The sequence below is a fragment of the Vipera ursinii genome (genome assembly GCF_947247035.1).
Source record: "Vipera ursinii genome assembly, chromosome: 2".
Lineage (NCBI taxonomy): Eukaryota > Metazoa > Chordata > Lepidosauria > Squamata > Viperidae > Vipera > Vipera ursinii.
Window position 1 is genome coordinate 157,151,561 of NC_139513.1, and position 144,179 is coordinate 157,295,739.

Here is a 144,179-nt window from a genome sequence, read left to right on the forward strand (position 1 = left end):
GAGGATGTCTTCTGGCCAGTTCAGCTTGCTGGCAATGGCTCGGAATTCTTGGGTATAATCAGCCACTGCTCGCCTTCCCTGCCTCACCGTTTTGATTCTCTCCCGGGCCTTACGGTCAGCCAAAGGATCCTCAAACCACTGCCTCAAAGATGACATGAATCAGTTGAAGTCGTTGAGTTCTGCGGCGTTGGAGTCATGCAAGTTCACCACCCAGTCTGCAGCCGTCCCGTCCAGGGCAGATTGCACAATTCGGATGCGTGCTTTGTCACTGGGGATGTCCCGTCCGTACTCTTCCATGTAGCTGAGGACTTGGGTTAGGAAAAATCCCAGTCGTGATGGCTCCCCCTTGAATTTGACTTCCAGGGGCAGGAGTCTTTGGCTGGAGCATTGTCTGCGCCGGGGCCGGTATCGCTCCTCATCCTGGTCCCCGTCTCTGGTTCTGGGGTGGGTGGGTACTGCTGAGGCAGCAATTCCTGTTCCATTGGACGGCCCCGGGGTTTCAGGTGTTGGATCCCCTCCGTTACCTTTCCAGTTGCGTCCCCAGGCGCTGCCTCAGTTGCGATTTTCAGCTCTCTCCTCCCTCAGTGAGCTCAGGGTTGCTTTCATCAGATCAATGGCCTTTTCCAGGATCCGCTCCTCCTCACTGGCGTGCAGGGAACTCTCCATCTCTTGCCTCCATTCCGGTTGGTGGTTACTCTGCCTCAGGGTCGCTTCTCCCGAAGCCTTTTCCCACTCACTTTTCCTTCCAACGCCCATCGACCATCGGGGTTTTCGGTCGTACTGCTCCACCGCTTCTTCCCTGGGGGAATATGCTGCTTCAGCTTCCCATTGTCTCTGGGATTCCATTTGGGGGGAAGACTCCCCCTCCATGGGGCTTCCCTCCTCTCTTGCTTCGTCGCCAGACATTGTATTTGTTGCAAAGTCCCCCGGTAAGGTTTTCCCTTCCAGGTTGACTCTTAAAGCAGATTCCGTCTACTGTCAGGACCCACCTCAATCCACATCTTAGGAAATAAGAACTCTTGGATGCAAGTTTAGTCCAAAAGGAAAATGTTTACTAGGATGGAATCGATTGTGGCAATACAAGACGGCATCTAACAAAGTTACATTTCAATCCTATATAAAGCATTCCCATTTCAGCCCCTCCCCTCATCCATTTGGTCAGATGTCAGGCCCTTCCATGGGAAAGGGAACTCTCCTTGGTTTTATGGTTATTGCTTCCTTTTGTTCCCTGTTGTTTGAAGATGCCTAAAGTCTATCCTCTCCCCCCCCTTCGGAGAGATGGCAGAATCCCCAGAATAAGCACATTGTTCTACCTATACATTTATGAAATGTGATATAAATGGATTCTGACACTCCCTCATTTTATGTCATGTTCCCAAGTACAGGGTTTTATATGACTTAGACAGTCACTTTCTTGAGACAGGTGGTTGATTTTCTATTTTTACACAATGTATATACTCTGTGGTATTTTCAGTTACATTGCTCTTCAGGAGGTACCACATGACCAGTATCATTCTATTGGGTAACAACAACCACATCATCAACAACATATTACACTTATATTTTTGCCTGACCCTAACCAACTCTGGGCAGCTCACAAAAATCAAACAAGGAAATCAATAGAAGATATAAGATAAAACATGACAAGCTCCACAAAGCGAGGGGTCTCACTCCCCCTCATCAATGATTTGGATGAAGAGCCAGGTTTTCACAGCTGTTTCTAAACAATAGCAAAATGGGAGCAGTCTGGATCGCAGGGGGAATCTCAGGGGGCAGGCACTGCTAAAGAAGAGGCATGCTACTAGGGCCCCCAATACATGAAATTGTTTAATCAAAGGAACCCAGAATGCACCAACCCTGCAGGTTTGAACAGGAAGATGCTATGGGAAATAGGTTTTTCCCTCAAGTAACCAGAACCTATGCCATGAAGACTTACAGATAACAACCTACAGCTTTTGGAAAGACTGTTTTAATTGTTGGTTTTCTTGTATGCCAGCCAGAACCACTCTGGGAAAGATTTGCAGCCATTTAAATTCTGATAAATAAATATCATGTATTAAATGAACAAAGTTTCACCAAGATGTTGAACAAACCATAATAGCTAGATTCACATAACATGCTAAGCCAAACCCATAATGTGCCATAGCACAATATTTAAACTTCATCTTTGCCTCTTTTAATGTTAGATAAAGAGAACAACGTCTGCATCAGGGGTCAAAATTTGCAAGATGGCAGGTATAACACATGGTCCAGGTCTAACCATTGCCATTGAACACATATGCAAAGGGACAAGGATGGGAACATGATGCTGTGCCCCTCATTCTCCCCACCTCACTGCCATGGACACTCCTGAATAGCAAACACATATTGCATTATGTATCTGATATTACTTCCATCAAGGTCAATTCTACAAAATTATGCAATTAAAATGTTTCATCACAGTAGCAGTCAGATTATAGGCCTCCGGTGGGCTTGCAACCTAGATACCTATATTCTTGCTTATGAGCCTATCTATTAAAATAATAATTCAATGTTATTTTAGGTTTCTCATACATAAAGTAAATTGATTAGAAAGAGAAATATTTGTTTGTTTGCTTATTTAAGTTTATCTGCTGCTGTTGTGATTCAGGGTCAGCCTGTGGATTTGGCAGTTGGGTCGGACGACTCAGAGGAGGAGGAGGGGGGTGTTGAAGACCTTGCTGAGGGGGTTGAAGATCTTGCTAATGAGAGCCCTCAGCCAGGCCCCTCCCACCTGGTCACGACAGAGACCCAGCTGTGTGAGCCTGACAGCGTGGATGAAGATGACCCACAGCTGGCCCTGTTCAAGGACGCCCGACGCAGGAGGCAGTCAATCAGGAGTAAACAGAGGAAGGCAATGGGGCACCTCAGAAGGAGGCAGAGAGAAGCCACGCCCTGAACTGTATAAAAGGGGAATGCGTGGGAGGGCTGGTTTGCTGAAGGCAACCGCTTGAAAAGTTCCTCTTTCTTGGTTCGTGTCTTGTTTGTATCAATAAGTTTGGCAGGCTTAATTCCAGCCTCTTGCCTTCTTGTAAAAGGGGTTGTCCCTGCCTTTTCTGCAGGGCCGGTAGCAGGCTGGTACAGAACAGCTGCTTCGATCACAATTACAACTCTCTAGGCAACTTACATAATACATATAATTAATATTAAACCACCGCACCCCAGATTCTTCTCTCAGTTATTCTACCTAGTGGGACAGGAGCATTTCCTTTTCTTTTTCATGTTCTTTTGGATTTGTCAAAACATCATTTTTTATTATTATTATTATTATCAGGGACCACAAATAAAAGTTGTGTATGTGAATCTGACAGACCTTTTTTTTATTTTGCAGTTTTATATGCTATTTCATCTCTTAGCTTATTTTAGATTGCTGACATTTTAAAAACAGCCCTTAATGAGTGCTAGTTGCTTTTTATAAAGAGGACAGAATTTAATGTTTTAAAATTGATTCAATTGTGCAATAGGTTACCAGTGTTAAGAATAAAAGTACTAATAAAGGGTCTAATGATATGATTCATTGGCCCATAATCTGTTAGCATGATAAAGTGACAAGCAGATTCATTGGTTCATATTCTTTCCAAATAGCTACTGTAAGAAGATTAAAGTATTGGCTGTTTCTTCTATTAATAGGTAGGGAAGTAGATTCAGGAAGATAGGTTATTAGCATCAGCTGTGAATTAACGTATGGGAACAAACTAGTGCCTTTTAGACTGTGAAGGACCTTCCCAGTGGCCTGAAGACCTGAAAATAACGGCTTACTACCTTCTCAGTAATGAGGTGGCTTTGAGGTGAGACAAAATCAAACTGAATTAAAGCAGGAATGCCTTGTCAATTTTTGAAGAGACAGCAAAGTCCCCATCTTTGCCTAGGAATTTCATTACACCTGGCATGTTTAATAAATATAATCTATTTAAAGATGTAGATATTTGTTTCTCCTATTGGCAAGACCTAATATTTTCAATAGCCTGCCTGTATATGTAGTACCAGCCAAACCATTCTCTCTAGTAGTTACTATCATACAGTAGCTTTTAATAGGGACATTTATAATGATTTACTTTTCCTGGCCCAACTGTTCTGGTTATTGTTAATGCTAGGCTAGGACAACAAGAGAGACCTGCATAGAGCTGTGCTGAGATTTGAATCTGAGTTTTAATGCCCTTTTCATTGTATTTTCTTTTGGGATTAAACTTTGGAGAAATGGACCCCCTCTATCTCTTTAGCTGAATGAAACAGCAAATTGCCCAGGTGACAGAACAAACTATCATGCTTCTTTTTAACCATTGAACAAGTAGAAAATTAGCTATTTTTTTTTCTTCTAGGATGCCTTGTTTCTTTCTGATGACCCGACAATTTTTTTGACATAAAGCAGCGTTTTTAAAAAAGGCTTTCTTCCTGTGCAGTAGTGCGGCTGGCTGCTGTTTTGTGTCCCCATCCCACCCGACACAGACAATTAAACCTGTTGACAGTGATAGGACATGTCACTGATTAGTGTACAGTATTGGTTTTCGGGTTTGTCCTTGTGCTTTCTGAGCCTTCAGTGCAGGAGACAGGATATACAGTAAGTCGCTAAATAAATAATGAGGAAAACAATTGACAAATGTCGCCTTCCTTTTTTTTTTCCTTTTCAGTGCTAATCTGGGGCAGAGGCTAAAAATGGTTCTAGTTTAAATGTAGTCGCTCCCTTGTGGTCATGGCTGCCCTTTTTTCCCACAAGAGCCTTGTTGTGAACAACAAGGACAATGATGAGCTGGAGTTGGAACGGGAACTCATCCGAAAATTAGAGAACAAAGTAATGCTCCTCTATTTTGGCTCTGGTGAATGTCCTCGATGCCAAAAGTTTGCACCCACCCTGAAAGAATTTTTTGTGAAACTCACAGACGAGTTTTATGTGGAGCGAGCGTCTCAAATAGTTCTTGTCTATGTATCGCTGGACAAAACAGAGGAAAAGCAAGACAAGTTTCTGAAGAAAATGCCGAAGCGATGGCTGTTTTTACCTTTCCAGGATGAGTTCAGAAAGTAAGGATCTGAGAATTTAGTTAGGAAAACCCTAGAACTGAGGCTGGGCTCATAGACATACTGTATTAAGCCACAATGTGGGTTTGTTTGGCCTTGATTCAGCCTTTATAGTCTATAATATACATGTTATAATTATCAATCATTTGTCAGTCCACAAACTGTGGTGTGAATCTGCTTTAGATGAATTAAGCATATTTATTGTGCATAGTTCATTGATAATTATTCAATATGCTAGCAACAATTATTAGCACGTAATAATTATCTTTTTAAAACTAAATTTTACTAAAAGTTTTTGGGAGAACATAGAAACTAACACAAACCAAGGCAGAATGAAAAAACAAAACAAAACAAAAAACAGAAAAGCTTTCTGTTATGTACTGGGCTTTTGGAATATCACCACATGCATTGCTGGAGAACTAACGGTTCTCCAGCAACTCAGACAGGACGTCTCCGGTCCTGCCATTGGTCAACTTTGGGCGGCAAGTATAGCTTCAATCCGATTGGTTAATACCATAGGGCCTGGCTATATATATTGAAGCAGGGTGACTCCAATCTCTCAGTACAGTTTCTGCTTAAATAAAGTATGAGTTTGTCTGTACTCATCTGCGTGTTCTCGTTCCTGCTCATCAGAGCCCACGACATAATACTTTCAATTTTCTTTGCAGCAAATACAAATAGGAATGCTTGTGTTTTACTTTATGATATAAAGCTTTCTTTTTTCTTTTTTTCTCTTCTACAATTCTACAATTTAACTACAAGCTATAAATGCATTTTTCCTGTTTTACGCAAAAAGTCTATAGAAGGTTTCCAGTCAGTCATAAATATAGATATTATCTTTTCTCTGATCAAGAAAATTAAAGTAGCCATCTGCAAATTTCATCATTTTCACCAACCATTCGTCCATTGTGGGTAGTCTAAAACTTTGTGCGTATAATAGTCTTGCTGCATTTGTCATATATAAAAACAACATTTCTACTTGCCTGTCCATTAGTCCCAAAAGAATACCTTCTGATTTTAATGCTTTAAAATCTCCTTACTTAATATATGTATTTATATCCATATTTTCTGGCTTTTTTTTTACATGTCCACCAAATGTGATAAAATTCCATGTTGTACACATTTCCAGCAAAGATTCAAAATACCGTTAATACGTTCTAGAAAATTTCTCTGGTGACAAATACCAATGTGACATCATTTTATAAAAAAAATCTTTTTAAGGCTAGAACATGATGTAAATTTAAATCCTCTGAACCACTTATTTTCCATTGAACATTTATATATTATAGCCAATGTTTAAATCCATTTTATCACACATTCTTTCATTTATTCTTCTGTCTCATCTTCAGCAAAAAAATATACATTTTACCAATAGTATGTTCATCCTTAGTACATGATTCTATTTCAAACTCAATCTTACTGATAATTGTACCTTAAGAAAACCATTGGCAACTTTATCCTTCTGTTACCAAATCTTCTCTTGATTTTGTTTTGCAATTTCCTTGGCATCGTGGTACATCATGATGAATTAACCATTTATGTATATTTATCATTTCTCATCTATGTTTCTTGTGCTGAAAGCCACAAAGGTGTTGCCGAGCACAATATAGACGTATATTTCATACTCTAAGAATAGCCCGTCTAAGATAATGATTTTTAAAATTTACATTAATCTTATTTTTGTCGTACCAGAGATATCTATGCCACCCAAATTTCAAACTGTGTCCTAACTCTAATAGCCATCTATTTTTTAAAAAACAACATCCACTCTTCCATCCAAGCTAAGCAGGCGGCAAAGTATATAGTAATTTCAAATCTGGTAGACCCAAACTACTACTTTCCTTTGCATATTGTAGTACTTTATATTTAACCCAAGGTTTTTTCCCCATCGTACAAATTTAAATATATCCTTAAGTCATTGTTAAAATGTTACATTAGTTGTCAAGATATGTATTGTCTGAAACAAGAATAACATTCTAGGGAAAACATTCAGTTTAATCATAGAAATTCTGCCCAACATTGACAATTGTATTTTATCCCATCTTGATGTTCCTTTTCTAACTTCATTCCACGTCTTAATATAATTATTTTGAAATAACACTCAATTTATATTTTTTGTAGTTATTCCCAAGTATTTTAGTTCTCAATTTTAAAGCCTGTTTTATTCATTCTGTTTGATCTTATCTCTTCATGCTTTTTGTTAACATCTTTATCTTTTGTTTATTATTCTTGAAACCTGCTCATGCCCCAAAATTATTTTAATTTAATCAGAAGTTAAATTTGCCTTAAAGGGGTCTGCCAAGTTATAATACGTATCTCCATGCTTTCATATTTTTGCTTTGTTTTTTAAGAAAAAGCTACGGTTCAAGGTCCAAGAGTTGGAATCAGGTCATCAGGATTTTTTTTTAATTGTGGTTTGTCATATGTCATAATGCCTGGGTTCAGACATTTATCTTAGCCAAAGTGACATTTCAGTTTAGCAATACTATATATGCATCTAGGCATGAAAATGTGTTGGAGATTATCTAGCCCAACTTCTTGCTTAGTATGCAACTGCAGTGTTTCAGACAAATAACTACAGTATTCAGTCCCTGCTGAAGTTCCTCTAGCAAAAAGAAATCACAGGAGCAGGCCAAGTCTTTACCTTATCCACTAATTTAGGTACATACTGTAATATATTTTATATCCCACTTTTATTATTTTTACAAATAACTCAAGGCAATGAAATTCCAAATATTCTTTCTTCCTCCTATTTTCTCCACAACAACAACCCTGTGAGGTGGGTTGTGCTGAGACAGAATGACTGGCCCCAAATCACCCAACCTGCTTTCATGCCTAAAGCAGGACTCTTGTTCTCTAGGCCAGCACTTTAACCACTAGACCCACTGGCTCTCAATTTCTGGAAAGTAGTTACTAAAGTTGTTTTAAAAGATGGATTGTACATTAAACCATGAAAGCAATATTTAGCATCATCAAACAAATACAAGCTACAAGTATGTAAAATTAAATAGCTTTCTAAAAATATTAAAGAAAGCTACGTGGATACTGGTACACTCCAATTCTTATGGACTACAATTTAGTTAGTTAGTTAAGTGCAGCTAATCCTCTATTTACAACCATTCATTTAGTGACCATTCGAGACTACAACAGCTGTGAAAAAAGTGACATGACTAGTTTTCACACTTACGACCATTGCAGCACCCTCATGATCCCATGATTAAAATTTGGACACTTAGCAACTGGCAGGTATTTATAACAGTTGCGCTGCCCCAGGCTCATGTGATCAAACCTTCTCAGCCAGCTTCCAACAAGCAAATCAATGGGGGAAGCTAGATTTGCTTAATGACCACGTGATTCACTTAGCAACTACAGTGATTCACTTAACAACTGTAGCAAAAGAAAGTCATAAAATGGGGCAAAACTCACTTAACATCTGCCTTTCTTAGCAATGGAAATTTTAGCCTCAATTGTGGTTGTACGTCAAGGACTATCTGTATACAGTATTTATATTATAGGCAGTCCTTGAGTTATGAATGTAATGGAACCTACCCATTCCATTCATAAGTCTTGGTGGAGCAGTGGGCTAATGCCTCCTTAAGTAACACCAGCTGCCTGCAATTAGTGCAGGTTCGCATCCCACCAGGCTCAAGGTTGACTCAGCCTTCCATCCTTCCGAGGTAGGTAAAATGAGGACCCAGATTGTTGGGGGCAATAAGCTGACTTTGTAATAATGCCACTTGGGGCCCCCCGAAAGCCCTAATAAGCAGGCATATACATAGAATGAAGGCTATTGCTAAGCACATTGATTTGTGCTTCTTAGATTGTAAGCCGCCCTGAGTCTTCGGAGAAGGGCGGGATATAAATGGGATAAAAAAAAATAAGTCAAGGACTTGTAAGAGTGAATCTCGTACCTTGGACGTGATCACTCCCTGCTTTTCCCTACGCATTCGCTAGCCGAATGTGCTGCTCGTTAAGTGCACATGAGGCATCTCAGGGTGGGAAAGGCCATAGGGGTGGGGGCTAGTGATGGAACAGGCCCTGAAGTCTTCCCCAACCCACTAAGACAGGGCTTTTCAACCTTTTCACGCTGAGTACAGCCGGTCAGCCAGCTACGAATCCATCTGGTGGTGATGCTGTCTAACCCACATTTTTTTAATCTTATCAAGCAGTAGTTTGTGATCTACTTTATCAAATGCCTTACTGAAGTCCAAGTAAATTATATCCACAGCATTCCTCTGATCCACTAATTTGTCATGTGGTCAAAGAATGCAATAAGATTTATGTGGCATGATCTGTTTTTGACAAATCCATGTTGGCTTTTGGTAATGACTTTATTTGCCTCTAGGTGTTTGCTGATTTGTTGTTTGATTATCTTTTCCAGAATCTTCCCAGATATTGAGGTCAGGCTGATAGGTCTGTAGTTTCCTGGATCCATTTTTTTTCCTTTTTTGAAGATGAGAACTACATCAGCTCTTTTCCAGTCCTCTGGTAGTTCCCCTGTGCTCCAGGATCTTTGAAAAATATAGTTCAGTGGTTCTGAGATTACATCTGCCAGTTCCTCGAGAACCTTGGGGTGTAATCCATCTGCTCCTGTGATTTGAACTCGTCTAGGTTGTAATCTGGCCCCATTCCAAGCAGAGTTGAAAGGTGACAACCAGCACTTTGCATTGTACCCAGAAGCCCAATGGAAGCCAGGGCAGCTCATGTAGCAGCAATGTTATGTCATGGTGTGTCCAATACTGCAAGTAATACTGCATTCTGGATCAACTGAAGCTTGAAAATGCTCTTTAGTGATAGCCCCATGTAAAGCATATTATAATAATTCAGTTGGAAGGTAACCGAGATATGAGTTACCATGAGCAGTGGCTCCCAATCTAGAAATGGGTACAATTGGCTCACAAGATGTAATTGTGAAAGGTGGCCTAGATAACGCCATCACTGCACCTCAGGCAGGAGTTATGACTTCAAGACAATTCACAGATTATATACCAATTCTGCCTGGGGTAGTGTTACCCCACTCAGAGTTAATGATCAAACTTGCTAAATAGGACACTAAATCCCACAGCCATTAATCTTGTCAGGGTTCAGCTGAGGCTGGTTCTTCCCAATCCAGGCCTATTACAGTCCCCAAGTACTGAGAAAGCACCTTGCAACATCATTTGGATGGCCCAGAGCAGAGATAAATCTCAATTTTTTTAACCCTGGGTTGAAAGATGACCTAATGTTAGTTTTCATGTTAAATAAGAGGAGGAAATACCTCACACCAAGATACAAAAACCTAAGAATGGAATCTCCCACACCCAACAACTGGAACCATCTTCAGAGGAAGGAGAACCACCAAAGGCAGGTGGACTCTCCCTCTCCCACAAGTAAGCATTCAAAACTATTTCGGCCCAACTCTATGTGACTTCTTGGGAAGTCTTCACCAACCAGGAAATGCATGCGTCTAATAGTCCCAGGGCCATGACCATTCTCTTGGATGTCACTGAATTGAACTCAGCTCAGATAAATGTTCAGAAAGAAGCAACGACCATTTTCATAGAACCAGCAGAATGGGATGTCAGTTTCAAGTGAATCTCATCATACTGTCTTTTTATTACTAGAGCCTCAAGATCTGAAATTTGTTAGGGCATTTCACTGACTGTGGCTTCTTCTTCACCTCTGAACACCCTTTGATGATGTATACTGAAGAGTATATACATCTTCTCGTTCTGGAATTTTACCATTTTTGGTACTGGATATGATAGCACTATCACAGACAGGCCCGCCAGTTTGGTTATCCTAGACACATCACTCCTGTTTAAGGAGTAGGTGGTAGCCATGGCTAAGACGGCCTTTGCACAGCTTTCTGATGTATGCCAGTTGCACCCCTTTGTAGATTTTTAGACTCTACTCACTAGTCACCTCCAGAATGGATTACTGTAATGCTCTTTACATGGGGCTGGCCTTGAAGAACATCTAGAAACTTCAGCTAGCACAGAATGTTGTGGCCCCTGCCCTTAGGAATGTTATCCCCTCCAAAGGAATAATATTGTTGTGTAGTGGGTTCTGGAGAGCAGGAAGGACGCCGAGACGATGAGTACAGCATAGCCACTCTTTATTAGATGAAGGGACTGTACTGGGGAATAGGGGTTACCTGCGCCCTTTATATACCTGGCCAGGTACACATCCAACCAATCAGGGTGAACCTCTGTTTCCTGCCGAAAATTGATCCCGGCCACAACAGTTTCAGTTCAGTGCCACCTGGTGGTATCTGTTATGCCAGAGCTCACGGTGTTCCCTTAAGCCCAATACATAACACCCCTTCCCCCTTTGGATGCCTGATATTACTATGCATAGTGCCTCAAACCAATCTAGCCCGACTAGACTAGTTCTCCAGCCCTCAACTACAATAATATCCAAGTGCCCTTGGAACCTCTTAAACCGCACTGAAAGGGTGGCCTCCCCCTTGATTTTTACTGGGGCGTTTTGGAAATCGGTGAGGATAATGTTGGAGGGCCTCAATTTGACCCACTGCTTGGTCCGGCCGCAAATAAGTTTAAAAGTCTCATACGAGATGCCTGAGACTGCAGAGCCAGAGTCAAGCTCCATTTTACAGGGAATGCCCTGTAAATGGACGTCCAATTTAGATTTGGGTTTAAGTGGCCGGCGGGCCTCGGTTCGGCAGATGGCCCTCCGGCTTTTGAAAAACCCTATGCTGGTCAGTTTCTGGGCCCCAGTACCCTTCCGTGATACGTCCTCCGGCTGAAGCTTGTGGAGGCCCTCTCAGAAATGACTACGGCAGACCGCTGCGATGTGGCCTGATTTTCTGCAGGCCCGACACATGGCTGACCGGAACTTGCAGTTTCTCCATGCATGGTCTCCGCTGTAGCCTGCACATTTCGGGAAGGGAACTGCCTTCTGCTGGTTCTCCCGGCTTCCTCGTTGTCGCTCCCATTGTTCCAGCCTCCTCCGAACCTGGTCGATGCTGGTCTCCTCTGCTTCTCCGCTCCCGCCATATGCAGCATCTTCAAGGTGGATGGATCCTCCTGGGCTGCTGGGTCGGGGGGTCTGGACCGCTTGCCCTGCGCCGCCAGCCGCCTCGTTGGCCAAGATCTTGTCCTGAGCATCTTGGAGGGTTAAGTTGGGCCTTGCGAACAGCCTCTGTTGCAGGCGCTTGTCGCGTAGGCCGAACATGAGCCGGTTGCGCAGCCTCTCATCCAGATTGGAGAACTTGCAGAGGCAGGCGGCCTGCCACAAGGCCGTGATGAACTCCGACGCTGATTCGCCCGGCAGTTGGACCCTCTGGACGAACTGGAACTGCCAGGCCAGCTCGGACATTCGTGGCTTGAAATGCCCGTTCAGCTTCTCGGTGAGGTCTCGGAATGAGACGGTCTCGATCGGCATCAGCAAGCACAGGCTTACGGCCAAGTTGTAAATGGTGGGCCCGCTTATGCAAAGCAGGGTCGCCGCTTTCAGGCCATCTTCAGCAATCTGGTTCGCCCGGAGGAAATTTTCGACCTGTCCCAGGTGAGAGCCCCACTGTTCGGGGTGACAGATGTCGAATTCTCGGGGCTGGCCAATCCATGCCATCTCTACGTCCGGCTTCCGTGAATCCTGCTCCACCGATGTGGCCGCTAGCGTGGTGACTAGCCGGTCATCGGGGGGGGGAAAGATACCTCTTTCCTCCAGCAAGTGATGCCGTCCCCTAGTGACTTTCAGCTCTTAAGGTGAAGCAGGATCCCACCCTCGTCACCACTGTTGCGTAGTGGGTTCTGGAGAGCAGGAAGGACGCCGAGACGATGAGTACAACATAGCCGCTCTTTATTAGGTGAAGGGACTCTACTGGGGAATAGGGGTTACCTGTGCCCTTTATATACCTGGCCAGGTACACATCCAACCAATCAGGGTGAACCTCTGTTTCCTGCCAAAAACTGATCCCGGCCACAACAGTTTCAGTACAGCGTCACCTGGTGGTATCTGTTATGCCAGCACTCACGGTGTTCCCTTAAGCCCAATACATAACAAATATAACCAGAGGTGAGGTTAGTCCCACCTCTGTTAACCTCCCAGAAGGCCCCTGACACATTTTTTTAGATCCCATGAAGAGCTTGCAAGGTGGTTGTATGAGGTCACCTGATTGTTGCTCTCCTGTAATAGCTGGATTTTTAAAAATTTTATTTGTTTGAGTTTTTGATTGTTTTTATTATGTAACTGTTATATAAAACTACTGTGTACTTTTGAACTGTTAGTATGTTTGTATATCACCCAGAGCCAAGTCTATGTGACATGGACAGTACTATTATGGCATATTTTGCATTTTCCTTCTCTTCTCTATAGTGTTGCTGGAAGCAGGAAGATTAATTATATGATGATGTCACAGGGCTAAGAGATCCAACCTGTTATTGGGAAAAGGGAAAGAAGTTTACAGATAAATGCTTTAAGGAAAAATCCAAGGGTGACCCATGCAAAATTTGGGGAAATGATCAGAGTGCATTGTTAAAAATACAGTCTGGTAAATGTAACTTTGAGACCTTGGAAGACGGCAAGGAAAATGTGAAGAGGAGACCTAAAGAAGATTCTACTCACAGCACCCTGAGGGCATTAATCATTTTTATCTTTCTAAATTCATTTATTTTTCAGAACAGCAAAAAAAAAAAGATGAAAGCACCAGTATATCTTTGTTAGACTACTAATAAAGACTTTCCTTGCCCTCCCCCCCCCGCCCCCACTGCAGGTGCAAAACCTCTTCTTAATAAATTGACAACACATGCTTGGGACTTGTATATGTTGATGGTAATGTCCAATTGTTGTATCTGAGTATAACTATACAAATAAATGAATCGTTGTAAAACATTAATATAGTTTTAGATCTGTGATACATCTTTTCAGCCCTCCTCCTATGAAAAATCCCATTATGTTCTCACCGTGTTCCAGCTCAGAACTTTTGAAACCTCTTCTTTCTTTCTGCAACATTCCTAGGGAGCTGGCATTAAGGTTTTCAGTGACTCATCCCCCTGTGGTGGTAGTTTTGAAACCAAATGGTGAAGTCATTGCCCACAATGCTGTAGAAGAAATCAAACAGCAAGGCACAGCTTGCTTCAAGAACTGGCAAGAAGCAGCTGATCTGGTGGACAGGAACTTCCTTTTAACTGAAGACTTTGAGGATATGACCCTGAGAAGTATCACTGATCCCATTCGGCGGTTCAAGTACAAACTGGCCAAGAAAAAAAGGAAAATGAGAAGTAGAGATTGTGATAAGGATGAAGTCTCCTGATGAGATGTTTCTTCTTCTTGGAACTTCAGGTTGGTGAACTTGAGTATTCCCAAACCACTGCCTATGAACAGGCCCATCTGTGTCCATTAGATATCCACAACCGCATCAACCAGACACAGACATTTTTATTTGCAGATGTATTTCTAGTTTTGAAAATCTAAAATATTTTTTTCCTAAAATCTAGAACTTGCAGCTATGAAATTATTAAGAATATACATAGTGTTTATTTGTAATTGGAGCCTGGAATGAATGTATGTCACAATGCACTCAAAATACTCAATAGGTCTGGGAACACTTTGAAAATAATTTGGAAGAGCTTTAGACCTCACGTGCACACAACATTTCTCTTTCTTCAGACTTTCTGATGAGCCTGGAAAAAAACCTTGTCTATTGGAAAAGGGTGAAATTATTAAAATCACAGTGACCCTTACAGAAGCTACAATTTTTTATATATTTTAGGCAGAATTCTGAAGATGAGTAGATGTTTTAATGAATAACTGACTTGCCACAGATCTAAAGCACTTCTTCCAAATACACTAATTTTACAAGCATGCATAGCTCTAGGACAGGGGTGTCAAAGTGCCGGCCCTTGGGCTGGATGCGTTGTGGCGAAACCGCACCCACCCCATTGCCAGGAATGGGGGGGAAAATGGCGATATGTTGCGACACATCACATGATGTTGCAAGTTTGACACCCCTGCTCTAGGAGACCATCAGGGTTGCACTGAGATTTTTTTCCTGGAATAACAACAGAAACCACACAAGTTAAAAGTGAAAACAACTTTATTTGCATACTTTACCATAGCACTTTTCATGCAGATCTGCCTTCTGAAAGAATCCACCAGCATTTTGTTGTTTGCAACATCTCATTTAATTACAGTTGGGGAAAACACTTTGTTGCCAACTCTCAGCATTTCTTTTGCTTTTCTGGCACCCAACTTTATCTCCTTGCCAGAGTCAGATAAGGTGATAATCTTCCTAGTAAGCAGTTCTTTTTGGGCAGGCTGCCTGCCACTAACTCTTTTAGCAAGAGAGGAGGTGTTTTTTCCCTAGATGAACCAAATTTAATTATTTTAATTGTTCTTAACTTTTGTAATTTGTATTGTTATTTTAAATTCCTTGTGAACCGCCCTGAGACCTATGGGAGAAGGGCGGTATATAAATCCAATAAACATAAACATAAACCAGGAAGTCTCTTGTATGTTATAACTCTCAGGTTTGCAGTGACTTTAAACTCTACATGCTTGTCTTGCCAGTAGGTGCCACTTAAGGGACTAGCCTTGCAATAGGCAGTATAGTCAAGCATATAAAGGTGTTTTGAAAGAATAAATCCAAATATATGAAACCTTATTGATGACCTAATACAGTATTCTTGTTGGAATACATGTTAAAATGTATTTTGTATTGCAACAGCTACAGAATTATTCAGCCAGTAGATGGCAATGTTTAGTTTGCATCTATGGTTATAATCTATGATTTCTATAAGTTCTGAGGAGAGTTTCCAGTGACAGTTAAAAAAAACTATTAAGCAGCAAAGCTCATGGTGACTGTACATTGTACACTTTATTTTGATCTGTCTGATTATGTAACCATCCTCTGCTACCATTTCTATAGAATAAACCAGAATTTCTATACTATAAAACAGAATTTCTAATACTTCTCTATTACCTTTTTTTCCACAGGAACTCTTGATTAAAGGAGGACCTTCCCACTTTCTTTCAATCACCCATTGGCTATCTTCAGCTTGGTAGATGGTAGATGGTAGAGGAGAAGAAGGCCTGGAGGAATGTTGTCCATGGGGTCACGATGGGTCGGACACGACTTCGCAACTAACAACAAAAATATTGGCTATGCTCAACTTCCAAATAACTCTTTCTCCTAAGTGCCAACATCCTTTCTTAAGGACCCAATGAAGCCAGAATTTTAATTCTGTAGTACCATCAGCAATGCTATATTTTTATCAATGAAAATCTAACTGTTGCTTTTAGAGACTGATTGCACATTTTATTTTATCTGAAAATAGAAACTGTCCAGAGCAGGGTTAGGCAGAATTTGGATTGGAGGAGTAACAACAGAATAGTATTGTTTATTAACAAGCAGAAGTAAAAAAAATGTAAATAATGTTAGTTTTGTGACCTTTGGAATAATGAGTGAGAATTGTTATTTCAAGGAAATTTAATAAATTTAATAACAAGCAATAGAACATAATATCAAAGTCTTAGATTTTAAAAGAGCTGATTTTAACAAATTCTAAGAGAACTTGGGAAAGATTCCTTGGATGAAAATCCTAAAGGGGAAAATAACTCAAGAAGCTTATGAAACTGAAAAATATGATCATAAAAGCCCAATCCAGCACAATACCATTGAAAAAGAAAATCAAGAAATCTAACAGCATGGCTGCACAAAGATCTGAAAAGACAATAAGGACAAGTACAAAAAATGGAAAGAGGGACACATAACTAAGGCAGAATATCAGCAGACAGCCAGAATCTACAAAGAATAAGTCAGGAAAGCAAAGGCTCAGAATGAACAAAGACTTGCAACAAAAATCAAAGATAATAAAAAAAGTTTCTTTCACCATATAACTAACAAGGAAAAAATCAAGGAAACAATCAGTCCACTAAAGAGTGAAGATGGCAAGGAAGTAACAGGCAGCAGAGAGAAAGCAGAGCTAATAACTCATTCTTTGCATCAGTCTTCACGCAAAAAAGAAATTATAGCCAAACCCACAAAAAGCATAACTGAAAAAGACAGTCTAGAAATAAATGTTAAAATGAACAAAAAAAATGGTAAGAGAACACCTGTCCAAACTTGATGAACATAAATCACAGGGACCCAACGGACTACACCCGATCTTGAAGGAGTTGGCAGATATCATCTCAGAACCACTGTACTATATCTTTCAAAAATCTTGGACCATGAGGGAACTACCAGAGAATTGGAAAAGAGCTGATGTGGTTCCCATTTCAAAAAAGGAAAAAAAAAACAGTCCAAGGAAACTACAGACCAATCAGGCTAACATCAATACCTGGGAAGATACTGGAAAAGATAGTCAAAAAACAGATCTGCAAACATCTAGAATAAACCAGGCTTAATAGCAGCAACTGTGAGAAGGATCTTGGAGTCTTAGTGGACAGTCAATTAAATATGAGCCAACAATGTGCGGTGGCAGCCAAAAAAGCCAATGAAATCCTAAATTGCATTAACAGAGGGATTCAATCAAGATCACGTGAGGTACTAATACCAAGCTACCACACCTAGAATACTGCAACCAATTTTGGTCTCCACACTATAAAAAAGATTTGAGACTGTAGAAAAAGTGCAGAGAAGAGCAACAAAGATAATTAGGGGACTGGAGGCTACAACATATGAAGAACGGTTACAGGAACTCAGCATGCCTAGTCTAGTGAAGAGAAGGAACAAGGGTGACATGATAGCAGTGTTCCAATATTTGAGAGGCTGTCAACCTATTTTCCAAAGCATCTGAAGGCCAGACAAGGAATAACGGATGGAAACTGATCAAGGAGAGATTCAACCTGGAAATAAGGAGAAATTTCCTGACAGTGAGAACAATCAACCAATGGAACAGACTGCCTTCAGAAGTTGTGGGAGCTTCATCACTGGAGGCTTTCAAGAAGACACTGGACTGCCACCTGACAGAAATGGTGTAGGGACTCGTGCTTGGGCAGGGCGTTGGACTTGATGACCTACAAGATCCCATCCATCTCTGTTATTCTAAAAAAAAAGTGGCAATTAACACATGCCACACATTTTTTAATCAGATGACTTAGAGAACATATAAGCAGTTTTCGAGAGCATACAACCAGAATTAGTTACAATTTCCCTGTTCTACGATATGAAATTCAGGAGTTGAAGCATTTGTGTAATTTGGGTTTGTACTGTTATTGCTATATTTTGATCTAAGAATCATAGTACTGCTTATTTATTTATTTATTTATTTATTTATTTATTTATTTATTTATTTAGAAAATTTTCTAAAATAAGTAATTTTTTTCTAGCTATATTTGAGATCTATTGAGATATCAAGAATTATGGATAATACATCATCATCACAATCATGAAAACCTACAAGCATTATTTTGTCTAGCTTGCTACAGTAATTATTTATTTTTAATTAGTATGGGTCCTGCTGTTTTCTGCAAGATGAATGCATAGTAATCCTGCTGTTTGATTAAATAGAATTTTAAAAAAAGAATGTTGACTAGTTTCTTGTAGTTCCTTCCATCGTGAGATATTTTCATGCAATTGTTAAAATGTTTTCTTTTTTTTAGATCTAATACAGTGTTACTTCTTGCGTTCTTACAGTAAATATTATCTTCCTAATTTAAATCACGTAGTACTGAAACAATCTAAAATCTGTTCAAACTGATGCTAGGCTCTTCTTTTCTTTTAAATTTAAGACTGTAAAGAAACGAAGAAAGGGGGGGGGGAAAAAACCTTTACCTGCTGGTTTTTCCATACTGGACCTCTGCTCCAAGAACAAGAACAAGCAAGGCTTTTCAATTTTGTTTTTATCTTTTCCCAGGCTAGTTAAGAACATTTTTGTTTTCTTTTTTGATAGAAATGTTTTTTGTTCCTGGTTGGATTATTTACAAATGAAAGGCTTTTGTTCCTGAATTTGAATAGTACCCATTCCTGAATTGAGCACATAGGGCACAGTGTTTAGGTTTAGAAAGCTGTTGATCTGGATTTAACTTCAAACAATGAACTCACCATGTGGTCTTATCCCATCTTCCATTCTCTGAGAAGTCTCAACCCCAATCTGCGAATGGTATCTGGGATCTACTTTATGGGGATGATACTGCATCGTAATTAAATATGCAGAATTTTAATATTGGGAAACAGTTGGCTCTACCTCAATATATATTGTCTTAGTCTTACAACAGCCCTGCAAGGAAGGACAGGCAATCTTGTTAGTTCTGAGGGCTATGTCAGGTATCAGACCACAAAATGCGGGCACGTTCAGATAAAACACATGCACAAATATTCATTGCAGGTAGAAGCACACACCTGACTTTATCTTGCAATAAATTAATATTATCTCCATTCTGAAGGGGGGGGGAGTCATAAGATAAGGTAAAGGTAAAGGTTCCCCTGTACATGTGTGCTAGTTGTTTCCAACTCTAGGGGCCGATGCTTATCTCCGTTTCAAAGCCGAAGAGCCAGCGCTTTTCCAAGGACGTCTCCATGGTCATGTGGCCGGCATGACTAGATGCCAAAGGCGCACGGAATGCTGTTACCTTCCCACCGTAGTGGTCCCTATTTTTCTACTTGCATTTTTACATGCTTTTGAACTGCTAGGTTGGCAGAAGCTGGGACAAGTAACAGGCGCTCACTCTGTTACACGGCACTCGGGATTCGACCCGCCAAACTGCCAACCTTCTGATTGACAAGCTCAGCGTCCTAACCCACTGAGCCACCATGTCCCTAGTCATAAGATACTTAGTGCCATTTTCCAGATCATGGTGCCTTCCAGATATTTAGGACTTCATTTCTCACCATTCTTGAGGGTATTGTGATAGAAAAAGCTTTCATTATTCATGGTACTGGAAAGATGTAAATAACAAGGCAGACTTCCCTTGTCCATAATTTAGTTTTTTCACTATTTCCTTTCCCCCCCCCCCTCTCCCACACTAAATTTCTGCAATTTAGCTTGCAAGCACAAGTTCAAAAATGCAGACAGGCCTTTACCCAATCAATTGTGACTCCCATTTAGGAAGATTCCCCTTCCACCTGTGACCTTTGAACCACACCTTGAAAGCTTTTCCTTGGTATTCAGGTAGGAAGTGGTTAATAAGAGAGAGTAAAGCAGGAGCATTGTCTTCCTTTCAAGTAGTACAGAGATACTGTGGGAAGAAGCCTCTGATTTCATCACTCCTGCAAAAGGAATGTGGAAAAGCCGCACTGTCTGTCGTTCTTGTGTGTATAACCCAAATGGCTCATCCATTCCTCACAGATAGGGGACGTGTCCTGGCATTTCCACATCTAGTTCTCAGGTGAAATTGAGAGCAAGAATGGCAGGTCGCAGCTGGACACGTTCTGATCTCTAAAGGGACAACATTTCAAAGAGACAGCGAGTAGGAGATTCGCTTTTTGGAAAAGGTGAGGCATTCTTCTCCAGAATTAATGTCACATTCTAGGAAACACTATTCTTCAATAATCTTTTGGGGAACAATTTCTTCCCTTTTCGAGGAACCATACTTGTTTCTCTCTACAGAAAATGCGGACTTGCTTTGGATTGTGTTTCACAAAACTGTCAAGCTGGACATTTTAATGGAAAACATTGTGTTCGTCTTAATGCTGAGAAATTGAGGACATCTGTTCCTCAACCTATCTAGATCGCTGCCCTCCTAACATTCACTCGAATTATGAAGATTTTTCAGCTGCCCTTAATGGACTGTGACTTGCCAGAGGAATTGTTAGATTTTTATAAAACTATAGGAATATCTTTCTGGAAACTGAGGATAAGGCACCAAGGAAAAGCATAAAGACCTGGGGACTTGAGAATTAATTGGGTTGATGTGCTACACTACGTTCTGAAGCTAGCCCAAATACAGAATTTGCTAGCATTGAGGAACAACAGTGGTGAATATAAACTCTAACTGGAGTCCGAGGATGGATCCCAGTGATTTCAGATACCCTTGCAATGGCAAGCAGTCAGTACTGGATGTTCAATCCTTAGCCAATAATCCAGAACTCCTGAGTGCTACTTGGTCCACCGCAGAAGGCCTGGGTGGTAGTAAATTCTGCTCTAACAGGTTCCTTCAAGTCACCAAGAATCTACGAGACATAGATAAAAAATTCCAGTGTTTTCGGGACCTTTTACAGCAAGATGGTAAGTACTAGAAGTTTTTTATTTACTGGTGTGTGTTTTGTCAATTTCATCTTATGCATTTATTTATTAAACAAATTTATTTAGCCACCCAAATCACACACAGTGGCTCTGGGCCCTGCACAACATTAAAAATCTGCAATTAAAAATTCAGAATTTATCACCGTCCCCCACATACCCTCCACCTCGTGGTGGTGACAGCAGAATCAGACAAGCCACTTAATTGGCTCCAAATGGGATCTCCAAGCCTGCTGACCAAACCATGGCTTCAAGGCCTCTTAGGGAAATAATCTTATCTAATCTAATCTAATCTAATCTTATATCTGAGGGAATGTATTTTATTATTTATTAAACAAATTTAATTAAACTTCCTTTAGGAGATCAGAGGAGACTTCTACTCCATAAGAACCCTATGGTGTAGAATGCCAGTTCAATCTCTTTTTTCAAATTCTGTATTTTGTTTGAACCACAGTTCTTTTTAATATCTCTCCCCCCTCAAAAGATGTATTTAAATATTGTTTTTTCTCTCTCTCAAATATATATCTGAATGCAAATTGTAAATTTTTTTCCTTCTCCCTACAGTAGTGCTTTGTTGGGTGTTTGTTACAGTACTGATTTTTCTATGGCATTTTGGAGATTCTTCTTTAACAGGTGGGATTAAGGTGGATTGATGCAAACTTCTGTATTGATTTTCAACTCAGTCAACATGCCCACAAGATGGTAGACTTTAGATATGTTATTCTTGAGGTTATGATGGGCAATATAGAACAATAACAGCTACGGGGTGCCATGTTATCAATAATTCTATTAACCCATGAGGGAACAGAGGAGCCACAATATGGTGGCATTTCCTCATGGAAACAGTCTTTTCATATAAAAGAGAACATTTTTATTTTTTTTCTTTGAGAGAATAATTTGAATTCCTTCCTAGCAGTGGGTTTAGATATCATTATAAAAAAAAGAATAAGAGGTAGTAGATCTAATTGGTGAGGCACATGCAGACATGGTTTCAGGTTTACATGGGATGAGTAGTTGACCTCTCCCTAGACATTAGATTATTGGAGCTAGGCCTGGCATTCTTAGACTTATTGAGTTTCCCTTTACACACACACAAACAAGCTTGAACATAAAAAGGTTTGAGCAGCTGCCTATTTCTTTTTCCCTTCATTATACATTCTCATTCATAACCTTGCCCGTCTATTGGGCTAGTGCTTATCTTACTTTATCCCGCCTTAAATATTTTTCTCAATGGTTATAAAATAATTATTTCATAACTCATGGCAGTGATCATACCTGATACTCCTTCCACCTCCCCACAACAATAATTATAAACCTCTAATAGCAGATAAAGCCACAACTATGCAAAGGGAGATGGAGGCGGGAGTAAGTGTATAGTAGCAACATACATTAAGGAAGCAGATTCTGTATTGTTTGTGGCGGGTTCCCAGTCAAAAAGGACAGCAGGCTTGAGTGAGATCAGCTGTTTATTCGTCTCCTCAGGAACAACCTTAGCGCGTTTTAAACCCCCTTATATAGTCCCGCTGGCAGACTCCTGGCCAATCCCTGTTTGGGGATTCTCCCACTGCTTCCGCTCGACCAATCCCTGCCATCCACGTGTGGAGCTGTCAGGTCACAGCTGTTATCGGTAGCTGTCAGCGGTAGCCGCATGTGGAGCTGTCAGCTGTCAAAGAAATGTCAAACCTGCGAATTTATGTTATAACTATTAAATGCCTTTAACAACATATATTACACCCCTTCCCCCCCAATAATTAAACAGTTAACAATTTTTAAAACACCTTGTTGCCTGCTTATTGGCCGCCTGGCCACACATAATCCTTTAAATAAGCAGGTGGTCTCTTAGCTCTGGTGGAGCGTCGGGGGGGGGGATTGCCAACCAGGCTTTCTTGGGTAGACAAGGATGTAGGAGCTGGGGGGTTCCAGGCCATGGGGACCTGACTGCTCTGGGGATTTAGGGTGGCGCAGGGATTTTCCCCTAGGCCAGAGGTTTCTACTGGGTCTGGAAGATTTTCAAATTCTGCCCGAGGGTTGGAGCTAAGGCTGCCTGGCTCCCAAGTTGCTGGATGTTCTGCTGGTGCTGGGGTTTGGATGCTGGGTCCCCTTTTCCTCAGCTGGTCAATATGACGTCTCAATTGCCGACCCCCTTCCTCTTCAATGAGATATAATATTGGCCCTGTGCGAAGGATGACTACCCCAGGCAGCCATTTGTTTCCAAGTCCAAAGTTCCTGGCCCACACATGGTCCCCTGTCAAATTGTCTGGAAGGGGCTGGCAATTCTGTCTCAGCTGCCATTCTGTCCGGATGTAGCCTGTCTACTCTAGTGACTAGGCGGTGGCCCCAACGTAATTCAGCTGGGCTTTTGCCGGTGGTTGTGCAAGGGGTCGAGTTGTGGGCCAGAAGGAACTGAGCCAATCGTTGGTGCCAATTGCCAGCGATGATGCGTCGTAAGGCGTCCTTGGTTGTCCGGACCATGACTTCAGCCAGGCCGTTAGTGGATGGCCGGAAGGGAGCCGAGGTGATATGTTTAATCAAGTTGGCCCTGGTGAAATTCTGGAAATCAGCAGAAGTGAATTGAGGGCCATTGTCTGAAACTATAATATTGGGGAGACCGTGCGTGGTGAAGAGCCCCCTAAGCACTTGTACTGTGCTGGCTGTAGTCAGGCTTCTAACTGGGATGACTTCTAGCCACCTGGAATAGCTGTCAACTATGATGAGGAACAGTTGGCCCTGGAAGGGTCCTGCAAAATCTATGTGGATCCTTGACCAGGGTTTGTGGGCTGACTCCCACTTGTGTACGGGTGCGTGTGGTGGCCCTGGTCTGGATTGTTGGCATGGCTGGCATCCGGCAACATGCTCCTCTATGTGTTTATCCAACCCCGGCCACCAAAGGTAGCTGCGAGCTAAGGCCTTCATTTTTACCACCCCTGGGTGTCCCTCATGCAGGGCTAAGTGGGCTCTTTGCCTGTGTTTTTCAGGGATGACTACTCGGCTTCCCCATAAGATGCACCCTTGGTGGGTGAATAATTCATTTCTCCTATTAAAGTAGGCCTGGAATTCAGGTCCTGGGCTATGGCTCTGCCAGCCAGAGGTTACCCAACCCAGTACTCTGCTGAGGAGCCTGTCTGTGGTTGTTGCAGAAGCTATGTCCTTCACTTGCAGGGGGCAATCTGGCAATTCTTCGATGGCCAAGATCTGTCCCCTGGGGGTTGGGGCTGGATCAATATCTGCTAAAGGCAGTCTGCTAAGCCCATCAGCATGACACATGTCTTTGCCGGGCTTGTGAAGTAATTTGAACGAATATGCTGATAAAAATGTGGACCAGCACAGAACCCTAGGGGACAGAATTTGGGGGGTTTGTTTGTCCACGGTGAAAAGTCCCAGCAAGGGCTTGTGATCTGTAAAGATCGTAAATTCTCTGCCATATAGGTAATCGTGGAATTTTTTAACCCCTGCAACAATGGCTAACGCTTCTTTATCTATTTGGGCATAATTTCTCTCCGCCCTTGTTAATGTCCGTGAGTAATATGCTATTGGGTTGAGGGTGGCCTTATAGTCAGTGCATATGCGCACATCACCGTTAAGTTTCACGGGGGTGTCTATAGGGGTTTCCCAGGTCCCTCCTTCCACGGGTTCTAGCACCCCTAGTTTTACTAAGCGTTCCAGTTCGTCCTCAATTTTTTGTTTGAGGGCGAAGGGAACTCTTCTGGCCTTAATTCTAACAGGAAGGACATCAGGTTTAAATTTTAGGGAGATTGGGGGCCTGGTGTACCTTCCTAGGGAACCATCGAATACGTCTGCAAATTGTTTGCAGACGGATTCGAGGCTTTTGGCCTGGGTAAGGTGGACTCCCCCTAACCAAATACCCAAGGCCTCGAACCAGTTGAGTCCCACTAAGCTGGCCCCCTTTCCCTGGGTGACTAAAACTTCAAGTGGGCCCTGGAATCCCCTGAATCTAACATTTAAGGTAGCTATTCCCTTAAGCTTAATTGGGGCCTGTTGGAAGTCAGCCAATCTCATTTTAGTGGATTCTAGGGGAATTTGCTGTTTGCTAAGGCCACAGATTGTGTTGTAGGTCTCCATAGAAATTATGGAGACCGAGGAGCCTGAATCCACCTCCATTTCGCAGGGAATTCCCTGTAAATGGACTTTGATTCTAATTTTGGGCGTTAGCAACTGATGGACATTTAAATGGTTATCAGGGGTTCCTCTCCAGTTAGTAGTCTGAACTGAGGGCCAGGGGGGCTCTGTGCATGGGGTGTAGGGGTTTGTCGTACCTGGTAGGGCTGAATCCAGGTCATTGACGTTCCCTCGGTTCCGGCTGCGACAGATGGTGCAGATGTGCCCGGTTTTGCCGCACTCGTGGCATTTGGCATTTCTGAATTTGCAGGATGCCTGTGGGTGGGCTGCTCTGCAGCTGGCGCATCTCTGACCATTGTTCGGTGTGCGGGGGTTTTGGTAGGCCGATGCCGGCGGTTTGTTTGGTGGCCTTGTGGCACCTCGCTGTGACAGAGGTTTCTTGTAGCTTTGTTGAATTACATCGATTCCGATGTCGGGGTCCGTTATTTCTTCTTTGTTGTCAGCTGAGTTGCAAAGATGTATTGACTCGTGGGGTCCATTGGTGGGCTGGTCTAGGGTTTTCTCACGAGTCATTTCGTACGCCCGGATCTCACTGACGACCTCGGCGAGACTCATGGTTGGTTTGGCAACTATTTTCCTTTGGAGCCGCTTGTCGAGGAGTCCTAGGACGATCTGGTCCCAGATCCTATCTTCTAAGTCCGGGAAATGGCACCAGCGAGCGGCGTGTCTTACAGCAGCAACGAAGTCTGTTGCGGCTTCTCCTGGCCACTGAGTCCGCTGGGCGAACCACAGTCGCCAGTATAGCTCTGAACGAGCTGGTATGAAATGCTTTTTCAATAGGTCAGTCAGGACCGCATAAGGGACGGTGTTGATTGGGTCTGGGTTGCAGAGGCCGGCGGTGACATCGTAGACGGCAGGTCCGCTGAGGCATAGTAACGCTGCAGCCTTCAGGGGTCTTCAGTTATTTTGTTGAATAGAAGGTACCCTTCTACCTGCCCGAAGTGCGATTCCCATCACTCGGGGTATTTGATGTCAAATTCTCTTATTTGTCCCAATGATGTCATGCTGTCCTGGTGCCTACTGCTTCACGGGTCTTGTGGGGCTATTTTCCCCAGTGACTTCAGCTGAGTGATGGTCAGCTCGTGACTTTGCTCTGTATCTTAGCTCCGTGAAGCAGTACCACCTTTGTCGCCAGATTTATTGTTTGTGGCGGGTTCCCGGTCAAAAAGGACAGCAGCCTTGAGTGAGATCAGCTGTTTATTCGTCTCCTCAAGAACAACCTTAGCGCATTTTAAACCCCCTTATATAGTCTCGCTGGCAGACTCCTGGCCAATCCATGTTCGGGGATTCTCCCGCTGCTTCCGCTCGACCAATCCCTGCCAACCGCGTGTGGAGCTGTTAGGTCGCAGCTGTTATTGGTAGCTGTCAGCGGTAGCCGCATGTGGAGCTGTCAGCGGTAGCCGCGTGTGGAGCTGTCAGCTGTCAAAGAACTGTCAAACCTGCGAACTTATGTTATAACTATTAAATGCCTTTAACAACATATATTACAGATTCTACCTGGCCTTAGGGTTTTTCCACACTGAAAACACATGGAAAAGGATCACCAGATGGCGCCAGCAACCAAAAAGTGCTACTGACCTGATTTGCACCTCCCCCCCCCCAGCATCTCCATGTTTACAACCTGTCTGTTCCTGCCCTCTGATCGAAAATCTAATCCATTTCTTTTTGGTTAATAATGTAAATTTCACTAATAGTATTTTAAATAACAGCAAAAATGAGCTTTCCTAATACATTATTTCACTGACAGTTTTGTTTTAATGCTGGCAAACATCAAGTAGAAGCCAAGTTAAAGAACCAGGGGGAAAATAAGTATTTCTTTGATGGTACTGTCAAAAACATTCAGTAATAATGCAACAATGGATCTAGTGAAAATTATGTGAAATGGCATATTACCAAGTATCATTTATATGTGCGATACAGTATGTGTAAAACAGAAAAAACAGACCAGGATATCATTCATCCTTTGTTACAAAATAAGATACTAGTTTAAATCAGGGAGAGTTAAATTTGTGTTCTCCAGAAGCTTTTGATTAAAACCATCAATCCTTTGACAAGCAGAAACTAATGGGTACTGAAGTCCAAGAATTCAGAAGTCACAAAATTATCAATCCCTGCCTTATATTATATGAAGTTCAGATTCAAGTATCTTGATATCATTTCATTGTGGGTAAAGCAATTTATTTTTTAAAAGTGGGGTGTACAAGTGCACATTTTTAAGCTGTACTTGGGCACTTAATTGTAATACAAAATTGGCAGATGGCAAAGGAATGCTAAACACTTTACTAGCTCTATTATTCTCTGTCAGGAATAACCACAGACCATTTTTATTCAGTGTATGTCCCAACAAGGCTTCAAACATCAGTACTGAGCCTGACCTGGCAGGAGATAAATTGGCCCTTAACCAGACATTGCACAAGTAAATATCCGTAGGTTTTGAATCAGTGGAGGCTCCACTTTTCTAACTTGATGTTTCCCTTCTGCAAATGCGTCCTTCAGTGCTTCCTTATGTTATTTATTTATTTATTTATTTATTTGGTTACATTTATATACCGCCCTATTCCCTGAGGACTTTAGTTATCTTGGCAAACTCATAATTAGAAACGGGCATTTGCTAAGATAATGTGTCATTTTAGATACAATCAAAGGATCTGAGGCACAGAACACAATATTCTATCTCACCCCCAAAAATAGTGGCTTGAGAATTGCAAGAAATAATGCATATATACTCTGCCAAATTATTAATATTCTGTATTGTTATTATTGATAGCCATTTAGACATAGTGTTTAAACTAAAGCACGAGGCTAGCAACCCAGAGACTATGAGTTCTAGTTCTTTGTTAGGCACAAATCCAACTGACTGATCTTTGGCCAGTCCTCTCTTAGCCCTAGGAAGAAGCTACTGTAAGGGCCAACCACTTCTGAAAATGTAGCCAGGGAAACTGCTGGGACCAGTCTAGGCAGTTACAGCAATCAACAGGGACTCAAAGGCACAAAATAAAAGTGATGATGATTTAATCATTATTACGGTTATTATTACAGGAGGCATGCTTTCAGGCCCTGCTGAAATTAAATTGTTTGAATTGCTCCAGTCTGTCTCCTGCTTTCTCAGCAAGTATCCAGTTTTGAACGCTTGTACCAGCCAGGCAGCCGTAGCCTCCCTTATCACATGTGTGAATGGTAAGTTTCTAAGTTCAGACTCTCTCAGAACTTCATTAAGAATAATAGCAACAAACATTAAGATCATCTTTACTTGAATCAAGTTCTCTACAAATTTATTAGACTGTCACCCAGGATGGCTAACATCCTGGGGGTCTATACTGTATACATGGCATCATGCTTTTCCCTTTGGAGATTGGAATGTGATAACTTGGCACAGCTAACTCACCACAGCCAACTCATCATGGCCAATTTGCCACAGCAAACTCATCATGGCCAGCTTGCCAGGGGACAGCTTGCCACAGGATAATTCAACAATTCAATTTAATTATTTAAAATAATTTTTAAATTATTTTAATTTTTGTCAATCCACATTTCATTCTGTCCCTCCTTTTGCATCCTTTCTTCAATGATTCTATTCCACCATTTCTTTGATATTAGTGTAAGTCTTGTCCCTTGGAGAATTATTCCATGGCGAGTTGGCCATGGTGAGTTATCCTGTGGCGAGTTGGCTGTAATGAGATGGTCGTGGCAAGTTGGAGATAAGTAAAGATATGCAAATTGCAGAAAAGGAGTTGGGAAAAGTAGGTAAAAGGCACTCGATAAGAAAAAAAAAAGAAAAGGAAATACCAGTGTGTGTGTATCCTTCAATTCTGCTGCCCATTGTGGCTTTAATCTGTCAGTGCATTCATGTAATGCCATTTTTTTTTAGTAATATTGAGAAGGTATAGCTTGCCGGCTTTAGTTACACTGTGTGATATGCAATATTTCCTGCTGACTGCAAAGGCATATTATTGGTCACATTGAATACATTTTGACCAACCGCAGGCCAGTTTTATCTCAAACATACTTACACTACTCTATGCAAGCTAGGATAACTAACCAACAAACCACCTTGTAAGCCAATTTTAGTGTGCATCCTATTATGATAGGTGACACTTGTCATACTCAAATACTTCATTTTATATATTTATATCCATCCTTTTCTGTAAGGAGCATGAAGTAACGGGAATAGTTTCACAGACTTATTTCCCTCTCAGTGATAGGCTGAGAAGAGCATGATTTTTTTTCAAAATCACTTCACTTGGGCTTGGTGACTAGGGGCCTTTCCCCATATGCAAATAAGCAGCCTCTTTTTTCTGCCATGCCTTCATGACACTGCATTACTTCACATCCAGACCATTCTTAAGGTCCATCAGCGTTCAGGGGTTAAAATCACCACGCAACAAGTTCAGTAGTTTTGCTGTGGATACAGTCTGATATATTTCACAAACAACTCTACCAGTGGTTCTGTTAAAATGACCCCATATGGCACCTATTGACATCTGTAGATTGAAATGGACTTCCTCATTCCCTTGACACTGCCCTCAAGGACCCTTCTGTTGTGGGAATGGGACAGACAGGGCTTTTCAAATTGGGCTCTCTCCAAGCTAATTCTGGTTTGGAGATCTGGGTCAGCCCAAATAGTAGCTGATCATCCACAGCTGCAGAATGTCTGTGCAATGAAGGAGGAAGAGAGAGCTGCTATTTGCTTTGGCAATTCATGGCACTTAGACCTTTAATCTCATATCGTGCAATTGCTATCCTGACTGCATTTGAATATTAGCTCAGCACTCTTCCTGGGTTCAAAAGCAACCCAAAGAATTGAGAGGCCAGGGTGGGGATGGTATGAGCCAGGAGGAATCTTCCCCTGTACTTTGCAGCCACCATGGACCCTTTAGCAAGTGAGAGAAGCACAAGGATTGTACAGGACAGCAGGATTCTTGCTACATTGTACAACAGGGGTGTCAAACTGCCGGCCCGCGGGCTGGACGCATCACGAAGAAACCGCGCCTACCCCATTGCCGGCAATGGGGGAAAGGTTCCGATACGTCGCGCGACGTCACGTGACGTTGCGAGTTTGACATGTCTGTTGTACAACCTTCCTGCATGCTTGTCAGATTATTTTTAAGCACAAGTAAAATTAGCCACGCTAACAGGTGATGCGATATTACACGGTATAACAGGCGAGCTCTTTCATCCCACTCTTTCCCCTTCCCCCTCGCAAGCCTTTTCCCTGTTAGTTGGACAAAATCTAGATATCAAAATTCATCTTCTTCTGGGTCCCAGCTCTATCCTTACATTGAGAGTGACTGCTGTATGTTTTCCCATGCTGATGGGGTTTGATGGGAGAAAAGCAAAACACCACCCATCTCTTTCCTTAACAAGCTCTATATTTAATGGCAGTATTTATTTATTTATTTATTTATTTATTTATTTATTTATTTATTTATTTATTTATTTATTTATTTTATTAGATTTATATACTGCCCCTCTCCAAGGACTCGGGGCGGTGTACAGGGCAAAAAACACTACAACACACAAGATATAAAAATTAAAATAAGATTAAATAAATAGCCCTAAGTAATAAATATATTCTAAAATTTAAAATTTTTAAAATATAACTCTAAAATCCAATCCCTCAGTCCAGGCCGGCCTGTTCAAACAACCAAGTCTTCAGGTTGCGGCGAAATGAGCGAAGGTCGTTTCTATCGTTTCTTGCCTGTGGCAAGATAGAAATTGGCAATGGGGACAAAGCGTCTTATGCCAGTATAGTTTTTTTGGTTGGTTCAAGGGTGAGTTGGTAGCCATTTAAATGAGTTTTAAGGAACAACCCTGTATAGGGCTTCACAACCCATATGATTTTTTTCATATGATCTCAGCCTCAGTGAAACATTAATGATGTAAGCCAACAGGGTTTTTCATATTTGCCAACCAAAGCTCATGAAAGGAGGAAACATAAACATACAGCTTTATTATTTAATAAACACAGTTGCAAGCATTATTGCACATATATAGTAAACAGGAGGGGATTCATTTCACCTACCTTTGTTTCTTTGGAAAATGAATCGCCAAGACTTTATGGGGAAAAAACCACTGAGCAAACAGAGTCCCAGAGATATATCAGAGGCAGCCCAGAGGCAATCAATGCATTATCAGTCTGTAACCAAAGCAACTAAGAGATACCCCAAAAGACTAGAACTTTTAAACCAATCTAGAATCCTGGAAGAAAAGATTGTTACTGTGATGTCACTCTAGACTTTACTTTCCACAATGAGCACCATTTTTTTAAAATCCCATTTATATCCCGCCCTTCTCCGAAGACTCAGGGTGGCTTACAATTTAAAGCACAAGTCAATGTGCTTAGCAATAGCCTTCATTCTATGTATATGCCTGCTTATTAGGGCTTTCACACACACACACCAAGCGGCATTATTACAAAGTCAGCTTATTGCCCCCAACAATCTGGGTCCTCATTTTACCTACCTCGGGAGGATGGAAGGCTGAGTCAACCTTGAGCCTGGTGGGATGCGAACCTGCACTAATTGCAGGCAGCTGGTGTTACTTAAGGAGGCATTAGCCCACTGCTCCACCAAGGCAGTACAAAGCTCTGGAAACTATGGACCAAGCATTGGTGTATTCATAGAATTGGATGCTAAGACATCCCTTTGCTTTAGCCAATAAATTGGTCATTATGTCACTCATCTTCAAGGCCTTTCTGTCTGCCAAAACAGATGTTGGCTTAGCTAAGTATGTGCAAAAGAAAGGCCTTCACAGATTCACATAGAAGTGGGACCTGTTGCTGTTAAATCTCTCTATTAAAGATGAGATCCAAGTCACTATTTAAAGGAAATATACATTTAAAAAAACAATTAGGGGTCAGAAAAGTTTCTTATCTATCTTTTGAACTTTAAGCCACATCTTAATAAATCTTTTCTCACTTTGTTCTCTGAGGATTGCCTCCAAAGAAATAATGTGGTGAGTCCTTAAATGTTTTCAGACATTTTTATTTATTATGTATTTGTTTGTTTGTTTGTTTGTTTGTTTGTTTGTTTGTTTGTTTGTTTTTGGGACTTATATGCCGCCCTATCTCCCAAAGGACTCAGGGCAGCTAACAACAATAAAAAAAATACAATAATACAAAAGTTAAAAAAGAATTAAACTAGCAGCCCCAATAATAAAATTAAAAACATTTTAAAAATCCCTGTCGTCAGTCCAGGTCAGCCTGATGGAAAAGGAATGTTTTAAGGCCGCAGCAAAAGGACGGGGAGATCCGGGGAAGTTGGTTCCACAGGGCTGGCGCTCCCACAGAGAAGGCCCTCCCCCTGGGGGTCGCCAGCCGACATTGTTTAGCCGACAGCACCCTGAGGAGGCCCTCCCTGTGTGAGCGCACTGGGCGATGGGAAGTCATTCCCAGCAGCAGATGGTCCTGCAAATATCCCGGGCCTAGGCCATGTAGGGCTTTAAAGGTAAGTACCAGCACCTTAAATCTCACCTGGAGGGCAACCAGTAACCAATGCAGCTCACACAGGAGGGGTGTAATATGGGAGTATCGGGATGCTCCCATCACTACCCGCGCGGCCGCATTCTGCACCAGCTGGAGCATCTGGGTGGTCTTCAAGGGCAGCCCCATGTAGAGAGCATTGCAGTAATCTATACACGAGGTAACGAGTGCGTGAGTGACCATACGTAGGGCATCTCGGTCCAGATAGGGGCGCAACTGGCGCACCAGGCAAACTTGGGCAAATGCCCCCCTGGCCACAACTCCTATATGATCTTCAAAACTGAGTCGTGTATCCAGGAGGACGCCTAAGTTGCGCGCCCTATCAACGGGAGGTAACACCTCTCCTCCCATAACCAAAGATGGAACCTTTTGGACTAAACGAGATGCCAGTATGTAAAGCCACTCAGTCTTGGCCGGGTTGAGCTGGAGCCTGTTCTTCCCCATCCAGATCCATACCGCTTCCAGGCAACGGGACATCACGTCGAGGGCATCGCTGGGTTGGTTTGGGGTGTAGATGAAAAGCTGGGTATCATCAGCATATTGATGATACCTCACCCTGAAACCATGGATAATCTCACCCAGTGGCTTCATGTAGATGTTGATCAGGAGGGGTGAGAGGACCGACCCCTGAGGCACCCCACAACTAAGGGGCCTCAGGGTTGACCTCTGCCCTCCTGCCAACACCGTCTGTGAATGGCCCGAGAGGTAGGAAGAGAACCACCGTAAAACGGTGCCTCCCACTCCCAACCCCTCAAGACGTCGCAGCAAGATACCATGGTCGATGGTATCAAAAGCTGCTGAGAGATCTAATAGAACCAGGACAGAGGAATAACCCCTATCTCGGGCCTGCCAGAGATCATCCACCAGCGCAACCAATGCCATCTCCGTGCTGTACCCGGGCCTGAAACCCGATTGGTACGGGTCCAGATACTCAGTTTCCTCCAGGACCAAAGGGAACTGCCGTGCCACCACGCTCTCAACAACCTTTGCAAGGAAGCGAAGGTTGGAGACAGGATGAAAGTTATTTAAAATAGCTGGATCCAAGGCAGGTTTCTTGAGGATGAAGCAATTGATGAAGCAATTGCTTTGATGAAGCAATTGTCTCTTTTCTGACTGCCTAGGGCAGGGATTACCAAGCGGGGGTGTGAGACAATATTCCGGGGGGGGGGCAAAAGCTTGGGTTTTCAAAATTATAGTGTATATGCATAATTCGTTGCCTTTATTTCAAACTTTTATAAGGGGTGCGAGAATATATCAGAAGCATTCTGGGGGTGGGGGTATAGAAAAGGTTGGGAGCTGCTGGCCTAGGGGCTTTCTGAGATAGGATAGGCAACATTATCTTCTCTGAGGAATAGATGTAGCTGTTGTTCCTTTTTTAATTCTCAGAGACCCCAGAACTAATTTTCAGCATTGCTTTCATAGTGTATTAAATAATAAATACATATAAAAGTATTCTTGTTTGTCTGTTCAGCCGATTCAACCGATTTCAACTATCTGCTTTTCTATTCATAGGGTAGTCAAGGCAACTAGCAATAACACAAAATAGATCTCCGTATGCCATATAGATTATAACTCAACTAACTTCTTGAACTTAATCCATATAGCCACTTAACATGTATGAGAAAAATCTATGAGTAGAGATCATCGTTTCCCATCTTAGCATTCAAAAACAGAATTTTTCATAGAACTTTCTTTTTCTTTTTTTTATAATGTAAGCTGGCCAGAATCATCTGAACTCAGGAAGACTCTAAATGTAATAAAATAAATAAATAGTGAGCACATGAGGAGGTGAAAGAGACAGGCTTTCATCACCATCCCGATGAACATAGTTATTTATGTAAGTAGGTCAGGAATGGTTTTTTGATTAGGCTTCAGTCCTATCCTGCTTGTGTCAGTTTGTGCACTTTTAGAAACATAGGTAAGTGTTTTGTTATCCCAGATGAGGTTATCTGGTGACTTGAGTAATCATCATTGTTGTAAACAACTAATCAAGCTTTTCTCCAATGTGGTTGTGTTTAATAGTTTAGGAGTGACGCCTCCCCCTTTTTTTTGTGGGGCAGGATTCTTCGTGGATTTATATGCTGTCAGTGCGTGGGACCAAAGCATAGGATTTGTTAGATATTTTAGAATTTAGCTTCATCTCTTTCTCTATATCTGCTGCCGGCGTCAACTTCCCTCCGCCCTGTGCGTTCCCACAGAGAGGGCCTCCTCAGGGTGCCTCCAGTCAGAGAATGTCGGCTGGTGGCCCCCAGGGGGAGGGCCTTCTCTGTGGGCGCCCCGGAGCTATGGAATCGGTTACCGGTTGAGCTCCGGACGGCGCCTGACCTTCGCTCCTTCCGACACGGTCTGAAGACCCATCTATTTGAACAAGCCGGCCTGGCCTGATGGGGGATGTGTTGGGGTTTTTATTGCGGATTTTTTATACTATTATCTATTGTTTTAGCTCGGGCTCCTATTTAATTCTCTTTTAATTTTTGTACTCTGTATTTTTATATGTGCCCTGTTCACCGCCCTGAGTCCTTCGGGAGAAGGGCGGTATACAAATATAATAAACTTAAACTTAAACTTATATCATTTCCTCCTTTCTGTACTGCTGGCCCTTCAATCTTTTTTAACTTTTGTATTTACATTTTGATATTTATTGCCCTGTACACCGCCCTGAGTCCTCCTTCGGGAGAAGGGCGGTATAAAAATTTAATAAATAATAATAATTATTTCTTGCCAACTGGTGGCCAAAAGAGTTAAATAGTTCCTGTCCAAAAAAAAAGAAAAAGAAAAAGAAAAACCACACCACTTTTAACCAGTTGGTTGTAGAGAGTTTTTGAAATTAGGCAGAGGTTTGAGCATTATACTAATTGGGTTAAGATTAAGAGAGTTTGAAATATCATTGGCAAATAAGACTTGGAAAGATGGTAGATGAGATATTTTTTGTGGCTTCAAGAATGCAGAAGTTAGACACTCAAGACCTTATTTCCTCCTCTTGACTCACTTATCATTAACAGTTAACAGTTCTTCAAATCCAGCTGTGTGACCTTGGGCTAGTCATTTTCTCTCATCACTAGGAAGGAGGCAATGGCAAGCTCTTCTGGGGGAAAAACCCCCAACCCTGCTTGTCCACGTGGTCTCTGAGAATTGGACATGACTGAACGGAAGATGGATGGATGGACGGACGGACAGACGGACAGACAGACAGACGGATAGATAGATAGATGGCAGGCAGGCAGACATCCGCCCTCTCAGCTATGTGACTCAGGGTGGCTAACAAAAATTAAAAACAGGAAATAGACCAAAAAATTAAAACACATTGCACTGAAGACAGTGCATAAGTTGGATCTTCAGAGTGTAATACATACTAGCTTGTTGTGGGAGATTTTAAACCGAAACCCTCCGTATTATCCTAGAAGGCAGATTTGTTATTACCCAGAATACTTTGGGGGATTTTTAAAGTCTGTAAAATAACATTACAGCAGCTGTTGTGACTTCAACAAATGTTGAAAGTTCTGAGCCAATTCTGCAGTTGCACCACAAAGGCACAAGTTGTTGTTTTTCAGTCCCTAAGTTATGTCCAGCTCCCACTTAGAGGTGGGAGCTCTATGGGGCATGCCTACCCAGAGTATATCTTTGACCATCCCCAGGTACAGAGTTGCAACTTGCCGTGAGAGGGCGGGGGTGACCTGTTTACTGGGGCACCCAGCTAAGTGGCAGTGCAGCTGGGTGTGGATCCAGATATTTTCTTTTCCGGCCTTCGACCCTCCTATGGACTTGATCATCTCCAGGACTACCTATTCTGGACTTGCTGGACTAACATGCGACAATATACTAGCACGGACTTGCTCGCCCTCAGGGGTGCCCCCCTCGCCTGGGTGCGACCCGCCTCTTTAAATTCTAACCTCGATGAAGGGCCCGAGTTCTGGGTCTCTGAGAGATGGCTGGGCAGGGGTAGGGGCCGTCAACATAAATGTAACAAGAGGCCCCTGATTTTGTTTTTATCAAAAAATTTTACGGGGTTGGGGAGGGGGGTGGGTGATAGGGGTTGTTTGGCTTTGGGGGGCGGCCAATCAACCATAGTTCAGGCCAGACTTGGGTCTGACCGCGCGGGGGGAGAACGAGGGGTCGTTGTCTCCGGGGCTCATGAGCGGGTCGTGGGATTACCAATTCCCACGACGGGGAATGGCAGCAGGCGGATAGACAGGGGGCCATATCGTTACCGGGAGCGCCGTCTCCGCTATTTGCAAGCGGTGGGGCGCTCCGACCCTCTGCTTCTTTCCCGAGGTTCCGGGAGCGAGGATGTGCAACCTCCTGAGCTCCGGCTGGTGTACCTGAATGCCAGGTCCGTGGTCAACAAAGCTCCCCTTATTAGGGATTTAGTTGAGGGTGAGCATGCGGACCTGGCTTGCATCACGGAGACTTGGTTGGGCCCAGAGGGTGGGGTCCCTTTGGTTGATCTTTGCCCACCAGGCTTCCGGGTGCTACACCAGCCTCGAGCTCAGGGTAGGGGTGGGGGAGTGGCGGTGATCGTTAGGGAGACCTTATGTCCGCGGGAGACCACCATTCCTCAGATAGTCGGGTGTGAGTCTCTCTTTATGAGATTTGGCTCTGGGGCGCAGTTGGGCTTGCTGCTCGTGTACATTTCGCCTAGTCGCGTAGCGGCAGCCCTGCCCGAGCTGCTCGATGTCCTCTCAGGGTTGGTGGTTGAGTTCCCCAAACTTATAGTTTTGGGAGACGTCAACCTACCATCCCTGGGAGGTTCATCTGAGCTTGCTCGGGAGTTCATGGCTTCCATGACGGCCATGGACCTGACGCAGGTAATTTCTGAGCCAACTCATGAGGGAGGCCACACCCTTGACCTGATTTTCTTATCTGGACGGTGGTTGGATGATCTTGGTGGGGGCTTTCCACTTACTATGCCCCTGTCATGGACCGATCATCACCTCCTGCGGCTGGTCTTCCATTTTGCCACCCCTCGCCGTGGAGGTACGGAGCCAACTAGATGGTACCGCCCCAGACGCCTAATGGATCCTGAGAGATTCCAAGCGGCGCTGGGGTCTCCACCTGCCTCCATTGCTCACAGCTCGGCGGATGCCTTAGTGGAAGCCTGGGAAAGGGCAGCCACTGAGGCACTCGACCGGGTTGTACCCTTGCGGCCCCTGACCCGGCGCAGATCCCAGCGAGCTCCATGGTTCTCCGTGGAGCTCCGGGAGATGAAGCGGCGGAAACGGGGCCTAGAGAGCTGCTGGAGGTCCAGCCGATCTGAACCCGACCGATTGCGGTTAAGAACCTACATTAGGTCTTATCTCGCTGCGATGAGGGAGGCGAGGTGTCATTACTTCTCTACCCTCATCGCGTCCGCAGACAATCGCCCGGCCGCCTTGTTTAGGGTGACTCGCTCCCTTCTTAATCAGGAGGTGAGGGAGGATCCCTTGCAGGGTCGTGCCGAGGAGTTTGGTCAACATCTGTCGGATAAAATCGCTCGGATTCGGACCGGTTTGGACACCAGCTGGGCAGAGTCTGACGATCAGGACACGGGCGGTCTTGTCAATGTTATCTGGGAGGAGTTCGATTCTGTGACCCCTGATGAAGTGGACAGGATTATGGGGAAGCTGAGTTCCACCACATGCTTATTGGACCCGTGCCCTTCTTGGCTGGTTTACGCAGCTAGGGAGAGGACACGAGGCTGGCTCCAGGCGGTTATATCTGCTTCTTTGAGTGAGGGTTATTTCCCCACCGTCTTGAAGGAGGCGGTGGTGAGACCTCTCCTCAAGAAGCCTGCCTTGGACCCAGCTGTATTGAACAACTTCCGTCCAGTCTCCAACCTTCGCTTTCTTGCGAAGGTTGTTGAGAGTGTGGTGGCGCATCAGCTCCCTCTGGTCCTGGATGAAGCGGATTATCTGGACCCTTACCAATCGGGTTTCAGGCCCGGGCACAGCACGGAGACGGCATTGGTCGCTCTGGTGAATGATCTCTGGAGGGCTCGGGATAGGGGGTATTCCTCTGTCCTAGTCCTATTAGACCTCTCGGCGGCTTTTGATACCATCGACCATGGTATCCTGCTGCAGCGTCTCAGGGGATTGGGAGTGGGAGGCACGGTTTTTCAGTGGTTCTCCTCCTATCTCCTGGGACGCTCGCAGTCGGTGTTGGCAGGGGGGCAGAGGTCGACCCCTAGGACTCTCGCTTGTGGAGTTCCTCAGGGGTCGGTCCTCTCGCCTCTCCTGTTCAACATCTATATGAAGCCGCTGGGTGAGATCATTCGTGGTTTTGGAGTTGGGTATCATCAATATGCTGATGATACCCAACTTTTTATTTCGACCCCAAACCACCCCAGTGATGCCCTCGCTGTGATGTCCCGTTGCCTGGAGGCGGTTCGGGTCTGGATGGGGAGGAACAGACTTCAACTCAACCCTGACAAGACTGAGTGGCTGTACATTCCGGCTTCCCGAGACACCTGGGATGTTCCACCTCTTTCTATGGGGGGTGAGCTTTTACCCCCTGTGGATAGGGCTCGCAACTTGGGAGTCCTCCTAGATTCACGACTCACTTTGGAGGATCACATAGTGGCCGTGACTAGGGGGGCTTTTGCCCAGGTTCGCCTGGTGCGCCAGTTGCGGCCCTATCTGGATCGGGAGGCCTTGTGTACGGTTACTCATGCGCTCGTGACCTCTCGCCTAGACTACTGTAACGCTCTCTACATGGGACTTCCCTTGAAGACTACTCGGAGGCTCCAACTGGTACAGAATGCGGCCGCGAGAGTTGTCTTGGGAGTTTCCCGGTACTCCCATGTTACACCTTTGCTCCGTGAGCTGCATTGGTTGCCAGTTGTCTTCCGGGTAAGGTTCAAGGTTTTGGTTATGATCTTTAAGTCCCTACATGGCATGGGTCCGCGATACCTCGAGGACCACCTGCTGCCGGCGTCGACTCCCCTCCGCCCTGTGCGCGCCCACAGAGAGGGCCTCCTCAGGGTGCCTCCTGTCAAGGAATGTCGACTGGTGGCCCCCAGGGGGAGGGCCTTCTCTGTGGGTGCTCCGGCGTTATGGAATCAACTGCCGGTCGAGCTCCGGATGGCATCAGACCTCCGATCCTTCCGTCGCGGGTTGAAGACCCATTTATTTGAACTAGCGGGTCTGGCCTGATGGGGGTACTTGGGTTTTTTATTGGTTTGTTTTAGTACTCTGGTTTTAACTTGGGCATTAATTTAATTATTTTTTAATGTTTGTATTGGTGTTTATATTTATGCCCTGTGAACCGCCCTGAGTCCCTTTGGGAGAAGGGCGGTATAAAAATCTCAATAAATTAAATTAAATTAGCGACCCCATGGACCATATTACGCCAGGCCCCTGTATCCTCCACTGTCTCCCAGAGTTTGCCCAAATTCATGATCATTGCATTGATGACACTATCAGAAGCACAAGATTTGGTATTAAATTAGATTCAACTTTTTAAAAAAACTATATTTAAAATTTAAAATATTTAAAATATTTAAAATATTTCTTGCATCTGGGTAAATGCTCATATTTTCCAACTATTCTTACCAGGGACAGTCCCTAATTTGAAGAAATCATTACTAGTAAATCACTGTTCTTATTTTGGCTTTCCCAGAGACTGGGGGCTGCCTTCTTAAAATAAGCCCAGGATGTAACCCCCAATGGGCATAATAAAAATAACTTGCCTGAGCGGAAGTTATTACAGCACAAAAAGTGTACAGCAATGGTACATAAAAGGTAGACTGCACTCCATCTCATTATGCTTGCTAGTCTTTATGATTGTTGTAAGGAGTGCCAGATGAAATAAGCTATTGTTTCATCCTTTTAAATTCTTAAGGTCAGTATTTAGATAGATTATACCTTTAGTGGTAAAAGATTCAATGTTGCTATTGTTGCTTTGTAAACTGAAGTATCTAAATTCACCTTGCAGATTCAACGACTGGATTCACACATTGTGCCAAGCCATTTTTAAACCATGGTTTGCTGAGTAAACAATAATTGGTTGGATTCACATAACAGACTAAGCTATAGTTTTAAATCTAGGGGATAAGTCCACATAGTGCACCAAGTTGAAATAAAACAAACAGCATCCTGGTTGGTCTCTAATGCCTTCTAATAAGATCACCTTGAACGGAAATAATCATTTCTAGGATCATTATCATCTCCATGTTTGCAAATTTGCCTTAAACTTATATTCTTATCCTGTATTTATTACCCAACTATATCCTTTGTGTTGGAAGAGATGGACAATCTTTGGCAATTAAGAACTACACATCACCTTTTTTGGATAGCATAACTCCATTTGATTGGACCATGTTATCTGCAAGGGCAGAGCCAATAGATGTAAATTTTCTGGCTTGTGGGGGTGGATATCTTTTTATTTCTTTGCTTTGCTTTTCAGTGTGATTAATGTGGCCTCTCTCTTTGAACCATCTTTAGCCAAGACGTTTGCAGGTTTAGTGAAGACGTGGTGCAGCACAGTAACTAAGAAAATGGACAGCCATAGTCTAATCTAGAAAAAAAAAGGAATGAGTGCCTGCCTGATTAAAATGGTCTTCCAAAATTATTTTGCAGCAGATGAAGAAAGTACGATTAGAACCTCTGTGTAAAACAGATCCACAGTTTTGATATCCGACCTTGAAGAATGCCTTGTCTGTCCCAGCACTAACGCCATCAAAGGAATAAAATGCTGAGCACTATAACACTTTTATAGTATAGTTTTCAGATGGTTGTTTCCTTAATAGAAACTAAGGTCAGTAATCTGGCATAGGCTAAAGGCAGACATTATGCATCAGATTTACCACCAGAGGTTGGAGGCTCTTATTTGTAAACTGAAAAATATGCAAATGAAGAAACAAGTAAGTTTCTTGATACGGAAATGTAGTCAGCAGGAAGCAGTGAAGTTTCGGTGGCTGTGGGCTCAGAAACTCTGCAAAGTATGCAGTGTCCATGGGGCTGCCTACCAGTGTTAGTGGCTCCTGAAGTATCCAGGGATTTGTCCTGGGGTCCAACCCTGGGGGTCCAGCTGAGGATTTCATCATGGCAGAGCCTAAATCTTCTGGTAGGTAAAGCATCCTTCTTATATTTTTATGCAGGGACTTTGAAGCCTTTTTTCAGCATGCAGCAAGTCATTGCAGATGGTTAAACCTTGAAGTTTTTAGGTTGGGGCAAGAAATGATTGCTTTGAAGTGTCTGATCCCTGAAAATAAAACTTGGTGCAGTGCAACTACCTCAATAAACAAGGCCTAGAGAGGGAGATATATATATATATATATATATATATATATATATATATATATATATATATTTCAGACAAGAGAACTTTCTATTGTATATGGTATATGGATATTCTCAGGATGAATAGACTTTTTCCTATTTTGAGTATTGAAATATGTAAAATGTGTTTTGAATAAAGGTAGATGTGGGCCAAAATTTATCACTTTGTGACAACAACTAAATCATATCGAGGAGAACCTAATTCAAATCAGTATATGTTCCTTAATTAAATGATGAAATCTATCTTGGTATCTATCTCTGAGTTCTTTTCAGTTGAACTTAGAAGTGCATATGAATCACTTCAGGAATCGTTGTTGTATTTTAATTATGTTTTCTAAATTAAGATGATGGTTAAAATGTACTTAAGATTAAAAAGGGAGCATATTTTCTTTAGCATCAATAACTATTTTTAAAAAGTACTCTCTCACACATTTGATTGTCTGATAGATATGTACACTAGTTGGAATCTATTTTAACCTTTGCAGTTATATTTTATATATTTTCTGTTACAAATCCAGCAGTGTGACATGGAGATTTTTAAACACTTGTTTAAAAATCTCTATAAATTTGATTCAGCTATGGCCCTACAATAGATGTTTTAGGAGAAAGCATTTAACAACCTGTGAAGTGTTATAGGGTGATCATTCTCTGTCAGCCATGTTCAGAATTGTAATTTGTGGAAGTAGTCATTTCCTGGCCTTTTTAAAAAATTTTATTTACCTAACTGCATGATACAGCGCAGGGGTTCCCAACCCATGGGCTGCAGCCCACTACCAGGATGTGGCCTACTGGCCACCAGGCCTCAGAACAGGCTGGCTAGTGTGTGCACATGCACGCACTTATCCCCACTCGTGCTAGCACCGCTACGCAAACAGGGCACTGCATGGTGAAAATGGGGCACCACATGGGGGAAAAGGGGTGAAAATGGGGCATGGTGTGAGGAAAATGGGGTGTTGGATGGAAAAAAGGGCCAGTATTAGCGAGTGTCATGTGGGCACTAGCACCACCCATTTGCGTGCTCGTGGCCCCATTTGTTTGCACAGGTGCACGTAAAATGCTTCCCCCTCCCTTTCCCTCTGGTCCTCCAATGAAGAAAGTTTGGAGACCTCTGATATAGTGCACATGTCTCCATACTGGATGGGATGCTTGCTTTACAAATGTTGTTCCATATGCTAATCCTTCCACTGTATTTTGTGCCACCAACAAATGTGTCTTCTGAAGAGGAGGTTGTAAGAAGCAAGAAATAATTTAGGAGGGGGTTGGGAAAGTCACACTCAGTTCTTGGCCAAGGATTGCTACCCTCCATCTGATTTGGGGAAAATTTAAATTCTTCTTTTGAAATCCTGAGAGGTTGCCCTTTGCCATGTGCACGTGAAAATAAGGTATCTACGAAAAGACTAGAAGCAAAAGAAAATGATATCATTGCAACTGGTCTATTTGTTGTAAGTATTTGTAGTATTTAAACTCTTAATTAACAAATGACAAATAGATCACTGTGATGACAACGTTTTCTGTGAAGGCCCTTTCACAGCAATTCTCAAAGACTAATGAAAAAGAATGACTGTTGGATGGAGCACAACTTTTTCACAAATAAAATGGATTGTGAGAATGGAGATGCTGTATGTACACAAGAAGAAATCAAGAGATACTTCCACATAGTCACCATTACCACTCTTTAAACTTATTAACTATTTTTCCAACAGGCTATGATTGTCTTCATCACAGCCACTGAGAAAATAAGCCAATCAGCACTTCCCAACTAATCAGTGGGAGAATGAAAAAACAGATATCACCTAGCAGCATATCTTTTTCTTTGGGAGAAGTGGAAAACATGCTCTTTTGCTTTATTTAGGAAGCTCAATCTGAGAATATTATGTCAATATAGCAACTTACCAGTTATGGCTGGGTGGGGTGGATAATTGAGGATTAGGAAGTGGGCTGAAGCAAGAGTTTCCCCAGTGAGAAACCACATATTGCTAAGCTTCAGAAGCAGTGTTTCTCAAACTTGGCAACTTTAAGATGTGTGGACTTCAACTCCCAGAATACCCCAGCCAACCATGAGCTATACCTGAGTCAGAAAGAAATATATTGTGCGATCATGGCAGAAAATGACACAGTGTGGTTCTAAGCTATGACAGACCAAAGACTCAAAGGATTTTCTTTTAAAATGGGTGGTTATCTCACATTCACTATGAATATGATATTGGTACACTATTTTTCTATATATTTTTTTGTTTGGTAGAGATTGTTTCAATTTCAAAATCTTTCAGATAAATACAGTAATCTTTCAAATAGGTATCACTGTAGATTAGATTAAATATATGATTAGATTAGATATGATATATGACCAAGTGCAGAAAAGTAGCTTGTGGATGTAAGCCAGTATATTTTGCTTCTGTTTGGGTATTTTTGTTTTATACTTTGTTAAATTCAAGATAGATAGATAGATAGATAGATAGATAGATAGATAGATAGATAGATAGATAGATAGATAGATAGATAGATAGATAGATAACCTTTATTGTCATTTTTTGCTGTGGGCACAGTGGCACACATTAAAAATGAAATTTAGTTGTTTGCTCTCAAACATACATAACACACATTTAAACATACTATATATAACATGTCTATAGACCTACACCCTTACATATAACTAACATATAAATATAAATATATAACATATAAACATTAATCACTGTCCACCTTGAATACATAATGGAAGGAGAAAGCTTTAGAGTTCACAAGGTTAATACTGTATGGAACAAAACTGTGTCTGAATCTGGATGTTCTGCTTTGGATACCACAAAGCCTCCTCCCAGAAGGTAACAAGGAAAACAGGTCATGAAGAAGATGTGTAGTGTTCCAGACAATCTTGTGGACCCTGCTCGTTGTTGTTGTTAGCTGCGAAGTCGTGTCCGACCCATCGCAACCCTATGGACAACGTTCCTCCAGGCCTTCCTGTCCTCTACCATCTTCTGGAGTCCATTTAAGCTCACGCCTACTGCTTCAGTAACTCCATCCAGCCACCTCATTCTCTGTCGTCCCCTTTTTCTATTGCCCTCAATCTTTCCCAGCATTAGGCTCTTCTCCTGTGAGTCCTTCCTTCTCATTAGGTGGCCAGAGTATTTGAGTTTCAACTTCAGGATCTGGCCTTCTAAAGAGCAGTCAGGGTTGATCTCCTCTAGGACTGACCGGTTTGATCGCCTTGCAGTCCAAGGGACTCGCAGGAGTCTTCTCCAGCACCATAGGACCCTGCTCAAGCAACACTTATATGCTATGTCCTGGATTGAAGGGAGGGAACTGCCAATAATCTTTTCTGCCAACCTCACCACTCTCTGCACTGCCTTCCTGTCTGAAGCAGTGATGCTTACAAACCAGACAATATGACAGGATGCTCTCGATTGTCCCTCTGTAGAAAGTGGTAAGGACAGGGGAAAGAATGTAATGCAGAAAATGCAGGCACTGCTATATCCACTTCACCAGTGTCTTGCTGTTGAGCGACCAAGCCAGCCTACTTGTTAACTGCACACCCAGGAATTTGATGCTGATAACCATCTCCAGAGGTGAATCATTGATGCACAGAGGACTGTGGCTATGCCTGCCTTTCCTGAAATCGACAATGACCTCTTTGGTTTTTCCAATGTTTAATACTAGGCTGTTTTCCTTACACCAGTCCACCAAGCCCTCAACCTCTTTGCAATAAGCACCCTCATTGTCATCTTGAATAAGGCCCACTACTGTTGTATCATCTGCAAACTTGACAATATGGTTGTGGCAAACATAGCACAACAGTCAGATCATCAAGGTGAACAGCAGTGGACTTAGGATGCAGCCCTGAGAAGAACCTGTGGTCAAGAAAATGGTATTACAAATATTTGTTCCAGCTTGCACATACTGGGGCCTGTTAGAAAATCAAGAATCCAGTTGCATAAAGAAGTGTTTAAGCCTAAAGGGCCCAGTTTGTCTACTAGATGCTGTGGAATGATTGTGTTAAATCCTGAACTGAAGTCAACAAACAACAAACACACATGAGTATTTCTGCTCCAAGCTCAGATGGAGAAAAGAGGAAATAGCATTCTCTGAAAGCAAACTGAAGCGGGTCAAATGCTGGCAGAAGGCTAGATACAATAATGTCCTTTATCACCTTCTCAAAACATTTTGTAATGATGGATGTCAGTGCAATCAGATGGTAATCATTGAGGCCTGTAAAAGACATTTCATATTTAGCATATCAAGTATTTGATGGATCAACGTGCCCAAATACTATATGAGGAACAATTGGTGTTTGTTTTCTAATTAGTAGTACAAATCAAGACTCATCTGAAGCATCTGGCCCATCTTTACAATATTTATTTATTTATTTATTTATTTATTTATTTATTTATTTATTTATTTATTTATTTATTTATTTAAAACATATAGTTTTGATGACCTATCCTCCCCCTATTCGAGGGGTCTCCAAACTTGGCAACTTTAAAACTTGTGGACTTCAATTCCCAGAATTGGGAGTTGAAGTCCACAAGTTTTAAAATTTTAATTTAATTTAATTTTTAATTTTATTAAATTTATATACTGCCCTTTCCCGAAGGACTCAGGGCGGTTTACAGGGTATTTAAAATCAAACAGTGTGAAATACAAAAGTTAAAAAACAGTTTAAAAAGATTAAATTATCCCTTAACTAAAAACCTCAGTTAAAAATTCTCAGCCTGGGCCGGAGAGCTCAAAGAGCCAGGTCTTCAGGTCCTGGCGGAATGAACGAAGGTCAGGGGCGGTCCTAAGCTCCACGGGCAGCTGGTTCCAGAGGGCAGGCGCACCCACAGACAAGGCCCTCCCCCTGGGTGTTATCTGCCGGCAATCTTTTACCAGTGGCACCCTGAGAAGACCCTCCCTGTGCGAGCGCACTGGACAAAGGGAGTTTGATGCTGGCAGGAGGTGTTCCCTCAAATATCCCGGACCCAGGCCATTTAGGGCTTTATAGGTCATCACCAGCACCTTGAATCTCACCCGAAGGGCAACCGGAAGTCAATGCAGCTCGCGGAGTAGAGGTGTTACATGGGAGTATCGGGAGGCCCCCATCACAACTCGCGCGGCCGCATTCTGCACCAGTTGAAGCCTCTGGGTGGTCCTCAAGGGCAGCCCCATGTAGAGAGCGTTGCAGTAGTCTAAACGGGAGGTGAGCGCATGAGTGACTGTGCGTAGGGCATCTCGGTCCAGGTAGGGTCACAACTGGCGCACCAGGCAAACCTGGGCAAAAGCCCCCCTGGTCACGGCACCTATATGGTCTTCAAAATTGAGCTGTGAATCCAGGAGGACGCCCAAGTTGCGAGCCCTATCAACGGGGGTAACACCTCACCCCCCATCGTTAAAGGTGGAATGAAGTGGTTAGTCCGAGATGCCGATATGCACAGCCAATCAGTCTTGGCAGGATTGAGATGAAGCCTGTTTCTCCCCATCCAGACCTGGACCGCCTCCAGGCAATGGGACATCCCAGCGAGGGCATCACTAGGTTGGTTCGGGGTGGAGAAAAAAAGTTGGGTATCATCAGCATACTGATGATACCCCACCCCGAAACCACAAATGACCTCACCCGGTGGCTTCATATAGATGTTGAACAGGAGGGGAGAGAGAACCGACCCCTGAGGAACTCCACAAACGAGAGGCCTCGGGGCGGATCTCTGCCCTCCTGTCAACACTGACTGCGAACAACCCAGGAGATAGGAGGAGAACCACCGTAAAAATGGTGCCTCCCACTCCCAGCCCCCTGAGGTGTCGCAGTAGGATACCATGGTCGATGGTATCGAAAGCCGCTGAGAGATCGAATAGGACTAGGACAGAGGAGCAACCCCTGTCCTGAGCCCGCCAGAGATCATTCACCAGCATGACCAATGCCGTCTCCGTGCTGTGCCCGTGCCTGAAACCCAATTGGTACGGGTCCAGATAATCAGTTTCCTCCAGGAACAGAGGGAGTTGATGCGCCACCACGCTCTTGACAACCTTCGCCAGAAAGCGAAGGTTGGAGACTGGACGATAGTTATTTAAAACAGCCGGGTCCAGGACAGGCTTTTTGAGGAGGGGTCTCACCACCGCCTCCTTCAAGGCGGTGGGGAAGACACCCTCCTTCAAAGAAGCAGTTATTACTGCCTGGAACCAGCCTCGTGTCCCCTGCCAGGCTGCATAAACTAGCCAGGAGGGGCACGGATCCAACAAACAAGTGGTGGAGCTCAGCCTCCCCATGATCCTGTCCACATTTATTTATTTATTTAGTTAGTTACATTTATATACCGCCCTATTCCCTGAGGACTCAGGGCGGTTTACAGGGAATTAAAAATCCAACATACAAAAGTTAAAAACCAAATTAAAAAAATATTAAATTGACCCTGTACTCAATTAAAAAGAACCCCAATTAAAAATTTCTCCTCAGCCTGGGCCCGAGAGCTCGAAGAGCCAGGTCTTCAGGCCCCGGCGGAATGATCGGAGGTCGGGGGCAGTTCTCAGCTCCACCGGCAGCTGGTTCCAGAGGGCAGGCGCTCCCACTGAGAAGGCCCTATCCCTGGGTGTCACCCGCCGGCAATCTCTTACCGGCGGGACCCTGAGCAGACCCTCCCTGTGGGAGCGCACTGGGCGAAGGGCGTTTGATGCCGGCAGCAGGTGTTCCCTCAGATATCCCGGACCCAGGCCATGTAGGGCTTTATAGGTGATAACCAGCACCTTGAATTTCATCCGGAGGGCAACCGGAAGCCAATGCAGCTCGCGGAGTAGAGGTGTTACATGGGAGTATCGGGAAACCCCCATTACAACTCGCGCGGCTGCATTCTGCACCAGTTGAAGCCTCCGAGTGGTCTTCAAGGGCAGCCCCATGTAGAGAGCGTTACAGTAGTCCAAACGGGAGGTCACAAGCACGTGAGTAACTGTGCGTAGGGCGTCTCGGTCCAGATAGGGACGCAACTGGCGCACCAGGCGAACCTGAGCAAAAGCCCCCCTGGTCACGGCTCCTATATGGTCTTCAAAATTGAGCCGTGAGTCCAGGAGGACGCCCAAGTTGCGAGCCCTATCGACGGGGGGTAACACCTCACCCCCCATCATTAAGGATGGAATAACTTGGTTAACCCGAGATGCCGATATGCACAGCCACTCAGTCTTGGCGGGATTGAGACGAAGCCTGTTTCTCCCCATCCAGACCTGAACCACCTCCAGGCACCGGGACATCACGGAGAGGGCATCACTGGGTTGGTTCGGGGTGGAAAGAAAAAGTTGGGTATCATCAGCGTACTGGTGATACCCCACCCCAAAACCACGAATGATCTCGCCCAGCGGCTTCATATAGATGTTGAACAGGAGAGGCGAGAGAACCGACCCCTGAGGAACTCCACAAATGAGAGACCTCGGGGCGGATCTCTGCCCTCCTGTCAACACCGACTGCAAGCGGCCCTGGAGGTAGGAGGAGAACCACCGTAGGATGGTGCCTCCCACTCCCAGCCCCCTGAGACGCCGCAGCAGGATACCATGGTCAATGGTATCGAACGCCGCTGAGAGATCTAATAGGACTAGGACAGAGGAACAACCCCTGTCCCTAGCCCTCCAGAGATCATTCACCAGCGCGACCAATGCCGTCTCCGTGCTGTGTCCGGGCCTGAAGCCCGATTGGTACGGGTCCAGATAATCAGTTTCCTCCAGGATCAGAGGGAGCTGATGCGCCACCACACTCTCAACAACCTTCGCCAGAAAGCGAAGGTTGGAGACTGGACGGTAGTTGTTTAAAACAGCCGGGTCCAAAGCAGGCTTCTTGAGAAGGGGTCTCACCACCGCCTCCTTCAAGGCGGCAGGAAAGACACCCTCCTTCAAGGAAGCAGTTATTACTGTATGGAACCAGCCTCGTGTTCCTTCCCGAGCCGCATAAGCTAGCCAGGAGGGGCACGGATCCAACAAACAGGTGGTGGTGCTCAGTCTCCCCATGATCCTGTCCACATCATCAGGGGAAACAGGGTCGAACTCAGTCCAGATAACGTGCTCAAGACCGCCTGATTCCTCCACATCAGACTCTGCCCAGTCAGAGTCCAAGCCGGTCCGGATCCGAGCGATTTTGTCCGCCAGATGATGACTAAACTCCTCGGCTCGTCCCTGCAAGGGATCCTCTCTCACCTCCTGATTAAGGAGGGAGCGAGTCACCCTAAACAGGGCGGCCAGGCGATTATCTGCGGACGCGATAAGGGCGGCAAAGTAGTTAGACTTTGCCGTCCTTATCGCCGCAAGATAAGACCTTATAAAGGTTCTTAACTGCAATCGGTTGGATTCGGATCGGCTGGATCTCCAACCGCTCTCTAGACCTCATCTCCGACGCTTCATCTCCCGGAGCTCCACAGAGAACCATGGGGCCCAGCGGGATCTGCGACGGGTCAGAGGTCGCAAGGGTACAACGCAGTCGAGTGCCCTGGTGGCTGCCGTTTCCCAGGCCTCCACCAGGGCATCGACTGGGCTGTGGGTAAGGGTGATAGGTATAGGCCCAAGTGCCCTCTGGAACCGATCTGGGTCCATTAGGCGCCTGGGGCGGAACCACCTGGTCGGCTCCGCCGCCCAGCGGCGGGGGATGGCATGACAGAAAACCAGCCTCAGGAGGTGATGATCTGACCATGACAGAGGGGTGATGGATGGAGAACCCCCTCCCAGATCATCCAACCACTGTCCAGACAGGAACACCAGGTCGAGAGTGTGATCCCCCTCATGAGTCGGGCCCTCAATAACCTGGGTCAGGCCCATGGCTGTCATGGAAGCCATGAACTCCCGAGCTAACTCCGACGACCCTCCCAGTGATGGCAGGTTGAAGTCACCCAGGACTATAAGCCTGGGGAACTCCACCGCCAACCCTGAGAGGGTGTCGAGCAGCTCGGGCAGGGCTGTTGCCACACAGCTGGGTGCCAGGTATGTAAGCAACAAGCCCAACTGAACCCGAGGACCACACCTCAAGAGGAGGGATTCACTCCCGGCCATCTGGACAATGGTGGCCTCCTGGGGACACAAAGTCTCCCGAATAACCACTGCCACCCCACCACCCCTGCCCTGAGCCCGTGGCTGGTGCAGCACCCGGAAACCCGGCGGGCATAACTCGGTGAGAGGCACCCCTCCCTCCGAGCCCAGCCAAGTTTCCGTGATGCACGCTAGATCCGCACATTCCTCCTCGATCAGATCACGGATGAGGGGAGCTTTATTAACTACGGATCTAGCGTTAAAATAGACCAGCCTGAGCTCAGGGGCCTGATCACCCTCATCCCCGGGTAAGAGGGTGCTAACCGGAGGGTCGGAGCGCGCCACCGCTCGGAGATAGCGGGGGCGCGATCCCAGATGTTGATATGACCCTCCGCGCAAACACCTGCTGCCATACCCCATCACCGTGGGAATTCGATGCCCCACCCCCACATTCCCAGCACCAGCAGCCACCTCCCCTGACCCCGTCCCGTCAGGACCTCTAACAGGTCCAGACTGAGTGCCGGTTACAGGTTCCCTCCCCACCCTCCCCTCCCTCCCCCTCCCTAACCTCTTAAAATAACCGGCTAAGAATCTGATCAGGGGCCTCTTAGCGCGTCTTAACTCGAGGCCCCTATCCAAGCCCAACCACATGATCAGGGAAACAGGATCGAACTCAGTCCAGATAACATGCTCAAGACCGTCCGATTCCTCCACGTCAGACTCCGCCCAGAGTCCAAACCGGCCCGGATCTGAGCGATTTTGTCCGTCAGATGATGACTAAACTCCTCAGCCCGTCCCTGCAAGGGATCCTCCCTCACCTCCTGGTTAAGAAGGTAGCGAGTCACCCTAAACAGGTCGGCTGGGCGATTATCTGTGGACGCGATGAGGGCAGCGAAGTAATTAGCCCTCGCCATCCTCATCGCAGCAAGATAAGACCTTATAAAGGTTCTTAACTGCAATCGGTCAGATTCAGAATGGCTGGACCTCCAACCGCTCTCTAGACCCCGTCTCTGACGCTTCATCTTCCGGAGCTCCGCAGAAAACCATGGAGCCCAACGGGATCTGCGCCAGGTCAGAGGTCGCAAGGGTACAACACAGTTGAGTGCCTCAGTGGCCGCCCTTTCCCAGGCATCCACCAAGGCATCAGCTGGGCTGTGAGTTTGGAGACCCCTGCCCTATTCCAACAAACAGATGGGGGAACTGAGCTTCAGATTCAATCTCAGTTATATATTTGTTAAGTATAGAAGGTATGTTGAAACAAACATGGTGTGGAAATGAATGGAAAAATAAGAAAAAGGTCATACATTGCTTTCTATGTTAGATGGGTTGGATCTTCAGATCATTCTAACATAAGCATATTTATAACTCCCACTGGCTTGATTTCATGAATACTGTTATTCAAGACCAAAGATGCCATATTATGGCGTTAGCAGTGGATCAGTGTAATTGGTAAATTACATATTATAGTTTGATTGTATAATTCAAGTCAACTAATTTAACCATTTATATCTTGGTTATGCAAGCCATATTTTAGCACATTATGTGAACCAGATTGTAAATTCGCTCATACAGTGTTCAACTAATGTGTTATAGAATTCTTGATCTTAGTTCAGACCAGCATTGGACTAAATAAAGATAAATGCCTAAGTAAAACAGACCACAGCCTTTTCTGAATGTATGTTTTTGCATTTAATTTGTGCTTGGCAAGAAGGCAGAAGTTCTACTTCCTCTTCTTCTCCCTCTTACCTCATTTCACAGGAAATATCAGAGAGTTCTAAAAAAAATCAGCATCTTTCCTTCATTAGAACATTACTTCCAGTTCACTTCTGACACATTCAGAATCATGTTGACACTGGCAAACAAATGAATGCTCAGAGAATAGTACAGGTTCCATCCCTATTTATATAATTCTTATAGTGAAAATGATTGTAGATTTCTTGTATAGATCATGTTATACAAAACAGAATAACCATCAGACTAAGATGTTTAGGTATTAATTTCTATGCAGCAGTTAGAAATATTCTTTAAAAATAAGACAATTTTTGATGATTCACTAATAGAAATTTGTCTAAGCATGGGATGGAAAGCAATAACAAATAACAGCTGAATTACTCTATTTCATAAATTACTCTATTTTACTCTATCAAGATTCTTTGTGATCCTAACTTCAAAAATGATGCTTAATATGGGGGTTTGGAAAATTTGAATCTTGGAATTCAGAGGATACACAATCATGTTTAAAGAAGAATAACATAACGCTGAGCTAGGTTAAATATTTACTAGTAGTATTGGCAGAGTGAAAGGAATAAGAGACTGTGGATATACTATGGTTTGAGTTGCTTGAAAATGCATATAGGTAATCCTTGATTTATGACCAGTTGCTTCATGACTGTTCAAAGTTACCCTAAAGGTTTTTACAACTCAGTTCCAAAGTTTCAATGGACAGTCTCATGACCACATTTCAGGAATTCAGAAACTGGCCTGCATTTAGAGCTGTTTGACCATCCTGCGGTCATAATGAACACAATTTATGATCTTTTTGATCAAAAACTTTGTTTTTGACAAAGATGCCCCATAACAAACAAAGGGTTTGCTTAATGACCAGTGCAAATGGTCATTAATGACTTGCAACCATAACGGACAGGTTCTGTTATGATTATAAGTCAAGGATTACCTGTATAGCAGGGACAGATGAGAGTAAATCCTGTGTGTATGTGTTAACAGAAATTTACAAGAGATAAGGATGAGATTACAAGAGATTAAGAATAAGGAATAATTTCAGAATGCAGGCCCTTCCTCTCAAAGTATATACAAGGGGTATATAGAATTACATAAAGGAAACACTGAATTAAACATTAAGGACTCAACTTTTCTTGGTAAGAGAACCTGTCTTTCTTTGGAAATAAAATACTGCCTGTGCTGTAAACTAACCTGACTGCTCATGTAATTTATATTTCTGCAACAATACTGTTCAAGTACAAAACTTGATAGAAAAAAACCACAGTATTTTGTATCATAGCATTTCAGCTTCCTTATTTTCCATTTAATATATCCTCATACTTTACAAGTAACAAGCCTGAGGATGTAATTCAGGAAAATCTTAAATAAATAAATGTCTATGCTGCCCAACTGTCAATGAGTCTGGGTGGCTCACCGCAATCGAATAACAAATAGGATTTGTAGTAATTTCATTATTTGCAAAGCTATTCATTTCCAGAAAAAAAGAAAAGGAAGCTGGTTGGAATCAATTTGGTCAAGCATTCCTGGTCACAAGAAAAGGCAAGCAAGCTTTCAGAGCTGTCCAAGATTTGGCAAGAAGAAACAGGTGGAAGATCATTAAAGAGAGAAGCAACCTAGAACTAAGGAGAAATTTCCTAATAGTGAGAACAATTCATCAGTGGAATGACAATGGGGAAAAAGTTGTGATACGTCGTGTGACATCACGTGACGTCACGAGTTGAACATGCCTGGTTTAAAGTCCCTGCTCAAGCAGGGGGTTGGACTAGAAGACCTCCAAGTTCTCTTCCAGCCCTGTGATTCTATGTTCTATTTTAAGAACCAATTATGTGGTGATATTAAATAGAAGCCTCTTTTTCTTCCAATTAACATTTATTCTGACAGTCCACACAGCTCTGTAAGAAGGCAAGGAAAGATAACATTTAGTTGGGTCAGAAGGTCTCAGAGAAGTGCTGCCTTTTCTTCTGTCCAATGAATAAGCTTCCCATTGCTGCTTGATGAAGCAACCCTTTTAAGACAACCACATCCTGTTTCTGGGGCAGAGGAAAGGAAAACATGAAGATTTTGCTCTGTTAATATCACAAGCGCATGACTGGTAACATTTTCTAAATTCTACAACTTTAAGCTTCCACTTTTGTTTGCTGCATAAATATAAATCAGAGCTCAGCCAGAGTCACACATCAAGATAGTTTGTTTGATATGGGGTTTATGGTTTCGTGTGAACTGTGTGATGATAGGTTGATCCACAAGCTACAGTTAAAACATGGCTATATATACTTTAGAAGGGACACGGTGGCTCAGTGGGTTAGGATGATGAGCTTGTCGATCAGAAGGTCGGCAGTTTAGCGGGTCAAATCCTGAGTGCTGCGTAACAGAGTGAGCGCCTGTTACTCGTCCCAGCTTCTGCCAACCTAGCAGTTCAAAAGCACGTAAAAATCCAAGTAGAAAAATAGGGACCACTCCGGTGGGAAGGTAACAGCGTTCCATGTGCCTTTGGCGTCTAGTCATGCCGGCCACATGACCACGGAGATGTCCTCAGACAAGCGCTGGCTCTTCGGCTTTGAAACGGAGATGAGCACCAGCCCCTAGAGTTGGAAACGACTAGCACACATGTGCGGGGGGAACCTTTACCTTTAGCTTTTATATATACTTTAGAATAAGAATCTAAGGTATAAAAGCAAATAACAAATTATGAAGGATTATAGCCATACAACTTAATAACACTAACCATAGGAATTTTACCTATTGTTGATTTAAAACTATGAAGACTAAGATAAGGAGAATAAAACAGAGCAGCATAAATAAATGGAGTAAAATAAAGATAGACCAAGACATTTGACAGATCAAACAATCTAGGTAGGGTATGTTGTCATCTTCACGTTGATTGCATGATATTGATATCATAAGTGAGCCCATGAAATATTATGTCTGAACCATTGAGTGGCAGCTCAAGCTGCATTCTAAAAAGCAAATAAATTTGCTATGCTCCGTTGACAAACAATCCCAAGATATTTTAAAGGTGCCAGATTGAGAAAGACATTAGCCTTATGCTCCCCTTGGCCTTGCTTTTTAGTCCCTCCCGTCCTCCATTCAGCACACCCTTTAATCTTTCTCTCACTGATTTATTTTCTCATTCCTAATTGTCCTTCTCAGTAATTTCAGTCTCCACTGGGAATAATATATACAATTTTTCCACCCTTTCCACGCCCATCTCTTCAGTGTCCCCCTAATCCTCCTCTCTGCTGATTAGCTTTTTATCCCTTGTTGGTACTCCAGCTCCAGTATCTGCATCTGTTTTGCTTGGAACTGTAGTTTTTCCATTCCTTTGGATGTAAGATAGGATGCGTTCTAGAGAAGCAGGCCAGGGCTGTCTTCTATGCTTTATTCCTTTGGGCCTACTGATCGAAAGAGGAAAATGTGGGGTTTTGGCAGAGTGAAATAAGAGTCAAGAACATTTTTTATCGTCAAGGAAGGCCAACATAGGGTTTGCATAGGTAGACTTATTTTGGTCCTATATTTTCTGAATTAACACTACAGCTTGTTTGGGACATGTGCAACTGAATGTCACTACAGTACAATGGCAGAATCAATACATTACTGTATGTTCTAGAACTTATTAAGGGAGGAAGAATTATTTCCTTCGAAAATAACTATCCTGGAGGAGGAGGGGTATAAGACATTTTCTGACATTACTATAAGTGTATTTATTGTTTGATCTTCTCTCGGTCCTCCTTCAGCTTTTACTTTCATTCAGTTAGTATTTATTACTCCCTTTCTGTGTTGCTTATCCCAAAAGGGAGTAGCATGATAGTTATCTATAGGGCTTTTTTTCTCATAGAATGCTCAGAACGGAGTTCCGGCACCTTTTTTGGATGGAACCTTGTAGGGTAGGCAAGGCGGGTTGTATGACATGTGTGAGTTCCGGCACCTTTTTCTTTTACAAAAAAAGCACTGCTATAATTGTACACAAATTCTTTGTGAGTGTAGAGTCAACTTCAAGCTTTGGATGAATTGGAAGCTGGAAATGGTGCCGTGTAGAAAAATTCTGATATGAAAGAGATCATTCATCATCGTCATCATAAAAAGAAATGAATCGAAACAAAAGAAGCATGGCCCAAGCATCATTAAGGAGGCTTGGTAACATGGATTTTTTTCTCATTTATCCAATCTATTAAATCATAAAACATAGTTCTGAAACCATGCTTTCTGTGTTTTTCACTCAGCCTGCGCCTCTTTTTATTTAATGGAATAGCCAGCTAGAAAAGCATTAGTCTTGCAAAATTGCAGTTTTAGAAAATTTTACTAGGTCCCAGTAGTGGTATTACTACGTTAAAGTTTCTTTCTTTTTTTACTGTAATCATAGAGTAAGACAATAAGACCGAAAAGCTGCTAAAAATATAACAGTCTGTTTTAATTGTTGGCTACTTAGCTTGCTTGTGCTGCCATTTCATTGCAAAATATTTCATAGTCAAAATAGCCAGGTGGCTCAATCATTCTTGCCACACAGAATGTTTGCGATATAACGAGTGCTGGCTTGTGGAAACTTATTTCACTTTCTGCCATTTTCATTAGTGGTACACAAAATTAGCTCTATGGAGTCATAGCTGAAAATGAATAAACACATGAGATATTTACTCCTTAACAAATACAATAAATTACATCAGCAGCCCTAGTTCCCTGATTATGGTGCTTTGTTCCTCTCCAGCTAGCTTTTATGGAAGTCCTAGGGTCTTACCTCATTTGAATCTAACCTTAAACTACTGCTGTACAAACACACCCTGACTATTTATTTACTTTGTGTGTCCCAACAACAACAACACAGCCGAATCTTGTTTTTGGCTTTGATGGGAGCCTGGCTTAAGTTGTCCTCAGCCATTTACTGTGGGTTATTATTATTTATTATTATTATTTATTACATTTTTATACCGCCCTTCTCCCGAAGGACTCCCACCCACCCCGCCCCGAAGCTTGCAGTAAAGCTGTAGCAGTATCAAGGTGGGTAAAACCTGACACATTTTACCAACTATTCTGGCAGGGTTAAAGTCAGGTGATCTATAGGAAGCAGTGACAACTAAATGCCTATTGGCAATTTAAGCTAAGGTAGCTACACCATCTCCCCTGGGTCCTTGGAAGTCTCTTCTGCACCATTCTTTCATTTTTTTTTCTCCAGGGAAAAGAGCAGGACACACTAATTCCCTGAAGTCTGCTGAAACAGACTGTTGGCAGCTGGTAAGGGAAAAAACTCAGGGGATTTGAACTCTCCTACTACCATACTGAAAAACCTCTAGCCAGCTGATCAGGTATTTGGCAGACTTGCTTTGACTAGAGATTTAGGGTTTTGCAGTTGTGAAAGAGCACTAAATCTGCTGTCAAAATAAGGACCTTCTCTTCAGCTTCTCCCGCTTTATCAGGCAGTTTATTCACCCTGTGATCAAAGGCGACAGAGGTAGGCTAGAGATAAGGTCTAGGGATGATAAATGCACAGGCACAAGTGTATCTTACTTCCATTGAGCTCTTAATCTGGTCGTTCTGGAAAATGTCTGGTCCTGCAACCTCATCACTACTTCCACTTCCACTTCAACCCCTGAAGCAGTTCAAAGCCCACCTGCTACCAACAGGGAAGAAATAGGGAGAGACTCAACAGATTCGGAATGGATATGAGAGCTACTTAAAAGTACTTCTGTAGAGACAAACATTAGATCTGGTTGAATATCAATATCTGTACGGTACTGCTCGATTCTGCCTACTCACATCCTGGCATTTGAGCCCTATTCTCCAAAGCACCTGAAGGCAGGACAAGAAGCAACGGCTGGAAATTAATCAAAGAGAGAAGCAACCTAGAACTATGGAGAAATTTCCTGACAGTTAGAACAATTAATTCAGTGGAAAAACCTGCCTCCAGAAGTTGTGAATGCCCCAACACTAGAAGTTTTTAAGAAGAGACTGGACAGCCATGCGTCTGAGATGGTATAGGATTTCCTGCCTGAGCAGGGGGTTGGACTAGAAGACCTCGAAGGTCCCTTCCAACTCTATTATTGTTGTTGTTATGTAAACTTGAATTAAAGCCCTAATACAATCTGTAAGGTTCTGACACATGGTATTTTTATACAGGGATTCTATGACAGTTTTAAAACAGTTCCAGGTCTTTGTGATGTCACAATATTATTTATGTTACAAAGCCAGGATGATTTAGATTTGTTTCAACTCTAGTAGAAACTCTAGTAGAAGTGTGTCTGCGCATACTCTCTCTCCACCCTCCTCTTGGCTTTGTGGAGTCTGTTTTCCCATTTGCAGAAACTCTTAACTCACCAGTCCTCCTGAGCTTCAAAGAAATAGACAACTTGACACATTTTCAACTCCACCTCATAGAAATCACAAATATCCTTTGGTGGGCAACCACACAAATGCATGCAATGTGAAGTAAGGATGTGAATGATGTGTGTATGGAGAGGGGGTCCTCGGTGCTCTCTGTCAGGTTGCTTACCACTCAGGGAAGAATAAGCCTATCCCTTATTCATCTATAGCAGGGGTGTCAAACTCAATTTCACTGAGGGCCACATCAGCATTGCAGTTGCCCTCAAGGGGGCAGGTGGGTATGGCCAGGGTGGGCGTGGCCTACTGGGTGGGCGTGGCTAGAGTGTGTATGGCCTACTGGGTGGGCGTGGCCAGCTCTACATCGTTCGCATCAAGGGTGCCTATGGGGTCCTGGGCAGGAGTGGGACAGATCTCAGGGTCTCTGGCAGAAGGAGGGTCTCTGGGCCAGGGCCATGGCAGTGGGGGCCGTTCCCTCACTGTTTCCAGGATGGCTTCACGGGCCGCATGAAACCACTTCGCGGGCCGGATCCGGCCCCCGGGCCTTGTGTTTGACATGTCTGATCTATAGAATAGATAGTGGAGGATGATATGTTTCTGAGTTTATACTTCTTCCACAGCAGAAGGGCAAAGCCTTGTGCTATTACTGGGCAAGGTTGCCCTCCAGTACAGAAGATGATAGTATGTGCCACCTTGTCAGTGTAAAAGCTTTTCTCTAGTTCAATGTTTCTGATTGGGAGAGGTATCCCATAAGGAGCCACTAAGTAATTGAGCCACTTTAGCCAAAGTTAAAACAACCGATACCTTCCCAGTAACTTTGTTTAATGGTTAGCTTAGCTCTGTCATGATCCACCTCAAGGACTTCCAGAGGGGAGAAGTCCAGGAGTCTTAATTTCAGTCTGACTGCTTCGATGCATAAAAAATTGATGGGGCTCCTGGAGGATAGAGGTGGGGGCAATCATCGAGAGTTATGTGCTAATTTCAGCCACAAGCATACAGCTGATCTTCATTTTAGTCATGCCCACCTTCAGCCAAAAGATGGCATTTGGGATGCATTCAGAGTTCATTGGAGTCAGGCGGCCAATAAATTTAAATACATAAATAAAATAGCAAGAAACGTAGACTGCAGCTTGTTCTAGAGGGGCAAAATAAACTAGGCCTTTATATTTATATTTATATTTTATATTTATATTTTCTACTTAACTAGTTAGATTAGAAGGTCCTTTTGCTATGCATAATATGGTATCTCCTTCCCTCTAAAATCTGCTCCATGTGGGAAAATATGTTATTAGTGACAATATTTGTCTTCTGCTGTACCAACGTTTAAGAAAAATATCTATTTATAGTCTCCAGGGGAAGTTCCACTGTAATGATCGACATTATTTAAAGAGAAGCAACTATGGGCTTTTGACCTCTCGGTTTCTTTTTAACACCCAGGATATTTTCAGAGCAGTTGTTGAACCCCACCAGGCTATCCTGTCTGCCTTTGCCTTCTCACAAGTTATAAATGTATGGTTACTCTCTTAAATTTTATATTTCTAAAGTTCAGCATTCATGTTTACTCATTTGTAGTCCCTTCTTCATCTTGGCGTTGGACTTCAGCTTCCAGAATTCCTAGACATACAAGTATGTCCACTTCTTGCAAGTGAATTAGGTAGTTTATTAATAGTATTAAGTGATGAAGTCTATTTCATAGGTCCATATTCAGGTTACTTTTTCTTTTACGAAAACTTATTTTAGAGTTGCATAAGCATTCAGTTCAGAGAACTAAATTTGGTGACATTACAGGTTGTTCCTTGTGATTGAATTAAAAATTGGACAACCAGTCCTTCAGCAAACAGAATGCTATACAGCACTAATACAAAATATCCTGTCCTCAGTGGTGAGGTAGACACAATTACAGCAAATATTTCTGTTCTTATTTTATAAGGCTCATTAACGACAGAGACTGATGGATTTCTCCCAATTTTGTGCCTCTTTCCTTCCACCAAATGTCATTAAGATGTGGAAAACATCAACTGATCATTCTCCTTAAAGTGGGAGAGGCTGGGAGGCAAGCTTAGTTTTGATAGCTAGTTAAATTGGCAGGTTTAGTCATCTATCAAAGCTTACTCTGGTCTGGTACAAATGTTGTGCACAAATGAATTCAAAAGCAGAGCTGATATTTTTGGATGATTATGATTGGTAATAATAATAATAATAATAATAATAATAATAATAATAATAATAATAATAATGATGATGATGATGATGATGATGATGATGATGATGATGATGATGATGACAGCCAGATGTTTAGCCTAGATTTGGCTTTTTTGTCACCTACTGAGTCCTTTACAATGCCTTGGGATAGGCAGATGTTGTAACAATAACATTAAAGGTAACACTGCAGGATATAAGCTGTTCCAAGCAATGCTGCCTTTTGAGGGTGAAGGTTCGTTCTCCAAGCTTGAGGGTTGGTTTTTGAATGTTCTGTTACCAGTCTAGGTAACATCTTCAGCAGTGTTTAGTGGATGTGTGTATCCAGTGGTGGGATTCGGCCAGTTTGCATCAGTTCGGGAGAACTGGTAGCTAATTTTTTGTTGCCCAGACCCAGAATGGACTTCTGGAAGCGGCATTCACACAGAGAACCAGTTGTTCACATATTTGAATCTCACCACTGTCTGTATCAGTATTCTACTTATACAAGAGCTTCAGGTGTGGGAGTGTGAAGTGAGGGTCTTGTGATGGTCCAGGTGTGAGTAATCAGAGAGAGGCTTGTGATTGGTAGGTACTTCAGATAAGAGTCATTGGAGGATGTGATTTAGTGGGTCAGGAGTGAGTTATCAGTGGGAGGCTGATAATGGGTCTTGAAATACCTCCCCATCACAAGCCTTTCACTGATGACTCACACCTGGCCCATCACAAGACTCTAAGGCAGAAGCTTGTCTACCCTAAGGATAAAACACCCAGGCACAAACTGAAATCTTTCCATTCCCCACCATCCAGTCAGAGCTGAAGAAGTTTCTTGGATGAGAAGCAAAACATCTTCAAAGAAAAACAAGGAAGTCCAGCTGCCTTGTAAAAAAAAAAACACAACATCTTTGGGATAACAGTTCCATGATGTTTTATGTATGGTTAAGCCATCTTCTTGCATCCATCCACCTTAAAAATCTTTTTGCTTCCATCCCCTAGCCTAGTGGAATAATGTTTGCCAGTAAATTGAATTTCCTCTCCTTCTTAACTGCATGCATCATGCTCCACAGATCTGTTCTGGAGCTCCTGGGTGACATTTTGAAATTGGTTTAGGGTGTATGAAGGAATGCAGCAGGAAGGAGAGCTGAGCAACAGGAAGCTCCATTGCATCAGTGGAAATCCATATAACATGCTAAGTAACCTATTGCTTGAACTTGCTGAAATTTCTTTTTAATTTCTTATTTCTTTTTCAGATCTCAACAGCCAAGTGAAAGGAACTGAAAGCAAAAAACGCTACAGTGAGATTTTCCGAAGCTTAGATGCCCTTGAAATTTCAATTGGAAATGCGTGCGTATTTTGTGTTATTGTTGTCCTCAGCAGGCACTAAAGACATTTCTTAATGCTGTTGTGAATGTGTTATGTGATTGTGGAGAGATAGGTTCTTGTAACCTGAAAGGTCCAGACCATGAGTCAATACTCACCTCTGTGGGTAATGGTTACTAGAAAACCAAGCAGTACAGATTGGGATTATGCTGTAGAATTGACACCACCATAATTTTACTGAGGTTATATACACAGAATACTATATTTTTTTCAAGGATACAGGGCCAGAAGATGTTGGAATTGGAGGTGATGATAGAGGTAGTTGGTGTTATAGTGCATGTACAATGTTTAAGGAACAAAACATTTTATACTATTTAACTATTCTGCTGCCATTCTTCTGAAGTAAATCAACTAAAATGTATATAAAGAGCAAACTGTTAAGCATAATTTAAATGTCCTGCAATTCATGATTTAGTAGAGATAGGCTGAAGCAGTTTACTATAGTGATTTACTATCCGGACTGGCTTCTGCAAGGAAATGATACTTCTTTCCTTGACCTCAAGAAGTGTTTCAGTCTGAAGGCTGCATCAAGACTCACACACACTCTGAGTGTTAGCACATAACTCTTGGCAGAGGATAAGTCTGTAGCCTTCAGTTGAAAAAAGTCTGCTATTGGATCCTGAACATGACTCCCACTATACTTATAAATTAAAGTCATTTGAGTTGGTGGCATACTTTTTCTTGTTGTTACTATTATTATATTCTTCTTTGGGGCATGCATACACTTGCCTAGCATTTTCAATTCAATTGTTCAATTGTTTCAATTGTTTTGGACAGAGGAACTAAAACTACTATTGTGGCACTTTAAGTACTACTGTAGTTTTCATAGGAATGAAAAGATGTACAATATGCTAATCATAGTCCTTTTCAGCCTGATCTGCTCTCCGCTGGGACAGAGTTTGTGGTGGCTCACAAATATAAGAGTTACTTATAGTCTTTGTTTATTGGGGCACGTTGCCTACTATTCTACAGATGTCGCCCAAATCTGATGCATCCTTCCTTAAGCTATGATGTATAGATATTAGATTACAATTGCCATTATCATTATGCAGCCTGGATTAAGAGCCAGTTGGAAAAGACAGGTTTTATTTTGTAGACACCAATGAGTGGCAATTTCTTATTGAAAGGCCATGTATTTGTATGTAAGTTTATAGTTAGAACAAATGTTGTAAACCACTGTCATACAATTTCATTTGGAAAACTGGATGGTGATATAAGACATTTTCAATTTTATTAGTTTTAAAGTAAATGAATGCATATTTGCCCATTCTGCAGGTTTGAAATAAATTGTATGTTTATTTAAAGCTGTGCAGGTGCACATTAGGCGCACACTAAAAATAAAAATGCATACATTAGGTGCACAGTAAAAAAAAATCCACTCCCCTCCAGAAATGTTGATCCACTACTTTTGTCATTAAAGGAATGATATATGATATAATCATGTAATTTCCCAACTTCAGATGCCTTTGCTTGCTCCAATCAAAGGGAGGGCAGTGAGAAAGTGCTGTAAACCTGTGTGTTCAGCTTTGAGCATATTGCATTCTTAAGATTTGTTATATTTTTTTTCTACCGCTGAATTGTGTCCGATTCTTGGAGATTGCCTGGATAAGTCTCTGTAGTTTTCTTGGCAAAGTTTTTTCAGAAGTGATTCGCTATTGCCTCCTTCCTTGGCTTGAGACAAAGTGGCTGGCCCAAAGTCATCCAACTGGCTTTGTGCCTAAAGTGGGATTAGAACGCATAATCTTCCAGCTTCTAGCCTGATGTCTTAACCACTATACCAAACTGTAGTGCCCAAAAGGTTGGGGACCTCTGTTGTGATTCAGGGTCAGCCTGTGGGTTCGGCAGTTGGGTCGGACGACTCAGAGGAGGAGGAGGGGGGTGTTGAAGAGCTTGCTGAGGGGATTAGACAGCTTGATGAGAGCCCCCAGCAAGGCCCCTCTCATCTGGTCACGATGCAGACCCAGCTGTGTGAGCCTGACAGCGTGGATGAAGATGACCCACAGCTGGCCCTGTTCAAGGACGCCCGACACAGGAGGCAGTCAGTCAGGAGTAAACAGAGGAAGGCAATGGGGCACCTCAGAAGGAGGCACAGAGAGGCCACGCCCTGAACTGTATTTAAGGGGAATGTGTGGGAGGGCTGGTTTGCTGAAGGCAACCGCTTGGATTGTTCCTGCTTCTTAGCTCGTGTTTTATGGTTGGTGTCTTGTCTTGCTCTGTTTTATGTGAATAAATTTGGCAGGCGTAATTCCAGCCTCTTGCCGTTTGTAAAGGAGTTGTCCCTGCCTTTTCTGCAGGGCCGGTAGCAGGCTGGTACAGAACAACCTCTGTATTAGATGATTATAGTTTTCCAATTGAAACTATGATTAAGTCTGTCCATATGTTGTGAAATTAAGAAGTTTTCATTGGGTCTTCTGGCTGCTAGTTGGTGTTCATGGGTGCACTCTGCTAGTCTTCAGCCTGTCTGTCCTATGTGGTGACTGTTACAGCCCTTATACTGCATGTCGTAGATGCCTCCTGTTTTTCTTCTTCAGCTACTGGTCTTTTGTTTACTTAAGATGTTTTGGAGGGTTTTAGTTGCTTTGTATGCTATGGTGATGCCATGTGGTTGTAATATTCTATTAATTGTTTCTGAGATCTTTTTGATGTATGGGTAGTGTTGTCTTTTTCATAGCTTGTGTTGATTATACTGTAGGGCAGACGTGTCAAACACAAGGCCCGGGGGCCAGATCCGGCCCGCAAAGTGGTTTCATGCGGCCCGCAAAGCCATCCTGGAAACAGTGAGGGAATGGCCCCCACTGCCTTGGCCCTGGCCCAGAGACCCTCCTCCTGCCAGAGACCCTCAGATCTGTCCCACTCCTGCCCAGGCCCCCATAGGCACCCTTGATGCGAACAATGTAGAGCTGGCCATGCCCACCCAGTAGACCATATGCACTTTAGCCACGCCCACCCATTAAGCCACGCCCACCCAGGCCACACCCACCTGGCCCCCTGAGGGCAACCGCAATGCTGATGCGGCCCTCAATGAAATTGAGTTTGACACCCCTGTGTAGGGGGTTGAGTAATCAAGCACTTTTGATAAAGTTGTGTGGGTATCCATTTTGTTGGAAGATGTTGTATAAACAGTCGGTTTCCTTTTTCTAGTGTTTTGGGTTGCTGCAATGTGTTTGTGCTCATCTGAATAATGTTCTTACACAGATCCTCATGTGGGAGGTTGGGTTGTTATTTTTGTAATGTAGCACTTGGTTGGCGTGGGTAATTGTACAATAGACTTTTTTGCCGCCCTTTCCTCTGCTGATGAGAATACTTGGGAAGGGTACTATGTTGTTTCCTTCTTCCATTATGAATTTTATTCCTTTGAAGATGTTGATTTTTTTAATGTGTCTTCCCTAGTCGTTCATGTATTTTTATTATAGCAAAGGTGTCATCCATATATCAGATTCATACTTTTGGTTGTATAATGTGTGAGAATTCTATAGTTTCTGGACACTTCATTACAGTTACTGTTGTATATCCTAAGACTGGTAATCACATTGATATTCACTTGTTGGTATATTTGTCCATGAAACTGAAAATAGACAGTGAGTCAGAGGTGAACCAGGTCCATCATTTTGAGTAGTTGGATCTTAGTGTATTTGGTTAGGTTGTGTGTGTATAGGTGTGTAGTGCTGCTGCCATGATTTTTTCACTGGTTCTAGGTTTATGGATGTAACAAGTGCTCTGACGTTGAATGAAACCATGATCTCCTCTCTCTCCTGCTCTATTATTAGGTCTTTGATTTTCTGTTGGCAGAGTTGTGGAGACTTGATAGAATATTCACTCCCCTCTGTGAGATGTGCAAGCTTTTTTGTCAATTCTTTAGTGATGTTGTATCTTGGGGTCCCTGATAACGATACAATTGCATGAAGAGATATGTCAGGCTTGTTTTTGGCATCCATGAAAGCAGGGTGGAGGAGTCCACTGCTTTTCACCTGCCACTGTTCTTTTTTTTGGGATTTGACCTTTCATGATTAGGTCATTAAGGGTTATCTTGGTCAAGTTGTCTAGTTTCTGTATTGGGTTGGTCCTTACTGGAATGTAAGTTTCTTTGTCCTCCAGTAATTCTTTGAGGGGTTTTTTTGTATACATTGTGTTTTGTCCAGGATAACCGTAGTAAGGACTTTGTTTGTTGGGAATGATGGCTTGGTCTTTCTTTAGGTTATGTCCTCTGCTCTGAGTTGGTTCTGATTTTATGTTCTTGTGGTCTGTGGTATAATTGTATGCCTTATATTTTCTCGAGTCTCTATGGAAAGCTCTTAAAAATGCTGCTTCTAAGGCTGCAAAGAATTATAACTTATTAGCATCATCTATGTTACAACTGAGGCTTTTGAGGAGGAGGAGGAGGAGGAGGATAATGATCATGGATGCTCACCTCAGATTAAATAAATACCAGCACTGCCTAGATAACCTTAAGGAACAACTGGAACAAACTGTGTTCTGAAAACACACAAAAATTCTGACAACCACCATGAACACCACATCCCTAAGACAAGCTGGAAAAAGAAAACGAAGGTCCAAGTCAAACTGCTCAAGCTAAATTCCACAAAGAGGTACCTGAACTAAAATAAGTTGTCAATATGTCCAGTGGTTCACTATCCATTGCAAAACACAATACCCTACAGAAAAGCCTCAACTATAAAATGATGCTGTGGTTGAGGTGGATTGAGATGAAAAGAATCCTAGATGATAATAAATATACAGTAATAATAATTAGAGAAGGATTCACTTTCCTACATTAGGGCTCAATTCTGTCTCCCAGCTTTGCACAATGGTATGGGTACTGTTCAGTACTGTTTTGTACTAATGAAGAATAGTGCATTTTGCCTTTTAAGTAATTTCTCCTATTGATTTTTTTCCAATTTCAGGGCAATTGAAATGTTTAATGATGATGCCGATGACAACAGGAATGAATCTTCAGACCCGCAGTCTGAAAAAGTACAGGTAGAAATAAGTTATCTTAATTCTGACTAAGAATAATAACAATGTGTGCTGTTTAAGTTTGTGCCATCTGAGAAAGAATAAATATATATTTTTCCTTTGCAAGATAAATTACAAGATCTGACCCAGTTATGGATCTGGCATGGATATATACAATTTTTTTTAGGAAAATATGCTTGCCACATCTAGTTGATGACATAACGTTTTGAAAAAGATATTTTTTCAGTTATACCTACTATTGCACAAGTATCTACTAATAGGACTGTGTCACATGTATTTATGTACTGAGGTGATGAAATCTCTGGAAGTATTCAGCTGCTCTTGGGAGTCCTTAGTTGATAGAAGATTGAAAAGTTGGGCACTGGATAGTATTTTATCATCTTCCTTCCTTCCTTCCTTCCTTCCTTCCTTCCTTCCTTCCTTCCTTCCTTCCTTCCTTCCTTCCTTCCTTCCTTTTCTGCCAGTACCTAACAGGATGGAACAAATATGCAATCTTAGCTTTCTTATTTACAAAATTAGAAATGGTCGGATACATCTATACCTTAAATATCCCCCACTAATCTGATATCACAGTACAAACTAGTGATTAATGCAGTGATTCTCAGCCATATTTAAAAGCTGTAGCCTGCACTGGATAATGTTTTCTGCCAGGTATCCAAGAGAATACATCTGGAAATGCACACTATGCCTGCCTAAAAAAAATTATAATAAGTTTGCCAATAAGGAGTAAAACTAAGATGATAATAGTGATGAGGATATAGTGTCAAATAAGAGTGGAAATCTGAGTGAAAAAGAAAAAAAAATACAAAATGTAAAACAAAGTTGACTACAAAAACTGAGAAATATTGTTCCTTTTTAGATAGTAATGAGACTTACTTGTGTAATGATGAATTTAATCCTACTCCAGAATATGTCTTTTGCGCTGAAAAGACATTTCTTGATCAAACATAGTCCTCTTACTGGCACACCTCAATTTTACTTAGAGAGACTTTTACATTCTAGAAAACATCAGTTTGAAAATTGCTAAAAATCAGTGTCAAATAAACCAGCTTTTTAGTAGCTGACTTGATAGCTAGGATTTTGAAACCTCATCCAAGCCCAGAGATGCTCATATTCCCAGTTCACCATGCTGAATTAAAGACAGGATATGATGTTAAAACAGTAGAATGCAGATAGTCCTTATTTAGAGACTGTCTCATACAGCAACCAGAAAAATAGCTTTACAACCAGTCCTCAGATTTATGACCTTTGTAGGTAAAGGAAAGCTGGAATAAGATCATAAGCATGGGTGGTTTCATTTAATGACTGCTTTGTTTAACAATCAAGTTGTGGTTCCAATTGTGGGTACTAAATGAGCACTACTTATTTCTGGGGTAGCGCTTATATTAGGCCCATCCCAAAAATCAAACTAGGGCCTATTTTCAGGTAGGCCTTACTTTCGGGGAAACACGGGTATGCTGAACTTTCCTTGGTTGGGACAATAAAATGATTTATGTGGTTGGGGAAAATGCATTATAATTACATGTTGGTTTCGGCTTTGTAAAGTAAGTTGAGGACTACCTATATCAGTTTTTCTATTAGAATCACTACCTGCTCTGTCCCAGATTCTAGATAGCATTTTAGTTTTTGAGGCTTATGCCCCCCAAAACTATGCATATACATATGAACAAATACATAGATGATGGACATGTATCTTACTCCAATATTTCTTTGCTTTGTCACATGTCCACCATAAGTGATAAAAAGTCCCTACTTTACATTTAGATTTCCAACATTCATTTGAGATACCTTTATACATTCTAGATAACTTATCTGCTGTTAAATACCAATGATATATCATCTTATAAAAATTTTCTTTTAAATTATAATTTAGTGTGAATTTTAAGTCTTTCATACACATATTTTCCCATTGTTCAAGTAACACGTTATATCCAAAATTCCTTGCCCACTGAATCATACAGTGTTTTAAATGTTCACTTTCCAAATTCAATTTCAATAACGTTTTATAAATCTTAGCAATAGTATGTTCATCACTACTACATAGTAAAATTTCCAATTCATTTTTAACAAAATCAAACACATAAGTCTTTTTATCTAGTTTAAATCTTTCTTTCAGTTGTAAGTATGTAAACCGTGGCAGACATGACCTTCTGATTCTAACTCTTCTTTAGACTTGAGAGTGTGGTCACCAAATTTAAAATTATTTTACCATAGGTCTACCAGTCTGGCTTCACCACCATTTCTTTTCTAAAAAAAAAGGTTCTTGGGGGGGAACACCCAAAGAGGCAACTTTGTAACGAACCTTGTTTTGTATTTATTACAAACTCTTATTATGGCACATCTAACAAAATGATTGTTGAAATCAACATTTACTTTAACTTTATCATACCCTAAATAACCGTGCCATCCAAACCGTGCCATCAAGTAACCTCTTTTTTTGGAGATTCACCCACTCTTTTTAGCCAGACCAAACAACAAGCATCAAAATACAATTTCAAATCTGGTAAACCCAACCCCCCTCTTTCCTTAACATCTTGCAATAACATATCTAATTCTTGGTTTCTTCCCTTGCCATGTAAACTTGGAAATATTCCTCTGCCATTGTTTCATGGAATATCAATTCCACTGTTTCATGGAATATCAATTGCAAGTATTGGTAATATCTGAAACAGAAAGAACATTTCTGGTAAAACATTCATCTTAATTACAGAAATTCTATCCAGTAGTGATAAATGTAATGTGTCCCATCTTTGCAAATCTTTTTAAATACCATTCCAGAGGGGCACATAACTATTTTGAAAGAGTTTTGTATTTTTGTTTGTCAGCATGAACCCCAAATATTTCACTTTTTTCTTGACCTTAAAACCAGACTTTTTAGCCAATATATCACAATCCTGAGAAGACATATTCTTAATCAGCACTATTGTTTTCTGTTAGTTTATTTTAAAACCTGCTAAAGCCCCCAAATTTATTTAATTTCCTCATCAAATATTCTACATAATATTTTGGGCCTTGCAGGAATATAACCAAATCATCAGCAAATGCCCTCAATTTATAAACTTCTCCCATTTTACAACCTTTCTTGGCACAGTTAAGTGAATCTCTGCAGTTGTGACTTGTTAATTAACTGAATCTGGCTTCCCCATTAACTTTGCTTGTCAGAAGATTGCAAAAGGTGATCATATGGCCCTGGAACACTGCAACTGTCTTAAATATGAGTCAGTTGCCAAGCATCTGAATTTTGATCATGTGACCATGGGGATGTTGCAATGGTCGTGTGAAAAACGGTCATAAGTCACTTTTTTCAATGCTGTTGTAACTTTGAACTGTCACTAAATGAACTTTTGTAACTCAAGGACTACCTGCATTAAATCACTAAAGTCAAGTATGTCTCATCCTCCACCTAAAATATAACCATCTTCTCCCTGGAATTCTATCAGTGACTGATCAATTGGGTCAGATATTTTAAAAAATATCACCCAAGTTGCAGGGATGGGGTAGCGGAATAGTTTATAAATTGCAGATTTGGAATTTTTGTTATTTCATTTTAGTGCATTTTATTTTAATGTTTTCATATTGATTGATATACTGAGTAGGCATTCGACGTGTAATAACGTGATTCATTCATATGTCAAACTTTGGGAGTATGATTAATTAAGCAGGAAAATCTAGTTATTATCCAAATTCCATAAAATGCCTAAAATATAAAATGGGAAATTAATGTGACCAAACTGATTTGGTGTTGGATGAGAAGTATATCATTTCATTTATTTATGTAATTCTCATTCTCAGTCATTTCAGCTTGGATGTCTACTTTGTAATCCAGTACCAGTTTGGGGAAATCTGTTTCATTTGGGATCTTTCTCACTAAAATAATATTTTTTTTAAAAAAATAATCCACATATTTTTATTTTGCAGCCATGTGAACTTTTCTGTAAACATGAAAGAAATTTGGAAGCAGCAGATCCAGCAAATATGTCAGGTATCTACAGAAGAATTTAATTGAAATATTTGGCATGAATTTTGATTTCCATGATTATTTCATTTCAAAAATCATGTATTGGTTTTTGCTATTATTTTGCAATGAAGATGGTGGGATAGAAGAGTGACAGACCGTTGCCCCCAAATCCTACAGTATGTTTGGATTCCAGGTCACATATTGACTATTTGGAAAGCTGGAGAATGGAGTAGTTGAAGCTTTAGCCTGATAAACAACGTTATGTTCTTAGTTTGATGACTGAAGATGTTGCCAAAGAAATTATAAAGTATCTTGATTACCATTTTAAAAAATCTGTATCATATTTTTACCAATAGACTACTACTACCTGAACAAAATGGCAACCTGCTTGTACAGGGTACCCAATGTCCAGAGTTGTTATGAGACGGGCAGCTTTTGTGAATGTGATTTGTAAATAAACAATTTAAAAAGGTAAAGGTAAAGGTTCCCCCGCACATGCGTGCTAGTCGTTTCCAACTCTAGGGGCTGGTGCTCATCTCCGTTTCAAAGCCGAAGAGCCAGCGCTTGTCCAAGGACGTCTCCATGGTCATGTGGCCGGCATGACTAGATGCCAAAGGCGCACGGAACGCTGTTACCTTCCCACTGTAGTGGTCCCTATTTTTCTACTTGCATTTTTACGTGCTTTTGAACTGCTAGGTTGGCAGAAGCTGGGACGAGTAACAGGCGCTCACTCTGCTACGCGGCACTCGGGATTCGACCCGCCAAACTGCCGACCTTCCAATCGACAAGCTCAGCGTCCTAACCCACTGAGCCACCGCATCCCTAAAAAAATAAACAATTTACATGATGATAATTCTGTTTACTAAAAGTGTAGTCTAATTAATTTATCTCTGGAAAGCACCAAATTGGGGACCAAATTAGAACTTCTGATCAGGGCCAAGAAGAGTTAGAGTGCTTGCAAAGGAGGCTTTTATTACAAACTATCTCTTTTTCAGTCACATATTAAGTTCAGACAAGATTTTTCAGCTAGAAAGCCAGACTGAAAGGCAGGAAGAAATTGTATTTCGGAGCTGTGAATTGGGGGCGGTTTCAAATAATTTATACAGATCAGGAGGCCTGTGCAGAAGGTAGTAGGACTTCTAGAAATAAAAGGATTGATGGGGAGGAAAGCAAGATCAAGCAGTGGAAAAGCATGGAGGTGTATTGTCAAACTGACTGTTTAAAATAGAAGAAAGTAGAAAGACTGAAAGGGGAAGTAATGAGTCTCCAAGGAAAACGAGGACAGAGAAAGGTTGCTATCGAAAGCTTACAGTTAGCCCCAGAAGGCTTACAGTTTTCCATAAAAGCGTTGCCTGGGTTTACACAGGGTATTAAGACATAAACCAGTTTACAAACCATAATGAATGCGTTGTTCACAGATGCTAAATCATGTAAACCATATGAAAGCTTGCTTCAGTGTGTGAATCTAGCCGTTCTGTGTTCAGGTCTAGGCTTTAAAGACTGTATGTTTGTCCTGAATATCCCTGACACAAGAAACTTACTCAGATTGTGGGATCTTTGGCCTTCTAGGTATTGCTGAACTGCAGTAAGTAGCTTCAGTCAATACAGGCATATGGTGAGAGATTTACATGTTATATTCAGTAACAGCTAGAGGGGCACAGGTTTCCTGTTTGGCCAATAAGGAAATTCCTGTACTGTTAACAGATGAGTCCTTTGTTAATGAAAATACTGATTTTGTTGGCTGTGTTCTAAAATCAACCTGTTAATTTTCTCAGTTGAAGAAGCTGATGAGATGCTGGTCAAATGTGAAGGTGGTGTAGAAGCAGCCTTAAGATATGCCAAAATGTGGTGCAAATACATCAAGGAGCTGTTGAATTGGATTGACAAACGTATTACTTATGGTAAGTATATATATATTTATTTTATTTATTTATTTTAATCCCATTTATATCCCGCCCTTCTCCGAAGACTCAGGGCGGCTTACAAGCTTAGCAGTAGCCTTCATTCTATGTATATGCCTGCTTATTAGGGCTTTCACAACACACCCCAAGCGGCATTATTACAAAGTCAGCTTAATTGCCCCCAACAACCTGGGTCCTCATTTTACCTACCACGGAAGGACGGAAGGCTGAGTCAACCTTGAGCCTGGTGGGATGCGAACCTGCACTAATTGCAGGCAGCTGGTGTTACTTAAGGAGGCATTAGCCCACTGCTCCACCAATATATATATATTGTCAACATCTATGCTTTATGGAAACTTGGTAGATGACTCAGACCCAGTCATTCTTTCCCTCATAGATTACCTATTCAGATAATATACTTCTAGATTTTCTCAGTAGTGGGACTATTCCTCCAGGCCATCTTGAGTTTAAGGAAACAGAATTTTGCATTAGAGTGGGTACACAACACTTCTTACAAACTTTGCCACAAAGACAGATTTCCAAAATGTTGAGGTTTTAATCCTGCTTAGCAGAAATAAACTTCCTGCTCTTATCATGGATTTCTGATGGGGATTCAATCCCTTCATGTGTTGGTTATTTGCAGAAATTGAATTTGCAAAGAACATTCTGAAGATAGCCGAAGCTGGAAGAAATATCATTTTTTCTCAGGTAATGGTTCCAGGTTTTGTCTTTTTTGTGTTCATTTTGCAATCCATATCAAATTGCTTTGGTGCAAGTGTTATAGAGAGTTTGTACACAAATGTAAGCATTTTCTTTTTAAATCATCCTTTATATCTGTGGGTAGGAATGCTGACATCTCATTTTTCAGGCCCCATTTTAATAACAATAAAAAACATTTTAATAACAATCCTAATAATGAATTCATCCCTAACCACAGAAGCACGAGCAACAATTATTTATATAGAAATAGCACATGTTAAAAATGTCCCATTGTAGTTGTTGAGGTAAAATGGACTTTACCCTCATAAAAAGACAACATATGACCAAAACATTGGATGAAACATTTTAAATAAATGTTTGTGCTCCTGATAAATCAAATGGTAATGGTATTCAAAGCCCTACATGGCAGGGGTCCGGAGTACCTGAGGGAACACCTGCTGCCGGCATCGACTTTCCTCCGCCCTGTGCATTCCCACAGAGAGGGCCTCCTCAGGGTGCCACCGGTCAGAGAATGTCGACTGGTGGCCCCCAGGGGGAGATCCTTCTCTGTGGGCGCCCCGGAGCTATGGAATCAGCTACCGGTTGAGCTCCGGACGGCGCCCGACCTTCGCTCCTTTCGCCGCGAGCTAAAAACATACTTTTTTGAACAAGCTGGCCTGGCCGGATGAAGGGATTGGGGGGGGGTTGTTATGGTTATTTTATTGGGTTTTAAAGATGTATTTTAGTATGTGGGCATTTATTTAATCTTGTTTTAACTTTTGTAATCTGTATTTTTATTCTTGCCCTGTTCACCGCCCTGAGTCCTTCGGGAGAAGGGCGGTATAGAAATAGTATTAAATAAATAAATAAATAAAAGCCTGACACCAAGGATGTTTTAAGTATTATTTACATTTAACAGTAAGAGCTGAACTTATGTAACTAAGAAAGCTAAGTAACATTCAGCTGAGTTCTATGGCAGAGTTTCCCAAAGAGATCAATAATGATCAGGAAATTTTAATGTGTTTGAGCAACATGGTGGAACTAAGGTAACATACGACATACGACCGACAATCTTTGCTGGCATGGTGAGTTTCTAGTTGTTTTGGAACTGTTGGTGAGACTGTTAAAAGTCGTTGGCACTGTTTGAATTTGTTCTACCAGCAGCAAGATCTGACTGCTGGCCCAGTGATGGATTGTATTGCAAATCAGGGCTGTTTCCAGAGGAGGCAGAGGAGGAGAGGACCTGGAGCTTATGGAGCAAAGGAACTGGATAAGGCTGTCGGCAGGCCCAGAGGAAGAGAGAGAGGCTTTTGGAGGAGTTGGTGGCGGCAGCAGCGTGCTCCAGGGGTGAAAAGAAGCAAGGCGTCTTTAAGGAAAAGGTGGAAGAGTCAGGATCAGAAAAAGGAAAGAAGGCGAGGTTGTCAGAATACAAGCGAATTTGAGGGCTAATCCACATGGAGCCCCATTTCCATCTGTCCTGTGTGCCATCGTTCACTCCCTAGAGACTAAAATGGACAATGTGAAATTTGAGCGGGCCACGAACAAGAAGCATATATCGGAGGTGGTGACCCTTTGAGAGCTGTATGCAACGAAATTTCATTTTGATGTATGCCGATTGGTGTACATTCAAAGTGACAATAAAGTTATCATTATCATTAATAATCCTGGCCTTACAATTGTTTGATTAGTCGGCAGATTGGAAGTGGTCTAGGTTTCATAAAACTTCATACTGTCAGGTTTACTTTGTATTATGGCAGTTGCTGTCAACCATTTTTGTGTGGTTGGCAGTCTTAACAAAAGAAATTCTATGTCTTGGAAGCACCTGTGCTAGTGATGCACAGAAAGTTGTTGTATTACTTGGATTATTTACTCAAGATATCCCTGTGCCACATAGTAAGATGTCAGCATAATCTATGTCTTATGCATCAGGACTGAGCCTAGTGCAGGTATCCCCAACCCCCGGGCCACAGTTCTCTACTGGGCCATGAGCTGTTCAAAACCGGGCTGCCCGAAGCAGCAGGCAAACATGTGCATGCACAGTCCATTTGCATGAGCAGTGGGTATGCCGCTTATGCAGATGGAGCTGCACGCATGCATGTGTTTGCCTGCCACTTGCGCGAAACCATCCCCTCTACACCCCCCACTCCCAGTCAACAAAGCCAGAAAGGTTGGGGAACTCTGGCCTAGTGAGTTCCCCAGGCTAGAGATGACTACTATGGAAGCATGCCTCAACTAACTAAAACTCATGCCAAGGATCAAAAGCCTGAAGTTTAAACCATTGAGAATATGTACATGTTCCTTTCATCTTTGCAAGGCAGTGAGAAGGAGCTGGTGTGTGTGTGGTTTTGTTCTTGTCTCCTACATGGATTCTAATCTATACTAATCCCAGGTGGGAATCCTGGCATTGTGGCAATGGCAGAGAGTGCAGAAGGAAAGCACGATGCTATTAAACTGAAAAGGGAGGTGTGCTATTACTTTTAATGCTGGATCTGACAGAGAGCCTGGGAATGGCTATCTCCTATTAGCTAGAACGTGACTATTCCACACCGAGCAATCTAACGGCTCGAGCATGTTGGTCAATACTTTTGTCTCCCCAGAATGGTATGCCTCTCCAGACCCTCTACACCATGGTTATGGAGCATGATATAAAGGCAGGGAATGTAGCCATCGAAACAGCTGGAACTTTGCATCTGAGAGAATTTTATGAGGTACATCATTTTTCTGATTTAGATAAAGCATCCCTATGCCAGAGCAACAATTTAAAATGCCCCGTGAGTCTATGATGCTAGAATCTTTTTAACTTTTGTATCTTTGTATTTTTATATGTTTGCCCTGTTCACCGCCCTGAGTCCTTCAGGAGAAGGGCGGTATATAAATAAAATTATTATTATTATTATTATCTTGGCCCTAAAGAGATTGTGGCTGGAACAACTGCATTTGAAGAAGATGGGACTGGGAAATAGAAATCAAATATTAAAACGGGGGGAATTGGTTTGATCAATTTTCATCAAGCACCCATGTTAATTCAGCATTTGGGTTTTGTTTTGTTTTTTTCCTGAATGTCTACTTAATATTACTGTACATTCTCTCCTGCTATATACACCTAACAATCCTCTTTCTGTTTTAGCCTCTTTGGGCCAAAAGGAATGAAATTGAGAAATGGCGGAAGGAATTCAAAGATCAGTGGCAGAAAGAACAGAAAAGGATGGTAAGAACAGAGTAAGGGGTGAAGTTGCAATCAGGCTTGGTCTTTTGGCAGATATGTATGGGCCAAAGGGGTTAAGGTACTATAAATGCTGCTATACATTCAGGATTTTAAATAAATTTCTCGACAATTGAAGTTTAGGTTGGGAGACAGATTAGGAAAACCTTCTTTAGGGAGACTGGGAGTATTTATCCCATGCTTAGAAAGTACCAGGACAGAGAGAGATGGGCAAAGGGTCACATCAATGGCTTTCATGCAAAATCATGTTTCTTATAACCCAAATAGTCCAGATCTTCACACTGAAAGAAAGCGCCCTATTATTTTTCCAGGGAGTCTGTTTTCGGGAACATTATTTCATAACTAAAATTTACCTTTCCTCCTACTTAAAGGTAAAGGTAAAGGTTCCCCCGCACATGCGTGCTACTCGTTTCCAACTCTAGGGGCCGGTGCTCATCTCTGTTTCAAAGCCGAAGAGCCAGCGCTTGTCCGAGGACGTCTCCATGGTCATGTGGCCGGCATGACTAGATGCCAAAGGTGCACGGAACGCTGTTACCTTCCCACCATAGTGGCCCCTATTTTTCTACTTGCATTTTTACGTGCTTTAGAACTGCTAGGTTGGCAGAAGATGGGACGAGTAACAGGCACTCACTCTGTTATGCAGCACTCGGGATTCGACCCGCCAAACTGCCGACCTTCAGATCGACAAGCTCAGCGTCCTAACCCACTGAGCCACCGCATTCCTCCTACTTATGAAAGTATAAATCAGGGGTAGGCAACCTCGGCTCTTTTATGACTCATGGACTTCAACTCCCAGAATTCCTGAGTCAGCTGACTCAGGAATTCTGGGAGTTGAAGTCCATGAGTCATAAAAGAGCCGAGGTTGCCTACCCCTGGTATAGATGAAAACATGTAGATGGCAAACTACCAAATCCTACTTATTCATCCATGGCAAGTGTTTGAGTATAATGGCCAATGCCAAAATGAACCTTTCAAATCTAGATTAGATAGAATATGGTTTTACATTAATGTTCATATCCAGGTTATGATAGTTAATGTAAAGAAACTTAGATGATTGACCCAAGTTGATTTAGGCACTTGCATTTAGGTTTTTTTTTTAAAAAAAAATCATTGCTAAACTGCAATTCTCTTGCATGGATTAGTCAAGATCTGCAAATCTATCATTTCTAAAAAATATTAAACATGATTTTGAAAGTGAAAATGAATGAAGCATAGATTGACACTCTGAGGCTGAAACAGATATGACACCCCAAATGAGGAAACTGTGCTCTTTTTTCAACACACCCATTTGTATTTTGAAGTCCATTTAGAATACAGGTAGCCCTTGACTTATGACCACTATTGAGCCCCATATTTCTGTTGCTAAGTGAGACATTTGTTAAGTGAGTTTTGCCTCATTTTACGACCTTTCTTGCCACTGTTGTTAAGTGAATCACTGCAGTGGTTAAGTTAGCAACACTATTGTTAAGTGAATCTGACTTCTGACTTTGCTTGTCAGAAGGTCTCAAAAGGGGATCATGTGACTCTGGGACACTGCAACCGTCATAAATATGAGTCAGTTGCCAAGCATCCGAATTTTGATCATGTGACCATGGGGAATTCAGCTATGGTCGTAAGTGTGAAAAACGGTCATAAGTAATTTTTTTCAGTGACATAACTTTGAACGGTCGCTAAGTGAACTGTTGTAACTACCTGTATTAATAATAATACAAATACCTTCAAAAAGGCATTCAGAAACAAAGCCTATGGTAGAGCTACTGCACAATAACAGTTTGCCTCCTCTAATTGCAGAATTATTCCTTGTCTTCAATGCGCAAAGCTCATCGGTCATGATTGTGAAAAATAATCATAAGTCACTTTTTTTCAGTGTTACTTTTTTTTTCAAAGTTACAATACTTTGAACAATCACTAAATGAACAGTTGTTAAGTCAAGGATTATCTGCACTTTGCAAAGAAGTCGCTTCTGATTTCTAGGTGTCAAAATATTCAGTTGTCCTACCGTGCAAGCACATGTATTGTAGCCGGTTAAAATTTTGTAATGCTTTGAAAGTAAGCACAGAGATAAATAAACAACCTCCAACTCTGATAACTTAGCAAACTCTTTGCTCCACCATCATCTAAGAGCAATTCAGAGTTGTGATTATTTTTAAGCTACATTTGGAAGGTTGGGCTATGTTCTGTACCAGCCTACTACCGGCCCTGCAGATAAGGCAGGGATAACCCCTTTACAAGAAGGCAAGAGGCTGGAACTAAGCCTGCCAAATTTATGGACACAAAAGCAAACAGAGCAAAAACAAGACACGAACCATGAAACAGGAGCTATTCAAACGGTTGCCTTCAGCAAACCAGCCCTCCCACGCATTCCCCTTTTAAACAGTTCAGAGTGTGGCTTCTCTCTGCCTCCTTCCGAGGTGCCCCATTGCCTTCCTCTGTTTACTCCTGATTGACTGCCTCCTGCGTCGGGCGTCCTTGAACAGGGCCAGTTGTGGGTCATCTTCATCCACGCTGTCAGGCTCACACAGCTGGGTCTGCGTCATAACCAGGTGGGAGGGCCCTGGCTGAGGGCTCTCATCAGCAAGCTCTCCAACACCCTCAGCAACCTCTCCAACACCCCCCTCCTCCTCCTCTGAATCATCCGACTCAACTGCCAAACCCACAGGCTGACCCTGAATCACAACAGGCTACAAGAATTACTCATGAAGGAAGGAAGGCATATGTGCCCCAGGATAATGTTGCGGGGTCCAATCTGGATCGGTCACCAGGATCACATTGGATCCTGCTACAAGAATCACTCTTTAACCCTTAAAAAAACACAATAACTTAGAGAGGGCATTAACATTATTACTGACTACCCTTTGTTTGTTTTTTCTGAGAAATTCATGCCAGCTGCAGATGACCATGTGAAATAAAACTAGGTAGGACCCTGATGAAAGGTCTAGCTGGACAGGAAATATTAAAATCAGAACTAAGTAATATAAATAGATAAATGAACAAATAATGTTAAAAATAGTCAATTTTGAAAAAAACCAACACTTTAGCATCTACTGAAAGTTGTTTATAAAAAACAAAAGAAGTTGTTGTTTAGGGACATTCTAAATATTTTTGTTCCCCTTGGCTTGTGAGAATCTCTAATGGTAAAGTCAAATTAATTATCATATTTAGTACTATATTAGGTATTTTCGTATTATGTTTTACATGGGTTTACCTGACGATATTCAATTGATAAAAATCTGCACAGTCTGTGCAGACGTACTCATGATAAGGGATAGATAATTATTTGCATTGAAATGAATTGACTATTTGGCCAAGTGTGATTAGACGCACAAGGAATTTGTCTCCAATACAGAAACTCTCAGTGTACATGCAAAAAATTAATAAAAGAGGGGAGTAAAGAAGATAATAAGGATAAATAATACTATATAATAGGGACGCGGTGGCTCAGTGGGAGGCGGTGGCTCAGTGGGTTAGGACGCTGAGCTTATTGATCAGAAGGTCGGCAGTTTGGCGGGTCGAATCCCGAGTGCCGTGTAACAGAGTGAGCGCCTAGCACGCATGTGCGGGGGGAACCTTTACCTTTACCTTTACTAATACTATATATAATATGTGGCTAAGTATACATAGACATTAGGCAGCACTTGAGAATTAGGTTTTCAGCAGAGTGATGGCACAAGGGGGAAAAACTGTTCCTGTGTCTAGTTGTTTCGGCATATAATGCCCTGTAGTGCCGTCCCTAGGGAAGGAGTGGAAACACTTTGTGTCCAGGATGTGAATGATTTGCAGATGTCTTCTCAGCCCTCCTTCTGACCCATACAATACACAAGTCTCCTACGGATGGCAGGCTGGTTGCAATTGTTTTTTTCTGCAGTCCTATCGGTTGAAGTCTGTGTCTGTCCTATTTGGTTGCTGTACCAAACCAGACGGTTACCAGAAGTACAAATGACAGACTCAATATTTCCTCTGTAGAACTGTATCAACAGCTCCTGGGGCGATCTGAACTTCCTGAATTGATGCATTCTTTGTTATACCTTTTTAACAATGATTCTATTGCTATGTGTCCATTTCAAGTCCTTATATATTAAAATGTTATAAATTATATTTTATAGAGACTATACTTTATAATCAGCATAGTAAGTACCAAAGCCACTTTGGAGTAGTGGTGAGGGCACCAAACTAAAAGCCTGCAGACCACGAGCTACAGTCCCACCTTAGGCACAAAGTCAGCCGGGTGCCCTTGAGCCAGTCACGTGCTGTCAACCGTGCAAAGCAAGCAATGGGAAAATCACTTCTCAAATCTTGCCAGGAAAATTGTAGGGACTTCTCCAGGCAGTCGCCAGGAGTCCATACTGACTTGAAGGCAGTAAAAAAGACAAGAGTAAAAGACAAGAGTAATAGTCAGTTTGATTTAGTAACTAAATGGTTGGCCACTACACTTTGCATAATTATTGTTGGCAAACATTAGAAGAGGAAGTGTTATATACTTCTGGGGTAAGGTAGCATATAATACAGGTAGTCCTCAACTTACAATCACAACTGAGCCCAAAATGTCTTATCATCATCATCATTATCATTGGTAGTACCAATAGTAATAGACACCTTGGGTGCACCACTTGAACACCATTGGCATTGACAAATTTGCCATTAGTCAATTGCAAAAGGCGGCCTTACTAGGAACTGCTTCCAACCTGCAACGATATCTGTAATACCATCAAACATCCACATCTGCCTATCCCAGGTCCCTGGTAAGGACTCGATGGGTAGACAAAAATGCCAAATCTAGTCTGAACATCTGGCTGACTGTGCGATGATCAATAATAATAATAATAAAGTTGGAAAGGACCTTGGAAGTCATCTAGTCCAACCCCCTGCTCAGGCAGGGAAACCCTATACCATTTCAGACAAATGGCTGTCCAGTCTCTTCTTAAAAACTTCCACTGTTGGAGCATTCACAGCCTCCGGAGGAAGGTTGTTCCACTGGTTAATTGTTCTCACTGTCAGGAAGTTTCTCCTTAGTTCTAGGTTGCTTCTCTCCTTGATCAGTTTCCATCTGTTGCTTATTGTCCTGCCTTCAGGTGCTTTGCTAAGTGAAATAGTTGTTAAGTGAATTTTGCCCCATTTTTATTTATTTATTTATTTATTTATTTATTTAATTTATATACCGCCCTTCTCTCAAGAGACTCAGGGCGGTTAACAGGGCAATACGTAAAAGACAGATACAAAAGTTAAAATTATTAAAACATGATTAAACAATGCCCATAGTACAAATTTAAAATTAAAGTCATAATAACAAACCCACCCCATCCCATCAGGCCAGGCCCTTTTGCCACAGTTGTTAAGTGAATCACTGCAGTTGTTAAATTAGTAACAGGGTTGTTAAGTGCATCTGGCTTCCCCACTGACTTTGCTTGTCAGAAGGTCACAAAAGGTGATCACAATGACCCTGGGACACTGCAACCATCATAAATATGAACTAGTTCCCAGCATCCAAATTTTGATCACGTGACTATGGAGAATTCTGCAATGGTCGTAAGTGTGAGAAATGGTCATAAGTAATTTTTTTCAGTGACGTAACTTTGAACGGTCGCTAAGTGAACTGTTGTAAGTCGAGGACTACCCTCCAATTTTTTTTTAATTGGGCATGTATTTAATTACCTTTTATCTTTTGTAAATCTCTGTGTTTTATTCTTGCCCTGTACACCGCCCTGAGTCCTTCGGGAGAAGGGCGGTATAGAAATATTAATAAATTAAATTAAATTAATATTAATAATAATAATACAAATACCTTCAAAAAGGCATTCAGAAACAAAGCCTATGGTAGAGCTACTGCACAACAAAAGTTTGCCTCCTCTAATTGCAGAATGATTCCTTGTCTTCGATGCGCAAAGCTCGCCTCCATTACCTCCAGCGCTGCGAGGATTTGGAAAAAGCCAAAGTGCAAAGCGCCAAAGCAGAAGAAGAGTTCCAGGCTATCACAAGTAGTGGAAACAAGCAATTGGAAAAACGGCGACGTTATCGAGATGAGGTTCAATTAAAGGTAATTGGTCTTGGGACTTAAAAGTTAAACGTTCTGCCTCTTCACTCTGGTTCCTGAAGCAGATGTTAAGTTTGAGGATTCAGGTCCTCATAGCAGCAGGGAAATAAGGTAGAAATGTATGGGGAAGACGCAGAAATGAATTGCAGCTTTTTGTAAGCTTGCTTATATAAACTATTGTTTTTGTGCACCCCATATTTATCTGGATGCCACTGATACAGCAATGGGAAGGTGATATGTAGTGAGAGTTATTATATCGTCAGCAGTGATTTTTGAGATGAAATAAAACAATCAGAGCTCCTGAACATGAAGAGTCATACCATTAATTGTTCTGGTTCCTGACTTCTGCAGATTCTGCTCAAGTCATTTGACCTGCCATAATTCTGTCAGACCAGGAGTCTCAAACGTGTTTTTTTTTCAAAAGGCAACTGGAGCATGTTTTTTCCTTGAGGAAGAAGATGTTTTGCTTCTCCTCCAAGAAGCTTCGTCAGTTCTGAACTGATGAAGCTTCTTGGATGAGAAGCAAAACATCTTTGAGGAAAAAAACATAGTCTAGTTTAATAATAATAATAATAATAATAATAATAATAATAATAATAATAATAATAATAATAATAATAATAATAATAAAGTTGGAAGGGACCTTGGAGGTCATCTAGTCCAACCCCCTGCTCAGGCAGGAAACCTTATACCATTTCAGGCAAACGGCTGTCCAGTCTCTTCTTAAAAACCTCCAGTGTTGGAGCATTCACCACCTCTGGAGGCAGGTTGTTCCACTGGTTAGTTGTTCTAACTGTCAGGAAGTTTCTCCTTAGTTCTAGGTTGCTTCTCTCCTTGACTAGTTTCCATCCGTTGCTTCTTGTCCTGCTCTCAGGCGCTTTGGAGAACAGCTTGACTCCCTCTTCTTTGTGATAGCCCCTGAGATACTGGAACACTGCTATCATGTCACCCCTCACCCTTCTCTTCATTAAACTACACATACCCAATTCCAACAACCGTTCCCTATATGTTTTAGCCTCCAGTCCCCCTAATCGTCCTTGTTGCTCTCCTCTGTACTCTATCTAGGGTCTCAACATCTTTTTTACATCCTGGTGACCAAAACTGGATGCAGTATTCCAGGTGTGGCCTTACCAAGGCATTGTAAAGTGGTATTAGTACTTCACTTGATCTTGATTCTATCCCTCTGTTAATGCAGCCTAGCACTGTGTTGGCTTTTTTGGCAGCTGCAGCACACTGCTGGCTCATATCGAAGTGATTGTCCACTTGGACTCCGAGATCCCTCTCACAGTTACTACTATTGAGCAAAGGTACCACTATACTTTTGAAAAAGCATCTTTGAGACCACCATGACCGGGATGACTAAGAATCTGCATAAGACACTGTCAGACCAGAACTTTGCCTCTTTTACTGAAGTCCCCTCCTCCCCACTTATGAACCTGTTAAAATTGATGTGAAAGAACTGGCTGCTTAATCTGTACTGGCTGATTGAAAAACCAATGAAAAACCAATGACCCCCCAAGTGGATTTGGGGCCTCTGTAGAGCCCATTCTAATCCTTTGCTGGCAAGCATAGGTCAGTAAAGCTCCTGTTTAAGTCAGTTTTTATTTTACTGGGTCTTCAAACCCTAGCTCAAGTTTTATTGACATACATTTTAGGATTGCTTTCCGATTACAGTTGTTCTTTGCAATGTCGCGTGGTCGCACAGGGAGACGGACACTTGAGCTGGGTATTACTTCTTTATTTGGATCGTGAATGAAGCTGGGGCAAAGGGGTTTACCTGGCGTCTCTTATACCTGCCCAGGTGAAGGGTGACCAATAGATTTGAACCTGAGCTTCCCGCCAGTGCAGGTGGCCAATGGATTTAAACCCCGGCTTCCCGCCAGAGCTGACCGTGCCCTGGGGCTGTCAACGACTCGCTCTATTCAGGCTTTCCCGCCAAAAGCGGTTATAGCCTGGAGCCGTCCAGCCCCCTGCTGTGCTGGCATTTCCGTGTGTGCTTAACAGCATACACTACGCTCTTTTTAGCAACATTGATTTACTTTTTATTGTTGTTTTTGTAACGTGAATGTGTTGTAACTTGCTCAGAGTCTTTTGAGTTGGGTGAGCTATTATAAGAGTTAAATCAATCAATCAATAAATGATAGACAAAGCATTGAATTGCTCACAAGGTATACTTTCAAGAAAGGGAACATGCTGCTTGAAATCCAGTAGAAAAGAATGAATTCCACATTATGTGAGATCAAGCTGTTTGCTTGCAACATGCATTTACATTTGGTGAACATTTTTCTTGTTGATTTTTTTTTGGTGGGTGGGGATGCTGGGGAAATGTATGTGATCAAAGGGAAATGGGAAGGAACCAAACTCTAGATTCTAGACTATTCTATTGCTGGCTTAGAAACCAGCAATAGTTCCCTGAATGAGGTATAACATGAAACAAATGAAGTTGTCATGGCCACCAAGAAAGCCGCTCTTGGCAAAATCATGAATGGTAATAAAGGAAGTGACTTAGGAGAAGAGAGAAAAACAAAGGAACTCTTGATTACGACATTTATTTATTTATTTATTTTAATCCCATTTATATCCCGCCCTTCTCCGAAGACTCAGGGCGGCTTACAATTTAAACACAAATCAATGTGCTTAGCAATAGCCTTCATTCTATGTATATGCCTGCTTATTAGGGCTTTCATTCGCCCCCCCCCCAGCGGCATTATTACAAAGTCAGCTTATTGCCACCAACAGTCTGGGTCCTCATTTTACCTACCTCGGAAGGATGGAAGGACATGATATAAGGAGATTAATCACGGAATTTTCCCCAAAGCATCTGAGAAGATTACTAACTCATAGAGAATACTTCCCAGTATTAGTAATGGAGCTGGCTCATTACATCACACCAAATGTTTTCTTCCCCTACTGTGCAAGTCTTGTATAGCACAGAATGAAAGTTGAGCAGATTTCATGCAAGTGAAAAAAAGTGTTGCTCTTGGGGGATGGGGGGGGACGGGACGGGGGACTTACTAGAGCAGCTTACTAGACCTTCCTTCCCAGCTACTCCATTGATTTGGCCTGGGAGAAGCTGGCAAAGAAGATTGCAAATGGTGATCATACGACCATGGAATGCCACAAGCGCAAGTGTTGTAAATGTGATCTGGCTGCAAAGCACCCAAATTGCATTCTGTGATGGCTGGGCAACTGGATCTTCAAGGACCAGTTGTAAGTACGACTTGTTCAATGCTATTGCAACTTTGAATAGTTGCTAAACAAGTGGTCAATAAGAGGAGATTATCTATAGTATTTGTGAGAAGGAGCTGAGTGTTCTGGTAGATCACAGATTAAGCATCAATCAGCAGTGTTCTTCAGCTGCCAGGAGAGCCAACGTAACCTTGGACCACACAGAGGTATGCTGTCACAATCATAAGAAGTGATAGTTTCATTCTGTGCTGCACTGGTCAAACCCTCCTGGGAATACTGGGTCCAGTTCTAGTTGTTTTAAAATACAAGAAAGTATTGTAGGAGAGAAACTAGAAAGAATGTGGAGGAGAAAAATGACAATGGTAAGGGGCTTGGAGGTTAAATCCAATGAAGAGTGGTTGAAGAAACAGGGTATGTTTTTTTAAAAAGAAGAGAAGACATGGTTGCAGTTTCCAAAAACCTAAAGGTCTGTCCCAGGAAGTGGATGTGAATTTATTCTCCATAGCACCCATGGGTAGCAAAATTAGCAATGGGCGGAAGCTTTGTAGAGGCAAATCCACACTTGAAATGAAGAGGAATTTCTTGACTGAGAAAGCTATTAAACAGTGGAACAGTCTGCTTCCTTGGAGTCATGAGTCCTTCATGATTGGAAGTTTTTTAAAAAATGCTACATAGCCAGTTGTCTGTGAGGATTCCTGTCCCTGGCAAGTGGGTTGGACTAGACCTCCCAAGTTTCTTCCAGCCTTATAATTCTATAAGTGCCCTGAGAAGACTCAATTATAGTTGAATTGGAGGTGGATGTAGGAACATGTAAGTGTCTCTGTTGTCACCAATAAAGCTTTTGAAGCAGAATTTTCAGTATCTTGCATCTTATCTTGGCCTGTTCACTCCAAAGCATATGGGACGGATTTATATTTATAACAGAAGGAGATGATGATTTGGCAACGATTGCAGACATTGGGGTTAATTGCACAAAGGACCACTGCCCAGCTGCCCCCAGTGAGAAGATTTGGACTCTGGCTCAATAGATGATGGTTTTGCTGCAGTGCCATAGTCCCAAGCTGGAGCAAAATGGTGAGGAATTGAACAGACTGAAAAGAGAAATATGATGGTTATGGAAATGACTTTATTGCAAGTGATTCCTAAACCCAAATTGGTTCCTGGAAGCTAAAGCTGTAGCCCATCAAGTAAGGAGCATAATGCTTACATGCATTACTGAAGAATATGATTCTGCTGATCCTGGTCCTGTAAATTAGACTGAAGAAAAAACACTATCATGATCATGAATAAGAACTATCAGAATATAACGATAATGGAGACTAGTAATCAGTCCTGGAAACAACAGAGGTGAATCATTAAGTCTTTGAAGGAAAGGAAGAAGGAGATGCTTAGTTCCAGAATGGATTAGTCCTGTTGTAGTATTTTCTGTTCAGAAATAAACCACAAAATGCCCAAAGGAAGGACAACTGCCACATATCCAGCACATTTTATCTGATGTCAGAATGAACTGAACTGCACAAACGATTTCAGTTTATCCCTAAAATAAATTGTACAACATGGATGCTTACTTATTTTGGGCACAGAACTGCCATTCACATCAGTTCTTACTGGCATCCCCACAGTGAAATACTTCATCCACTGGCATACCCAAGTCAGCTTTCCCATTCCTTTCATCAGTTTTTATTTCATGCACATAGGTTCAGGAATCAGAAGTCACATATAGAAGTTGTGTTTCCGAAGCCAACAATCGTCGTTTGGAGTTGAAAAAAGTCCGGGAGAGAATTATCTCTCACATTCGCAAGCTAATGTATCAAGGAGATGAAATGCTGATGAGGGTAAGTTGTGATTTATGGCTAGATGTTTCTCTTGACTTCCTCCTTCACTTCCCAACTGCATTTTCCAAGGACAGGGTGAGACGTGGGTGCGTGTGTGGGGTGTATGTGCTCACTTCTCTCACTTAAGCAGTTATTAAATAGGGGTGAACAGAATAGCTTATTTAAGTCAATTTAATGCACGTAACTGAGTGAATTTCCAAACCTTTACTATTGAAAGATAAGTAGAGAGATACTGTGGTAGATTCTCCAAATTTCAAAATTAATTCTAAGTTCTAAAAGTCAAGGAAATATATTCATTTTCTTTGTGTATATCTTCAGGTCTCCTTGAGGATGTTCAAGCTACAGCATGCTCAAGCAGAACGAATCCCTGTAGGATACCAGAACTTGACTGAATTCTGCAAGCCCTACAAGATTGGTGAAAAATATCTGGAATTTATTCAAAAACTGCCAAAAAAAGAGCTTCCCGTTGAGGTGTACAGATTTGAAGAATTTGCAAATTCTTCAATGCAGAGGTAAGGAAGCATAACCCTTTTTCTTCTGTCCTCTGACTATCCGTCCATGTCGGGGGTAGGCAACCTTGGCTCTTTTATGACTTGTGGACTTCAACTCCCAGAATTCCTGAGTCAGCTGACTCAGGAATTCCGGGAGTTGAAGCCCACGAATCATAAAAGAGCCAAGGTTGCCTACCTGTCTTATACCCATCAGTCCTGATAAAAAAATAATAATACATGGCCCTGAAGATTTACGGCAATGGGGAAGCATGTGCCCTTCCAGATGTTGACAAATTATACTGTAGCTCTCAGCAGTTTTAACCACCATAGCCAGTTGTGAAGAATGCTAGAAATTACAGGTTCCGCAACAGCCTGAGAGCTACAGGCTTCCCATCCCAAACGCCAATAGTTTTTAACATGTGAAGCATGCATATTGCAGGATTCCCTTGATGGTAAATGTCTATCAGTGATTGGCATACTGAAAACTCAGATTAAGTGTTTTCAGCAGACAAGAGACAAGAAGACTTCCAAGATCTTTTAGTAATAGCGCCAATTATTTCTTGTACTTAACTTTTTTAGACCCAGTCCATTGATCAACTTAAGCATTTCAGAAGAAGCTTCTTATAATCTTTTAACATATTTTCACATTCATGGGGTGCTAATGTCATAATAAATAAATAAATAAATAAATAAATAAATAAATAAATAAATAAATAAATAAATAATGGTATGCCACTCCCTCACACCCTTACACTATGCTGGATCCTACTGATGAGCTCAACTGTCCAACTGAAAACTGAGGCACTAAAGCTTCCGTATAAATAAGAACTACACCAGACATGTCAAACACAAGGCCCAGGGGCCAGGTCCGGCCTGCAAAGTGGTTTCATGCGGCCCGTGAAGCCATCCTGCAAACAGTGAGGAAATGGCCCCCACTGCCTTGGCCCTGACCCAGAGACCTTCCTTCTGCCAGAGACCCTCAGATCTGTCCCACTCCTGCCCAGGCCCCCATAGGCACCCTTGATGCGAACGATGTAGAGCTGGCCATGCCCACCCAGTAGGCCATATGCACTCTAGCCACGCCTACCCAGACCATACCCACCCGGCCCCCTGAGGGCAACCGCAATGCTGATGCGGCCCTCAATGAAATTGAGTTTGACACCCCTGAACTACACTCTTAAAAATAGCTAGACCATCAAGATGTGTCACCATTTCCAGCAGGGGGCAGTAAAGACTTTTTAAATAATACCTAGAGACAGGAATTGTGAACAGGATGTCGTGGAAGGAGGGAGAAAGAGAGAGAGAGAGAAGGTCCTGAAGTCTCCTCCAACCATCACGAAACGGGAAGTAAGGGAGTAGCTAGCACTGAAGACAGAACAAGAAGGGATGGATAACAAATCAAGGAGAGAGAACCAACTTAGAATTAAGGAGAACTTTCCTGACAGTGGGAACAATTAATCAGCGGAAGACTAGCCTCTGGAAGTTGTGGGTGCTCCAATACTAGAGTTTTTAAAGAAGAGATTGAACAACCATTTGTCTGAAGTGGTATAAGGTTTCCTTGCTTGGACAGGGGGTTGGACTAGATAGAAGGCCTCCAAAGTCCCTCCCAACTCTGTTATTCTGTTTTTTCTTCACAAGGAAGTCTCCAAAAAGATCTGTTGTTAAGTCAGAAGAGTCCAAATCTGTCCCATTTGTTTCTGATGAGTGCTGGCTGGGACCAGGAAAGTTCTCCTTATTTCTAAGTTGATTCTCTCCTTGATTCATTATCCATTCCTTCTTGTCCATTATGCCAGATTTTTTTTCCCTTAACTGTGATTTTTTTGAAAGAACCACAGCACTATGGAGTACATGTTTGATTTTTTTTCTGAGCAAGTGTCCTATTTGAAGGACTAAACATCTCTCTGTAGCATTATCACAGAGTTATTCTAAAGTTAAACCTGAATGATAGGTGTTTGATTTAAGCTCTCTGTGCTGCATTGTACAATTTCAACTTCAGATATTTTTCTAGAGAGAAAATTACATTTATAGTAAAACAAATTATCTGGGCAAAGGAAGTAAATTGCTCCAATATGAAGTAGCTATTGTCCTTTCAAAGAATCTGTGGGCAGAAGTGGGTGTTTGAAGGAAAGTTTGGTAGATGGAAATGCCACGGTTTTGTGTGTGTGTGTGTGTGTGTGTGTGTGTGTGTTAGAGAGAGAGAGAGACATTGTATAGTTGGGCTCTGAAAAATGAGGTAAAGAGGCTCAGTAGATGAAATTATGGAAAAAGGGTGCAACTGCAGAGGAAAAAGCAATTGGGAAGAAATATCCACCTGTCTTGTTTCTACGGTCCACCGCAAATGGCAGTGGAAGAACTGCACTTGAGCATTTCCTCACCAGCATCCCTGGCTTTGACAAGGGAAAATACTGCTGGAATAATGATGAATTGTTCTGACTTTCTTCACTGTCCTCTGTGTTTTACAGTAGCAGAATCAGCAGGATAAAGTTCCATAAATCACCCTTGGGATGAGAGAAGGCCAGCCAGCATTGTGGGAAAAGGGGATGACACTGGAGCTGCCAGGTTATTCAAGGGGCTTCGTAAATAACTTACAAGGAAAGTTCTTAATTAGTGCCAGCCTCAGTAAGAGGAAGGCTCTCCCAGTAATAAATGCTGTCCCAGGAATAAAACCTAGAAGGAAAAAAAAGCCAGCATTCTTCCCAGATTACCTGTCTCTGAAGCAGATATGATTTCATATTTGAAGGATCAAAACCATGTAATACTGAAAATGGCTATAAATTCTTGATATAACCATACACGCTATATATTACTGATTCTCAAGTTTTAGGGAAGCTACAACACCTTCAAATGATGCAGTGAATTTGTATAACACCTGTAGATAAAAGAATTTATTTATGTGAGGCAAAAATAGATTTGCCACTTAATTTGAAGCATTGCATTTTAATTTACATATCAAATGAAATAATGGCAGACATTTAAACTATTTTATATGGAAATAAACAAACCAACAACTCCTCACACACACACATCCCAATAAAATTTTCAACCATCCTTTTAATAAAAAGGTTGAGCTTATTTACTTTTACATAATTCCTGACATCTGGGTTAATTTAAAGATAGGCACATTCGTTCTGTCAGAAACGAAAGAAGGAAAGGAATCTTTTTGCCTTAAATTAACTTCTCTTGAAATGCTGCAGTATGCAAATCTCTGGCAGGCTGTAAGTTACTTTCAGGGCTCTCTTCCGGTACAGCCCCATTGAGATAACTATCATAGGACCATCTTCTTTCTCAACCCACTACTCCTTTCCCCTCCATATAATTTCCCCTGCAGAGTGAGCATTAAATTACATAGTCAAAGCTGTGCATAGAAGCTTCTTGTGCTCTGGGCATGATTATTCCTCCTTTATAAATATATTCCATTAAAAAAAGGCACAAAGAACGTTCAGGCCTCATCTGGGGCTCTGAATGCCATTTTGTATCAAACTAGTAAGGCTGCTGAGGGAGGAGGCTTCCTTCCTCTCAAGAAAGTTGCACTATACTCACAATTGATTATTGATTTATTATGAGCCATCAAGACAATGTTGACTACTAGCAACCACATAGATTTTCTCCAGGGTACCAATAGAAAGAAACAAAGCAACGTGATGAAAAAAATTCACTTTTTACTCTGCATCTGCATTCTGTGTTATATAAAATTCCAATTTTGTTGAATTGTTGTAAACAAAATGATTATGTAACACCATATACTGAAGTATAGAAAAGAAAAATATATATTCAGTTTTAATATTCAGTGTTAAAGCAAAGATTGGTGTTCTTAAAGAAGGTGTGAGGTAAATACTGGGTCCAAACTAGGAATTCAACATAGAATTTCTGTATCTTGTTCATTGCACTTAGAATGTTCAGTTGCCTCTTGAAATATGCACTTAGAATATTTCCAGCTTTTTGTAGAGTTCTTAATCTTGTCACATAAGATTAATTCAGGTAGCATTAACTATTACTATTAACACAAGTGTATACTAGGGTGTGGGAATGTTCTTTAAGACAACAATCATTTGTGAAACTTTTTTGGAACCAAATGTCTGGTAATAAGCAATTACCTGTAACTGGGAATATTTTCTGGGAAAACTATAGTAGTTGATGGGCCTTTGCTTTTTCAGGTCACCCTCTTCTGGTAGAAGAAAAAATATTACACCTTGTACTCGAATGTATTCATCAGCTGCTGACCTCAGCAGTTCATCAGAAGAAGCTCATGGAAAGCCATCTTCCTCAAGCAGTGAGCAAAGTACAGTCAATTCCATTACAATATACTTCTACCTTCTTCTTTGGGATTTTATAATCCTTGCCACAGCCTGGCTAGATCAGGATATGGCATCCAGATCTGGTTACCAAAAATTTCATTACTACAGGTAGTGCTCGACTTACGATAGTTCATTCAGTGACCATTCAGAGTTGCAAAGGCACTCAAACAAGTGACATCATTACGACCATTGTGGCATTCCCATGGTCACGTGATCAACGTTCAGATGCTTGGCAACTGGTTCATATTTAAGACAGTTGCAGGGTCCCAGGGTCACGTCGTCGCCTTTTGCAACCTTCTGACAAGCAAAGTCAATGGGGAAACTCAATTCACTTAACAACCGTGTTACTAACTTAACAACTGCAGTGATTCACTTAACAACTGTGACAAGAAAGGTCGTAAAATGGGGCTAAACTCACTTAACAAATGTCTCACTTCGCAACAGAACTTTTGGGCTTAATTGTGGTCGTAAGTCAAAGACTACCTGTATTGAATGTTGTGCCATCAAGTCATTGTCGACTCCTGACGACCACATATATTGGTCTGTCCCTAACTTGCTTTATCTGGTCTTCTAATGGGGCACCCATCACCAGTGCAACCTATTCTATCCACCTTGTTGGTGGACATTCTCTTCTTCACTTTTCTTCCATCATTCCCAGCACTGAGCCTGTTCTAGAGAACTTGGCCTTTGCATAATCTCTCCAAAGTAGATTAATTTGAGCCTGGCTATTTGAGCCTGGAGTGAGAACTCTAGTGATCACTACTTGATGGCAGGATTAAATAATTTTTAAAAATGGGGAGTATCTTCGCTGCCATTTTGCAGTTTAGGACTGTGAGTTTAATGCAGAATTCTTGAGTGAAGAGGAAAAAAGCAAGCATAGCTACAGTAAGGCATCTGAACAAAAGAAAACCCCACACAACTCCTTCAGTGACTGAGGCAAAAGTTAATTTCTGCATTATCAAAGGCCTCTCCGTTTTCCATTTTGCCTCTCAACTCACATCTCACATTTTACAAGAAAGCTTTAGTTATATACAAGACTATCTTTCTTCCATTGCCAGGCACCAACCAATCTTTCTACAGTGACACAGAGAGCTTGGGAGGGAGCACTGAATGCCAATGCTTGGATTCCCCCACATCTAGCCCAGGTAAGAAGAAATTCCCTTTTTGCCTGAAAATGAAGAAAGTTCATAAGGAGGAGATGGGAGATGGAAGCTTTATTAAAGCATTAGCTGAAATCTTTATGAGAAAAATTAGTTACGTTGCAAACAGACTGTGGCATTCTTTCCTAACCTATAGCCTTATTCTCCCCAGATACTGCTTTTTAATAGATTTTTTTAAAATAAAAAAATCCCTTCTCCATAATATCAGGGCACTTTGACCTTTTGAAGAAAGAAACTGTTTGTCTTTTAAATGAATCCTGTATATATATATATATATATATATATATATATATATATATATATATATATATATATACGTTTTAAATTGCAACTTGCTTTCTGTATTAAAGCTGACAAAAATCTCTTTAGGCATCTTGATTCCTACAAAAGATTTTTTTAAAAATTAAAGTGGCTGTATCATTTTAAATGTCCTGAGATCATGAAATGTATCAGAGAAAATATATCAGTTCTGCATTGGAAGCCCTGTGAATGATCTGGGAACACATCACACATTTCTTGTTGCAGTTAGACCAGGGGTGTCAAACTCAATTTCACTGAGGGCCGCATCAGCATTGCGGTTGCCCTCAGGGGGCTGGGTGGGTATGGCCTGGGTGGGCGTGGCCTACTGGGTGGGCATGGCCTACTGGGTGGGCTTGGCCTACTGGGTGGGTGTGGCTAGAGTGCGTATGGCCTACTGGGTGGGCATGGCCAGCTCTACATCGTTTGCATCAAGGGTGCCTATAGGGGCCTGGGCAGCAGTGGGATAGATCTGAGGGTCTCTGGCAGAAGGAGGGTCTCTGGGCCAGGGCCAAGGCAGTGGGGGCCGTTCCTTCACTGTTTGCAGGATGGCTTCGTGGGCCGCATGAAACCACTTCGCGGGCTGGATCTGGCCCCCGGGCCTTGTGTTTGACATGTCTGAGTTAGACGAATGCTTACCTAATCAGAAAACTAGATTGGGGGGGGGGGGAGATTTCCTAAAGTGAAAGAGAGAAGAAAAAAACAGAAACTATACCTAAGCTCTGATTTCACTTCTGCAATACTAATGGCTGAATTCATGCATTGTACTAAGTCAGAGATCAGAATTATGAACTTTAGCGGGAAGGTTGCTGCACCAATGGCTGGATGGGGCCCTACAAAGTCACAAGAAGAGTTTATGATGTCACAGAAAGTGGCAAAGCTGAATCTTTTTTTCCAACCTGCTTGTGAGGATTTTAAACCACTGGAATTGAAACCTTGCTCCACTTTAGTGGGTCCCAGTGGTGGGATTCAGATAGGTGAACAACCGGTTTTCTGTGTGGATGCCGCTTCCAGAAGTCCATTCTGGGCCTGGGCAACCAAAAATTAGCTACCGGTTCTGCCAAAGTGGTGCGAATGGGTTGAATCCCACTACTGGTGAGTCCTCTTATCTTCCCAGATGGTCTGAGATGCTGCTACCGAATTTTGGAACTGTACTGGCAAGAGTCCTGGAGAAGGGCTGCAAATGAGTTATTAGGCAGCTGTGTTCATGCAGCCTTAATGTGGTTTGTTTAACTTGAACTTTATGAAATTGTGTGTTAGGTATCATTATATATCATGATTATTATGATGGTAATCATAATTATTATGCTTGTCTGATGTGTGAACCCAGCCATAGCCTATATCTAATCAAATCACAGGTGTAAGTCTTGTTATCAGGTGCTAAAACAAAATATGTAGATTGCCGCAAATTAAATTACAATAAATGTGGCATTCCTGATGTGGGCATTAGGGTGCCTATGGAAAAGTGCTGACTTTTTATGTTTATGTTTTATTTAAAAAAAGAAAAATTATAAACTGACCAACTGCAAAACAAAGGGGCAGCCTTTGCATCATCTTTATTATCAGAGTTATTTTGAGGTTCCTCATAGACCCTGTAAACACTTGCAAAAAATTAAAATGGTCAGGTGACTACCTCTCGTAGTTGCTTGAAAATGTGCCTATCTTTCTATATAAAACAAGTATAGCTTCAGGGGTATAGAAAATTGGGGTGGGGCAGGAAGCTTCCAACTCCCTTTGCTCTTAAGTGATATTTTTTTAAAAATGGCTGCTCCTAGCCCAGGGGTAGGCAACCTCGGCTCTTTTCTGCTTCGTGGACTTCAACTCCCAGAATTCCTGAGTCAACAATTTTGGGAGTTGAAGTCCACGAGTCATAAAAGAACCGAGGTTGCCTACCCCTGTGTACCTAGCCACTGTGATAGCCACTGTGGTGCTGCAGAATCCCCACTCCCATGAGAAGCCATCTACAATAAGTGTCTTAAAATTTCAGACCCGCCTATCAATCCCGGAAGGCTGTGGCTCAGAGAATAGCTGGTCCTTATTCTTTTCAAACTTATGTTTTAAAATGGCAGTCAGTTTAAACAGTTGAACATGTCTGCACAGATTGATAGTTAAAATAGCATGTCTCCCCAGTTTGGAAATTGTCGAGTTGTGTTATATGGATAATGCAAACAAGTCTTTCATGAATGCTAGCTCTAGAAAAGGACATTATTTTTTTTCACACAACAAATTAATTTTGCAGAATTCAGTGTGCGGTAAAATGTAACTGTTTGAGGTTATTTTAAGCAGCTTCCCTGGTTGTTTAAAAGGTTATTTATTTCATATTCAGGCCACAAAAAGTTGCTGAAAGCTTCATCCACTGGAACTGTATCCTCTTCAGAAGACTGTGAAGACAAAGATTTGATACAAGCCTATGACAATGGTGAGAAGCAAAAGAATCCTATGGTTTAACAGAATAAGAAGGAAATCAGAACTCTTCGTAGCCTGGGAAAGGAAACAGAGAAGAGAACAGGGCTATAGTTAGAGAGCTCCACAACTTATAAAAGCATACTCTGCATTTTCCTGGTTTCTAATGAAAACATGCCAAGGATTCTTCATATTGGGGTTCCCACTTTTACACAACTCTACCACATGTAAATGTTTTTAATTACCCATAACACTACTTTGAGTTTTCCATTGTCCCTCCTTTTAAAGACTTACAGGTTTTTGAAATCAGCTGCCTCAAACTTTCCTGTGAAATTACCTCAGGAATTTTATTCCCCTAGAAGACCTTCGCTTTTTTATCACCCTTCTGGCCTGTGCCCAGGCTATGCTAGATACCATTCTGTTGTCTACTCTGACCTTTCAACTTTTAGATCATCTTCTTTTCCTTTTTCCTCTCGGCACTAGCTATTATTGACTTCATACTCTGATATCAAATTCACAGTGTAGTGTGCTTGACCTTTCATTTCCTCCAGCCAGAATTCCTAATCAATCATAATATATCATTAACTCAGAATCAGTGAGGAAAGATTTCCTCTTGCATCTATCACTGCCTATCCTTTTTTTTTCCTGGGGTTCCCCAATCCACTATGAAAGTAATTGACATAATTGTAAATCTTTCACTAAACAAATTAATTAATACTGTTGCTTGACAGGTTTTCAATTGTGGGATTTTTCACACTGCATTTGGTGATTACCCTTGTGAACACTGTAGGATGTAACACTTCACTGCCATATATGGTATTTTATTTTATCCACTGGGAGATTCAGCCATCCTCTTTGGGGAATGCTGCATTATTGAAGAGAAGAAAAATATAACCTTTGTGTAATTTTTTACTGTGAGCACATTGGCACGCATTAAAAATGAAATTCTGTTGCTTGCTCTCAAAAGTGTACACATACATAACTCATTTAAAACATACTATATACAACATATGTGTAGACCGACAACCTTACATATAAGTAACATATAAATATTACTCACTGTCCATCTTGAATACATAATGGAAGGAGGAAGCTTTAAAGTTCACAAGGTTAATACTGTATGGAACAAAGCTGTGACTGAATCTGGATGTTCTGCTTCGGATACCACGGAGCCTCCTCCCAGAAGGTAACAAGTAAAACAGGTTGTGAAAACGATGTGTAGTGTGCCAGACAATCAAGAAGGAGGAATATCTTTCTTTGGAGTATGCTACGCTTTTAGATTACAAAACAGGAAATTTGTAATGATCAGGGTTTGCACTTTAACATTTCACCTAGTAAGTACAAAATGGGAGGAATCACATCACATACTTGAGCATGGGCAGGATTTCTCCTATTTAGTAGTGGGGGTGAGTTATTTTAATTTAATTTAATCTGTGTTAATGTTATGTTGAACCTATTTGCAATTTACCTTACTCTTTGGTGTGCTACCTCATTCAAAATTAGTCTCGTGTTTTTGGAACTCCTCCGACTTTGAATTTAGGGCATACCTTAAATATCTCCATATTCATTTTTCACCAGGGTTGTTGTGTTGTTGTTGTTTTTTTGTATCTGTATTCAGCAAATATTCATTGTTCTTTAGAGAAAGAAATGATCACATCTAATAGCGAGTAATGGGCCTCATCCTCTTTTCAGATCTAAATGATGTTGCATCTGAAAATGGCTTGTCCAATTGCCAGTTTAAAAAAATTATCCTGTCAAGTGCTGCTCAGACTCATCGGCTGAGAAAACTGAGGGGCCCTTCAAAATGCAGAGAGTGTGAGAACTTCATGGTCAATGGTATCGAATGTGAAGAAGTAAGTGAACATAAAGGAGCCACTTTGCTGCAAAATGGCCAGACAGCCTCCCACTGTCAGTGCAACGTGAGACAAAAACATTGGTAGTCAAAAAAAGATGTGAAAGTAATTATTATTTAGGCTTCCATGGCATACCTAAGCACAAGAAGCTTAGCACAAGCACAAGCACAAGAAAGGTAACTTTTAAATAAATAGGTATACATCTAAATCTATTAAATCAATTCAATACCCTATTGTAAGATGAGATCCACTGAGCATTAAATCATATCCTCAACCCATACTAACCCTCTAGTCTAGTGGTTAAGTATCTTTCAGTGGGACTTGACTGCTGATTTGGAAATGTAAGAATAACAGGCATAGGAAAGATTCAGTATGTCTTCTGACTTGTAATGTGCCAAGTGGGTGCAGGAATAAAGGATGCCAATCCCATTCCAATTGGGATCAGGTCTGGATCATGGTTTGTACCTTTCAGGCTTTATGACAAGCATTTCTACAGATCCAGTGTTTAATCTGTGGTCATTCAAAACGATTGCAGAGAGAGAGTGTGTGTACTCGTCAAGAGTAGAAAGTAATCTGGGAGAATTTTCATTCCTATAAGATACAATACATTTTTGAAACAGTATATTTATATTATTGAAGAATAGTAAGAGCTGAAAGAACTTGAAGCTTTAGTTTCAGGCAGTATGTTCCTGAATGACATAATCTGAGTTAGCTAACATATCTTTGGTCCATTATGAAAACTGCTCCACTAAGCCAGAATTTTGAAAAGGTCCAACTTTTGTTCTTTCCTTCTGTGTTCATTGAATCTAATAAAAACTCAGCAGATATTAAGCATCGATTGGGATTTTTGATCCACCCCTTCAGATATCTAAGATCAGTACAGGCAGGAATAGACTTCATGTTTGTATATAGTAAAGCAAGAAAATGTTTTATATAAGTGCACAAAATGGCCTGTTACAAAAGCTTTGTAACAAAAATACTGTGGTTTAAGAAACAGCTATTTGTTAAGACTGATCCAATACTTTGCATTTTTTTCACAGTGCCTGTTGGCCTGCCATAAAAAGTGTCTGGAGACCCTTCTCATCAATTGTGGTCATCAAAAACTGCCAGCCCGGGCATCGCTATTTGGAATTGACTTCAGCGATGTGCCAAGGGATTTCCCAGAGGAGGTGCCATTTATTGTGATGAAATGTACATCGGAGATAGAAACTCGTGCCTTGGGAGTGCAGGTAACTCATTCTTCTATGCATTCAACAGTTGCATCCCAAGCTTTATTCCTGTTTCAAGGTAAGAGCAGGAACAAATTTTTCATTCCCACTCCTAATACAAAAACTGAATTAACAGTCACCCTTGCAGGCTTTATATTTGTCCATTTCTGTGGAAACATAAAATTCTCCAAAAATGAGAATTTAACAGTTGGAGCAAACTGTTAATTTAACAGCTGGAGCAAACAAGTCTGCCTGCACTTTTGTCTGCATATAGATCAGAATCTTACATATATTGTAAAATTGCAATGTATTGTTATTGTCACATGCTGGTTTTTCATTAGGCTGTTAGCTCTGAATTTCAGATTGAACAAAATATATCTCCAGGTTTCTGGGGTGGCAGAAGTATATTTTCTATACTAAATTAACCAGAGTTTGGTGTTCTAGCATTTCAGACTCTCCTCCACTTGCACCTCTGTATTTCTGTATCAGATCGATATTCCGGTTGTCATTTGGGCACCTATGTACCGGTATATGTGTTGTTCATCAAACTGGCTTCCCCTGATTTGGTCTCCCTTTGCCTCTCCTCTGTGCAGGGAATATACCGCATTAGTGGGGCCAAAGCACGCATGGAGAGATTGTGCCAAGCCTTTGAGAATGGCCGAAGGTTGGTGGAGCTGTCAGAACACTCACCCCATGACATCACTGGAGTCCTTAAACATTTCCTTAAGGAGGTAAGAAATAAAAACGGAGAGTACCCCTAGCATCACATTTCCCTACAGCTAAAAGTGATTTTCTGAGATGTGCATCTTTAGCTGTGGGAGTTCACAAAGATACATTTTTTTCAGAACTTTCTAAAGCAGAAGCAGACTGATATTAACAGACAGCACACAGTTAGTCTTTCCCTTATAATGAACACCTTGTATTGCCCTCAATTTTCACAATCTGAGTGACTCGTACGCTGTTCTATGACTCATAGATACCGTACAAATTGCAGTTTGCCTACTATTTTTCAGATGTACTCTTATAGTTTTGCATCTACTCTTCATTGCCCTCAGTTTTTTAAAATCACAATCTCTTCTGTGGTATGCCTCAGAGAAGGACCTTGGCAACTATTTGCTTCTTTTTGCTTCCATTCCCACTTTACAGAATGGAATGGAATGGAATGGAATGGAATGGAATGGAATGGAATGGAATGGAATAGAATAGAATAGAATAGAATAGAATAGAATAGAATAGAATAGAATAGAATAGAATAGAATAGAATAGAATAGAATAGAATAGAATAGAATAGAATAGAATAGAATATTGTGCTCCAACACTGAAAGTTTTTAAAAAGAGATTGGAATAGACCTTGGAGGTCATCTAGTCCAACCCCCTGCTCAGGCAGGAAACCCTATACCATTTCAGACAAATGGTTGTCCAATCTCTTCTTAAAAACTTCCATTGTTGGAGCATTCACAACTTTGGGAGGCAGGTTGTTCCACTGATTAATTGTTCTAACTGTCAGGAAGTTTCTCCTTAGTTCTAGGTTGCTTCTCTCTTTGGTTAGTTTCCATCCGTTGCTTCTTGTCCTGCTTTCAGGTCCTTTGGAGAATGGCTTGACTTCCTCTTCTTTGTGGCAGCCCCTGAGATATTGGAAAACTGCTATCATGTCCCCCCTCGTCCTTCTCTTCATTAAACTACACATACCCAATTCCAGCAACCGTTCCCTATATGTTTTAGCCTCCAGCCCCCTAATCATCTTTGTTGCTCTTCTCTGCACTCTTTCTAGAGTCTCGACATCTTTTTATGTTTTTTATTTTATTTTATTTATTTTATTTTATTTTTTATTTCATTTCATTTCATTTATTTTATTTTATTATTATTTTATTTTTTTTATTCAGAAAGAAGGTTCTGATCTTCACCTCCCAGAGAACAAAGTCCATTCACTGCTCTTTGCTGCAGACTTAACATATTCAGTTCCTTTAACCATTTTATTTATTTATTTATTTTATTTTATTTTATTAGATTTATATACCGCCCTTTCCCGAAGGACTCAGGGTGGTTTACAGGGTATTTAAAACAATTTTGGGTAGGACTTGGTTTCTTACAGTTTTGGCAGCCATTCTCTGAACTCATTCCATGTGGACCTGGCTAAAGCTGAGTAAAGAGGAACTATAACGTCTTGTGATCTGGACTTGTTAGCATATTTCTCTATATAACTGTCTATCTCAGGGCACAAATCTGGGCAGCTCACAAAAATATATCCTCAAACTGGATTCAGCTGTTTAGCAGCTGCATCTTATTGTTGTTTCCTGTTCTACTGGTGAATTACTAGAACATTCAATTTCTTTTGAAATGTGGATAGTCCTTGACTTACAACAGTTTATTTAGTGACCGTTCAAAGTTACAACGCCACGGGAAAATGTGACTTATGACCGTTTTTCACAGTTACAACCTTTGCAGCATCCCCAAGGTCACATGATCAAAATTCAGATGTTTGGCAACTGATTCATATTTATGACAGTTGCAGTGTCCTGGGATCATGTGATCCCCTTTTGTGACCTTCTGACAAGCAAAGTCAATGGGGAAGCCAGATTCATTTAACAACCAGGTTACTAACTTATCAACTGCAATGATTCACTTAACAACTGTGTCAAGAAAAGACGTAAAATGGGGCAAACCTCAATTAACAAATTTCTCACTTAGCAACGTAAATTTTGGGCTCGACTGTGGTCTTAAGTCAAGGACTACTTGCAATACTGTCAAATTAGGTCTCCCCTTTTTATTCTGGTATGTTTTACTTCATCTCCCCACATGCAGACTTTACATTTCTCCCTCTTAATTTTCATTATATTTATTGCAGCCCACCGTTAAATTTCATCCTGTTCATTTCAGCTTAGTTATGCTGTAACCTGTCTAGGTTTTTTTATTATTATTATTTTCTTTCTAAAAGTTAGCTGTTCCTTCTCATTTTGAACGTGTGCGTAAAAGGGGCTCTGAGTTCATAAAAGAAAGGTGTAAAATTCTAATTTTTTTTTGAAATGCACATAATCCTATTGCTGCATAGAAGGTAGCTCATGGTATGGGCACATCTTCCTTAAGGGGGGATCCTTAAAGTTCAACAAGCTCATATTTTCTGATATTCTCAAAATGTGAACTCTTGTTTTGAAATATATGAGAACATGTGAGAACACTGAGAATCAGAGAAGTGCAAGACAGTAAACTAACATGGAAATCTTCGATAGAACTAGTCCATGAAACTTGGTTAACATGGCAGGATCCAGTAATATTTGTGATCAAATTTAAACCCAAGGAGTCTGTACCGGTAAAGTATTATGAGGCATATTTTGCATTTTTGCTACAGCTTTCCAGCCCTGTGCTTCCATATAAACTTTATGAAGATTTCATGACTTTCTCAAGAAATTTGCAGAAAACTGAAAACAGAACTGGGGATAATTCTGAGACAGATCCCATCAAGACAACCAAGGATTTGATGAGCAAATTACCACCATCAAATTATAATACTATAAGGCACCTTATTGCTCATCTGTACAGGTAATGAAAGAAATAGCATTGAATATCCAGCTTTTGTCTTGTAGGACAAATTAGCTCTGTTAAATTTATCTCATCTGGATATCATTTTTATTGCCCACAAATCGACTGTAACTATTATCAGTGAATTCTGATCATAGCCTTTTTAAAGTAGATGTCAGTTAAGAGAATATGACAATGACTTGGAACAGAGGAAAAAAAACCCTTATTTTAAGTGGCGCAGAAGTGTATGGAATTACACTAATGGAAAGTATGAAAAAGGACATTCGGTAGATTACTGAGGTGAAAGAGATTATGGGTGAAAAAAATGCATATATGAGCAAAATTGCTGCAGAACATAAGAATAAGAGGAAGACATCCTGTAGAAAGCATTTAAACTCTTTCACTAGTATTGGAATGCATGATCTCACTCTCAACCTGTATTTGGCCCAGTACAAAGGCAATTTCCACCTCATCTTTTATTGTTAGTGGTATTGCCGCCGCCTCTTTAGTCAGTTCTTGCACCCAGCCCTTTGTTCTCGGCTTTTGGGCCATCTGCCTCCTTTTGAAGGGACCTTGCTATCAATAAATGGGTGAAACACTGCTTTTTCGTCCTGCCATTTTCCTTTTTAGTTGGAGTCATAGGAAGAATGATAAAAATATGATATTTCCTTTTTCTTCCCCCCCCCCCACACACTGGATGTGCTAAATGAGAAGATTCTGACTACAAAGGGACATCAACTAAGGGGCTGGTACAAATGTCTATCAGTGAAAATCCATATCCTCAGACCCACTGAAAGATAGAAAATGACTGGTGCTTGCTTTCCTAGCATGGGTGAGAAGAGTAAAGAACTAGGGAAGTCTACCAATCAGGGCTATGGTATACACCAGGGCTTTTCAACCTTTTCACCCATTGTACCACTTTTGGGATATGGCAACATCCGAGTACCACCAGTCACCTAGCAAGGTGTCAAAAACTTGGAAAAGCAGCAGGTATTTTTTTCCTTTAGATATTTTTATCCCACATTTTATAAGTAACTCAAGGGAATGGACATAACTAATAGTCCTTCCTCCTCCTATTTTCCACAGCAACCCAGTGAGGTGAGGTAACTGAGAGACAGGGATTGGTCCAGGCCTAAGGTGGAACTAGTCTCCTGGTTTCTAGCCTGGTACCTTAACTACTAGACCAAACTGGTTATCTAGGTTTAGATAGTATATTTGAGAAATATTAAAATATTAATATAATTTGTTTACATTGTGCAACTTCTATGAAGGCTGCATCTGTGCTTAACAACTGAGAGAATACTACAGGAATTTCCTTGTGAAAAAGGTAAAGATAGCAAATGAGGGTTTACTTGCATAAATGGAATGCTTTCTTTGAGGAGAAAGCCTTCGGAAATAGGATTGCAGATGTTAAGGAAGAGAGTCTCCATGGAGGTTGATATTTCCCTGTGTATGAGTTTCCAACTCAGGCTGGCAATAGATTTGCAATTCACAAAGAAAGAAAAAATGCTGATTACTTGGGTATAGTATTTTTTATCTATGTATCCCTCCCTCTTTTTGTGAGGAGAATGTCCTGAACTTCTCTCTGAGATTTTCCACCTCCTGGGCCAATTTGGCTGCCAGTGGGGCCAATGCAGAAGAGAATGTATGAAGTGTCATTGGTGATGTTATGTATCCAGGTGAAGAGAACACATACACACTTACATAGCAGTCACCACCAGGGGGCGTTGAACTGTAACTGTTTTGGCGGGAACCGAGTTTCGGCGGGAAACAGAGGTTCAAACCGATTGGCTGGCTGCTCACCTGGCCAAGTATAAAAGGAGGGCAGGTAACCCCTATTCCCCAGTGCAGTCACTTCCACCTAATAAAGATCTGCCATGCTGTACTCATCGTCTTGGCGTCCTTCCTGCTCTCCAGAACCCACTACACAATAGGTGACAACAGAGATGGCAGCAGGCTCGTCTTTGGGAAAGAAGGCTTTGAAACTGGGAAGCCCCAACCCATGATGGGTCCCTGGCAGCCTTTTGTAAGGCAATTTTTGTGGAAGGAGCAGAAGTGAGAAAGCAGAGGGAAAAGTTAGGAGGCATTTTCCTTTCCCGCTGCACATGCTGTTTCTATCCAGCCCAAAACAACCAATAGCTCCAAGAAGATAATGTGCATTATATTTTGTGCAGCCAGCAATTTGCCAATCTCGCTGCAGAGGTGCAATCAGTTTTCAGGGTTGGGCAGAAATCTCAGGAGTGAGAGGAAAACACAGTGATGTTTCTGTGCAGGTTAGAGCTTTGAATTACAGGGCCATCCACACATCTTGTGAGTCTTCAGAAAACTAAATTAGCATGAATTTTGCTGTCCCTTTTGCCAGCCCATATCCTGCCTCTCTCAGCTCTGCTCCCAGTTACTGTCAGCCGCCTAATTTTCCTCCAAAGTGACAAAAACCTAACAGATTTTTGACATCTTGAGACATCCCTTGCACAGAGTTGGAATACTGGGGAAGGTGTTGCAGGACAGCTAAAAATGACGTGATCATTCATGAGCTTGGGACAAGATGAAGGCCACATCAAAACATGAGCTTTTCTGAGGATGAGTTTCTGGCATGGTTAGGTGCAAGAGAGGACCCAGTCATAACTGAAAAATACACACACAAAAATATTTTTTGTTATTTTGAATATATTACAGCAGAGGTAAAAATTAATGGATTTAATTGCCCAATGCAGATAATAACATGGGAGCACAGAATTGATTCTGAAGCCGCACAAAAGTCATGGGGAAAGTTCTCATAGTTTGGTATGAAGAAGAAGTTGGTAGAGGAGGGGATTACTGAAATACGTAGCAAGAACCGGTAGGAAAGAAGAGATTCACAAACTGCATGTTAGCGCAATTGTTTTCGCACTGATAGGATGAAGTGAGTTGTTCCTTATTTATTATATGAGGGAAACATTCTTCCTTCAAGATGACAATTTGCACAGATACTGCATTGGTTGATGTTTATGTTGCTACAGTTTCTTTCTGATCATTTCTGCCCCTGCACAATTATTGATGTAAGGTTGAAAAATGGGGTATTAGTTAATGTGTATCTAAGGGTGTGTGTGTGTGTGTGTGTGTGTGTGTGTGTGTGTGTGTAAATGTGTGTAGTATACATACAGACACACACTTTGGGGTAGGATCTCTGATAATTGACTAGCATAGCAACTGCAATACCAGCTGGAAACACAGTTTGGAATCTACACACCATTCTTTTCTCTATTCATGAAAAACGATTGTGCCCAAACTTTCTAACCCTGTATTTTTCTTTTCAAGGGTGGCTGAAAGATATCAGGAGAACAAAATGTCCCCCAATAACCTGGGCATCATCTTTGGCCCTACTCTAATCCGCCCCCCTTGTAACAATGATGTGTCCTTGTCATGCCTGGTGGATTCAGGATACCAGTCCCAGCTGGTTGAATTTCTTATCCTGAACTATGAAAAGATATTTGGGATGGATGACCTGCCTTCAGCTGGACTTTTTGACTGTGAAAACTCTTTGAAACAGGCAAATACTAATGACGTTCTTTCAAGCAACCAAAGACATTCCAGTGCATCTTTTGAGGTAACCGTGACACCAAATACCCCATAACTGTGACACCTAATACAGATTCTCAATGTTAGCAAAACTAAAGTGTTGAGTGGGTATTCTGCCATTTTTGTTTTCTCAAAATAAATCTTTATTTTGATATTTCAAAGTACCGTAAAAATTATTATCAAAAATGGAAAGAAAAATTTGAAATACAATGGACATTTTTCTTCAGGAACCTGTAACACTAAAAAATTGTGAAAATATTTTACTTTAGAAAATTACAATGTCTAATATCACCCTACCAATCTCTCACACAGCTTTCTTGCTGCAATTAGATAAAATAGGTGGAGGAACGCAAGTCAACAGATTCATAGCAATATTTTTTTCCCCAAACAGAGCCCTGCTTCCAAGCTATGTTTGGGTGAAGATGACTGTAGAAGTGAGGACAGCTCCTTCACTGAGGTCAAATGGAAAGATAGCATGGAGCAAACCGTCAACCCCGTAGGTAATTTTTCTTCTATAGCAAACCATTTCTTTAAAGAATATAAAGTCTATGCTGTTGAGAAATCTGCATTCTATCCCAAATGATTAATTATCTACAATATCATCTTCTTCAGAATGAGAAACGGCAGCATAAGGCAGGCTTTGAAATTCCAAGTAATTATGCTGTCTAAACTGAGTTAATTAGGATGACTTTTGTCTTCCCCAGTGCAAGAGAGTTTTGAAAAATGACAGCATTCTCCTAAAGGAGGCACAGCACGAAATATCTTAATGCTGGAATGTATAAAGGTTTAAACTATGTTATATGAAAATCATGCATAGGTATAAAATTAAAAATGATCACATTTGCACACCTGACTGCAAAGCTGACTTAGTTTAATTTAAAACAATTCTGCTTAGGTAAGGATAAGGATCTTCGTGTTTCCACCAACTGCAGCTCCCCAAATTCTTTGTAGGAGAAGAGCAGATGGAGCTATGGGGGCAGAGTTAAATGCATCATCAGTTTAGAGTCCTTGTGTTCCCCACAGGAGATTGAAGTCCAATCTCTCCTGAATTTTGTTGATCTTTATCTGGCGACAATTTAGTGTTGAACTTTAGTTGACCAGATTCTTGTGTATCAGCTTGAATAAATTCTCTATGCTGCAACTTTACTAATAGTCCTGATTCTATGCATCTGATATTCCTTGAAGTAAAACCATGGCGTGTTTCCCAGAAGTATCTGGTTAGCTATTATGCAAAAGAGGATGTTGAGGATGAAACTTTTGGGCAGGTTCAGCTGGTCTATCCTGGCTTAGGATAGTAAGCGGCATTAAATGATATGAGTCTGAAATGCAGATACACCAATAAAATAAAAAGGCTGTCAAACGTAGACGGTTGGTGGATTTGGTGCTTTTATGAAATATCTATAACAGAGTTTGTGGCATATGCAAAAAAAAACCCAAACCCCCTAATGCCGCCCTGCTTGTAAGAGATCTGTGTTATCTCTTATCAGTCAAAACATGTGGTGAGTGGACAACAAACTGCTTCCTCAAGGAATCCAGCTAATCTTTCATTGCTTTTAGAACAGCGTCATGTGCCTCTGAACACATGGGTCTGCTGGGTGATACATGGAACAGATTGCCTTTCCTCATTCTTTATCAGATTTTTTTCTCTTCTCACTCAGAGCTGAACAGCACAAATGACCCAGAACTGCAAGACTTTATACTTGATCCAGATGTTGCTCTCAATCCACAATCCAGGGGACGCTTCAGCCGGATGCCAGTGAAACATCCTCGTACCATCATCCCCAAAGTTTCCAGCCTGCCCCTGCTGGCTGCTGTTCTGTCTAATTCAGAGGCAGCCAGTAGCTGGCTGGAGACACGCCCCAGTAGTCGCAGTGCCTCACCTGACACCTCTGGAAAGCGTAAACATTTTGAAATCACGCCAGAAACTGCTAGGATAGTCTCCAAGCTGCAGCCTGCACATGGAACACAAGATTATTATCAAGCTCAGCTCGGGGCAGCTCTCCAGGAAAAGCCTCCGGACGCACTGGTGGAAAATAAGTCTGAATCCCAAGCTAAAATACTGCTTGGGGAAATGAACTGGACAAAGGACTAGAATCCCAGTTCTTGGAGATATTCTGAAATGCACACATCACAAAACACCGGGGCTCTCGAGTGTATTTGGAGAACAAACCAACCAGCCCTGGCTAAGTCTAGGAGGAATGAGGTATTTATATAACTGTTTCTGGAGAAAGGGATGAACTAGAACTGACCTGCTGAGATACTAGAAACTGTAAACCCTGTGAAGCCGGCTTTCAGACAGGAACTATTACCACCAAGGCACAGTGGAGAAGCAAAACATTTCTAGGGAAAGTGGTAAGAATTTTGCAGAAATGGACAGAGCCTTGGAAATAATTGGTACACCTGCTCCCAGGGGCCATATTTGTGTAGTATGCTAATATAGGATGTGAGCGTTCAAGATGGTTCAGGGTTATGTTTGACAAGAATAATGTGTGTTGAAACTACGTGATGGAAGATTCGATCAGATTGCTACCAGAAAAATGGCATATTTCTTGAAAGTTTGAAAGTATCAAAATGATCACTAAAGAAAGATTAAATTCTATGTAAAATTGTGCAAACCCCCCCCTTGAAATCTTTTAATGCCATTTTTCTAGGTTTAGACATACAGTATGAACCCTGGAAATGTACTACTTTTAAAAATGAAATTTATTTTTGGGAATCTGAGTTCTGTATTAATTGTATATATCTGTGCTTTTTATTATCAGTTTGTACAGAATAGTCTAAAAAGAGTATTGGCTAAACAGTGTAGTGGTTCTATTCTGAGAGCTGCTAATATGATATAGTGTATATAAGAAGGCAATGTATGTTTCTTGTAGAGAATGCCTGGATAAGGAGATGGGGCAGGGCAGGTAGATGGATGAGAGGGTGTTGCTGGAATACTTTCTTATAAACATGTTAACACATACAGTATGTGGTTCTCTTTGTGCAGAGTTGCCAGCTGGACATTAGGCAGGAATTTTTACAGGCATCTTCCATATATATATACTGCTTAAAAAAATAAAGGGAACACAAGATAAGACATCCTACTATTAAATACAGTACATTGTACATTCCCTTTATTTTTTTGAGCAGTATATATATATATATATATATATATATATATATATATATATATATATATATATATATATATATATATATATATATATGGCCTAGCAAGGTAATCTAAATAGTTAACAAGCATTTAACACATACATATATATACATATACATATACATATGCATATGCATATGCATATGCATATGCATATGTGTATACATGTATACATATATACATATATACATATACATATACATATACATATACATATACATATACATATACATATACATATACATATACATATACATATACATATACATATACATATATATATATATATATATATATATATATATATATATATATATATATATATACACACACACACAGTATACAGTTGCAAGAAAAAGTATGTGAACCCTTTGGGATTACATGGAGTTTTGCATGAATTGGCCATAAAATGCGCTCTAAGCGTCATGTAAGTCACAACAATTCACACTGTGAATGTTTCCATCTTATGTTCAATTAAAACATGACAACAGCTAATGTTTGTGTAGTATTATTTTATGCAGCCTGTGTTTTTCTATTGTTGTGACTTACATGACGTTTAGAGTGCATTTTATGGCCAATTCATGCAAAACTCCACGTAATCCCAAAGGGTTCACATACTTTTTCTTGCAACTGTGTGTGTATGTGTGTGTGTGTGTGTGTGTGTGTGTGTGTGTGTGTATCAACCATCTCTCCTTCTCTCCTCCCTTTTTGAATAGCGTAATTGGTTGAGTGTAATTGGTTGAGTTCACACAGTGCATTAAAGCATGGTGCGTTATAATCTTGATTTGATTAAGAAGCTGTAATGCTTGGTTTACATATAATGTTAAGCCCTAAATCATAGTTTACAAACCACAAAGTGTGTTTATAGTTAAACATAATGTGTTTACAAGACTGTATGAAAATTGTAAAAGACTTGGGAAGAGGACAGATTGGAGAAGCCATGGCTGCCTCAGCTGCCATATCAATAACAGATGTGTGCCTGACCATTATGTGGAATCTGCCACTAGTTGAAACTTTTGATTCTATGTGTATGCACTGAAATATGTGTGTGCCTATGTAGTTTTGCTGGCAAACATCTCTCATAGAGATGCTCAAATGCTGCATTCATAGAATTTGCCTTGCAGCAGTGATGTCTGATGAACTGGTGGGTTTTGAAGCTTCTCAACAAGCCACTTAATAGTTCCAAGAATCAATTTTCTCTTGTGATTACCCTGTAACAACCTATTCTAAATTACCTTTTGCAAATCGCTGGACAAATGTATATAAATACATGCCAATTAACACATGTTCAGAATGTGTGTGCGTTGTTGGGAAACCATCACAAATGTATTGCAAATGAAGGGGAACCACCTTATTATCAATTCAGAGAGGACTGGAAACTGCAAGCAGAAAAGGTAATCCTCAGCCTACACCATAATGGAGGCTCTCCGTTACAGTTGCAAGTGCTGATAGTCATTAAGCAAGATGGCCTTGCTTAACAACCCCCGCCCACTGCTCTCCCTGATGCGGTTGTTTTTAATATGTGGGTCATTAAGCAGAGCATAGGGTGCCTCGGGTGGGGGAGGCCCTGAAGCACAAACCTAGGCCCAACTGTCCTGGATTCCCAAGCCCCCCCACCTGCAAAGATATCCTGGTCTCCACCTCCTGCCCCTTGGGGTCCCCACAGCCCTTGGGCCTGCTTTCCCCCCACCAAGTCCCCTCAGGCCTCTCCACCCTCCTATTGGGCCCCCACAGGGCTTGGGCCTCATCCACCCTGTCCTCGGTTATGCATGTACCTATTGAAGATCTCTGCAGCTCTGCTGGTTCCTCAGTGGTGCGCAGACTGCATTGGGGAAGGAGAGCAGGGCAGTCCGTCCCTTCTTCCATAAGCAGATGCCATTTTGGGGGTAAGGGCAAGGAATAGTGGCCATTCTGAAAATAGCCGTCACTTTTGCTGCCTTAAAGTGGTTTACACAGCACTGAAGAAAGCTCTGGAGCTTTCCAGTGCTGTGGAGATTGCGTTAGGGAAGCAGAATGCAGCAGTTCATTCTGGGGCCGCCTGGCTGTCTCCTGGAAGTGGCTGCTATTTCAGGATGACCACAAGGATTTTGGGGGGGGGGTGTTGTGTGCTGAAAATGGCAGCCACTTCCAGGAGGCAGCCACATAACCCAGGGATGCATGGCTTGCCCTCCTTGCCCAACATGAGGTTCAGAGATCTTTAAAAGGCAAATGGGTGATAGGTGACAGGTGAGTAGGACACAGGCCTATGGGCCACCAGTAGGGAGGGATGGGGGGGATGGAGGTGGAGAGGCTGCTACAACATCCCTGCAGTCAGTTGTAAGGGCCAATGCCTGCAGGGCTGCTGTAGCAGCCATAATTTCAAAAAGGGGTCATAAGTACCTGGGAGGCAGGTCTGTCATGACTTTCAAAAATCGCTAAGTGACCGGTCATTAAGTAAGGATGATCAAGAGTCATTGTAAAGTTTGTTTACCTGGTGTGAAGACCAATCAATCACGCAGAAAATTCAGAATAGCAATACAAGGTTTGTTTACAAATTTCGTATCATCATTAAAGTAGCACGCGTACAAGTAATTGCTGTTCAGGTTGGAATAACACATGTACAGGTGCTGCTGTTCAGCTATTTTTAGCATGACCCATACTACCAGACCCCTGCCTGCCTCCCAGCTCAAGCTAAATATCGCATTGCCTTACTTTTCCCTCAAAGGGTCTTCTTGCAACAAGCTTCTAGCTACTGAACTAACCACATCCTGCAAAGCAAAATATAATTTCTTGCTTTGGTTTAGCAAAGCGTTTTTCAGTTTTCTGTTTTATGCTTCTGTGCAGACAGGGTAAAGTGAAGTGAGAGCAGTGTGGAAAGAAAACCAGAGGCTTCTGTAAAATGGGTACTTTTAAAGCTGAAGTTTGAAAAGATGAGGTTTTGGGGTCCCAAAGGTGAAATTTGGGGTCCCAGGCCTACACTCCCCCCCTTTTGACACTTTTAAGATACTTCAATAAATATCAAACCTCATTAATGTGTCACTTGGGAAATTTCATCCTCTCAGTCTTGTAACCTACATCTCTGCAGGAGAAAGGACAGAAGATTGCCTTCTTTATTCTGATTTTTCACTCCACTTCCACTTTGTCTTGGCCCCAAATGGGGCACCTCTCGGCAAAGCTGTGGCACTGCAGGAGCTTACCACGGGTTGGCATAACAGACATAAATGTCATGCTTATGAAGAAGAAAATAAAACTTAACATTTTCAAGTATTCAGGATTGGAAGCCAAGAGTAAGATTTTTTCATAAGCAATGGAAGGGGTATAGAATAGAAAGACTTGACCAGTTCAATGTTTGAGGCTTGATCATTAGCTGGGCATTCCAATTAATCCTAGGTTATGGTTGATCTGAGTCAAGCTTTGGTTGGTTATAGCAGGAAAAACAGGTACCACAATTTTGGTTTGAGATGGACCTGAGTAACCTGCTCCAGGTAATTGTGTCATTTGGGGGGGGGCAACTTGGATTACTTCTTAGGAGAAAAGTTCCTGTTTAACAAGCAATTGTTTATGAATGTGACTGTGGAGAAAACTTCCTAGGTGATGGTGGTGGCTTGCTTTCTGGACTCATGAGTACCAAGAATTTTTCTTCTTCTAAAGAGTAGTCTTTCAAGTGGTTCTGCCTTTCATGTGGATGACTAAAATTTCTCTGGGGGTGGAAATCTTTTTTTTTTCATACGTGTGATGCACGTAGGACTTGACTCTAAAGAACTTGAGAGAGATAAAGGTAAAGGTTCCCCCGCACATGCGTGCTAGTCATTTCCGACTCTAGGGGCCGGTGCTCATCTCCGTTTCAAAGCCGAAGAGCCAGCGCTTGTCCGAGGACGTCTCCGTGGTCATGTGGCCAAAGGCGACTAGATGCCAAAGGCGCACGGAACGCTGTTACCTTCCCACCGTAGTGGTCCCTGTTTTTCTACTTGCATTTTTACGTCCTTTCGAAGTGCTAGGTTGGCAGAAGCTGGGACGAGTAACAGGCGCTCACTCTGTTACACGGCACTCGGGATTCGACCCGCCAAACTGCCGACCTTCTGATCGACAAGCTCAGCGTCCTAACCCACTGAGCCACCGGTCAGCAAAAGCTGGGAGGGTCTTTTCTACCTTAGTTGAAGGGATTCATCATTCCAGGATTTTAGCAGAACTCAGTTCTGTATGGATGAACAGGCTTGTTCAATCCTACTAGTTGGTGTTATTGGATATCTCTGGAAAGAGAAAGTAAAGCAGCAAACAAAGGCAGCAGGTATTGCTCCTTCTAGCTGAGGACAATAGGCATTTGCACTATAAGGTATGGTTTTTTCACATAGAATCTCAAAGGACTCACTCCCAATCTTTTGCCTGAAGTGGCTTTGCATGCAGCTGAGCAATTGGCTGTGTCTGCTAGTAAGTTAAGTAGGGTTCTTTTTTTATTATTAAAAAGTTTTACAGTACATTTTATTTTTAACAAAACAAAACAAAACCCCTCCCAACCCCCTCCCCTCTTCCCAACCCTCCCCAACCCCTCCCTCCCCCTCCCCCCTCCCCGACTTCCCAGAGCTAAATACAAGGTATAATAGTAAAAACAATCATAATCTACCATATGCAAACAACAATAACTATTAAATCTATCGCACTTTAACTCTTATAAAATAACTACAAGCAATATAAATATCACATCAATACTTATTCAAATGCTAAGTGAAACTTTTTAGTCCCATATTTATTCTGAATGTAATCAATCCATTTTAATTAAGTAGGGTTCTTGAGCTATTTTAGTTAAGCGATGTTTTCAACGGGATCTTTAGCCCTTTCTGCTTGACTACAAAACAAAAAGGTAAAGACAAATTCAATTTTGACTTGGTTCTTAAAACTTACACAATTTTGGCTACAGAACGCGGGTTGTTATTGGATCTGATTTTAGTTTACAAAATTCCATATTTCCTTAAGTAGGACTTTTATTAATTATTTCATTGTGTCTCTTAGGATACCTTACTTTTAAACGAACAAAACTGCTTCTTTGTTCATTCTTACTGGAACACGTTCATTCCACCGTCATTCAGTTGCTTTTCTATTCAACACATTCAACATAGAGCCTTGGTGGAGCAGTGGGCTGATGCCTCCTTAAGTAACACCAGCTGCCTGCAATCAGTGCAGGTTCGCGTCCCACCAGGCTCAAGGTTGACTCAGCCTTCCATCCTTCTGAGGTAGGTAAAATGAGGACCCAGATTGTTGGGGGCAATTAAGCTGACTTTGTAATAATGCCGCTTGGGGTGTGCGTGAAAGCCCTAATAAGCAGGCATATACATAGAATGAAGGCTACTGCTAAGCTTGTAAGCCGCCCTGAGTCTTCGGAGAAGGGCGGGATATAAATGGAATAAAAATAAAAATAAAATAAATAAATATCACTGGCCGAGCTGGGGAGAGATCGTAAAAGGACTGGGCAGAAGCAACTCAATTTACAGGCATCCTGTCCGCTCACAGACTAGGGTTGGTTCTGACAGGAAAAGCTTTTACTTATCTTTTTTTTTATTGAAAAGTTTTACAATACATTTTTAAAAACATAAACTCCCTCCCTCCCCCTCCCCTCCCCCTTACCCTCCCTTACCCTCCCCTCCCCCCGACTTCCCAGAGCTGAATACAGGGTATAAACTTTACAAGCTTAAACTAAAATATGCTAACTAACTAAAAAAGACACATTAAATTCTATCACACTTTAACTCCCCTTAAACATAACTCCCCTTAAACATAACTAAACATAACTGCTAAGCTTGTAAGCCGCCCTGAGTCTTCGGAGAAGGGCGGGATATAAATGGAATTAAAATAAATTAAATAAATAAATAAATAAATTGCTAACAAATAATGAATAACTAATAATACATCATATAAAACTAATACTTATTCAAATGCTAAGTGAAACTTTTTAGTCCCATATTTATTCTGAATATACTCGATCCATCTTCTCCATTCCACAATGTATCTCACAGACTAGGGTTGGTTCTGACAGGAAAAGCTTTTACTTATCTTGAACAGGTATTAACTAGAGGCAACAAATATTTAACTTTTTGTTATCTGTTTGTTTTCTCGACAGTTTCATAAAGTCATTTTGTCAAAAATCTTTAGATTCCTCCTCCCCCACCCGGTTGGCTGGGCTTTGAGTAGAGACTTTTTATTGACTTTAGGGTTGTTCTGCCAGGCGACATGTTGTTTTTCTCTCATAATTCTCACTGACTATCTTATGACTTGGTGCCTTCCTATTATTCAGTTCCCTTTTTACTTCTTTTTGCCGTTGATAAATCTTCTTGCCCCTTCATGGATTACTGCTATGGTCTTCCCAGTTGCAATGTATGGCAGTGAAAGCTGGACCATAAGAAAGGCTGAGCGCCAAAGAATTGAAGCCTTTGAACTGTGGTGCTGGAGAAGACTCCTGCGAGTCCCTTGGACTGCAAGGCGATCAAACCGGTCAGTCCTAGAGGAGATCAACCCTGACTGCTCTTTAGAAGGCCAGATCCTGAAGCTAAAACTCAAATACTTTGGCCACCTAATGAGAAGGAAGGACTCATTGGAGAAGAGCCTAATGCTGGGAAAGATTGAGGGCAAGAGAAGAAGGGGACGACAGAGAATGAGGTGGCTGGATGGAGTCACTGAAGCAGTAGGCGTGAGCTTAAATGGACTCCAGAAGATGGTAGAGGACAGGAAGGCCTGGAGGAACATTGTCCATGGGGTCGCGATGGGTCGGACACGACTTCGCAACTAACAACAACAACAAATCTTGTGGGATGTTTTACAATATCTCACAGCAACTTCTTCAGGAAGGAGTACAACTTTAAAAAGACTAGAAATTTATTGTATGTGTTCTATCTCTGTGGGTTTGAGCTATAATCAGTTTTTATTTGATGTCTGTGTAAATGTCAGGGTTTTTTTTTTCTGCTGTCAATTTAAGAGCACTTTGGTCTTTTACAGTCACCTCATTGATTTTCTCTTGGATTTTTTCATTCTTCTTGTAAATTTTAATTTTATTTTCTTAAAACTACATCTAAAAACTCTTCCCCATTTCTTCAGTGACACTCTCTTCCTCCCTCTGTACTTTTTTGCATCATTTACAATGGAAACACTTTTTTTTTGGTATTTATTTTTACATCTTTCATAAACTACCGTATTCTTATTAGCTGTGAGCTGGTATCCCAGCTGCTTCTACATTTTCTTTTAATCTCATTGTTATTTGGACCTATAAACAGTGGATTCGATGTGTGCATGTTCGCTGATTTCTCTAGATCTGTAAATATTCTAAAAGACTATTTAACAAGGTTTGTGTATTCACCCAAGTTGGATTATGGCTATGGAAAATAAATACAAGCCACTTGATGGACAATGAGATATAAACAAAATACCATTTTTATCTAGTTTACTTTTTTTAACCCTAGCCTTCTAGATAAGTGATTTTTTTCTCTCTTTTTAAATCTACATATGGATTAAGATTTTATAGAATTATTTTATTAGGATCTCCTCAATATGAGGGGGCACTGTTCTTCCATTATACAATCTGAAGTAGAGAAAGCAGTATATACCAGAATTATTTGAGGTTGTTCCCCTTGGGAATTTGCTACCAGAGTATGTCTCAGAAACAAGAGTTTGGCTGGCTTCTTGGATCTTAACTCATAGGGTTTCTGAGTAGCCTCACCCACAGGGTCACTGTATGTAAGAGGATTTGGACTATTCAGTAAGTCATCAAATTCAGCCAGTTCAATCAAATTCTCTCCTCCAGAGATGCTCCCCTTTCCAGGATACTATAATACAGGCAGAAACACCCTAACCCACCTTTAAGGGCCACCATTGAAGGGTGATAGGCAGGGGACCAATCCTCTCCATCAGCCTCAAGAACAGCCTGACTTTTCCTTTTGGGTCTGCATGATCAAAATCTTAAAGCATTTTTACAAATCTGGAAAACTAGACAAAACCATGAATAACTCAACAGACATATGTTCTAATTACTTCTTAGTTCTTTTACAAAACAACAATTGCAACATTACCTTATAATTTAAACTGTCTTCTGGTGGCCACCTTACATGAATATGGGTGTCAAACTTGTTTGCGTCACGTGATTTATCGTGATGTATCACAATGTTTTTTCCCTTTGCTGAGCTGGGGTGGGCATGGCCTGCACTTGATGCATCCAGCCCGTGGGCCACCAGTTTGACACCTGTGCTCTAGGGGATATTGAGGCCAATCATCCTGGTAAAAGCAAATCAATTTCCTGTGCCTAATTCCCTGAAATGCTGCAAAACACAGTTCAAAGAGATCATTCTCCAGAACCCATGGCCACCATCTACAGTCATGACCTATCCCCACTGGAGCCAGGCCTGTTTACCGGCAAAGCCTCGGGGGTGGGGAGCAGAAGGCTTTCCAAAGAATCAGAAGACTGATTGCCCTCCCCCGGGGCCATTAGGGCTTTGTGTAACCCCACCCATGAGACTCCAAAATCAATGGGTGAAGCTGGCTTTGTTTAACAATCACATGATATGGTTAACAACTGTGACAAAAAAAGGCCATAAAATCCGGTGTGACTGACTTAACCACTGCTTTGCTTGGCAACAGAAATTGTGGTAGTAAGTTGAGAACTACCTTCATATTTAAACCCTTCCATGACAAATGGAAGAATAGCATGGGAATATCTTGCACCAAAGTCATAAAGATTCCAAAACGTATCTACCTTATCCTCCCAGGGTGTCTTCAGTCTCTGTCAACATATGCCCGCAAAACTAAATGTGCATAAATGCACCTCTGAATGAGCACATATTCTTTTGTCGGTTGGTAGATACAGCAGTGAAATATATAAATTAAGAAATACCAGAACTTCGAGGAATCTGTTAACATTTGGTTGACCATAAGTTTGAACATAACACATTCATTTGGTTCAAGACTGGTTGAAAAAAAAACCACAGCATCCTAGGACTAAAATCACTATGGCCAGGTTCACATAGCACATTAACACAAAAGGCACAATTGGAGGCCAGTAAATCAGTTAATATCTGGAAGTGACCCACCAATACTCTAAAACCTTTAAAGCAGGGGTGCCAAATTTGCAATGTCATGTGACGTGTCACAACTTTTTTGCCATTGCTGGCAATGGGGTGGACGCGATTTCACTATGATGCATCCAGCCCGTTGGCCAGCAGTTTGACACCCCTGCTCTAAAGCCAGAGGATAGGATTAAATTGGAGATTTCTGTAATTTGTAGATGGCTATCTGGAAAGAAACAAGAGATGAAAGGTCATGTGATTGCTCCCTTTTTCCCCCCATTTCCTACCACTCCAATAAATTAATATTCAGGGGTGCTCATTTGCCATCACCCCACACTTCTGATTTCCTGTTGTGCAATTTTGAATATGTCATCACTGTCCTTGTGCACAGAACCAGTTCTCTATTCCTGGCATACAAACCCCCAAGTAATATTTACCCCAAATAGCATATGCTTTTCCTTCCTCTGCCGAAAGAGAAGTGTATGACTATGAAGCTGTGTGTGTTGTCATTAGCATTATGTATATTTAAACAATACTAAGATTCCCCTTTGGTATGTGTGCATGTTATGCAGAAATAATTCAGGTTCAGTCTTCTCAGCTAATGTCCCAGCAGGGGGAGTTTTGCTGCTGGGAATTTCAAACACCACTGGTGTTAGGTTTCTTAAGCTCCATCCTGTTTTGGTTTGTTGTTGTTGTTGTTTGAAGAAATAGCAGAATCTCAGAATCTAAGTAAACTAACATATTTATTATGTTAGGGCCATGAACTGCAACCCAGCTTTTCTAACTTGTATAGGATGGGGAAGAATAGACTCGTATTTGCTTCCTCCCACTAACTATTAGGCAAAACAAAGACCATCAGCCCTTAGCTTGCAGCCTGGGGTCTAGTGTTGGAAAGAAACAGGCATGGACCAGAACCCATGCAGTTTTACAGATATGTGTTTTATTTCAAGCATTTAAATGGAAGATATTTAGACTACTTCCAGCTGGGGCTGCAGATCCAGATCCAGAGTAAGTGTATGCTGTTTTCCCCCAGATGATCATAGATTACTACTGCTGGGCCCTTATTGCACATGGTCTTAGCTTTCTCCTGCTACAGTTTTGCTTGCAGAAGTAGCATTCAGGCATCTCATGCTTAATGGTGTGGTCTAAGCTAAGCTTTGTGGAACCCCACTGGAAGCTGTTCTCCAAGATGATGTGGAGACACATTCTTGGTATGCGATTGTACGCGATCAACACATTCTTTGTATGGAATTACTGCGATTAACCAGCCAGTTTGTGGACCTACCTTATTGTATGCCTACTGTATTTTTGAAGTTTGACAGGGAGAATAGTGAGATGCGGAACCTTGTCAAAAGCTTTGCTGAAATCAAAGTAGATTGTTTCCACAGCATTCCCCTTGTACATCATAGTAGTTACCTGTCAAAGAAGGAGATAAAATTTGCCTTACATGATTTATTTTTTGACAGACTGCCTCTTAGCAATCTTAGAATTGTCTTCCAAAGTTCTAACATGTAGCCAACTTTATTACGTGTTGTAACATCTTTCCAGGATGCTGTGTTCAACTCAGTGGTTGATAATTACTGGGCCCTCTTTCTTTTTCTTTCCTGAAGAACTACATTTGCTCTTTTCTACTCATCTGATATCTCTCAGTTTTCCCTGAGTCTTCAAAGATAATTGACAGGGGTCCTGACAGTTTTCTGACAATTCTATCAGAATTCTAGGATGTATTTCATCAGGACTTGTAGGCTTGAAATCATTTAAAATAGCTAAAGGTTCCTTTATTACATCTTTACTGACCTGCACTCTCTTCCATTGTATTCATTTCTAGTTTCAAATCTCCCTGCAAAGATAGAGAGGCAAATAATTCTGCTTTTTCTTCTTGTTGTTGTTAGTTGCGAAGTCATGTCCGACCCATCGCGACCCCATGGACAACGTTCCTCCAGGCCTTCCTGTCCACTACCATCTTCTGGAGTCCATTTAAACTCACGCCTACTGCTTCAGTGACTCCATCCAGCCACCTCATTCTCTGTTGTCCCCTTCTTCTCTTGCCCTCAATCTTTCCCAGCATTAGGCTCTTCTCCAGTGAGTCCTTCGTTCTCATTAGGTGGCCAAAGTATTTGAGTTTCAACTTCAGGATCTGGCCTTCTAAAGAGCAGTCAGGGTTGATCTCCTCTAGGACTGACTGGTTTGATCTCCTTGCAGTCCAAGGGACTCGCAGGAGTCTTCTCCAGCACCATAGTTCAAAGGCCTCAATTCTTTGGCGCTCAGCCTTTCTTATGGTCCAACTTTCACAGCCATACATTGCAACTGGGAAGACCATAGCCTTGACTATACGCACTTTTGTTGGCAGGGTGACGTCTCTCCTTTTTAGTATGCTGTCTAGATTTGTCATAGCTTTCCTCCCCAGGAGCAAGCATCTTTTAATTTCTTGGCTGCAGTCCCCATCTGTGGTGATCTTAGAGCCCAGGAAAATAAAATCTGTCACTACCTCTATTTCTTCCCCATCTATTTGCCAGGAATTGAGAGGGCTGGATGCCATGATCTTGGTTTTCTTAATGTTTAGTTTCAAGCCAACTTTTGCACTCTCCTTCTTCACCCACAACAAGAGGCTCTTTAGTTCTTCTTCACTTTCTGCCATTAGAGTGGTATCATCTGCATATCTTAGGTTGTTCATATTTCTCCCAGCAATCTTAATTCCAACTTTTGATTCATCTAGCCCTGCTTTTTCTTAGCCACTTGTTAATTTTTCTTCATTCATTGTTATCTTCTTGCTAATGGCAACTTCCTTACTATTTCTATTAGTTTATTAAAATTGGCCTAACTCTTCCCTGGTTTTACTTGAAACATTTTTCTTTCTCTAACTAGAGTTTTGTCTTCAATCAAAAGTAGTAATGAAATCACTACCTGTGCCTCAAGATCCTTTACCCTCCCTACCTAGGCCATTAAGTCATTTGTGCTACACTGGAGACTATGCCTTAAACTACAGTATCATTTGTGCCCACCTGGATGAGTAAGAATGGTTTATTATTAGCAGGTCCAATGACTGGCAGATACATGGCAAGTTCTGATTGGCTGTTGGTCCCTCTATTACTCACAAAGAATTAGTGCCTGTTTCCATAGTATCCGGTCCTGCTAAAATAACCTGAATAGCCTTTCACCTGGATCCATTTCACCCTTGAACCAAGGAGTTGTGTGGTGGAATGGCTGATGCTACTGTAAATGAGAACCAAAATGCTCTTTGGGCTCTTACATTAGCCACTCCCATTGCCAGTTGAAGAAGTGAGTACTTTGTATATTTTCCTCTGGTCAGTCTCTCCAAGTTGTGTTGTGTGAATTGCAGGGAAGACTGGAAGAGTTAAACCAGTCCCTCACAAACCTGGGCAGCTTGTTGCTTGCTGATTTGTTTTGAAAGAAGAAAGTGAAGTTAACAGATCCAGTCTTATACATCAAGCTTAAATTGGCCTAGGGCAGGGGTAGGCAACCTCGGCTCTTTTATGACTCATGGACTTCAACTCCCAGAATTCCTGAGTCAGCTGACTCAGGAATTCTGGGAGTTGAAGTCCATGAGTCATAAAAGAGCCGAGGTTGCCTACCCCTGGCCTAGGGGTTTAGTCCCCAAATGGAAGGGTAAAGGTTCTGTTTCCATTCTTTTCCCCCTAGAAGTGACCTTCTTTGGTTTTGTTTAATAACATATATATTTAAACTGTTGTTTTATGGGTATACACCTTTCTATGTGCTACAGGCGACTTTGCTTTAAATTTCAAAATATGTTCTTCTGAGCACTAAAGCAAAATTAGAACTTTCCCAGTTGTTCATTTGAATGAGACACATCTTTGGGCAGTAATAGAGATGAGAAAGTGGATGTCTATCTGTGTAACACTATCTACCAGAAGACCTTATTTGCAAAGGATTGATGCTCTACAAGAATAATCTGGTGGTTCCAGTCTGGTTAGAGATCAATAAGGACAATAGAGATAGGCGCTCCTGGCGCGTAAATGAGAATTTGTTTAGAAATCAGAGAAATGTGGAAGAATGTAAAAAGCAGATGAAAGACTTTTTTGAAATTAATATGAACAAGGATACTTCTATGGACATGGTTTGGGATGCTAGCAAAGCTTATATGAGAGGGGTGTTAATATATATGAATAATAAATAGAGACGTAATATGGAAATTAGGAGGAAAGAACTGGAGAATGAAATTAGGGAAAAAGAAAAGGCCCTAATTTTGAATCCATCGGATGTGAAGATTAAAGAGGTTATTAACTTGTTAAGAGGACAATTTGATAAATTGATGGCTGATCAGGTGGCAACTAACTTACGGTTTGCTAGGCATAACACTTTTTGCAATGCCAATAAACCAGGTAGGTGGCTAGCCTACAGGTTAAGGAAAAAACAAAGGGCCTCTAACATAGATAAAATTGAATACAAAGGAAAGGTTGTGTTTCAACAGGATCTTATCAAGGAAGCCTTTGTGGATTTTTATTCTAAACTATATGTTAAGGAGAAGATTAATGAAATAGATATTGATGTATATTTGAAGAATGCTAGCATCCCAGTTCTTACACAGGAACAAAAGGAGGAGATTAATCAATTGATAACAGAAGAAGAAATTTTTATAGCAATTAAGGAATTGAAGTTGGATAAAGCGCCAGGTACGGATGGTCTGACTGCGGTCTACTACAAACATCTACAATTGGAGCTGATAAAGCCATTAAGGGAATTTTGTTCCAGACAATTCAGAAGGGGGGAAAGGTGCCTCCGTCTTGGAGAACTGCTTTTATTTCTTTGATTCCAAAGGAAGATCAAGATGCTACTCAAGTAAAAAACTACAGACCAATATCACTTTTAAATACAGACTACAAGATATTTGCTAAGGTATTAGCTAATAGATTGATGAGGGTTTTGCAACAGATGATTCATGGGGATCAAACCGGGTTTATTAGTGGTAGACAAATGAAAAATAATGTGAGGCATATAGTTGATGTGGTGGAGTTTTTGGAAAGGAACAACCAGATCCCTGCGGCGCTAATTTTCTTAGATGCTGAAAAAGTTTTTGATCAATTGAATTGGCAATTTTTGATTAAAGTTTTAGATAAAATGAATTTTGGGGATAAATTTTTACAACCAATTAGGGCATTATATCAAAAACAAACTGCCCGAATAATAGTTAACAATAGTCTGACTGAAGTATGCAATATTGAGAAGGGCACAAGACAAGGGTGTCCGTTATCACCTTTATTATTTGTTTTAACATTGGAGATATTATTGATAAAAATACGGAATTCGGAAAAAATTAAGGGTATTCAAATTAGAGATCAGGATTATAGATTGAGGGCATTTGCAGACGATCTGGTTGTTACGGTGACTCAGCCAGAAAGCTCTGTTGTGGACCTGATGGAGATAATAATGCAATATGGGAAGGTTTCTGGATTTAAGGTTAATGTACAAAAAACAAAAACTTTGGCCAAAAATATGACAATACCGCAAAAGGCCCTTTTAGAAGGATTAACTGGATTTGAGATTGTTAAAAGGGTTAAATATTTGGGGGTGTATCTGTCACCCTCAAATGCAAAGTTATATAAAAATAATTATGAAAAGTTATGGGGAAAAATTCAAAAAGAATTGGAGAGTTGGGAAAAATTGCAATTGTCTTTATTGGGAAGAATCGCAGCATTGAAAATGAATGTCCTGCCTAAATTTTTATTTTTATTCCAAATGATACCGATTCTTAAAAAAGATTCTAATTTGGAAGAATGGCAACGGGGTATCAATAAATTTGTGTGGGCAGGGAAAAGGCCACGAATTAAACTTAAGATTATGCAGGTTACTCGTGAAAGAGGTGGTCTTAAAATGCCTAATCTTAAATTATATTATGAAGCTGCTGCGTTGTCAGGAATAAGTGATTGGATTAATTTGACACAAGGGAGATTATTAAATCTTGAGGGCCACGACTTGTTATTTGGCTGGCATGCATATTTGTTGTATGATAAGAAGGTAGATAATGTATTTAAAGTGCATATTTTAATATAGGCATTGTTGAGAGTTTGGAAGAAGTATAGACATAAATTAGACTGCAAGATGCCGTTGTGGGCAATCCCGAAACATGCAATAGAAAACATAAATGTAGGCTTCAAACATGATGTGACTACGTATAAGGAGCTCTTAAGTTTGGAAAGGAATGTCTGGTGTTTGAAGCCGTACAATCTCTTGCGAGATGAGAAGATTGTTCAAACTTGGTTCCAATATACTCAATTACGTGCCAGGTGGAAAGAAGACCAGAAAATTGGTTTCTCAATGACTGATGAAAATTTGATAAAGCAAATTAGAAATCAGGGTCCAGCACATATTAAACGGATTTATCTTGCGTTGATAGATATTGACTCAGAAACAGAACTTGTTAAAGACTGTATGATAAAATGGGCCCAGAATATCCAAGAAGTCATTACAATGGATACTTGGGAAAAGATCTGGGTGAGGAACGTAAAATTCACGCAAGCCCAAAACCTAAGAGAGAACTTTTATAAAATGTTTTATAGATGGCATCTAGATCCTAAAAAGCTTGCAAGTATGTATCCGAATTATCAACCTAAATGTTGGAGATGTGGTGGTGAAGATGCAACGTATTTTCATATATGGTGGACCTGCAAAAAGGTTAAGGCTTTTTGGATAAAAATTTGGTGGAATATGCAGAAGATCTTTAAGCAAAGGATAAAGTTTTGTCCGCAATTGTTTTTGCTGGGCATAATTACAGATGCTACTGTGGTGGACATTAAGTTGATGTTGAATTTAATTACAGCAGCAAGACTATTAATAGGTCAATATTGGAAGAAGGAGGAACTGCCGACTATAGAAGAATGGACTCTAAAGGTTTCTGACCTGGCGGAAATGGCAAAGATTTCGGCTTACTTGAAAGATCATTCGCAAGAACGTTATATTATGGAGTGGAAAAAGTGGATTGATTATATTCAGAACAAATATGGGACTAAAAAGTTTCATTTAGCATTTGAATAAGTTTCCTTTTCTTTTTTCTTTTTTCTTTTTATATGTAACATTAGTATTGCTTGTAGTCATTTTATATGAGCTAGAGGGCGATAGAATTAATAGTTTATTGTTTTTAGCATATGGATGTTTATGATTGTTCTTTGTTTTTATACCTTGTACTTAGCTCTGGGAAGTGGGGGGGAATGGGGGGGAGGGATAGGGAGGGTTAGGTAGGGGTGGGGGAGGGGGGATTGTTAAAGATAAAATGTACTGTAAAACTTTTCAATTAAAAAAAAAGAATAGTCTGGTGGCACTTTTAAAATCTGCTTCTATTGCCTTCCCCAGTTCCTCTGGTTTTTAAGAGAACAAGTTTTGACTACTCACCTCCCTGTTTCAAGGACAAACGTGGATTATACAGCCACAGCTGCAGCACTGCCGGTCTCATAGATACGAAAGGAGATTCAGTATTTGGATTCAGAGTTTGAGCAGTCTGCCTCCTTTCCAGCTTTGCTGTCTACTTTAATTTCCAATAAATATCCACTCCTGAGTTCTTTCTCATTCAAACTTAGCTGGAAGGGAAGAATGACATCTATAGTACTGTAGTTTGTTCACTTACTGCAGTGTACAATCTGCCAATTTCATCTATCTTTTAAAAAGATTAGACTCACCGTATACTTTAAAGAAACTTACAGAAGCCGTTGTATAGCCTTGGAAAGCTTTCCTTTCCTAATCAGTGTAATTGGAGCCTGCATAATATGCAGTATGTTGGAAAGCATCTAAAAAAATGGAGCAGAAGACATGTTAGTGTATTGTTAAAGTATAATCAGCACTTGGCTTTTCTCTCAAGGTAAGAAGCACTTTGTTGCTTTTAGAAGTAATTCCTCCATTTTGGTTTATATTTCTCCATCTCTCTAGTGCTTAATTTCTGAAAGGCTTAAGCTCCCTTTGTAGTCATTTTCTCTGCCCTGGTAGGTCTCCCTATTATACAGAGATTGGATACACACTGGAAAAAGTATGTTAAAGATACTCCAGGGACCTCTTCTGTTTGTGATTATTCATTCTTTCTGGCAGTGAAGCAGCCTTTCTGCAATGAGCAAAACATTAGTATTTAGCTTTGCGAAAATAATACAACTTAGGGGGAAATATGCATTTTGTAGTTTTCCAACTTTCTATCACATGTTTTAACAATAGCGTTGGAACACATTTGTTGAAGAACTGGGCATCATCAGATTTGATTTCAGATACTTAGGGGAAACAAACTGAATTCTCCCCTACCCCCAAGGTGATTCCTGCCAACCAGTTGGCAGCATCCTTGCCATCACAACAGAAGGAAGCTGGGAACCAGTACAATTAAAAGACTCAGTAGCACCATCAAGTGATTGGAAGTGGAAGCACCATTCAGTTACTTGTGGATTGGAAGTCATATCTGGTGCAGCCCACTGTGTCTTTATGTCAATGTTTAAAGCAACAGATGGAATTTCTTTCATTAATAAAGATGTTGTACACAACAGCACAGTCATCTTTCTGTTTAAGGCTAACCATCATTGCAGCCATTGGTTGTTATAGAATAACTGAGGCAAAGCTTTTAATAAACATGCAGAAGACAAGATGTTAGCAGGTAAACAATCTTTGTCCTGTTTCGTAAGAAAAGGTCACCAAGCTCATTTGTATATCTGGCTGGACAGAAGATACAGCATTCATTTATTATATTCCAAGAATTAGTTTTGCCAGTAGCTACAGCTGCCATCATATCTAATCTGAAATAACTTGTAGTCTCTGAATACTTAAAACCTCAAATTTAGCTATATAGGAATCCTCCCAATGTGGTTATATCCAAAACTTTAATGTACCTGCTCAGTCATGAGCAGATGGGTTTTCCAAAAATCTGAAGCTGGTGCCGTATTACCACCCATTTCTAGCTTTTCCAGGGTACTTTAGAAACAGAAGATGTACAAAGCAAATTGGACAATCCCTTTGCTAAACCCGATCAAAATACCAGGAAAGTGTGTGTGTATTTTTCAAGATGAAGTGAAACAAACAAAAATGCAGCAGGCTAAGAAACAGGAGACTGAGCTCTAGTCTCGCCTTAGGCACAAAAGACAGCTGGATGTGTTTGGGCCGGCCCTTCTCTCTCAGCCCATCTCACAAAGTGGTTGTTGCGGGGAAAATAGGAAACGGAAGGAGTATTCGGTGTTTTCTGCTTTGAGTTATTTATAAAAATAATAAAAGTGGAATAAAAATAAACTCATTGCCTAAACCAGGGGTGTCAAACTCAATTTCATTGAGGGCCGCATCAGCATTGCGGTTGCCCTTAGGGGGCCGGGGTGGGTGTGGCCGCTAAAGTGCGTATGGCCTACTGCCATAGGCATCAAGGGTGCCTATGGGGGGGCCTGGGCAGGAGTGGGACAGATCTGAGGGTCTCTGGCAGAAGGAGGGTCTCTGGGCCAGGGCCAAGGCAGTGGAGGCCGTTCCCTCACTGTTTCCAGGATGGCTTCGCGGGCCACATGAAACCACTTCGCGGGCTGGATCCGGCCCCCGGGCCTTCTGTTTGACATGTCTGGCCTAAGCAAAGAGAGGCAGAGTCTGAATAAAATTGATAGGTGTATCTGTCAAAAAACCTGCTGTTTAGATGTGACCTGGCAATGGAAATGGGGGGGGCGCCTTTCAGAAAAGATCACTCCATCCTAAGAAAGAGGACAGCATTAGAAACTCGAAATAATCTCACCTTGGCTTTCAAGGTTTTATTATTCTATTCAGTAACAATGAAGAGCATTTCTGGAACCTCTTCTGCCAAGCTTTTTTTTTTGGTATCAGTTTTTTTTAATTCATTTTTTCCATACATACAATAATTTTTCAACCAGCGTGCTGTCTGAGTTTACAGGCTAATATAATTTATTTATTTATTTAATTAGTTCTCTATACCGCCCTATTCCCGAAGGACTCAGGGCGGTTTTACAGGGCAGCATATAAAAGACAATATAAAAAGATAATATAAAGTTAAAATGAATTAAATTAATTAAAGCCCAACAATTAAAACAATATTAAAAAGCTAAAACCCCTTCAGTCTAGGCCTGATAGATCGAAAAGCCAGGTAAAATGAACGCAGATCGGGGGCGGTCCGGAGTTCCACAGGTAAATCATTCCGAAGGGCAGGCGCGCCCACAGAAAATGCCCTCCTTTCTTCTTTCCTCCAGCCAATGGTAAAATAAATCCCAAGTTTGATAATAGTGCAACTCTTCTTTTTCTTTCAGTCTCATAGTCAATCTGTCCATCTCTGCGCATTCTAGTATTTTTTTTAATTATTTCTTCATCTGATGGTATTCCTTTGTTTTTTCAGTGTTGCACAAATATAATTCTTGCCGCTGTTGTGACATGCAAAGTCAAGTATAAGCTTTGTTTATTAGTCTTTTTTGGCATTATACCTAATAAAAAAGTTCAGTTTTAAAATCAACATTTTTCTCCCAACATCTTTTCTAGCCAAGTATGCATCTTTTTCCAATAATACTTTACTTTATCACATGTCCATCAAACATGATAATACGTGCCTGACTTGTGTTTACATTTCCAACATCTATCTGACATATTTTTAAACATTTTTGCTAATCTTGCTGGTGGCGGGTGCCATCTATAAAACATTTTATGTAAGTTTTCTTTATAGGAGGTTGACATTGTCAATTTATAGTTTCTTTCCCATAAATTTTTCTAATTCTATATTATAACCAAACTTTTTAGCCTGTCTTATCATTGTTTCTTTGACTTGTTCACTTTCCATTTCTAAAGTTAATAAAAAATATACATTTTCTTAATTAATTTTTCATCTGAAGTCAACAATATCAAACAAAGTTTGTTCCTTATAAAATCCATACATTTTAACATCTCTATCATATCTAGTTTGCACTTGTAAATGAGTCCACCATGTTAGTTTGATATCCTGATTTTCCATTTCTTGTTTAGATTTTAAATTTCCTTCAGAGTTTAGACTATATGCCCAGATTTTTTCAAAGTCCACTAAATTTGGGTGTACAAATGCTTCCATTGTTGACAACCACCCTGGAATTTATATATATATATTACTTTTTATTTTTCCCCATGTTGTTCACAATGCATTTCTTATATAATGATTTTGGAAATATTTATGAACTCTACTTTTCCCATACCATAAGCAAGCGTGCCACCCCAATTGTAAGTCATGTCCCTCCAGATATAACAACCTTTTGTTTTTAAGAATTATCCATTCCTTTACCCATGTTAACACAGATGCTTCATAATATAGAACCCACTCCGGTAGGCCAAATCCTCCATTTTCCCTGGCATCTTGTAGCAATTTCCGCTTAATTCTAGCTTTCTTCCCTTGCCAAATAAATTTCAAAATTAATGAGTTCAAATCTTCAAAAAAAATATTCTCCAATTTTATAGGTATTGTTTGAAATAGAAATAAAATTTTCTGTAGTAAATTCATTTTCACTGTGGCAATTCTTCCTAATATTGACAATTGCAAATTTTTCCATTTTTCCAAATCCAGTTTTATTTGAGTCAATAATTTTGTGTAGTTATCTTCTTTTATCGTTGAACATCTTGCCGTTAACTGTATCCCCAGATATTTAACCTTTTTAACTATCTGCAATTCTATCTTTTCCAATATTTGGGGGGGTGGGGGTTTGCTTATCTGTAAGGTTTTTAACTATTACTTTAGTTTTTTCTCTATTTATTTTCAATCCTGCCATCTCTCCATACTGTTCTATCTTTCCCAATAGTTGAAGAATCACCTCCAAGGATTCTTCTAAAATAAATACCAAATCATCCACAAATGCTTGTAATTTGTATGTTTCACCTTTTATTTCTAGTCCTTTAATTTCTATATCTCGTCTAATATTTCTATTTAAAACTTCCAAAGTGAAAATAAATAACAGTGGAGATAATGGGCATCCTTGCCTTGTGCCTTTCCTTATCTCAAAATTCTCTGTATAGTCTCCATTCACAATCACTTTCGTAGTTTGTTTATTGTATATTGTTTTTATCATATTTATAAAATTCTGTCCAAAGTCCATTATTTATAATTGTTGAATTATAAATTGCCAGGAAACATTATCAAATGCCTTTTGGGATCCAGAAATACCAGCGCCGTTTGTTTTCCTGGATGCAATTCACAGTATTCTAATACATCCATTATCACTCTTAAATGGTTTTTAATTTGTCTCTTTGGTAAAAAAAAAAACCAACCCATTTTGATCTGAATGTATGAATTCAGTTAAGTATTGTTTCAGTCTCTCGGCTATTATTGAAGTAAAGATTTTATAATCCACATTCAGTAACGATAACAGAGAATGTTAAAGCATTACATAATCAATAGAGGTACCCAAGGTTCACAGATTTTATGCAATATCCTCAGAGAACTGACGTGAAATTTTCTAAGGCTTGTTAAAACCCTGTGATTTGTAGATGCAAACTTAGCTACCTTCCTTCCTTCTTATAGTTCAAGGAGTGCTCTCTTCTGGCCTTGATATATTCTACAAAATGGCTTCTGGTTTGTACACACTGTGCTAGCGAACGTGTGGGAAGAGCCCTCTCCCCGCTGTCTGATCTTTCTTCCTTGGAGGACCCTGAAAAGGGTCAAAAGTCACCCTGAAGGGGTCATCACCGTGAGGAGGCCCTCCTTGTGATCACAGAAGGGCAGCAGCCTTCCGTTTGATCCGGAGCAGCTCCTCTGGCCCACAGAAGAAGAGATCGGCCATTAAGATGGCTGATCATTAAGCCATTCCCTGCCAAAAGCCAAAAGCACCATCAAGCACAACAAAGCAATCTGGAGGATTTGGATGAGACCTTACCTTTCTTATGCCCCTAACTACTTTCCTGTGGGACCTTTTTGAAAATTTCCTCTCCCTCTTTTGAAAGATTGGTGACTGCTTACAAAAATTTTAAAGCCTTAAAAGAAACCAAATGACTAAGCTAAAAAATTAAGCAACCTTATTTGTATTTTTGGAATTCCTGGGCTATTAAAAAGCTTTTATTTCTGCGGGGACCTACTACCCTATTTTTTGCTTAAGCTGTGAAAGAAGAGGAAAAGAAAAAAATCGATTAATTGGATAAAAGCCTCATATCAGTCTGGAAAAAGATTTTACATCTTATTTTATATGCTATTGATGACATCTTGTGGCGAAACCTGGTATAGCAAGTAAACCTTTTCTATATTGTGAGAGCTGGCTGAAACAGATTTGACCTTGACACTATCTTTAAAGATAAGAATTGGGAACACCTGGCACTGAAAACAATCTCTAGGAATAGTGGAGGTGGACACTCACTGACTCTTATTAAAATAGCCTCCACGAAAGACCTACCTGTAAACATCAAAGAAATGGAGGATTATATTCCACCACTTAACTATAAACTGATACTTGAAACAGTTCTGGCACTGACTGAGCAGATATATTCTACAAAATAATACTTCCCTTATGACCACATGCAAACAAATATTTCTGACAATAAGAGTTCTGTTACTTTTCAAGGTTCAGATCTTGTCGTTACACACTATAAGTATCTGTCCTGATTTAGTTCTCAGCTTTTGTTTCTTTCATTTGCATTTCTTTCATCTGAATTTGGAGCCACTCAAAAACATCTGATAAAAACCTTCCTTATCCCATGCTCAAAAGAATTGTCACTGAATGTAGGGCATTGGTTGATTAATGAGGGTGTGGATTTTTTTGTAGGGATAACTAGCAGATCAAACAGAAAATTCAGAATAGACATCTCTAATTTATTTTATTTGGCAAGAAAGTTTTGTTTTGCTTTCAAAACACAGTCACCATCACCCCTATCATTTTTGGAAATAGCATCCTCAAACCCTATCATGTTTGATAATAGAGGGATGCTGGGAATTGTTTTTCAACAGATCTTTTGGCTTCATTCAAACCAATTTAGAGAATGTTGATCTAGGCAGTTCCTCACTTCAAATAGAACAAACATGGATCTGTCTCCCTAAATCATCATATCACCTTGCATCACTGCTGAGATGGATTGTCAGAAAACTATACAAGCATGATATTTGCTGTCCCTATTACAGATCTGTACTTGCTTCCATTGTCTCCATTTATCCATTTTAAAATCACCACAGGCAATGGCTTTTCTCCAAGATAATGTGCAATGAAAACTAATAGCTTTTAAATACTTCGAAGTGGCTTTGAGACACCATTGGAAAAAAAGAAAATACAACTTTAACACTGGTATACCACAATTTAAGCCTCTCATTGGTTGAGGATGAGGTAAGCATTAGATCATTAGGACACCAAAGAACAATGCTGCCAAAAGATGTTTGTGCTGTGGTTAGAAGATGCAAAAGCCCAGAGATCTTTGAAGTAATATTTCTTTTTCCCTGGCCAATCCCTCTTTTTGGATACGTTGATTTTGTTGTTGGGGACACAGCAGGGGAGGAAGGAGTTAAAGCCAATGCATCAGAGTGCCAAGTCCCAATCTGTTATCCTTGACAGATTTGCAGTTCAGAGATTTTTGTTTTAATTCACAAAATCTGAAGCAACATTTTTAGCATTCCGTTACTAATACTCTTCTTATCCTTAAGAAGTTGCATCTGAGTTAGACCAAAATTGCTTCAACAGTTTGTTAGCCACCCAGTTATGTATATGACATGGGGCAGCCATATACATGTGTTAAATATATCAGTTTCAGAATGAATAGATGAGAGGGAACAGAATCAGTACTGGAGTGTACAGTTTCATAGAAAGACTGCTAGTATTCTGCTAATATTTTATTTAATTTGTTAATATTGCCTCCTCTCTGCTGCTTCCTCATTGAAGGTTAGCAAGTGTAGCTGGAGACTGCTATGATAAGAGCCAATAATATCTTCTAAGACAGAGGTTTCTACTCCCTGTGTATATGCTGAAGTATGATTTAACATATTCATTGCATTTTTGTTAATCTAGAGGTGGGCAAATTGAGAGGAGAAGATCTGATTCTGGATAATACGTCAGAGATAGAAGTCATATTGAGGTAAAGTTTGCAAAAGCCTAGATCTTTTCTACCAATATGTCTGGCACCATTTCCTATAGTCAGTAAAAAAAATAATAATACAGAAATTGCCTTCTCCAAATTTGTGCAGACCCAAAATGTTCCAAATCACTTAGGATTTGGCTGAGGCCCAGTGAGTTGGAAAGTTCTTATTTCATGAGGCAAGAAAAGAAACAATTGGAGGAACAAGACTCCACATGCTTCCCCCCCCCCCACTTTTGGCAAGAATTCTGGCTTGAAAAGGCAGCTTTCCCTCCACTTCTCCATCAGGTTTAATGTCAGATGCCTGCAGCGTCCGAAAAAGTCATTTAAGAGGCCTTTCTGCTTAATGTCTGGAAAGAAAAAAGCATGCAGGGACCTTCTGCTGAGCAGCAAAAGCAAAATACTGTTCTACTCCTGACAAAACACACAAGGATGTCCAGGTGTTCCTGGTTCCACTCAACTAGGACACCCACTCTATCTTCAAAGTTATCTTCTAAAGAACCAGTTTTTAGAAGCAATGGCCCATGTGATAGAGATCCCCCAGGCTCTTTTTAGCATAGGCCTGTAGCCAGAAATAGTGGGAAGCCTAAGGGCTGTGTGGAACAGAGGTAGGGATGGACAAAAATGTTGGTGGAATATATCTGGCTTTAAAAAGTAAGTTGGCAAGCAGTAGTTCTCAATTCACAATCATGGACATTTTTTTGCCCTAAGACTGGAAAGTTCTGCAGTTGTAGAAGAGGTAACTGGTACGGCTGAGAATTCTCACCAGACAAAAAAGTTATTGCTGCTGGATAAATAATGCATAATGAAAGATTGCTGCTTCCATGGCCTTCCCTTTATTCTAATGACCCACAGTGCCTCCAATACAATTTTAATTTTCTATCCTGTCTTGGGAAAAGTTATTTTATGGATAATGCAGATGATGGGGGAATCATAATCACCCAACAACATGCAGTGCAGCTACAAGAAAATGTGCAGGAAATGTTGAGGCAACCACCTCTTTTCCACCCTCTGCTTTGCACCATTTTGGAAGAAATCATTTAGGAATGAACCATTTGAAGATCCGATGATGTTACAAGCCACTATCATCAATATGTAGTGCATATTTGTTGAATGCATTCTGTAATATGAATAACTAGTCAAACACTTTTCAGTTAGCCAGTATTGGTCAATTAGATGTGGCATGCGTATAGTTTGAGGAGTGAAAAGAAACAGACTAGCTTTGATGGTCTTCTGCTAGCCAGATTGTGTGAATGTAAGATTAATATTTAGCAGACCAGCCTTCACTTCATATTTCATCCAGAATACTAGCAACCACTTCTGATTTGGAAGATTAATATGCAGAAAATTGCTGGATCCCACAAAAAGAGAACACTTTTGCATTCTGAGTAGTAGTTATTTTTGTAGAGATCTATTTAAAAAGAGCCTTGGTGGAGCAGTGGGCTAATGCCTCCTTAAGTAACACCAGCTGCCTGCAATTAGTGCAGGTTCGCATCCCACCAGGCTCAAGGTTGACTCAGCCTTCCATCCTTCCGAGGTAGGTAAAATGAGGACCCAGATTGTTGGGGGCAATTCAGCTGACTTTGTAATAATGCCGCTTGGGGGTGTGAAAGCCCTAATAAGCAGGCATATACATAGAATGAAGGCTACTGCTAAGCTTGTAAGCCGCCCTGAGTCTTCAGAGAAGGGCGGGATATAAATAGAATTAAAATAAATAAAAAATAAAAAAAATATTTGTTTGGCTTTTCAAATTAAAAATAAAATTCTCTAGGTGTCAGCCTTAATTGTCATAACCGAGCCTGGAATATTCCTTGGGAAATGAAGTATACAGGTGAAACTTGAAAAATTAGAATATCGTGCAAACGTTCATTTATTTCAGTAATGCAACTTAAAAGGGGAAACTAATATATGAGATAGACTCATTACATGCAAAGCAAGATAGTTCAAGCCGTGATTTGTCATAATTGTGATGATTATGGCGTACAGCTCATGAAAACCCCAAATCCACAATCTCAGAAAATTAGACTATTACATGCAATCAATAAAACAAGGAGTGTACATAGAACAATATCGGACCTCTGAAAAGTATAAGCATGCATATGTACTCAGTACTTGGTTTGGGCCCCTTTTGCAGCAATTACTGCCTCAATGGGGCGTGGCATGGAAGCTATCAGCCTGTGGCACTGCTGAGGTGTTATGGAAGACCCGGATGCTTCAATAGCGGCCTTCAGCTCTTCTGCATTGTTCAGTCTCATGTCCCTCATCTTTCTCTTGGCAATGCCCCATAGATTCTCTATGGGGTTCAGGTCAGGCGAGTTTGCTGGCCAATCAAGCACAGTAATCCCACGGTCATTGAACCAGGTTTTGGTGCTTTTGGCAGTGTGGGCAGGTGCCAAGTCCTGCTGGAAAATAAAGTCAGCATCCCCATAACGCTCGTCTGCGGAAGGAAGCATGAAGTGCTCCAAAATCTCCTGGTAGACGGCTGCGTTGACCCTGGACTTAATGAAGCACAGTGGACCAACACCAGCAGATGACATGGCTCCCCAAATCAACACAGACTGTGGAAACTTCACAGTGGACTTCAAGCATCTTGCAGTGTGTGCCTCTCCATTCTTCTTCCAGACTCTGGGTTCTTGGTTTCCAAATGAGATGCAAAAGTTGCTGTCATCAGAAAAGAGGACTTTGGACCAGTGAGCAACAGACCAGGTCTGTTTTTCTTTAGCCCAGGTAAGACGCTTCTGACGTTGTTTGTTGTTCAGGAGCGGCTTGACAAGAGGAATACGATATTTGAAGCCCATGTCCAGGATCCATCTGTGTGTGGTGGCTCTTGATGCACTGACTCCAGCCTCAGTCCACTCCTTGTGAAAGTCTCCAACACTTTTGAATGGCCTTTTCCTGACAATCCTCTCCAGGCTGCGGTCATCCCTGCAGCTTGTGCACCTTTTTCTTCCACACTTTCCCCTTCCACATAACTTTCTATTAATGTGCTTTGATACAGCACTTTGGGAACATCCACCGTCTTTTGCAATTACCTTTTGAGGCTTTCCCTCCTTATGGAGGGTGTCAATGATGGTTTTCTGCACAACTGTCAGTCAGTCAGCAGTCTTCCCCATGATTGTGATTCCTACTGAATCAGACTGAGACACCATTTAAAAGCTCAGGAACCCTTTGCAGGTGTTATGGCTTAATTAGCTGATTAGAGTGGGACACTTTGAACCTAGAATATTGCACCTTTTCACAATATTCTAATTTACTGAGATTGTGGATTTGGGGTTTTCATGAGCTGTAAGCCATAATCATCACAATTATGACAAATCACGTCTTGAACTATCTTGCTTTGCATGTAATGAGTCTATCTCATATATTAGTTTCCCCTTTTAAGTTGCATTACTGAAATAAATGAACTTTTGCACGATATTCTAATTTTTCGAGTTTCATCTGTATATCCAGAAAGATTTTGGATTTTCCTAAGCACAGCACTGCCTGAAAATCTTGTAGAAGAGTTTGCACACTAGACCATGATTTTGTTCACAGAATTACTTCAAAATAATCACTTAACAATTGTAGTAATAGTTTAATGCTGTGCTGCCACTCATAGAATGAAACATGCTATTTTTAGGAGTTTGCACTGAACTTGTGTTGTCTCAAATTAAAATGTGAAGTTTTGAACCTGAAAAAGGGAAATGATGTTTTGATAAACCTTATTAAAGCTACCAAAAGAATGGAGTGGATTGGAGTGGAGTAGAGCAGAGCAGAGCAGAGCAGAGCAGAGTAGAGTAGAGTAGAGTAGAGTAGAGTAGAGTAGAGTAGTTCTTTTATTTGGCCAAGTGTGATCAGTCACACAGGAAATTTGCTCTGGTGCAAAAGCTCTCAGTGTACATGCAAAATAACAGAGTAATAATAATATACCGTAATAATGATACCAATAAGGGGAAAGTAAAGAAGATGAGAAGGATAATAATAATAATAATAATAATAATAATAATAATAATAATAATAATAATAATAATAATAATACAGCCATACAACATGGTAAATATACTTAGACATAAGATTGCACTGTGAGAATTGCTGTCATCTCCACTGAGGTGGTTTCCCCACCCCTTGTTTTATTGTGTACCAGTTCTCATCTCCTCCTACAAATGTGTAAGACTATAATTACAGTTGTTAGATGCCACCCTTCAATTAAATACAAACTCTCCAAGGGTGAATTACATAATAAGATATTAAACAATTACAGTGAAGCTCAATTTGGAAAAAAGGAACTCTGTGGTACACAGGGCTGTAACATGCAGAAGGAGTCCTGTACAGGTAATCCTTGATTTAATGACCATTTCTTTAAAAATGGTTTATGATCCAATCTTGAAGTAACAATCATTATACCACTCCTCTGATCACATAATCACAATTCAGGTGTATAATAACTGGCTCACATTTACAATTATAGCATCTTGCAGTCACATGATCACAATTTGTGACCTTGCCAATCAGCTTTCCACAAGAAAAGTAAATTGGGGAAGTGGATTTCTTAATGACCACATAATTCATTTACCGGTATACATTCATTTATTTAATAGCCACAATGATTTGCTTAATGACTGTAATAAAAATGGTCGTAAAATTACTTCACCCAAATTGTGGTCCCAACTGTGGTTGTAAGTCAAGGATAACCTGTATATTGATTATTTATTCGTTACATTTATCACAGGTAATAAGTAACAGGAGCTCAAAACAATGCTTCTGCTTCTTCATTTTCCCCATAACAGTTCCATGAGATAGATTGGCCAAAGAGAATCACTGGCCCAAAGGATGGGCTACATATCATCCAAAACTTGATCCACTATAGCAGGCTGGTTCTCAATCGGTGTCTTTAAAAACCATTAGCTTCTTATTGTTCTCAGAGAAGCAGTAACAGCAAATATGCATGTTTGCCTTCTAGCCTGGCTCCTGATATCAGCTTGTTCTTTCTTTATCTTCCTTTATACCTGTTCTGTTCCCATTCTTTCTCTTCCATCCTTCAAACTGTTTATTTCATTTCATTTTAGTCTTTATTCAATGAAATGGACATGAAAAGGAAAAAAACCAATAGAAAAAGCAAAGCATAAACACACATGCAGGCTTCTCATTCATGTATATATGCATCTAAAGTTTCAGTCAACAGTTTGTTTCAATAAAGAATTACCATACTTCATCATAAACTTCAATATAAAAAGTAAGTCTGTAAGCAATTTGCTCATATGTCTTAAGTAACATCAGGTCTTTAATCCACTGAGTAACTGGGGTCATAAATTTATTTTTCCAATGTGAAAGGATAAATCTTTTAAAAATAAGAATGGCATAGAGAATCTACTTCTATTCACCAGCCATCAATTTCCATGAATAGGTGCATAGTTTTTCTTCAATGGATGTCAGGCATATTACACCGTTTCAAAGCCAGATTAATATATCTAATGATTTCTTCTTTGAGTATAACATTTAACATTGCAAAAAGTAGTTTTAATGAAGTGCTGTTTCATTGCTGCTCTAAGACTATGATGATTTACTTGTTGCTTTCCCTAATTCAATTGCCCAATAAGTATGATGTTTTCTTGTTACATAAGCATGGTGTAAATTGAATGTTTTGAAAGATATTGATGGCTTCCCACTTTCTGAGACAAAATGGTGATTTCCAATTCCTTATTCCATTCAGTGTTTAAAATTTACATATGAAACTGAATTGTCACTAACAAGATTAATTGTGGGCTTTTTTGTTTTCAAAAGTATTTGTAATAATTTCCAATAATTTTAAGTATATCTCAAGCTGAAAATGTTGATCTAAATCAAGGTATCAGTAGATGTTGTACATACTACAAATTTGTGGCAACTGACAAATGATATTTATCCAACATAGGAAATAATAAAAATTCGTTATTATCACCCAATAATTGATCCATATAAATTACAGCTTCCATCCAAACCTTTTGTATAACTGTGGTTTTTAAAATTAATTTCAATGTGTGGAACAGTGCCCCAAATTGTAAATCCAGTAATTCTGCATTGTTGTTATAGTTCGTATCTGGAAGAAATTCTGAACACACTCAAAGACCTACAAATGACTTGATTCACCAGTCAACCTACTCAAAACTTTTCATTCAATGCTGGCCCTACAATCTGTGATTTACGCCTACGGAGATCATGCTTTTTAGCTATCTATAACCAAATTCAGAAACCTCTTTAGTGACATTTATTGGATTCTTACAATCCCAACCCACACATAATGAATTTGCAAAATGTCCCATCCATCATACTGAATTTGTCGCCTCTTTGTAGATAGCCTTTCCCTCCCTCCATCTCCCCTTTGGAGGGAACACTGAAATTAATGTTCAAAAAGAATAGATTGGCTCTTTTGAGAAAACTTTAATTCTAACTTGCGAATCATCTGCTCTATTTTTCTTTTCTTTTTTTCTGAACAGCTCTACCTTTCTCTGTGACAAACAACATTCTCTATTGCTTAGTAGTAAGAAACAAATGAACAACAACCTGCATTCATTAATCAGCCTTGCAAAGAGAAAGGTACATTCATTTGAATGTGTAGTCAATGAAACTAGCCCATCTCCAGGGCTCTTGTTGCTAACAATCTAAAACCTGCTGCCTAAGCAAAGCCAGAATTGCAGCTTTGCAAGTTCCTTTTTTAAAATAAATGATAGAGCAAGGGGTGACCACAAACAGCTGGTTGAAAATGATGTTGAGTTTGATCTGTTCCAAATCTGCTCCTTGGCATGTTCTCTGCTTGTTTTTACTAAAGCAAGAGTCATCCCAGGGCGTTTTCTGAATCTGGGGCAGAAATGACAGAAAAATTGCCAACAATGCCTTTCAGGTAGTTTGTTCTGTGTTTGATTTGTTGATCTGGTTTAACATTGGATGTCATTTGTCTGGTTTGTCACGTAAATTTGCCCTGAGAAAAAAGTGGCCTGCTTTGCAAGAGACATTGTTGCCATCTTTTCAGAAACCTTTGATAAATGTTGGCATCATCCACAAGAATGCCACAGATTTTCCTACTCAATACCAGAGCATCGCATAAGTTGTGCCTGCTATTTGCTGGGATCAATGACTTCTGTGTTGTTGTGGTGGTGGTGGTTGTTACTTTAGGAGGAGTTGTAGTTGTTAGCTGAATTCTTCCAGTAATTTGGGTCACCTGAAGAATAAGCATTTTGTTTAATATAATCCTTTTCTGTTTTCTATAAACTTACACTGAATTAAAACTTCATTCCTAAGAATACTTCTAACCGGCTCCTCCTGTTATCAAAGCTTCAGCTGTCTTAGTAAGACACACATCTGAGCTAATTCACAATTTTCATTACTGTTTGAGCATTCAGTACGTTCAGCCAGCCACTTCTCTGATGTGGAATTAATACTGATTACCCAACTAACCAATGATGGGAGTCTCCCGATACTCCCATGTTACACCTCTGCTCCGTGAGCTGCATTGGCTCCCAGTTGTCTTCCGGGTAAGATTCAAGGTTCTGGTAATGGTTTTCAAGGCCCTACATGGCATGGGTCCGGAGTACCTCAGGGATCACCTGCTGCCGGCGTCAACTTCCCTCCGCCCTGTGCGCTCCCACAGAGAGGGCCTCCTCAGGGTGCCACCGGTCAGAGAATGTCATCTGGTGGCCCCCAGGGGGAGGTCCTTCTCTGTGGGCGCCCCGGATTTATGGAATCGTTTGCCGGTTGAGCTCCGGATGGCGCCCGACCTTCGCTCCTTCCGACGCGATCTGAAGACTTATTTGTTCGAACAAGCCGGCCTGGCCTGATGGGGGATGGGTTTGGATTTTATTGTTGTTTTAAATGTATTTTAACCTATTGTTATAACTTGGGCATCTCGTTTAATTCTTTCTTAACTTTTGTATTTTTGTACTTTTATATGTTTGCCCTGTTCACCACTCTGAGTCCTTCGGGAGAAGGGCGGTATACAAATAAAATTATTATTATTATTATTATTATTATTATTATTATTATTATTATTATTATTATTATTATTATTATTATTTATTATCATGATGATGATGATGATGATAATGATGCTCCTTGCTAAACTCCAGCTTTCCTAGAGCTGGTCTGAAGGGCAACGTTCTGGTTAGAAGACTAGGAACTCCCCTGCTGAGTAGCCAAGGAGGGGGGGGGGTCTCAGACACTGTGGTCAAACTGATGGTAAGATATGATTATTATCTTTTGCTAGATAACCCGTGCCCCATTGGGTCATTGTTTCAAAAATATTCCCTTACTTAAACAGAGAAACAGAATTAACATGGGTGGGCAAAAAAAGCAGTGGGGGTAGGAGTGACTTCTGACTTCCTACCAACTTCCCTGTTGAGTTTTCTTATGGGAAAGCTGGCAAGCATCACCAGAAAACCTTCCCTTCCTCCCTGACTCCCTCCCTCTCTGATCTCCTGACTAGCCTCTTGTCAGCCTTACAAGATAGCCCAGACAGGAAGCAGACCAAGATGAACTAATTCTAATTTATTGTAAGGTTACATTAACAAAATCTTGCAAGTCTGAAGGAACATTTCTACTCCATTGCCTTTACAGTCCAAAGAAATAGGGAGGGTTCCCTTCTGATATGTTTGCTATGCCCCGTTCCCTTTGTGGGTTAAGCTGTCTTCATCCCACCATGCCCCTGGCTGTGGCTCTTCCCTTTCTCTTCCAAGATCATTCCTACATAACATGACACTTCCAGCCTATCAAACTTGTCAGAGGTTTGGACAGAGGTTAACCCATTTTCCAGAAGACTGGTAGGGAGTTTCCGTTGCCACTTGAGTTGGAAAGGAGATCTGACAGAACTCTGGTTAATTTCAACACAATTCCCAAATGTCCCACATAAATAAGTGCTGTCGTGGGACAGCAATGTTGGAGTGGCCACAGTTGCCCACACCTAGAAGTATACCACAGGGTATACACAATTGTGTTAGAATAGTCAAAATGGAACTGTCTCCTTTAACAGCTCAACCAACCATGAGGAACTCAGCCAATGCCAGTCTATCACCAAGACCTTGAACGGGTATTCATAATAGCAATAGCAATAGCACTTAGATTTATGTATCACCTCACAGTGTTTTACAGCATTCTCTGGGCAGTTTGCAACATCAGCATATTGCCCCCAACAATCTGGGTCCTCATTTTTACTGACTTCGGAAAGATGGAAGGCTGAGTCAACCTTGAACCAGTCAGAATTGAACTCCTGGCTGCAATACAGAATTCTGATCACTGAGCGACCACAGCTCCATTCCTATGTTCCAATAAATTGTTTCTATACTAAGATTTATATTGGAAGAAGGAAAATGCAACCTTAAAACTGGAACACATAGGGGTGGATTTAAGTTGCCTCCATGGGCTGGGTATGAAGGAAAGGTTGCGAGATGAGGACATGTTGTGTAAAAATGGTAAAAGTAGCATCTTTGTACCCCAGTTATTAGGGATATACAGATGAACTTTGACTTCAAGCTCATTTGCATATCCCACTATTGTATGGCAATGTCCTACTAACCAACTGCTAGGATACAAGACAGAAACAAAACAATCCAGCAACTGCTAGCAGCAAGTCAATCACTTTTAAATCCCACATATCAACCACAAATGTTCTTTAAAAATATTTACTGACAGTCTTCTCTGTTTATTCCAAAATCATCCCTCCCCCGAGTATGAAACGCACACATATATTCACATATAGAGAACAATTCAGTAAAAGTTGACTGAACCCAAGGGAAGGCATCACAGAGAGAATTTCAGTTTAAATCGGTACAGTCAGCTTTGCTAACTAGCTATATATTAGGTTTTTGAATACAGGTTTTATAACATGATCATTGCAGAG

The 144,179-nt window shown here is 41.1% G+C and overlaps 2 protein-coding genes across 4 annotated transcripts; both read left to right on the top strand.

Annotated features, from left to right (window-relative positions):
* Positions 1 to 4,708: 4,708 nt before the first annotated feature.
* Positions 4,709 to 14,287, top strand: NXNL1 (nucleoredoxin like 1; the record flags this gene model as incomplete). The annotated part of the gene is made up of 2 exons (XM_083351139.1): positions 4,709 to 5,034; positions 13,993 to 14,287. The coding sequence occupies 2 exons, from the start codon at positions 4,709 to 4,711 to the stop codon at positions 14,285 to 14,287; spliced, it is 621 nt and encodes a 206-aa protein (XP_083207265.1).
* A 27,469-nt stretch (positions 14,288 to 41,756) lies between these two features.
* On the top strand, positions 41,757 to 110,234 carry GMIP (GEM interacting protein). 3 transcript variants are annotated; one of them, XM_083353989.1, is made up of 21 exons: positions 41,757 to 41,814; positions 62,468 to 62,561; positions 67,499 to 67,574; positions 71,490 to 71,553; positions 73,305 to 73,430; positions 74,074 to 74,138; positions 76,727 to 76,837; positions 77,257 to 77,337; positions 83,207 to 83,383; positions 88,267 to 88,404; positions 88,723 to 88,916; positions 93,050 to 93,174; positions 94,249 to 94,335; positions 96,974 to 97,066; positions 98,743 to 98,903; positions 99,944 to 100,132; positions 100,705 to 100,842; positions 103,458 to 103,648; positions 106,925 to 107,213; positions 107,577 to 107,685; positions 108,844 to 110,234. In XM_083353989.1, the coding sequence occupies exons 1-21, from the start codon at positions 41,793 to 41,795 to the stop codon at positions 109,275 to 109,277; spliced, it is 2,964 nt and encodes a 987-aa protein (XP_083210115.1). In that variant the 5' UTR covers positions 41,757 to 41,792; the 3' UTR covers positions 109,278 to 110,234. The 3 variants fall into 3 exon arrangements, with proteins under 3 accessions (XP_083210115.1, XP_083210116.1, XP_083210117.1); XM_083353990.1 differs by having other exon boundaries at positions 93,050 to 93,165; XM_083353991.1 differs by having other exon boundaries at positions 107,577 to 107,681; positions 108,844 to 109,044.
* The last annotated feature ends 33,945 nt before the right edge of the window (positions 110,235 to 144,179 follow it).

Bases quoted from the DNA above. Each gene is read 5' to 3' on its own strand.
- GMIP (XM_083353989.1), top strand. From the start codon at position 41,793: ATGGCAGAGCCTAAATCTTCTG. The intron at 67,575-71,489 runs GTAGAAATAAGT...TTTATTTTGCAG, and splicing joins CGCAGTCTGAAAAAGTACAG to CCATGTGAACTTTTCTGTAA. The intron at 71,554-73,304 runs GTATCTACAGAA...TAATTTTCTCAG, and splicing joins AGATCCAGCAAATATGTCAG to TTGAAGAAGCTGATGAGATG.